The sequence below is a fragment of the Candoia aspera genome, chromosome 8, assembly GCF_035149785.1.
Source record: "Candoia aspera isolate rCanAsp1 chromosome 8, rCanAsp1.hap2, whole genome shotgun sequence".
NCBI classification, from domain to species: Eukaryota; Metazoa; Chordata; class Lepidosauria; order Squamata; family Boidae; genus Candoia; species Candoia aspera.
Genome location: NC_086160.1, coordinates 3979283 through 4123461, shown reverse-complemented (window position 1 = coordinate 4123461; position 144179 = coordinate 3979283). Strand labels below are relative to the sequence as shown.

Here is a 144179-nt window from a genome sequence, read left to right as displayed (position 1 = left end):
GCCAAACAAAACAGGTCCAACTTTTTTGCCAAGTTGGTTTGCAGCAACTTATTCAAAACTGAAAGAGTTGTATCAGAATAAAATCTGGTTAAAATCTATAGTGGGGCTAGAATATAGTGACCACTGAAGACTTTTAATGCAAGAATATGTAACCTGGGCAATGGAGGGCCCTTGCCAGGAATGATTTATTATGAAAAATTTGGGGTGTAAGCTTAAGACTTCCATGGAGTCTTCTCAAATTTAGAAATATTTATCATTGTAACCCCTGCCTTAAACCAGAGGCAGTTGTGGGTCCTAAGTGGTCCCTCCCCAGATCTTTTGAACCTAGTTGTGATATGAAATGACAATTTCCTCCCCGTCCCCTAGGCATTTCTCTTCCCCCACTGACTCTGCCAACTACTCTACTGGCCCAATTTCTACCAGCTAGAACTCCTGATGGTCTTAAGTTCCTCCTCTTCTCTTGGCCCTTCCATTTTTTTGCTTTGCTTGTTCCTGTATCATTTCTCCATTTCACTTGCTGCAAAGAAGGAAACCCTCCCCCCCACCAAAAAATTGGCTTGTTCCAACAAATTCCCTTTTTTCCTCTTCTTTGCAATCACAGTGAATCTAGCTGGCTACACGTCTGTTCTATGCCTCTCCTATTTCTTAGCATCAGTTTAAATTCTTCCCTTGATCTCTGCCTTCAGTTTTTTCTACCCCAGCCTTAGGGATTCAATGTCCCCTGATTTCCAAAACAGTAGCCACCTTCTAACCTCTACTGATCAGACTTTTGCATCCAAATTTAACTCTATCACAACCACAGTCTTGCATCATTAAATAGATCTATAGCTTTACAGAGGGGTGATTTATAGGTTTACAGCTTTACAGGTTTAGGGGGGATGTGGGGGCGGAGGTAACTGATGACAGGGAAGGTGAGTTTCTGTGCTTGGTGGAAGGTTTACTAAAGATAGCAAAATAGATGGAGAAATCTTAAGACCTGCAAATTCTGATAGAAAGGTGTTGGGTGACATATGATCCATGGTGAAAAATGAACATTTGCTGAATAAAGCAACATGGCTATGTATGAGGGGGAGCTTCTGCCCATTTTGCTATAGGGAAATGAGAGTTGAGCATGTCAGCAGAAACATAAATGATGAATAAGCACTTGGGATAGGTTGTGGTTGGGTTTATAAGCGTCCTTGAGACTCTTCCCTGGTCTGGGGCCCCTGCCTAGAAAAGCCACTCCAATCCAGCTTCTCTGTAATAGAAGAACAACTATCACCCTACACAGATTTATTGTCAATTGGAATAGTTGTAATGAACGGACCAGGAACTCTTGGGTGTATCAGCCTTCAGTAGACATTCATAGCAATCAAAATGGGGGCTCTTGGCAGAACCTCACTTGATCAGCCTTTAGCTGGAAAAACTACTTAAATTAATTCCTACCTCTGTGTGCCTACTCCAAAGGAAGTCCCACTCTGAAATCAATTCTGAGTGAAGTGAGTATAGAACTGAACCTACGTTTTCTGAATCTGAGCCTTGTATCATTTTGCAACCATTTCACACTTTTTGATGCAATTGACTCTCAGAGTTTTCTGGCAGGAAAGACCAGGAGGTCTCCTTTCATATTTAAGAACTGTATACATATTTTTCTGCAGGCATCAACATGAGGATGCTCTAAAGAGTTACTAAGGTAACAAGAAACTATGGTAACTATGGAAAGATGGAAAGCATTTTTTTCTCTCCTTATTCCAGAGATGAGAATAAAATACCAGTAATGAATGTGGCTTGAAGATCAGTGAATCAGTCTCAGTCTGTAGAAAGATTTCTAGAGCTGGGGATCAAGCAGGGTGAGAGCCAGGAAGAGATCTGATAAACAGATTAAAAAGGAAAGGAAAGCAGTAATGCAGTTAGTTAATTTTAGACTCTGAATTGAATAGCCTTTAAATGGGGGCTAATTAAATAGCCTTTAATTTAAATAGCCCTTAAATTGGCCTATCTAATTTATTATTTATTTTTTAGATTTTTTTACCCACCTTTATTTTTGGTCAACTCATTTTCCCCACAACAACCACCCTGTGAGGCTGCAAGAGGGAGACTGATCCAAAGTCCACCAGCCAGCTTCTAACCTAGTGACATTGACCATTACCCCAGACTGGCTCTCAGTTTGGACTAATCTGGGCTGCAAAGCTGTGTATGACTACTAGATGGCAGCAAAGAGCCAGCTTTCTGCCTCTCTTCGTTCCCCTCTACTGGGTCTCTGGAGTTTTGCAGAGCAAATCTGGTAGTCCTACTATAGAAGGCTGGGTGTCGGACCTGCTGCTAAAATAAAGTTCCATCGGGCAGTTGCGTAGTCAGCGCTAGTCAAGGCCACATTTGACTTTTGCTTTGCTATGGACTGCAGTTCATGTGTGCCAAGGGGTTCATCTCACTGCCATGGTGGAGTTGCAAGTCAAGCGGTCAACTCTTCTTTCTTTTCCAACATGCTAACATGTCCTCTAATTACCATTTCTTTAGCGCATGGTGTGCATGCTCGTGTGCATGGTGTGTTCACCTTGAGAAAGGGGCAACCTTTCACCGCTCTTACATCCCTCCATATGCTCAACACCTCCCTGTGCTCTACTGCCTGACTAATGACTCTTCTTAATCCACAGGACACTAACATCGAGAAAGCAGGTGGCCAAGGGTGAGGGCTTTATTATCATCATCTTTGCCTGAAAAAGCTACTGGAGCCCTCACAGAAGTCACTGAGAGGAAGATCTCTCTGCAGAGGGAGAGACCGCATTCCCAGAAGTTGTGAAAAGGCACCCAGATAGAGATGATCCAGTTGACATTGTATATCTGGACTTTCCAAAAACTATTGACCAAGTTCTTTATCAAAGACTCTTGAAGAAACTCAATAATTATGGGTTCGGAGGACAGGTCTTCTCATGGGTAGATAGTGGACTAAAGGACAATAGGTTTGATGGGTAGATGTGCACTAAGGTATTTCTTCCAGAAGTAGGACTCTCATGGTGATGGTTGTTGTTGTTCTGTTTTCTTTGTGTGGCTGAAATGGAGGCAGTTGCTATACCATATTTGTATCACCCTAGAGGACAAAGAAATTAGCATTTCAAAAAGAAAATCAGCACCTTTCATTCTGCCAGGGCAAGTTTCTCTCTATCTCCCACTCAAGAAGAATTTGATTGAAAAATAAAAAAATAAAAAATAGTAAGTATTTAGAGTTTCTATCCAACATTTTCCTCCTACCTGCATGTTTCATTTTTGATCAGGCTCTGTGAGAATTCCATTTTGAATACTTAGTTGTAACATCTCACTTTGCAGGGATCATTGTTAACCTAAGGATTGTGGGTATGGGGGGATAGGCCTCCAAGCTGGAGATTCATGGCGCCTTCCAGTTCCTAAACTGGTTCCAGTACCGTTTCCCTGTTTATACTGTAGCCCCCAGTTTTCCAGTTAAATAGCACAGGTTTCTGCAAGCACTTCCATGCTCTTGCTTCAGATTGGAGTCTGTGAGGTTTGAGTCTGATCCTGACTCTGAAAATGAAACTTATCTTGAGCCAGAAGGGGAAAACGAAACTTATCTGGAGAGAATTGGGGAAATAGAAACCAGGAGTGACTCAGCAGAATGGGAGAAATCGGAGACACTGATTGGACAGACTTCAGAGGGAGGTTTGAATCCTCCAATCAGTGCTCGAGAGAGAAGAGCAGAGAAGTGCGCAAAGCAAGAGGCAGCCCAATTGGCTGCAGAGGAGAAATGGTGCAGAAACGATCGTTTAAAAAGGCATGCATGCCAAGAGCAAGCTGCCAGAGACAACTGATCCTTCAAGCCTACAGCATCTGTGGAAGAGTCCTTACCAAAGTCGGGAGCCTCGCTTGTAGCCGATGTGGAATCAGAGCCAGTTCCTCCTACTGTCATGGACCCGCTTCCTTCACACGCTGCTCCAGTCGAGCCTAGTCTTGCTGTTCCAGCCCAGTCCAGCCTTGTCTCCAGATCTGAGCCTCACCTTGCCATTCCAGCCAAGTCCTGCCTTGCCTTCAGATCTGAGCCTTGCCTTGATGCTCCAGTCGAGCCTTGCCTAGCCTCTGTTGTCAAGCCTAGTCTAGCCTCCATGCCAAGCCCGACACTCGTGCCCCAAGCCTCCTCCTTGCCATGAGTTCTAGCTACACTGGGTCTTGCTGCCTCATTGAGAGGCTTAGCTGAGTTCTGCCTTGCTGTCTTGCCACAATCTCCTTCTCCTTCTGAGTCTGCAGCCTTGCCTTGTTATCCTCCACTGCCTGGATGGACTTGATTGAACTGCACTGTCTAATCTCTTCTGAGGACTTTCATAGTTGTAAATAGTTATTGTAAATAAAGAATTTAATAGCAATTCTCCCTGGCTGTCTCATAGTCTGGACAGGACAGGGTCTTAGGAGAAGTCCATGTTTGTTGCAATGTAATATGTGAAAGGGGGCAGGTTTTCTGCTCAGAACACCCAGGCTTCAGCTGCAAAGCAAAGTTCTATAGGAAACAGCTATATAAATTAGAAAAATAAATAAATTGACAGATGAAACCATGGGAAAAAATGCTACAAGTACATGCCACTTTGCATAGATACACTGTTAAGAAAAGCTTGCAGAATGCTAGCTGTTTGATGCTAGTTTCCCATATGTATTATGTTTAGATTGGCTAAAGACATTTGAATAAGGCAATTAGAGTTGCCAGCCAATTTTTTTTTAAAAGGCAGTTTTTGATTACCAGAAATATCTAGGGTCAAGATCTAGGGTCACTTGGGGTACCTCAGAAATGTTGAGGGGGCACACTTGGGCACACTCACAAAAAGGGTGCCATGGGAGACACAAAATGACCTCCAGGGTGAGCATGCCCTTCACTAAATACCCATCTCCCAGCCTTTCAAGATTGTCAGGGGAACTGGTGAAGAAAATCAGGCTGAGCTGCAGCTGCCACTCTAGTTACTTTATTGGTCGTGCCATATACAGAATCTTGCCAGACTAAAGGTTCCTTAACTGAGCTAAAGGGAAAAATACCCTTGGGAATCTAGGCTGGTGCTAGTCTGACTTTCTTCCTTGGCCTCCCCACACTCTCCAAGCTGTGCAAGCTGTGGGAATGCTTATCTGCCTGGAATGCTCTCTCCTCCCTCAGCTCCAAGCATCATCACAAAGATGCTCATTGCCTACAGCCCTAATTGAATCCATGCCCAAAGACATTGTTGCATATCAAGCATGTAAAATCATGATTAAAAAGCCCAGTGTGATAGTGATGGGGGGGGCATGAAGGGAGGTGTCTGAGGACATATTGATCCTACACACCAAGCCACTGTGATTAATGGCTCAGTCTGTTCAGCCAGTGAAGGTCATGTGTGTACAACTAAACATGCATACAAGTGCACTTTACACAGACACAGGGGAAGGAGGAGAGGGAGGGGGAATTTCACATATATATTATCACTGCTTCTCTCTGATAATGTAACTAAAAACATATCAAGCCAGCAACTGGACATGAAATAAATCAGAAGCAGCAGATGATAAAGCTCTACTTTGGTGGCCAAACTTAGAGCTACCGGATCTGGGCTGCAAATCTCTGCAGCACCACTGGATGGCAGCAACGGGTCCGGGTCTTTCATCACTTTACTGCCATCTGGTGATGTTTGTGCAGCCCAAATGAGGTCACCCTAGATCCCATGATCTGATAGCAGGTAGATCATCTAAAAATCCATCCCTTTCATTTTGATTGGATGCATAACCTTTGAGAGAAATCAAGACCCACTTCAAAAGGTGCACCAAATATTACAGTGTGCTGAACTGTTTTTCCAAACTTACAAATACACACACACACACACACACATACTCTGTGTGTGGGGGTGTGTGTGTAAAAATATGTGAATATGGTTGATAAAACAAGTTTTATTTATTAAACAGCTGTTGACTGCTATTTCCATAAGACTTTTATATACTGTATATGGAGTTATATAAATAACTTAAAGTTCTATTTTCACTTTTTAATTCAATAATAATAATAATGCCATTTTGTAGAAGATTAGTACAGTGCAACCTCAATTCACTCAGAAGAAGGGGGAGTTTGTGATTCTCTATTGCTTGTTCAATCAGAGAGAATGCCATTGCAACAATTTACAATCTGTGTGCAATGACATTGATGCAAATGTGGCAATTTTTACCATTTTCATGCATATTTCATCTGCTGCATGCAAAGTCCATGGTACTGAGGGCCAGTCCATCAAGGTTTCACTGTAGTGAGTTATTTACAATTTTCACTCATGCTTCTGAAATCATACAAAGAGGAATGTAAAATCATGATCATCATGCAAACTGTAAAAACATCTTTCAGTCTCATAATTCTGACAACTTTACAAGTCAAGGATGCAGAGATGCCTGCAGGTTATGGTCACAACAGTGCAATTTTACATATATAAAAGAATAGGCGGAGCTTGGATCGCTTCCTCATCATCATGGCCACCATCTTGACTGTTTGGATTACACTCTGCAGATACTCCTGCAAGGATATAATTTTCCTTGTATTTTTCAGCTCAGCTGGAAAGAGAAAGGATTTTATTTAATAGAGATACCCCTAACATATTAAACTTTGCAGATAGACATATTCCTCATACTGTAATAAGTGTCCATAAAGTATGTTTGGGCTGTAATGAAAGAAGTAGTATTTCAAAATGATTGGAATTATTTTGAGTATTTATTTCAATGGCTATGAGAAGATACACACACAGACACAAGCCCCACAGTTTCACAATATTTTTTACATCTATCTGCAGTTTCATTGTCGTTTTTAAACTTGATAAACATACATACTCTTATTTTCATCCAAACTGTTATGAGCTAATGTATGTTAAAGGACAATTTGTTTTGTTTTTTAAATCTCCTGATGTTTGGTTATGTGCACCTTGAAAACCAATCTAACAGTTAACAGGGTCTTTATTAAACCCTTTGCTGAACAGTCATCAGGTACTGTCAGAGATTTTTTTTTCAAAACCCCCTGGTTGTAGGAAAAAATTATCCAGGTCACTCTCCTGGTTTATCATTTGTATTTCCTTTTTGGTTTTAAAACCTCAGCCAGTTTCTTTTGTAGATCCAGTGAAATATCCCTTTCTAGATCATTCTCTTGGCCTGCCAGTTGTAAATCCACTTCTCTATCTTGTCAGCTAAAATTTGTTCTATAGCTGACATTTCTTCAATAACATCTTTTGGACACAGTCTATCCATAGAAGCAGACAACATCACTGACATGGTTGATGCTGTGGCTACTATTTTCTGATTCCATTCTTCAAAAGCCTCCTTCAGTATTTTTACTGTTATAACCACCTGCCTGTATATCTTTCCTCTACCTAAAATCTTTAGACCCCTCTAGTGTCCAGTTTTTGAAATCATAAAAGTATGTATCTATGCTGTGCCTTGTATAAACCAAAACAGGATCTATTTCCACAAGAAGCTCTTTGTACTTTACAATTAATTCCAAAATCTTATTGTAAAAGTTTCAATATTCCAAGTTCATCTGGATCCTTAGTCTGTTTATAATTTTCTAAGATCAAAATGTTTAGCTTTTTGATGTTTATTTGTTTAAACTTTTAAGCTTATCATTACGGTTTTCTTTCATTCAGGATTGAAGGCAGACTCACCTGGCATTTTCAAACTTGTCATTCTGAAGGTCTCTAATCGCTTAGAAATAGTTAATGAGCAATTTCCAAAAGCGATTAGCAAATGAGGCTTGCGAACTTAGTGTCCTTCAAAAGTCTGCACCGCAGTTGTGAGCACGATGGCTGATCCCAGCATCTCCCAGCTCTCAAACCCATGGAAAACGCCTGTCCTATGGTCTCCTCATGAAAAGCAGCCATTCAGAGCATATCGGGGCAATCTCCCATCCTCTTCTTACAGTATCTGGAGAGTTTCCAAGGGACCGATCTGCTCAGCGGTTCCTTGGTCTTTGCTGCGGTCATCAGCTCTGCATCACCATAACTCCCCTGGAAGCCCTGATGGATGGACTGCAGAAAGGTGAAATAGATGTTGACCAACATCCTTAAGTAAGGATGTTGACCAATGGTAAGTAAAATATTTTAAGTTGGAAAAACTTTCAGAACAAATTGAGGTATTTTTACTTACTACTATTTAATCAGTTTCACCTGTACATTTTCTTTTTTTTCCTCCTCTCTCCCTGTTAATCCTCAATGTATCAAATCAATGCCTTCCTCAGAGTCTGCCTTCAAAGTATATATTCCTTTTTCTTCTGTAAGTATTTCATGTATCCAGGTTTGGCCAAGTTGTATTTGTAAATTTTTAACCGATCTGAACATGGACACTTTGGCATGTGATGGTTTGAGGAGATTCTTGGCTCCTGCAGATATAATCTAAAGCTATTAAACATCCTTGACTTTCATTAATTATCATTGCAAATGCTAGTTTTAAGGCAAAGTGTCATCTTAACATTTCGAAAGGAATGGAAGCGGGGAAAACAAATTCAATCTTAGCAATAGTACTTGCGTTCTCAACTCTTTCCCTGGAGTTCTGTGTGTGTTCCATACTTGCAGCTCCACTCCACTCTCTGAGTGGACATTTCTTGCAAGTATTATAACTGTGCCCTTTTCAGGCATTGGGTTGATGTGAAGATAATGTAGATAATGAACTGTAGATAATGAACTGAGAAATCCACGGGATACTTTGCTGACCAATCTCTTCTGTGCCTGCTCCACTTTCTGTAAACAGTTTTGCCAGATCCCCCATTTTTATCAAAATAATGGCTGACTGCATCATGTCTTTGGACTGTGTCATGTTGACACGGATTATTCCAAAATTAATTGTTCTGAGAAGCTAGCACCATGTTTTCTCCCACCCATGCCCTTTTTTTACCAGCTGGGACACTTATCCTTCTCCCCTGCCCATAATTTTTTTGGCTCTGGAGGAGAACTTCAAGCCTCCCTCCAAAAATGAAAGTTTTGCAGCAAAGCTTTTGATTTCTGTTTGCAGCTGGATCACAGAGCTCCAGATGCATCCTGGAAAGAACATTACAGGGATCCATTTTCTGAGCTAAAATTCATTGAAATGGAACACCAGGGGTTTCTATACCTGATGTGGTCCAGTGTGCTGCAATTCTGAAGTAAGAACTTAGCCTGGTAAACTGGCAGTAGATGACCAGTGAAGGTCAGGATGACTCCCTCAGCAAGGAACAGTTATTTTAGCAAAATGTGGCTGGAAGGTTCACTTTGGGCCACTGGTTTTTGCAGTTTAGGAAAGACATATTTTTAAAAAAAACTAAGGCAGTCCAAGCCGGAGTAGAGCATCTCAGACTGTATGGGAGAGACTTACCTGTCCCCATCCCCTTTTGTGCCCTACTTCACAATTCTTTGTGACTTGGGAGCTGGTGGGTAGGAATGAGAAGCTAAGAAGAGTTGGAATAATTAGAGCCCCATTTTGTGTGGTCACTCTAGTCCACCCTTTCTCAACTTTTTGACCCTGGAGGAACCCTTGAAATATTTTTCAGGCCCCGGGGAACCCCTGCACATTCAGGCTCAGATAAAGGCCAGAAGTTACAAAATTATTGTATTTGTCCCTTGGGTGGACCTGTATATATACCTCAACAGTGTTCTTAAACTAAAAATAACGATTGCATCTTACCTCTTTAATGTGAAGTTGCCTGGATTTGAAATAATTTTTTACCTAAATTGTGATCTCCCAGGCAACCCCTAGCGACCTCTCGTGGAACCCTAGGGTGCCAGGGAACCCTGGCTGAGAAACCCTGCTCTACTCTCTTGCCTAGGGCAGCCATAAGAGAAGGCTATTTCTGTGTTAACCCTCCTTTCCATCTTAGGACATATCTGACCAGGGATTGTAGTGGCCTGGGGCTGTCTGGAATTAAATCTAATCTTTTTAACCCTGGGTTATGATGTTCACCCAACAGGCTTAGCCCCCTTCTCCTCTACTTAACCCAATTAAGCACTGTTAAGAAATAAAGCCAGACTGCTCACTTGCGGGAATGATATTAAAGGCAAAACTGAAATACTTTGGCCACATAATGAGAAGACAGGACACCCTGGAGAAGATGCTGATGCTAGGGAGAGTGGAGGGCAAAAGGAAGAGGGGCCGACCAAGGGCAAGGTGGACGGATGACATTCTAGAGGTGACGGACTCGTCCCTGGGGGAGCTGGGGGTGGTGACGACCGACAGGAAGCTCTGGCGTGGGCTGGTCCATGAAGTCACGAAGAGTCGGAAGCAACTGAACGAATAAACAAAAGATGAACACTGTCATTTGTCGTTTATAGAAAGATGCCTGTGCTATCTGTACCTGGTTCTCTGTGTCCTTTCCTTCTACTGTTCTCCCACCACTACAATAGCTATGTCAGATACGCATTTCTCAAGACAGTGGTCTGATTAAATGGGCTGGGCTCTGGGAAAGAATGTAACATGGCTACTTTTCTGAAACTAATATAGATAAATAGTGATTCTAAGAAGCTAACTTTCAACCACTTGGATTTTAAAGGAAACTTGATTGTACATATAACATTTTTTAAAAGCATACTGATAAATTGAGCCATTGTAATCTTTAGAATTTACAACAGCAATGCATGCAGTGGAATATAATCAACATTATATTCAAGCAGAGAAGGAATTGACTCTGGTAGATGAATGATCACACCTGCTGCTTGGTGCACTGTCAATGCAATTATGGCTTTGTTTTGTTTCTCTCCCTTTCTCTCTCTCTCTCTCTCTCTCCTCTAAGACTAAAGTGCATTTTGCCATTTTTGCACAACATGCACCCATTTCACATCCAAGAAAAATAAAATTGGAGGCTAATTTGGATAATGGGTATAAAAATAAAAGAGCATATACTTTTGAAACTGTTGTGTTTGGAGTAATTGTTGTTTGTTCGTTCAGTCGCTTCCGACTCTTCGTGACTTCATGGACCAGCCCACGCCAGAGCTTCCTGTCGGTCGTCAACACCCCCAGCTCCCCCAGGGACGAGTCCGTCACCTCTAGAATATCATCCATCCACCTTGCCCTTGGTCGGCCCCTCTTCCTTTTGCCCCCCACTCTCCCCAGCATCAGCATCTTCTCCAGGGTGTCCTGTCTTCTCATTATGTGGCCAAAGTATTTCAGTTTTGCCTTTAATATCGTTCCCTCAAGTGAGCAGTCTGGCTTTATTCCCTTGAGTATGGACTGGTTTGATCTTCTTGCAGTCCAAGGCACTCTCAGAATGTTCCTCCAACACCACGGTTCAAAAGCATCGATCTTCCTTCTCTCAGCCTTCCTTATGGTCCAGCTCTCGCAGCCATATGTTACTACGGGGAACACCATTGCTTTAACGATGCGGACCTTTGTGGTCAGTGTGATGTCTCTGCTCTTCACTATTTTATCGAGATTTGTCATTGCTCTTCTCCCAAGGATTAAATGTCTTCTGATTTCCTGACTGCAGTCAGCATCTGCAGTAATCTTTGCACCTAGAAATACAAAGTCTTTCACTGCCTCTACGTTTTCTCCCTCTATTTGCCAGTTATCGATCAAGCTGGTTGCCATAATCTTGTTTTTTTCAGGTTTAGCTGCAAGCCAGCTTTAGTATGTATTACCTTTACAGCATCATCTTGCAAGATTTTGAACAGTTCAGCTGGGATGCCGTCGTCTCCTGCTGCCTTGTTATTAGCAATGCTTCTTAAGGCCCATTCAACCTCACTCTTCAGGATGTCTGGCTCTGGCTCACTGACCACACCGTCAAAGCTATCCCCGATATTGTTATCCTTCCTATACAGGTCTTCCATATATCCTTGCCACATTTTCTTGATCCCTTCTTCTTCTGTTGGTCCTTGCCATCTTTGTTTTTGATCATACCCATTTTTGCCTGGAATTTACCTCAGATGGTTCTAATTTGAGATTCCTATTCTATTGTCTTCTTCCACTTCCACACATTGCTTGTTTAAAAATAATTCCTTATCTCTTCTGGCTAACCTCTGGAATTTTGCATTTAATTGGGCATATCTCCCCCTATCACTGTTGCCTTTTGCTTTCCTTCTTTCTTGGGCTACTTCTAGTGTCTCAGCAGACAGCCATTTTGCCTTCTTGGTTTTCTCTTTCTTTGGGATGTATTTTGTCGCCGCCTCCTGAACAATGTTGCGAACTTCTGTCCAGAGTTCTTCCAGGACCCTATCTACTAAGTCCAGTCCCTTAAATTGATTCTTCACCTCCACTGCATATTCCTTAGGAATATTAGTGAGCTCATATCTAGCTGATCTGTGGGTCTTCCCTAATCTCTTTAGTCTGATCCTAAATTGTGCAAGAAGAAGTTCGTGATCGGAACTACAGTCAGCTCCAGGTCTTGTTTTTACCGACTGTATAGATGTCCGCCACCTTTGACTGCAAAGGATGTAGTCAATCTGGTTTCAGTGTTGTCCATCTGGGGAAGTCCATGTATAAAGCCGTCTCTTAGGTTGTTGGAAGAGAGTGTTTGTTATGCAGAGTGAGTTGTCTTGGCAAAATTCTATCAGCCTATGTCCTGCTTCATTTTGTTCTCCCAGGCCATGCTTACTTTGATTCCAGATGTCATCTGACTGCCCACCTTAGCATTCCAGCCTCCTGTGATGAAAACAATGTCCCTTTTAGGCGTATTGTCCAGTAGGTGCTGCAGATCCTCATAGAACTGCTCTACTTCAGCTTCTTCAGCATTTGTGGTTGGGGCGTATATTTGGATCACTGTGATGTTAGATGGCTTGCCCTGAATTCGAATTGAGATCATTCTGTCGTTTTTTGGGTTGTATCCAAGCACTGCTTTAGCCACTTTACTATTAATTATGAAGGCTACTCCATTTCTTCTGTGGTCCTCTTGTCCACAGGAGTAGATCTGGTGGTCATTTGATGTGAAGTGGCCCATTCCAGTCCATTTCAGTTCACTGATGCCCAGAATGTCTATCTTTAATCTTGACATCTCACCAATAACCACATCCAATTTGCCCTGGCTCATAGATCTTACATTCCAGGTTCCGATGGTGTGTTGATCCTTAGAACATAGGATTCGCCGTTCACCACCAGCACCGTCGGCCGCTAGCCGTCCTTTCGGCTTTGAGCTAGCTGTGTCATCACGTCTGGGGCTGGTTGAACTCATCCTCTGTTCCTCCCCAGTAGCATTTTGACCATCTTCCAACCTGGGAGTCTCATCTTCCGATGGTATACCGACGTATCTCTGTTTGTACTGATCCATTTAGTTTTCACGGCAAGAATACTGGGGTGGGTTGCCATTACCTTCCCCAGGGATCACATTTAGTCTGACCTCTCTGTCATGACCTTCCCGTCTTGGGTGGCCCTTCACGGTTTAGCTCATGGCATCACTGAGGTGCTCAAGCTCCAGCACCACAACAAGGTAACGATCCTTTGCTGAAGGTTTGGAGTAAACATAAATATAAAAGTAGACTGCTAGTATTTTTACGCTTCCTGGCACATTTCAAGAACAAAGACAGAGAAATTGTTTAATCTGTGCTTTTTATGAACTAAGCAGCCTTTTATCAATGCACATTTTATGAAGAATGTGGCATTTCATTGTGATTTTAGCACTAATGGTGGTCATCAAATTAGACCCGTATCGCAGCACCTTAATCCTATGTGGGGAATACGGAACTGTATTACATGGATTGTTCTCAGAATAAATTGCTGTGCTAACTTCTACGTGACCCAGTAGGCACTTCCAATCAATTTATAAGAGCCCAAATTGATTTGATTCCAACTGATTGCAACATCATTCATCGTTTTTAGTTATTGGGCTAAGGTGATGGTGTTTCTAACTTCTCAGGTCCTAACATTTACATAATACAGTAGAGCAAATGGAAGCTGATGCTTTCTCCCATCTTCCTTTGTTTTCCAAACTTGTCACAAAAGTTAATTTCTTATGGGTTTTCAGTAGAATATTTCCAGTTGCTAAAAAGTTTTGCAATGAAAAATTTAAGACAGAGCTGACAAGATGCCTTTTACATTGTTCCTTTTATTTACACACATTCAGATTTTTTTAGATCACCCTTTGAGATCAAAACCTCGTTGGCCTGATGGTTGTGAGATGGAGTTTTGATGGCCATGTCACAGTATTGCATAGCTAGTCAGTATTGATGAATGGTGTGAGTTTCACATAAGATGCAGCTGGAGAACAAGTTAATTTTCATAAGAAATAGAGATGTATGTATTTTTAACAGCTTGGATTAATAGTATTTCTTTAAACAAACTTTTAAAGCATAATTTTGAATTCAGTGCTTGAAATTCATGTCAAACAAGGTAGTTATCAAAAATATAATTATTGTAACTTTTTTTTTTGCTATGTGTTGTTTATGATCAACGGTTGAAACAATAAAGTTGTATGTATGTGGGTGGGTTGTGCTTCTAAATGTTTCTTGAGAGAAGTGAGAAATGGAACTTTATTACAGTCACTGCCTAATAAAATTAATAGCAAGACTGAACATGGAAGAGAATCACTGGGGAAAAATTGTGCAAAAGAAGTTTAGAAGAAGAGGAATCATGATTTCTCTGTTTTTTTCCTTGCTTGTGGCAGGGTTCTGTTTAACACATGCCTTCTTCTATCTCTACGACCATAAATGGAATGGTTCTCTAGAGCCCCCCATAGCGTTTAGAGCCCCTGGGGCAAATTTGATGAACAGACCCGTTTTACTCTTCCACATACTGTAAGACATACATCAGTGTACTGTAGTACTGATAGTATACTGATTGAAGATTCATTTGCTTTGCCCTGTATATCATCATGCAGTCAAGACTTGGGGCCAATGACACACAAAGGCACCAGAGACCAGCCAACACAGCAGGTAAGCAACAGCGTCTTCTGCAGAACTTCAGGAACTTCCAGTTTCTGTGACTGGCTGGACTGAGTCCTCTGTAGACAAAGCTGCCTGCATTTCGTCTAGACAGGATGGACTCTCAGTTGAGAGTCATCTCAGTCAGATGATTTATCAGTTCATTGATCATGCAAGAGATTTTTTCTCAGTTGAATATGCTTAAATTATCCTGTTTCCACCACAATTTCCCTAATTAACAGATCCAGGATCTGTGCTGGGCAAGATAAGATTCACTTGAAATGACTGCATTTAGGTTGTTGCTGCAAATTGTCCTTGACAATTTTTGACCGCTCAGGACCGCCCTGTTCATTCTAACCCATAGGCCCTCTTCCAAAATTGAAGTTTAATATATAAAGAATTGGGTAGTACATTCTGATTGATTTTCCTGTGCTGAATTGGAAAAGTAAATTGATGAGAAAATATCTTTATTAAAGACGTGCATATAAATTATTTGGTCAGGACAATCAGAAATATATATTGTCATTTTTATTAGAAATAATGAAACGTCTTCAAGTCTACAAATTGTATGATAAACCATTTAGTAATAAAAATCCCCAAGTTGTTTGTTGAAATGAAATCTTAAAAGGTCAGATATAAATAGCCTGCTCTAATACTATCACGGCTTAGAACAGCTTCATAATGAGCATACTCCTGTTCCATGAAGATTTTCTTTTCCTAGGTATCATAAATTGGTAATTTCTCAACTTATTAATTTGTTTTCTCCAATCTTTTTTTTTCTTCCAACTTTGTCTGTCTCTCCACTTACCTGATTAAAAGAAGAAGAAAAAGAAGAATGAAGTTTCAATATTTCCATTTCCATAATATTTCTATTAAATTATATGGAGTAAAAATAAGAACAGGGGAAAGAAATTTGCAAGATCTAGGATACAGTGCAAGTTTTTAAAAAACAGTGGAAAGAAAATTAATTAAAGAAGCACAATATCACTGTAGTCCTATTATGAATAGCACAGCCCTGTATTATTAGAATAGCTAATTAGTAAAATAATTAGATTGAGTTATTTTTCTTTTAAATCCTTGGCAGTTTTGCCTCATTTGCCATAGCAGCCAAGAAAAGATATGTCTCTTATTTAAAATTCTAAATATAGACATCTTCTCTACTCTTTTCCAACCAGAAATGTTTGAGAATACAGTTCTGAATTGCTATCTTCTGAAATAATCCACATTGGTATCTAATTCATCTCCCTAGATGAGCAAGGTTGAACCAAACATCCTAGGCCAGGGTTTCTCAACCAGGGTTCTACAAGAGGTCAGTTGGGGTTCCCTGGAAGATCATGATTTATTTAAAAAGTTATTTCAAATTTGGACAACTTCACATTAAAGAGGTAAGTTTCATTCTTTATTTGTAGTTTAAGAACACTGTTAATGCATATATATATACAGGCCTACCCATGAAATGAATATAGTAATTTTGTAACTTCTGGCCTATATCTGAGCCTAAATGTGCAGGGGTTCCCCAAGGCCTGAAAAATATTTCAAGGGTTTCTCCGGGGTCAAGAGGTTGAGAAAGGCCATCCTAGGTACATTCATAGGTATCTCAATGAGCTGTTGAAGAGTAAAAATCTGTCTCCATTCTCCCTACCCTGTATAAAGCCCCAAAACATCCTAAACAAACAAATTCCCCTTCAGTTTTTGCATTCACACTTGCTTGCCTTTCCTTTTGAAAAGGGCAGCGTTTCTCAACCTTGGCAACATTAAGATGTGTGGATTTCAACTCCCAGAATGCCCCAGAATTCTGGGAGTTGAAGTCCACACATCTTAATGTTGTCAAGGTTGAGAAACGCTGCTCTATGGGATACTTACCAAACACTCACTGTTCTCCTTCATTCTTGGATCCCGGAATGGTCCAATCACTTTTTTCCGTACTCTCTCATCTTCTTCCAACCTATTCATTCATGTCACCAAGCAGAGTATTTTTTTTTCCCCTGTATCTCATTCATTCAAAATTTTGCACAGTTTTTTCTCAAAACTCATCCCTGGTTCTTCCGTTATCACCATTCACTGAACCATATATGCAACTGTCACCAACCTAGGGATTCCAAGGTTCTTTTGGAGCCATAATGACATAGATGACACCAATTCATACTTTCTGGCATTCATTTTAGCCCTTTCATTCATAATTACACCTACACCTTCACTTCCCTGTTTGTAATAAACAACTCCATGCCACAGAAGCCCAGCATATTCATTTTTCTTTTGTTGGTTTCATTCATTAATTCAAGCTTTTTACCATTTACTTCTCTTACATTCCAGTTACAACCTCCCTTATTTATTTATTTGTTTGTTTGTTTAATCTAATTTATATTTATATATCCCATGGTTGTCACAGATGGGCCCATGGATGCTGATCTCCACTGCCCATCATAACTCTGGTCAATGAAGGGTTTGACGTAATGCTTTTTTTAATAAGATAAAGAATGTGTACACTAACTTACCAGTGTTAGAGCTTCTTGCACCATATGCAGCATTCTTTACTAATGGTAAAGACAATTGTGATCAATACAGCACAGGGGAAATCAAAACCCAATTTACCCAAAGCGTACTCATACCATTCTGTGCGAACTGGGATCTCTAGAGACAACTTTGCAACCCGATGTTCACATCTCCCCGACTCAGAGGAGCATAAAGTATACCAACGTGCATTCAAGATGTATCTCAAAGTTAAATGATTTAATAAGTAGTCACTTGTTGGCCTTATATAACTCCTACTGTCTCTTTTTAGCTCTAACTCACTGTTTTTCCCATATTGTACATACTTACATCTATTTGTACTGCCAGCTCGGTATGTTGCTACCTAAGCTTTATTCAGCCTTGTGTGATCGTGTAGCAATTTGTTTGATTCAATAATTGAATGGCTTGACTTGATTCAATAAACGTTTTGCTTAATTTTAGGAAATAGTTTCTATTAAAATGAGTGCGTGCACAGGAATTTGTAGTTATAATTTATATTTTCTTCTGGTAGGTGTCAGCCTCTCATGAGTTTTCTAAATGACAAGGAATCCTCTTAGTCAGTTGGCATTTTCTTGTGTTTTAATTGCCTGCTGTGATATAATTATTGTGACATTTGAGGATGTTTTTAACATCCTGAATTAAATATTCTGACATCCCGCCGAGCACTTCATGAAAACAGCCAAATTGTATTTGAGTCATTAGTAATCTACAGCTGTCCTTTAAAAGTAAAATTACTTTTGACACAAAAGCACAAATGACATGTGAAATATTTACAAATTTTATTATAGGTCAAATTGTACCTCTAAAATACATATTAAGTGTTTAATACGTATGTTTTTTTAATGTTTAAAATACATATAATTTTTTTTAGAAGTGGATTATCATTCTTCATTTTCATATTATTGTTGTTGTTATTATTGAATTTTTCTTAAAGTATTTTGCAAAATGAAAATACAAATACTTAAAGAAGAATTAGAAAACTAAACAATAACAAATCAAAAGGAGCTGAAAGAAAACTTAAAAAGAAAATTGGGTATGTGTGTGGGTATGAATACGCAGGTGATCTTAAGGAGAAATGCAAATAGTCTAAATAGATATGTTAAATATTTGTGTCCAGTATTGTTATCTATTGTAGACACAAATATTTAACATAGCTATTGTGGTGAGAACAGCCAGGTGCCTGGACCCTGGTGGCTGCCGGCCCCATGGTAGACCCAAGAAATGGTGGATGGACTGCATTAAGGAGGACATGAAATGCATGAATGTCACCCCTGAAGATGCTTTGGACAGAGCCAAATGGAGACGGATATGCTGACAAGCGGACCCTGCCATAGCAGGGGAATAACACTAGGAAAAAGAAGATTGTTATCTATTTGTCATGTTCACTGTTTCAATGTGCACTGTACATCGTAACGTTTCACATGCCATGGCGCTGACGCGCGTTTCTGTTGGGAGGGAGCTGCTGTGAAACCTTGTGCCAAGCTCTGTATCTATGTTCATTTCAATGGAATGTGTTTGGGTTATGTGCTCTGTTCAAGGACTTTTCCCACGGACCATCAGAAGCCGTTAGGAGCACCTGGGATTGTGAACTTGGGAAGATTCTACGGGGGGAGGGATTTCATTTGCACCGAGGGTTTTTAGTTTGAATTTGGCGCACTTTCATCATTCTCAGCTTTCTCTGTGATCCTGCATACTATTCCTTAATAAATCAGATATCTTTGCATTCCTGCTCATGAGTCTGAGAGTGTTTTAGAATAGGTAGTCATTACACTATTGTACAATCATCAGGACAAGAATATGTGTTACCATTGCCACACTTTCTTGGATAGAGGCTTTTTTTTTCTTTTTTTAAAAGAAGTTTCCATGTTTTTCTCATGGCTCAAAGTCTCCTTTTACTTCTCAAAGGCAAGTTTTCTCCATATTCTGTAATGAGTGAGAACATTGGTGTTTGTTCTTTGGTAGCTATGTTTCTGGAATAGTAGTGTCCATTAGAAGGGAGAACAGGCCTCCCTTGGCTTATCCAGAAACATTTTTCCTCCGCCTCCTGCTCCATCATCACTATCACCACCACCACCCGTTATAACTCAGACCTCACAAGCATTTCTTCTCCTCTGTTCTGGGGCTTTCTGCCAGTTCCTTGTAGAAGAAAAACAGAATCCAAAAGAAAGAGAGAAAAAATGTGGCCATCAAGTCTGAACATTGCAGAGGAGAATTTGATAAGCCCACATGGAATGGAAACAGTTTAGAAAGGGAGAAATCCCAAACAGCTTGTCTCTCAGGCAAGCCAAGGATGAGTTTGACCATTAAGCAAAATGAAGTAGCCAGGGGAGGCAGTGAGTTAAAATCAAGCTCCACCATGGTTTTAATTAATCTGTCTAAAGCATGGCTCAGCTTGGTTATTTCATTGCACTCAATTGTGTGACAGTTTCTGGCTGGGCTACCTATCACACCCTTTCTTCATCATTCTGAAGCTCTAAGGCTCAGAGAACAAGGGTGCAGGCTATAGATTTTTAGGATAATAAATTCTGTTTACCCTGGATAAATCTTGGTGGTGGTGGTGGTGGTGGAAGTACAGACAGAAACTGATCAAATTATTGGCAACAAAATGACACACAGCATTAAACTGGTCATTCCTTCCTTAGTTATACTCACAGACCCTCTACGTTGTTGGAGAAGAGGGGAAGCACAACCCAGTTGGAAGTGGGCCGGTCCCTACAGTCCCTAACCAAAGTCCAACTCCAAAGTCCAATGGCATCCTTTTAATGTAATCACCAGTTTGGTTTGTATATAGAGGGCACCACTGCATGGAGCCTTGGGTTCCCACATTCCTACTGAGCACCCAAACCAAATTCCATTTTTTCCAGCTCAACTCCCCAACATGTCAAATCAGAAAAGATGCGAGCATGGATGTCCATGGTGGGATGTGTCAAAATTTGCAAGATGGAGGGTGTGGTGTTGAGATCAAACACTTTTGTATGTACCATGTGGACAAAAGAGGTGGGGCTTTGGTTGAAGCACCATGCCTACCATCTTGCAACTCCCATTGACACCACTGGAAGTTTGAGTTCTTGGAGGCTTTGGTGAGGACCCCTAGATTATTAGAGCTTCCTTTTCTTCTCTCCCAACAACCTGACTAAGCCCCTCAGTTGCCTCAAGGTGGGGGACTAAACTCAGAAGTGTATTTTTTACTTGCTTGCCTCATCCCCCCCCAAAAAATAACAGTGGTACAGTGGGAACAATGACACTCTTTTGCAAGACTAGGTTTGAAGCTCAAGGGAGACATTAAGGTGTGAAAACGACGGTTGTGGAGAAGTGCTCAGAACACGCATTTATGGCAGAACAATCAACTTCCTTAGGAATACTGTACTCTGAAAGGTTCGGAATTTTCCGCTCTGTGTCACAACTACTGTAGCAGCTATTCTGTGCTGTTGCCTCAGGACACTGGCCCAGCTCACTGGGGTGGGACGTGATTTGTCATCAAACCATGCTACTTCAAACTGGCATCTTACCATTGACAGCAGTTTCAGTTGCTTCTCCTCAAGAGTTGGTTTTGTTCCAGCCAAGTCTTCTGTTTATCACATGCCAACTCCTTCTTCAGTTGTCCTCTTTTAATTCAGCTTCCCTGCTAAACAGCTAATAGATGGCAAAACTGGGGCTCTGTTGTTAACTGGTTCTTAGAACTGCTAAGTAGTGAGCACACTACTTGCCCTTAGGCTGACTAAGAACCAATGGTCACAACACATGCTTTATTTTTCAGGGAATGCGTCCTCTTGGCTGAAAATGCTAAGATTTCCAAGAGGTCAGTACCAAATCCTTCAGTTCTCTCAGCTGATCGATGCTAAATTTTGTGTCTTTATGGTCAAAAAAAACCCAGTGCATTTTGACAAGATGAATAGTTTTCAACCACATCACTTCAGGAGTAGCTTTGCTGTAAGCTTGCTGCATTATCCAAATACTCTCTTTTCTTCCTCTACTACTGTACAACCAGAAGTGCATTCAAGTCTCTTCCCTTATATTATCTTGGTTATTCCTACTTCTGCCTTGTAAGTACTGGAGAACATTAATTTGCCCATAGTTTACCTAGACATATTAGGGTTTGTTTATGAGAATTTATCATCTAAATTCAGGCCTTGGGTAAACTGTTTATCTTAAAGTTTTCCAGAGCAAAGTCACTTCTCCAGCGTGTAACATAAACTGACATCTTAAACTACTCTGTATGTGTGTGTGTGTGTGTGTACGTGCGTGTGTATGCATGCAAGTGTGTGTTGATTGTATGAGACAAACACAACCAATGTGCTTTGCTCCATTTTCTTGAATGACATGCTGAAGATTGGGGGAGGGGGAATTTAGGGATGGAGGAACCCCAGGTTACTCATGTTTAAATGTTTGGCTCTGTGGTAGTTGCAGGCAGGGGAAAGGAGATGACTTCAAGTTCTTCTACTGTCCATAACTGAGCCTTTTTGCTCTGCCCCCATCCTGAATATTGCACTGGAATCCATCTCCTTTTTAAGGGCCAATGAGGAACGGATTCCAGTGCCTCCCTTTTCAGACTGAATGAAGAGATGTTGCAGATTGCTCTGAACATGCTGTATCAAAAGAAACTACATTTAATCATAAAATGAAGCCAGTATATTGTGGTGTTATGCCTGGACCCAAGAGTTGATCAGGGCGCTGGGTGAGGATGGGAGCTCATTTTGTGCCAGTCACTTGGTCTCAGTGCAACATCCATCACAGGCAGGGCTGTTCTTGTGAGGATGAAATGGGGTGGGAGGGTGTGACCCTCTGCCCTATTTAAGCCAGCTTGAGGTCTGCGAGAAAAGGTGGGATATCAATGCCATACATAAATATATTAATCTCTTTGCAAAAGAAATTAATGAGCAAGCAGAAAATGTCAGATCTCATTATCTGCATCTGTCGGATCAAACACTGTGTGAAATTTTCTTGAAAGCCACCGATATGTCCATATTACATAAAATGAAAATCTTTTCTTCTTTTAGGCAAAGCCTTGAGAAAGTTGGATCACAAACAAGTATTGTTCATCAGCTATGATCAAAGTATAGTAACACAGGTAACATGTAGGACAGGAATTTGGGAACGTGGTGATTTAGAGGCACCAAGGTGCCAGCCATATCCATGGTGCATACCCCAGAACCCCCAAATCAAATCGTTTGGAAAAAATTAAATGGTCAGTTCCTTATGAGAATCTGACAAGGTGTGGGACTCAAAAATTGACATCTACTGTAAGAGTTTGTGTGGGTGACATTGCCAAAATCTCATACAATCTCAGAAAATCTCATAAGATTTCAGTTACTTAAAATTACTTTCATTTTCCCTCAACAGAAGAGTTGTTGACTCTTCCCTTCAGCCTGTTTCCTATGGGAAGAGAATCATCCTTCCTCTTATTTCTTCCACTATGAGGATTTCAGACTTCCAATCCATCAGTCATAAAAGCTACTTTCTTAATAAACCTGTCCTTTTAGACTTGGAGAATCAGTCTTAAGGTAGCCTTAAAAGGCCTGGTTCTATTTCCATGTGGATGCAGTGTTAAATACAGACACAATAGATGACCTGGATGATGACAACCTGGTTGTTACAATTGTGTCTCTCCTGAAAAAAACCTCCATCAGCTGGCAGAAGAGAACAGTTTGCTGGATCTTAAGAGGCATCATCAGTGTGGGTGGTAACAGCTAAAGTTTTCCAGAGCAAGAGTGCCAGTGAGGTCAACAACCAACTGCCAGTTAGCACCACACTTGAGAAACACAAACAAGGTCTCCATTAAACCATGGCAAAATTAGGAAAAAGAAGGGCTGGACAGAGGGCAGAAGAAGGCCGTGCTATCTCATATTGTCAAAGGACAATAATCTGCTTAAAGTGGCTTCACCCTAGCATGCAATAAATATTCTTATCAAGCCATTCCATGCTGTCAGCCTCACTCGGTTGACCAAACCAGGAAATCAACTCCACAGGAAGGCTAAAACTACTTGTAGTGAGATTGGCTATAATAACACCAACTTGCAAGTCTGATTGTGCTGCACCTTCTCCTGCCTCTTTTACTCCAGTGAATTCGGGTTTCTGCACATCTCCTTCAAGGTCATCTTCCTTACACTCTACTCATGTCAAGTGTCTGGGAAGTTTCTGCAGAGTTCAGGCGTCAGAGCCTGAGAATCTGGTTCCTTTGCTTTGCATTAGAGACCAGGAAGTGCAGCAGCAAAGGAAAGAATCTGGCAACCGCAGAACAGAGAGAGAATACGTACTTTTCCTCCAGGCTCACTCTTGTCCTGTATGCTACACTCCCCCTTATTCTTCAATCCCTCTCCCATGAAGGACCTCAACATGCTATACAAAGCCCTTTAAAGCTGCAATGGAGATTGTATAAAAGCCCCTGGAGAGCTGGAGGAGGACGTGGTCCTTCAGTAGACAGCCAATGAAAACCTCTGTCTCATAATGTCTAAATTTCTCATAGTTTCTAAAATCTCATAACTTCTCTATAATTTTCCTCTGAGAACTTCTACCCTGATTCAAAAAGAGTCAAGATGACATTGATGATGGTGTGATCAAAGCTCCACTTACTATGTATGTGTCACATCTTGACTTTTTTGAACATACCAACTGATTGGACAGAAGAGCAGGAGAATTCCAAGAGATCAAAAAGGGGCAGAGTCATGAGATTGGGAAGATAGTGAAATTGCATTAATAAACAAACAGATATGTGTAAAAAAAAGAGTGAAACTTTATGTATGAATGGCTTACACGTTTTTTGCTTTTTTTCGAAGTATTAATACCAGACCTATATTATCTCTACAATGAGATACATCATAAAGGCCTATGACACTGTTAAAAAAAAAGTCACTGCTTCACTGGCAAATTGGCTTATAAACAAAAGTTTATAAGTAATTATAACTCCCAATCTGAATTTGTCCCTATAAGAAATATAGCTGGTACAATCAGAAGAGTATTTAATATAATACGTTACACTAACCACACACAAATTCTACAGACGCTTTGCTGTCTTTTGACATCTCCAAAGCATTTAATAGAGTGGAATGCAAACTTTGTTACTGGAAAGGGAATTTGGACATAATTTTATTGCTATCATCAATCAATTATATTTGCCAGCATAAGTCATAATCAACTTCAATGGAGCTGCAACCGTGTTCCTTCAAATAAACAAGGGTGCCCCATCCCTCTCTACAATTTTAATCTCATTGTAGAAGTTTCAGCACAGAATAATTGGAGGAATAAGACTGCCCAGCATCTTAATAGAAAACCAGGATAGCATGTAATAAATCTGTTTGCAGATATGCTTATTTTCTTCAAAAGAGGAGTAATTTGCAATTTGAATTAAATACATGTCGTATAATAACAGCTTTGAAAAATATTGATATTATTAAAGAGTCATAAAAAAATGCCTTCAGAAATCTACTGGACTTCATTTTACCCAGGAGGAGTCAGATACTTAAGAGTATAGTAATTATTATGTAAAGTTGGCTCCAGTTAAAGAAACCTAATTCCATGTGAAAGATTGAAAAAATAGCCAAGGTCGCAGCTACACTTTTAGTATTGGTTAGCAAAATAGCTACAATTAAAATGGCTATTCCTCCTAAAATGTCCATTTCCACTGAAGAATTCTTTTTTTATATATGATTATAAAAAATAGGATTGCACCAATCTTAAAAATCAAATCCAAAATGAAACCACAATTCTTGTGACTAGGTATAATTCCAGAACATATCCATAAAAAAATAACATAATTTATTAAGATACATGCTCACAGCTGGAAGGACAATCTTCACAACGCATCAGAAAAAAGACACCGTACCGAAGATATTTGACTGATGGATTGATTGATTTAATTTTTATCTGGTCGATGGCCAGCAACATAAAATTAATAAAAATAACAAAATCAAACTGCATCAATATCTGACTGGAATTTAAAGGTGGAGAATACACAGCAATGGCAAAACTAACAGCATATAGGAAATGTGACTAAATTTAAGCAAGAATGGCTCCAATATAAATCATGCAGAAAGACAATTACAAATACTGTACTGTATGGTTTCTACTTTAAAAAAAACACTATAAATTAGTTGGAGCACAAAGAAGGGGGAAGTCAGAAATTAAATACTTATCTGTGAGGTCCGACTAGGTAACATCTTCAACAAAACAACACCCCCATCAACACTGACAGGAAACTACTGTATATAAACAGCAAACCCCACTCCCTTCTAGCACTGATGATGTTAGCTAGTAGGGTAATTAAACATCTACAGGAAAACAACCAAGCTTAGAGAACACCAAGGACTCTGCAGTTCAGCCCTGAGCTACAGATGTTCTCTTCTTTAAATATTTATCCACTGTATACTATTTTAGTAGCTTGCTTGATCTTTCTTTCTTTCTTTTTTCTTTCTTTCTTTCTTTCTTTCTTCTTTTTATTTTTTATAAATAATAATATACTGGAGATTCTGGCACTAAGCTCAAACATTTATATTTCTTTATTACATCATTAAAACCAACTCAATGTCCTTTGTTTGGTATGGTTTATCTTTTATTAATGTTATATTGAGCATTAATGGTATAACTTCAGTAATTTTCCTTGTCCATTCACTGATATTATCCCTTTCAAAACTATACCTTTGTTTTAAATAAATAATTTTTTCTTTAAAAAAATTGGATTGTGCTTACGACAGAATATAAGCAAAAGTAGGATGGTAGTGTAGCAAAACTGAACGATTATTTTAAGTTTTTCAACTAAAGCAATTGACCCATGCTATTCAGAACTCAAAATATATTCATTGGACACAAGTTTATTTATTGATTTAATGATTGATTACATTTATATCCTGCCACAATCTAATTTCTCTTTGTGGCTTACATGATATGGAAACACTAAAATATCCATGGTCTAAAGTGAACAATTTAGAACAAAAATTGTTCATAAAACCAAATAAAACAACATGAAGAACAACAATAAAGAACAAAAGATAGCAGAGCTTACTAACTGACCAACAAGCTGAGTTACTGCTAGATTTTTAGTCTGTTAAACTAAAACACTTGTTGCTGATATATGATACAGTGATACTGACACAAATCCATATTTAAAATGTACCTTAGAAATTTGGGAAACAATTTTTGAACTCTAATACTTCCCCTCTTCCCATTCCTCCATCATCTGAAGTTTACACATATTCAAGGGATGAAAGAATGCCTCCAACCTCCAAAACTTTAGTTTAAATAGGGATATTTTAATAAATGAAACAAGAAAATAATCCTTGGAATTAGCTCTTCTGTTATCTGTATTTACTTCTCCCCATCATCACCACCATTCACTTCTGAAAGCTGTCAGAAAAGAACTCCACATTTGTCTCTTCAAGCAGGTCCTGACAATCCTTCCCACCTTTTAGAGTCAAACAGATGCCCACAACGGTATTCCTTCAATTTGGGGGGAAAGTGGAAGTCAAATGGCATCAGATCTGGACCATATGGCAGATGGGATAAGATGGTGAGATCCAACTTTGCAATTGCCTCTTGGGTGGGTCATGAGGTATGAGACCTAGCACTGTCAGTTTGCAGCAAAATTTCCTTCTTGGGCTTTCAAACTCTGCTTAGTAATGATATTCCATGGACTGATGCTTCTATCTTGGTCATAATGAGGAGCCCATGTTTTGTCAGCTGTCACAAAGCTGTGAAGAAATTGCTCACCTTTATTCTTATGCTGTAACAACTGCTGGCAAATTTCAACTTTTGAAGCTTCCATCTCTGCTGTCAGCATGTGAGGAACCCATCTTGTGCAAACATAGTGATTTTGAAGAACATCAATAATGTGACCCACACATTCCTGTGAAATGGCAAGTTGACACAATTATCCTTTGAGTGTTCCACTGATTGCCCTTAGTCACTTCATCAACATTTACCCTGGTTACTGCTGTTACAAGTCATCCACTTTGTTCTTGTTCATACAAATCAGCTCTTCCCAGATCACCACCTTTACATTTTCTGGCCCAGCAATGCACAGTACTGTCATCAACATAGTCATCACCATAAACAACCTGCATTCAGTAGCTGTAGAGAGTCAGGAAAATGACCTTTACAGAAATATGCAGGACCCATTGGCAAAAGGGGCTGAAACATTTTTTAAAGTCCAGAACAATGAGATAAGACTTAGAAGTGTCTCAGGCACATACCTCCCTAATTCACTGGAGTATACTGTGGGAAGCTGGAGGTACAGTACAATCAGCATTGCAAGATTCTGTTTATATTATATTATATTATATTATATTATATTATATTAATTATATTATATTATATTATATTATATTATATTATATTATATTATATTATATTATATTATATTATATTATAGCCAATATCAATAAAAGTAGTTTTAGCCTTCCTGTAGAGTTGATTTCCTGATCTGGTGTACCTGATACTAAGCAAATTTCAATTAAATGGACTCTTTAGACAGTCAAAAATTCAATGACAGCATCTTGCCCTAAAGGGCACTGATGAATATTTACTGCAGAGTTCCATTTCACAAGCAACAGCAACACAAACTTTTCTCATGGCAACTTCCCACCAACTGAAGTGAAAGAACATACATTATGCTAAAGAACATAGCAGAGCTTCTATCGTGTAAGAATTGACATCTGTTGGCAACTTATTGGAGGTATCACTTTTCATTCAACTTTCACAGATAATGAGCTCAAGGAATGGAAAGAGATATATTATACAATTAGAAAAAGGTTGATTGATGGGAAACCTATACTGAACATATTTTGGAGCACAAATGATCACAGGTTCCAATTTGGTTCCAAACAAGACAAGTGTAATCATTTCTTTTCTTAAAATCACGAGAGCTTCAAACAAGAAAACTAAGAATATTTGACAAATGGTGTATATTAACATAATTTAAAATGAATATTTGTTTGTTTATAATTTTGACTTATAAGGTCATCCCAATTCAAGACCGATTCTTCAATATTATTCAAAACTCTTGTATCAAAACCGAAAGGCTCTCTTGAAAACTATTAAAAAGTATAAGAAGAGGACATTTAATCTGAACTGATGGACTAGCTTAGAACCTCATGATATAAAATCCTTTTAAAGCTATTTTGGCAAGTCATCAAGGACTAATTATAAAATATTTCATAGATGGTATTATATTCCTTTAAAATTCAATTAAGAAAACACTAAAGTTTCTGTAGATTCTGTTGAAGGGGTTATAATAAAATGAGTACATATTACTACCTCCCACAGTAATGCTCTCTTACCTCATTTTTTAAAGTTTTTTTATAAGAATTGTATTAAATTTCAAACAGAGATAAAAGCTACAGAAAAACAAAAAATATAAAGAAAAAAGAACTAAAAAAGTATAGAAACACAAGAGAATGTTTTTAAAGTTACAAAAAGAGGTGACTTCTGACTTTTAACACCAAGAATATACAACAAATCCATAATCGATCCCTTAGTCAATATTAGATCAAGATCACATTATTTCTATAAATTATACCATTGGCACATTACCGTATAAAAATCAGTAAGTATAGTTGCTCCCTCCTCCTACATTAAAAGAAAAAATTATATATATATATATATATATATATATATATATATATATATATATATATACACACACACACACACACACACACACACACACCTCCTAATCAACTTCCCTCCAAAGGTAACATTCATTTAACTGTTTCCTTCCTACTTCTATTCTATACATTTCTGTCTACTATAATAAAGATCACACTAAAAAACATATAAATTGTCTACCATTATACTTGATAGTACAGCAATTTTAATAATCTTAATCGTATCAGACCAAAAACCAGATGTTATTTTTTTATACCTTAATAATCTTAATCCAAATTGTTAAAGATAAATGAAATCAGCCAAACCCTAAAAGCAATCCAGATAAATATTCTTAAACCCTTATCCCACTACAAAATAAACCAAAACATATCCCCACAATACACACAAAGCGTTTTTCTTAAAGAAATCAAACAGCCCAACTGCCCCCCTCAAAAACTCCAACTTCTCTTCAGAAAACCTGCCATACATAGTAACCCCTTCTTTTCCAAGGCATTCCATCAGAAGATCAATTTCACTTATGGCTTGTAACTCGATCTGTCCCTTTAATTTCTCCAACTCAACTATCCGATCTTCCTCCAACATCTTAGCAGAAGTCAAAGAGACATTCCTGATGCTGTTAAATTCCTATTTCATCCATGATATCCCCAACCAGATGAGACATTTTAAAGCTCATATTCTCCACAATATCCTGAATGCCTTGCATAAAAACCTGGTAAGAATCAGACGAAAAGCTGCTTGAAGTCTTGTTGAAAGTCTGAGAAAGTCTGTTTGAGGTCCTCCATGTCTCACGCAGTAGATTATGGTGCCCCCTAAGAGTTTAACCAGTGAAAGTCAAAGATATGAAGGAATGTGTTTACTTAAGCAAGAGTGAGACTGCAGACAATTCCCCAGGGAAAGTAAAAGCAGAAAAGTGAAAGTTGAAAACAGCCAATTCAACGTGTAGAAAAATGCTAATTTCTTTAAATTTAGTACAAAAATAATAACAAGGAGACAATTATTTACTCTCAATCTTCCTTAATATTTGGATGGGAAAAAGCCAAAACTTTTTTAAAAAGTTAAAATTAATCCCAAAAACAATGATAAGCACCAAGAGAGCCTGCTTCTCCTTGCTGTAGAAAGCCTCTCTTAGGGTACATATAGTTAAAAAATATATAAATTGGGTGATTTAGAAATGGGGTGGCTGGTCTTAATATCCCTTTAAGGCTACAGCGCAGCTTGGAAAATGGTGACATCCCAGCCTCCCGGCAGCTCTTACCAGTTGAGTGCAAATGCTGTTTACGATCTCCTGGCTGCAAGCGGCCATCCTGGAGGGCAAATGGGGTGATTCCAAGCATTTTCCTTTCCCAGTAAAATGTTCCTGGGCTTCAGGAAAAACCTACCTGAGCCCAAAAAAACCCTGCCACATTTTAAGTTCTGCCTGCAGAGTCCGCAAGCACAGCTATTCAGTCTGCCATGTCCCCACCAGAACTCCATTTTGTTGAAGGCTTTTGAGGGACTTGGAACAATTACACGACAATATTTAATAATTAGTTTAGATTTTTGTCCACTTGCTTCAGGATGTCTAAAAGTACAAGAAATGAGTTCGGTATCTGGAATTAGTTGTCAGTTTTACTATTGCAAAGAACTAGAAAACTGAAGTATGTTTTTCTCTGGATCAATAGTATTTACAAGCATTGGAAATGAGTTGAAAAAGTAAATGCAAGGGAAAGTATCTTCAAGAACTCTTTAAGGAGTTTGGCTATAACAAAAACTATGGATACACTAAATATGAATTTTAAAACTCTAGTAGATAATCTCTGGCTATCAATTGATTAGGTGCCATCAAGTCAGCTTAGCAACCACATTGTTAGCCCTTCCAGGTAGTCCAGACAAGAAGCACAACAGTGAATACTAGCTCTGTCTTTCTTGTAAGGTTATACTAACAGAATCTTGCAAGTCTGAAAGCATTTCTCCCCTCCTCTCCTTTTACTCTCTGGAAAACTAGGGAGGGTCCCTCCTGAAACGCTTCCCATGTCTCCTCTTATTCTGTGGACTGAGATATTTTTTACATGGTGGCTATCCAGTCTGTGGCTCTTCCTCCTGTCTCCCAAGGTCATTCCCACAAACCATTACACACACAGATTGATTTTATCCAAGGCAATCTATCCCTAACCTGGTCTTTCATGTCTCCCAACGGTGCACTCATCGCCTCTGCAACGGAGTCCATCCCCCTTGCTGCTGGTCGTCCTCATCTTCTCTTTCCTTCTACCTTTCCCAGCATTAAGGCCTTTTCCAGAAAGCTGGACCCTCACATGAAGTGTCTGAAGTAGGATAGTTTCAACCTGGTCATTTGTGCCTCAAGTGAGAACTCTGGGTTGATTTGTTCGATGATCCACTTGTTTGTTTTCTCAACTGAATCTCTGTCTATACAAATATCATTTGGGACAGAAATACTGAATATTAATATTTAATATTTTGTATCCTTCCTTATCTATTCCCAAACTATGTTTTTTTTTGGCTTTTGTGTAGCTTCTGATTACTGGGTTTGTTTATTTTTGATTTTGATTTTTTTAAAAATTCCATGTGCTTTTTTTTTCTCTTTCTCTCCCTCCCTGGCTGGGAATAGTTTCCATTCAAACTATGCTGGTAACAGCTTTGAGAACATGATAGAAGTGTTCTGAGCAGGTACTGTAGTTGCTATAGTCAAAGGACAAAATATAAAATTTAAATTTAAATGCAGGTCAAGAGGCCTGTTTGTTGATGTTGAATCCAACATAAGGGTTGTGACCCATCTTGGTCTTTGTCACCTAAAGGAACAACTGGAATGGTGTCTAGATGGGACTATAGACATGTATGGATGTGCAGTGCAAATGTCTTGAAATCCTCAAGTTTGTTCAAGTTTCCCTGAAGACATTGGGGGGGGAGGGGGGGATCAAGCTGTTCTGCATAGTCTAAGGAACAACAGCATACTTGGTAAAATGTTGACAATTCTTACTTTTATTCCGATCCAGCAGAAGACTATATTCTTGCCTACCCAGACTCAGATATCTAGCTAGGTGAATGACTGAATGTGCACATGACTGATATAGAGGGACCTCTTCTCCTACTCCACCTATTGCAGCTATATGAGTTATTTTTCAAGAACTGTCAAAAGTGTTGAGCAACTATTATGGATTGCTTATATATAATAAAGTCCTAGAAAACAGTAAAGGATCTGATCTATCTTCTTCTCCTACCCAGAGCTGCTCATAGATCCCTCCACAGCCATGGAGAAATCCATCCTGATAAAGCACCATCTTATGTATTGGGGCTGTGTAATGCAGTCACATTGTGCCACCAGGCATCATGCTATGCTAAGGACACTTTAGTGAAGTCCTGTGCACCAAGAAGCCATGACAATGAGTTAACATGGTCCAACTTGAGGCTCTTCTTAGACCCTGTCAAGGGGCTGATTGCCAACCAGCTACATCACTTTGTGGAAAAGTGCCCTTTTCTCATCTGCAGAAGCCAGTTTTCAGGGATGCCACAGAGAACTGCATCAGCTCCGCTCCACTTGGCCAAACAGCCCTGAAGCCACAAGCAAAGCTTAAATCAAAATGAAGCACCTTTCAAGGCCTCTTACAGCATACAATATATACCACCTCTCCCAACGTTTTGCCGGAGCATCTTTCCTTAATACCATGTCATTGATTGTGTGCTCTATTAACTTCCTTTTTTACTGGAGATCTGCTTACTATCACTGTTCCTGAAGAGATGCCCTAATGAAGCTCACTGTTTGCCCAAAAGAAGAGGAGAATTGGATTTCCTTCCCTCAAACAGCTTTTTAATATTACTTATAATTAATAAGTAATTGTTGTCTCGGTTTAAAGAGTTCCATATATAAAGAGGTCACTCTTCATATATATACCGTAAAGAAGCACAGACTGGTGTATCTGTCCTTGATCAAAGGCATTAAACAATGATCAGAGATCTACCAAGAAATGCCACCACTGAATATTTGGTTGAATCTGGAAATGAGCCTGCCTGGCTTAGTAAGTGTCAACATTTACTGGGATAACTAATAGTATACTAGTGACAAGATGGTCTGAAATCCCGTTCTTCTTGTAAATGGTATGATGTGTGAACCAATGATAGATTTTGTCACCTTTTTGACAGTCCCTTCAATTATATAACATAAAGACATGAGAACTAATTTGGAGGCCATTTCCATTCTCCCCTAGTACTGGAAAAACATGTAAAATCCAATATACTTGGGTTTCAGTCTCTTAATAAAGATATATTAGAATCGAATGAACAGTATTATAGGCCTGAAGGTCCAGCCTCACACTCAAGAAGAGAGATTCCAGAGTGGAGGACATAGACTCAAGTTCCCAGAAAGCAGATTCAGGTGGGATGTTAGGAGAAACATCTTAATGGTAAGAGTGATGTGACAGTGGAACCTGTCACATTACACAAAGGAGATCCTGGGCTCCTCTTCGTTTGATAGGTTCAAGAGAGGTTGGACAGTCTTCTGTTGGGGATGCTTTCAGCTGGATTCCTGCACTAAGCAGTGGGTTGGACTCAATGATCAATTCCAACTCCATGATTCGGTGAAAAATGCTGACAATGGGGTGGGGGGAGAAGGATAGTAGGGACATTGATTTGGTAAATATCCAAACCATGAAATATGGCCTTCTCTGGGGGGAAAAAAGTTAGTTGGAACATATATACATAGGTGCACATTCAGAATACTTCTCCTTACTGTTATATGACCATCCTGCGGGGAAAGATGCGGGGTTATGGCATGAAAAAGTAATGATAAGGGCTCTATGCTGATCTATGACCATAATAAAGATTGGATTTGATAAGGGCTGTCATTCCTCTTAGAGGTATAACCAGATCTATTCTTGGATTTGACAGATCAGCATTTTTAAGAACAAAAACTTAGTTGTCCTAACAGCCAGGAACCACACTGAGACAAGGAATAGGTCTCTAGTGTTTTACTACTGCTACATTAGACAGAAAACCCTAACAAACTGAAGAAGCGTGGGAAAAACCCAGACAGATAAACCCCAAAGGTTAAGGCGGGTCTGATCTGTGTCTCTTTGAATGGCTGCTCAACTCCTCAGTACTACGCATGCGTTTTCCCCCCTGGATAGGGGCCCCCTCCTGCTCGCCATCAGTACTCATGACATTAGTGGCTGCTTTGAAAATATACCCTTGCTTCAAGCTAAGGTAGGTCTCACTACCGTGGAGTCAAGAGACTGGGCTGGGCAAGACAAATCATTCCACGGGGTGCTTTGCTTTCAGCAGCGTTGTGGGACAAACGCCACTACTCAAAGTACGGAGCTAGTGGCATCTTCCCAAAGGATGTTCGGCATACCTGTTTCTCATGCAACCGCGTCTGCTGGGAGTGCTGCTGTAAGCAAAGCATTGCTCTGAAGGGATCTACGCATTGATGCATGCATGCTAAAATGGGAATAGAGTTCACACAGTTATGTTTGGGGCAGGAAATGCAAGGATATCTACTTTCATTCTTAACTGCTGGAGATGGTTTTATTCTGAGACACGTCCTCCGCTTTACTTCGGGCAATAATTTCACAAAACCTGTGAAGACTGTTCCGGGGGGAAGGGGGTTCTTAGGATTGAAGAGGCAAAAACGCAGCACGTAAGAACTGTCTTGCAAAGCGGCTTAAATTTTGTCTTCATTCCTAACATTGGAAGATAAAAGACTTTGGTTTCTCTCAGTTTGACTTTTGCAGCTAGATAGCTCTGTAAGGGGCATGTACTATAGTTAAAATAAATAAATGAACAGCTCTTCAGATCCCTCTACCTTCTTTTGGCAAAACTACCCTAAATGGTTAGAATGCAGTAAAAACAGTCAAACATTCTTACCGCTCTATTCTTCAGCAATTAACTATTTCCCTACCTCCAAAAGAATGCTTCTTCTGAAGTCACCGTACCTAAGTTATTATTTTGCAGATAGCTGTAAGCTTCCTCTTAAGAGTCAAGAAGGGCTTCAGGTAAGATTTAGGTGGCAATCTCTCATAGCTAGTACAATTTTGATCTTCAGGTCATGTTCTCCCTCTCTAAACAGGATAAACATATTCCTTCAAAGTCTGGACCTCATCCATATCTGGTGATCTTCAGGATCCACCCAGAAAACCTCTTCGGTGGTCTTCAGTCCACCCTGGAACATGTGGTCCTTCAGCAGCCAAAACTGCCTTTATCCCACTTGGTTTGCTAGCCATTATCTTCTCCATCTATATAACTCCAATCACAGCTCTTTTCCTGCCAGTCCTTAGCCCACTTCAACTTCCTCTCCCCCAACATCCCCTGCCATGATAGATTCTGTGTGTGAACATCTTACCTGTTTCACTCCCAGCTATCTTGCCAGACCCGGTGGATCACCTCCAGGCACAGCTTCTATGTCTGGGAAATTCTATGACAGAACAGCAACCAGTGTTTACCAGCTTCATTCTGTTACAGAGCGCAGGACATGAATCAAAGAATAAAGTGGTCCTTCCATTATCCCGGCCCCAAAGAACAGAAGCAACTCTGGATCCAGATCCAGGAGCAACACAAAATTACAAAACTGTTCTAACAGGAGGAGTACTACCCATCTAGAATAGGCCATATGCCTAATCTTATGTCAGCTTTTCTACTGAGTTACAGTGTTGTAGTCTTGGGTTAATAGATTAGTTTCAATGGGAGAAATATGGTGATAAAAAGTCAGATATCCCTGAAGTATTAACTTGGCTTTAAAGGAGACTTACCCTATGGGGCAGCAATACTAACCCACATTATTGCTGCAATGATGACTAACAAAATGAATGTGAAGTGCTCTCAACAATGTAAAACATTTAATCAATGCTAAGGGTACATATAAAAAATAACCGGCTACCCTACACGGCTGATGAGTGTACAGGGCATGTGCTACATTTTGAAAATAAATAAGAAAAATTGGTTCAAGCTGAAAAGAGAGCAAACATAGTATTGTCTCTTCAGCAAAGGATCGTTACCTTGTCGTGGTGCTGGAGCTTGAGCACCTCAATGATGCCATGAGCTAAACCGTGAAGGGCCACCCAAGATGGGAAGGTCATGAAAGAGAGGTCAGACTAAATGCGATCCCTGGGGAAGGTAATGGCAACCCACCCCAGTATTCTTGCTGTGAAAACTAAATGGATCAGTACAACCAGATATGTCGGTATACCATCGGAAGATGAGACTCCCAGGTTGGAAGATGGTCAAAATGCTACTGGGGAGGAACAGAGGATGAGTTCAGCTAGCCCCAGACGTGATGATGCAGCTAGCTCAAAGCGGAAAGGACGGCTAGCGGCCGACGGTGCTGGTGGTGAACGGCAAATCCGATGTTCTAAGGATCAACACACCATTGGAACCTGGAAGGTAAGATCTATGAGCCAGGGCAATTTGGATGTGGTTATTGGTGAGATGTCAAGATTAAAGATAGACATTCTGGGCGTCAGTGAACTGAAATGGACTGGAATGGGCCACTTCACATCAAATGACCACCAGATCTACTCCTGTGGACAAGAGGACCACAGAAGAAATGGAGTAGCCTTCATAATTAATAGTAAAGTGGCTAAAGCAGTGCTTGGATACAATCCAAAAAATGACAGAATGATCTCAATTCGAATTCAGGGCAAGCCATCTAACATCACAGTGATCCAAATATACGCCCCAACCACAGATGCTGAAGAAGCTGAAGTAGAGCAGTTCTATGAGGATCTGCAGCACCTACTGAACAACACACCTAAAAGAGATGTTATTTTCATCACAGGAGACTGGAATGCTAAGGTGGGCAGTCAAATGACACCTGGAATTACAGGTAAGCATGGCCTGGGAGAACAAAACGAAGCAGGACATAGGCTGATAGAATTTGCCAAGACAACTCACTCTGCATAACAAACACTCTCTTCCAACAACCTAAGAGACGGCTTTATACATGGACTTCACCAGATGGACAACACTAAAATCAGATTGACTACATCCTTTGCAGCCAAAGGTGGCGGACATCTATACAGTCAGTAAAAACAAGACCTGGAGCTGACTGTAGTTCAGATCTCGAACTTCTCCTTGCACAATTTAGGATCAGACTCAAGAGATTAGGGAAGACCCACAGATCAGCTAGATATGAGCTCACTAATATTCCTAAGGAATATGCAGTGGAGGTGAAGAATAGATTTAAGGGACTGGACTTAGTAGATAGGGTCGCGGAGGAACTATGGACAGAAGTTCGCAACATTGTTCAGGAGGCGGCAACAAAATACAGCCCAAAGAAAGAGAAAACCAAGAAGGCAAAATGGCTGTCTGCTGAGACACTAGAAGTAGCCCAAGAAAGAAGGAAAGCAAAAGGCAACAGTGATAGGGGGAGATATGCCCAATTAAATGCAAAATTCCAGAGGTTAGCCAGAAGAGATAAGGAATTATTTTTAAACACGCAATGCGCAGAAGTGGAAGAAGACAATAGAATAGGAAGGACAAGAGACCTCTTCCAGAAAATTAGAAACATCGGAGGTAAATTCCAGGCCAAAATGGGTATGATCAAAAACAAAGATGGCAAGGACCTAACAGAAGAAGAAGAGATCAAGAAAAGGTGGCAAGAATATACGGAAGACCTGTATAGGAAGGATAACAATATTGGGGATAGCTTTGACGGTGTGGTCAGTGAGCTAGAGCCAGACATCCTGAAGAGTGAGGTTGAGTGGGCCTTAAGAAGCATTGCTAATAACAAGGCAGCAGGAGACGATGACATCCCAGCTGAACTGTTCAAAATCTTGCAAGATGATGCTGTAAAGGTAAAACATGCTAAAGCTGGCTTGCAGCTAAACCTGAAAAAAACCAAGATTATGGCAACCAGCTTGATTGATAACTGGCAAATAGAGGGAGAAAACGTAGAGGCAGTGAGAGACATTGTATTTCTAGGTGCAAAGATTACTGCAGATGCTGACTGCAGTCAGGAAATCAGAAGACGTTTAATCCTTGGGAGAAGAGCAATGACAAATCTCGATAAAATAGTGAAGAGCAGAGACATCACACCGACAACAAAGGTCTGCATAGTCACGAAGAGTCGGAAGCGACTGAACGAACAAACAACAATTACTCCAAACACAACAGTTTCAAAAGTATATGCTCTTTTATTTTTATACCCATTATCCAAATTAGCCTCCAATTTTATTTTTCTTGGATGTGAAATGGGTGCATGTTGTGCAAAAATGGCAAAATGCACTTTAGTCTTAGAGGAGAGAGAGAGAGAGAGAGAGAAAGGGAGAGAAACAAAACAAGCCATAATTGCATTGACAGTGCACCAAGCAGCAGGTGTGATCATTCATCTACCAGAGTCAATTCCTTCTCTGCTTGAATATAATGTTGATTATATTCCACTGCATGCATTGCTGTTGTAAATTCTAAAGATTACAATGGCTCAATTTATCAGTATGCTTTTAAAAAATGTTATATGTACAATCAAGTTTCCAAGTGGTTGAAAGTTAGCTTCTTAGAATCACTATTTATCTATATTAGTTTCAGAAAAGTAGCCATGTTACATTCTTTCCTAGAGCCCAGCCCATTTAATCAGACGACTGTCTTGAGAAATGCGTATCTGACATAGCTATTGTAGTGGTGGGAGAACAGTAGAAGGAAAGGACACAGAGAACCAGGTACAGATAGCACAGGCATCTTTCTATAAACGACAAATGACAGTGTTCATCTTTTGTTTATTCGTTCAGTCGCTTCCGACTCTTCGTGACTTCATGGACCAGCCCACGCCAGAGCTTCCTGTCGGTCGTCAACACCCCCAGCTCCCCCAGGGACGAGTCCGTCCCCTCTAGAATGTCATCCATCCACCTTGCCCTTGGTCGGCCCCTCTTCCTTTTGCCCTCCACTCTCCCTAGCATCAGCACCTTCTCCAGGGTGTCCTGTCTTCTCATTATGTGGCCAAAGTATTTCAGTTTTGCCTTTAATATCATTCCCGCAAGTGAGCAGTCTGGCTTTATTTCTTAACAGTGCTTAATTGGGTTAAGTAGAGGAGAAGGGGGCTAAGCCTGTTGGGTGAACATCATAACCCAGGGTTAAAAAGATTAGATTTAATTCCAGACAGCCCCAGGCCACTACAATCCCTGGTCAGATATGTCCTAAGATGGAAAGGAGGGTTAACACAGAAATAGCCTTCTCTTCTGGCTGCCCTAGGCAAGAGAGTAGAGCAGGGTTTCTCAGCCAGGGTTCCCTGGCACCCTAGGGTTCCACGAGAGGTCGCTAGGGGTTGCCTGGGAGATCACAATTTAGGTAAAAAATTATTTCAAATCCAGGCAACTTCACATTAAAGAGGTAAGATTCAATCTTTATTTTTAGTTTAAGAACACTGTTGAGGTATATATACAGGTCCACCCAAGGGACAAATACAATAATTTTGTAACTTCTGGCCTTTATCTGAGCCTGAATGTGCAGGGGTTCCCCGGGGCCTGAAAAATATTTCAAGGGTTCCTCCAGGGTCAAAAAGTTGAGAAAGGGTGGACTAGCGTGACCACACAAAATGGGGCTCTAATTATTCCAACTCTTCTTAGCTTCTCATTCCTACCCACCAGCTCCCAAGTCACAAAGAATTGTGAAGTAGGGCACAAAAGGGGATGGGGACAGGTAAGTCTCTCCCATACAGTCTGAGATGCTCTACTCCGGCTTGGACTGCCTTGTTGTTGTTTATTCGTTTAGTCGCTTCCGACTCTTCGTGACTTCATGGACCAGCCCACGCCAGAGCTTCCTGTCGGTCGTCAACACCCCCAGCTCCCCCAGGGACGAGTCCATCACCTCTAGAATATCATCCATCCATCTTGCCCTTGGTCGGCCCCTCTTCCTTTTGCCTTCCACTCTCCCTAGCATCAGCATCTTCTCCAGGGTGTCCTGTCTTCTCATTATGTGGCCAAAGTATTTCAGTTTTGCCTTTAATATCATTCCCTCAAGTGAGCAGTCTGGCTTGATTTCCTGGAGGATGGACTGGTTGGATCTTCTTGCAGTCCAAGGCACTCTCAGAATTTTCCTCCAACACCACAGTTCAAAAGCATCGATCTTCCTTCGCTCAGCCTTCCTTATGGTCCAGCTCTCGCAGCCATATGTTACTACAGGGAACACCATTGCTTTAATTATGCGGCCCTTTGTTGTCAGTGTGATGTCTCTGCTCTTAACTATTTTATCGAGATTTGTCATTGCTCTTCTTCCAAGGATTAAGCGTCTTCTGATTTCCTGACTGCAGTCAGCATCTGCAGTAATCTTTGCACCTAGGAATACAAAGTCTTTCACTGCTTCTACATTTTCTCCCTCTATTTGCCAGTTATCAATCAAGCTGGTTGCCATAATCTTGGTTTTTTTTAGGTTTAGCTGCAAACCAGCTTTTGCACTTTCTTCTTTCACCTTCATCATAAGGCTCCTCAGTTCCTCTTCACTTTCAGCCATCAAAGTGGTATCATCTGCATATCTGAGATTGTTAATGTTTCTTCCAGAGATTTTAACTCCAGCCTTGGATTCTTCAAGGCCAGCTTGTCGCATGATGTGTTCTGCATACAAGTTGAATAGGTAGGGTGAGAGTATACAGCCCTGCCGTACTCCTTTCCCAATCTTAAACCAGTCTGTTGTTCCGTGGTCTGTTCTTACTGTTGCTACTTGGTCGTTATACAGATTCTTCAGGAGGCATACAAGATGACTTGGTATCCCCATACCACTAAGAACTTGCCACAATTTGTTATGGTCCACACAGTCAAAGGCTTTAGAATAGTCAATAAAACAGAAATAGATGTTTTTCTGAAACTCCCTGGCTTTTTCCATTATCCAGCGGATATTGGCAATTTGGTCTCTAGTTCCTCTGCCTTTTCTAAACCCAGCTTGTACGTCTGGCAATTCTCACTCCATGAACTGCTGAAGTCTACCTTGCAGGATCTTGAGCATTACCTTACTGGCATGTGAAATGAGTGCCACTGTTCGATAGTTTGAACATTCTTTAGTGTTTCCCTTTTTTGGTATGGGGATATAAGTTGATTTTTTCCAGTCTGATGGCCATTCTTGTGTTTTCCAAATTTGCTGGCATATAGCATGCATTACCTTGACAGCATCATCTTGCAAGATTTTGAACAGTTCAGCTGGGATGCTGTAGTCTCCTGTTGCCTTGTTATTAGCAATGCTTCTTAAGGCCCATTCAACCTCACTCTTCAGGATGTCTGGCTCTAGCTCACTGACCACACCGTCAAAGCTATCCCCGATATTGTTATCCTTCCTATACAGGTTTTCTGTATATTCTTGCCACCTTTTCTTGATCTCTTCTTCTTCTGTTAGGTCCTTGCCATCTTTGTTTTTGATCATACCCATTTTTGCCTGGAATTTACCTCCAATGTTTCTAATTTTCTGGAAGAGGTCTCTTGTCCTTCCTATTCTATTGTCTTCTTCCACTTCCGCGCATTGCTTGTTTAAAAATAATTCCTTATCTCTTCTGGCTAACCTCTGGAATTTTGCATTTAATTGGGCATATCTCCCCCTATCACTGTTGCCTTTTGCTTTCCTTCTTTCTTGGGCTACTTCTAGTGTCTCAGCAGACAGCCATTTTGCCTTCTTGGTTTTCTCTTTCTTTGGGATGTATTTTGTTGCCGCCTCCTGAACAATGCTGCCAACTTCTGTCCAGAGTTCTTCCGGGACCCTATCTACTAAGTCCAGTCCCTTAAATCTATTCTTCACCTCCACTGCATATTCCTTAGGAATATTAGTGAGCTCATATCTAGCTGATCTGTGGGTCTTCCCTAATCTCTTGAGTCTGATCCTAAATTGTGCAAGAAGAAGTTCGTGATCTGAACTACAGTCAGCTCCAGGCCTTGTTTTTACCGACTGTACAGATGTCCGCCACCTTTGGCTGCAAAGGATGTAATCAATCTGATTTCGGTGTTGTCCATCTGGTGAAGTCCATGTATAAAGCCGTCTCTTAGGTTGTTGGAAGAGAGTGTTTGTTATGCAGAGTGAATTGTCTTGGCAAAATTCTATCAGCCTGTGTCCTGCTTCGTTTTGTTCTCCCAGGCCATACTTACCTGTAATTCGAGGTGTCATTTGACTGCCCACCTTAGCATTCCAGTCTCCTGTGATGAAAATAACATCTCTTTTAGGCGTGTTGTCCCGTAGGTGCTGCAGATCCTCATAGAACTGCTCTACTTCAGCTTCTTCAGCATTTGTGGTTGGGGCGTATATTTGGATCACTGTGATGTTAGATGGCTTGCCCTGAATTCGAATTGAGATCATTCTATCATTTTTTGGGTTGTATCCAAGCACTGCTTTAGCCACTTTACTATTAATTATGAAGGCTACTCCATTTCTTCTGTGGTCCTCTTGTCCGCAGTAGTAGATCTGGTGGTCATTTGATGTGAAGTGGCCCATTCCAGTCCATTTCAGTTCACTGACGCCCAGAATGTCTATCTTTAATCTTGACATTTCACCAATAACCACATCCAATTTGCCCTGGCTCATAGATCTTACATTCCAGGTTCCGATGGTGTGTTGATCCTTAGAACATCGGATTCGCTGTTCACCACCAGCACCGTCGGCCGCTAGCCGTCCTTTCGGCTTTGAGCTAGCTGCGTCATCACGTCTGGGGCTAGTTGAGCTCATCCTCTGTTCCTCCCCAGTAGCATTTTGACCATCTTCCGACCTGGGGGTCTCATCTTCCGATGGTATACCGACATATCTCTGGTTGTACTGATCCATTTAGTTTTCATGGCAAGAATACTGGGGTGGGTTGCCATTACCTTCCCCAGGGATCGCAGTTAGTCTGACCTCTCTGTCATGACCTTCCCGTCTTGGGTGGCCCTTCACGGTTTAGCTCATGGCATCATTGAGGTGCTCAAGCTCCAGCACCACGACAAGGTAACGATCCTTTGCTGAAGTGGACTGCCTTAGTTTTTTTTTAAAAATATGTCTTTCCTAAACTGCAAAAACCAGTGGCCCAAAGTGAACCTTCCAGCCACATTTTGCTAAAATAACTGTTCCTTGCTGAGGGAGTCATCCTGACCTTCACTGGTCATCTACTGCCAGTTTACCAGGCTAAGTTCTTACTTCAGAATTGCAGCACACTGGACCACATCAGGTATAGAAACCCATGGAGTTCCATTTCAATGAATTTTAGCTCAGAAAATGGATCCCTGTAATGTTCTTTCCAGGATGCATCTGGAGCTCTGTGATCCAGCTGCAAACAGAAATCAAAAGCTTTGCTGCAAAACTTTCATTTTTGGAGGGAGGCTTGAAGTTCTCCTCCAGAGCCAAAAAAATGATGGGCAGGGGAGAAGGATAAGTGTCCCAGCTGGTAAAAAAAGGGCATGGGTGGGAGAAAACATGGTGCTAGCTTCTCAGAACAATTAATTTTGGAATAATCCGTGTCAACATGACACAGTCCAAAGACATGATGCAGTCAGCCATTATTTTGATAAAAATGGGGGATCTGGCAAAACTGTTTACAGAAAGTGGAGCAGGCACAGAAGAGATTGGTCAGCAAAGTATCCCGTGGATTTCTCAGTTCATTATCTACAGTTCATTATCTACATTATCTTCACATCAACCCAATGCCTGAAAAGGGCACAGTTATAATACTTGCAAGAAATGTCCACTCAGAGAGTGGAGTGGAGCTGCAAGTATGGAACACGCACAGAACTCCAGGGAAAGAGTTGAGAACGCAAGTACTATTGCTAAGATTGAATTTGTTTTCCCCGCTTCCATTCCTTTCGAAATGTTAAGATGACACTTTGCCTTAAAACTAGCATTTGCAATGATAATTAATGAAAGTCAAGGATGTTTAATAGCTTTAGATTATATCTGCAGGAGCCAAGAATCTCCTCAAACCATCACATGCCAAAGTGTCCATGTTCAGATCGGTTAAAAATTTACAAGTACAACTTGGCCAAACCTGGATACATGAAATACTTACAGAAGAAAAAGGAATATATACTTTGAAGGCAGACTCTGAGGAAGGCATTGATTTGATACATTGAGGATTAACAGGGAGAGAGGAGGAAAAAAAAGAAAATTTACAGGTGAAACTGATTAAATAGTAGTAAGTAAAAATACCTCAATTTGTTCTGAAAGTTTTTCCAACTTAAAATATTTTACTTACCATTGGTCAACATCCTTCCTTAAGGATGTTGGTCAACATCTATTTCACCTTTCTGCAGTCCATCCATCAGGGCTTCCAGGGGAGTTATGGTGATGCAGAGCTGATGACCGCAGCAAAGACCAAGGAACCGCTGAGCAGATCGGTCCCTTGGAAACTCTCCAGATACAGTAAGAGGATGGGAGATTGCCCCGATATGCTCTGAATGGCTGCTTTTCATGAGGAGACCATAGGACAGGCGTTTTCCATGGGTTTGAGAGCTGGGAGATGCTGGGATCAGCCATCGTGCTCACAACTGCGGTGCAGACTTTTGAAGGACACTAAGTTCGCAAGCCTCATTTGCTAATCGCTTTTGGAAATTGCTCATTAACTATTTCTAAGCGATTAGAGACCTTCAGAATGACAAGTTTGAAAATGCCAGGTGAGTCTGCCTTCAATCCTGAATGAAAGAAAACCGTAATGATAAGCTTAAAAGTTTAAACAAATAAACATCAAAAAGCTAAACATTTTGATCTTAGAAAATTATAAACAGACTAAGGATCCAGATGAACTTGGAATATTGAAACTTTTACAATAAGATTTTGGAATTAATTATAAAGTACAAAGAGCTTCTTGTGGAAATAGATCCTGTTTTGGTTTATACAAGGCACAGCATAGATACATACTTTTATGATTTCAAAAACTGGACACTAGAGGGGTCTAAAGATTTTAGGTAGAGGAAAGATATACAGGCAGGTGGTTATAACAGTAAAAATTAATTAATGCTACAAGCTGAAGATGACAGACTGTTACGCTTAGAGATAATTCAAATTCAAGAAGAGGGAAGTGAATAAAATTATCTTTCTCCTTCTCCCTCTGTCTCTCTCTCTCTCTCTCTTTCCCTCTCCCTCTCCCATCACACCATTATCTAAATAGCACTAGACTATTTAGACCAAGGTTTCTCAACCAGGGTTCCATAGCACCCTAGGGTTCCATTAGAGGTCACTAGGGGTTCCCTGGGAGATCACAATTTATTTAAAAAATTATTTCAAATCCAGGCAACTTCACATTAAAGAGGTAAGATTCAATCTTTATTTTTAGTTTAAGAACACTGTTGAGGTATATATACAGGTCCACCCAAGGGACAAACAACATAGTATTGTCTAAAAATCTTAAGAGAGCTGCATTTTCTCTCAGGGTTACACAGCTTCCCTCTGTCATTGCATGTGATACTAGGGACACAGCTGCTTTCAAGAGTTGTAGGAGATGCCATGTTTATCCTCATGTGTTCTAAAGTATCTTTTGCACTGAAATCCAAAGCATTACCTCATTATTTATTTATTAGGTCAATTTATACAGCCACGCATGTCACAACTGCAACTCTGGATGACAAACATAAAAAGCAAACAAAAATAACCACAATTAAAAATAAAATCATAGGGCTTGAGGACAAACCCATCTCAATCATAAGAAAACACAGAATCTGTCATGAGTACTGATGGTGAGCAGGAGGGGGCCCCTATCTAGGGGGGAAAACGCATGCGTAGCACTGAGGAGTTAAGCAGCCATTCAAAGAGACACAGATCAGACCCACCTTAACCTTTGGGGTTTATTTGTCTGGGTTTTTCCCACGCTTCTTCAGTTTGTTAGGATTTTCTGTCTAATGTAGCAGTAATAAACACTAGAGACCTGCTCCTCGTCTCAGCGTGGTTCCTGGCTGTTAGGACAGAATCCTGCTGAAGGACTCACCCAACCTCCAGACCCCACGCACCACAAAATACCTGGTTATAGGAGATACAATGTAATTGTTGCATGAAATCTGCACTAGTTCTAATATACACATATAGTACAATGGATGGATGGATGGATGGATGGATGGATGGATGGATGGATGGATGGATGGATGGTTGGATGGATGGATGGATGGATGGATGGATGGATGGACGGACGGACGGACAGACAGACAGACGGACAGACGGACAGACCTCTCTAAAGTATTTTTTGTAACTCCAGGTTTCAGTTGGTGGTGATTTCTCAAGTGTGTTGCAATTAATATTTACTGGGGGGAGGGTCATTAAAAATCTAGGGTTATATCTCTAGTTGTATCCATTTTCACTTCTTGCCCCATGATACATTCTATAAGGTGATGTGGCCCATGGCTGAAAGAAGCTTCTTATTGTGGTGTATCTGAATGTCAGAACCATTAAAATATTAGACAGAATTAGTGTTTGACTTCAAAGTATCAGGGGGCTAGTAGCATACCAAACATTAAAAATTCCTGTCTCACAAAGATAAATGTATCGTTTCTTTCATATATTAACATCCTGTCTTTCAATATATTTATTTCCAAAAGCAGTTTACAAAAGACTTGGAGATTATTCAAAAGATTTGGGGGTGATCATGTTAAAAATGTCTGATCCACTTATATAGGGTTTCTACTTGATAATAAATTAAAGCATTGATCTACAGCAATCTCCATATACAGTACATATGCAGAAGCCCACAGTAGAAACTGAACAGAACAATTTTTTTTTTAAAAATGGGATTACTTTACACCAGATAAGAATATTAAGATCAAGCAGGTGCAAAAACAAGTGCAAGTTTCAAAGGTACAGGTGCACCAGAAAGTACCTGGTTATAGGAGGCTAAATCTCACGACATAATGATGTAACTGTTGCATGAGATCTTTGCTTAAAGGCGACCTGATTCTTTTTTTCCCCTCTTCTGCCAAAATAAAATGTGCAAGACTGTAAAATGTACCTTACCAGCTGCAATGCACATTCTCTTTTTACGAGTAATTCTACCACAGGTTATTCTGACATCTCAATCCAACGTCCCATTACTAAGAAGTAGTTCTCATAGAAGCTATGATTATTTAGGAACAGGCATGCTAACAGACTCTTATCTTGACCTATTTAAGAAGAGACTAATATCTGAGCCATGACTGAGTCCCTCTACAAGGCTGGAGCTTGGTCTTATGAGTCTTTAATAATAAGAGCAATCACTGTTTCTTACTTATGTTTAATTACGAACTTATTAAAATAGCTTGTATGCCACCTAATCTTGATGACCTCAAGAGCGTTACAAAAATAACTTTTAGAAACCCATACAATCAACACACAAACGTAACATCTGGAACAAATAACATATGACCAGTTAAAACCAACAAAGTTCCCAAAGGCAGCTCAGGATGATGACTTCTGCCCAAACACTCATCAGAATGAGATGGCTTGGATGGTCAACATTCTGAAAGGCCAGAAGGTACAAGGCCAAACAAACCATGGTAGGCAAGCTGTTCCAAATATTGGGGATGACCCCCAGTTCCTTCACCTTCCAGGATGCATGCTGCACAGACAGGATGGGAAGGTTCTAGGTCAAATCTTGAAGGTACTCTGCAAGGCACTCTGCACTCTTTGAAGGCTGTCATATACAGCCTTATAGGTTAAAAACAGCATTTTGAATTGGATCTGGAAGCCTACTGGGAACCAAGACAAGACAATAGCATCAGTGTTACACTACTAAAACAGCTCACTCCTGCCAGCAGAGTCAAATGCAGTTCCTGAGTTGTCTTCAAGGACAGCTTCATGTAGAGTATTGCAGAGGTTTAATTGTGTGGTCAAAAATGGATCTTGGTTCAGTATGGGCACAACTGGTGCATCAGGTCTCCCTAGCCATGGTTCTACCTGCTCGTGAGCAGAACAAAGAGTCCAAAGGAACCATTGAATCATGGACCGGTTCCTTCAGTAAAGTAGCAATCCCGTTCATAGCTAACTTTGGAACCAGAAAAGGGCCAGAGGGCTTATCTTCAAACAGCTCTGTCCTACCACATGTAAAGAGGAGTGGCTGGTGGCTGGGTTTCCTGCCAGCTGCTAACACTCAGTAGGATAGGAAACAGAACCAGAGAATTCAGTAACCACTGTCCTTATGCAGTCCTGCATCAAAGCTATAAGAAGAGCACTGCTTGCTGGTCTCATTTGCGGGACAGATTAGAACTCGACCACCGGGGCAGCACAATTTATGTCAGCACACCTTTCTGCTGACTCAGGGTCTGGAGGAATAATGTTAACATGGCCATTTGTCTGTGACCTAAAACTCCTTCCAGATTCACTCCACTCCCTTCTTCCCTGCCAGGCAGGTTAACAAGCACAGAGTAGGGGCAAAGAGTGAAGTCAGAGAGTTTTGGAAAGCATCTGCCAGGCATTATGGAAGGCAGGTGCAGAAGCCTGATGTCTGGCCTGTTCTGCAGCCCAATCCTCAATGGCTATGGAGGGCAGCACCCAGAAAATGGAGGGGAGCATCCTGAAGTAACCAATGGGAGCTAGGCGGATCCCTGCCCCCCATGTTATCATCATTCACATCAATGAAGAATCATGCAAGATGGTGTCCATAGCAGAAACACAAACTGGAATAGCTCAAGTCATCTTTAAGCTGCCCTGCAACCGCCTAGGGATGAGACAAAGACAGCGTCATAAGGACTCGTCATATAAAACCACTAACTGGGGTGCATTAATGCCATTTACAGGATTGTGAGGATGAGTCCCAATACTGTTTAAACAAGAATCACCTGAAGCCAGAATTTTGTGCGAGAAGGTATCACTGCCCACGCATCTCCACGACGGACCTTACGTGTCCTTGCTGCTCTACAGCGAGCCCCAGGCATGCAGTGTGGCAGCCCACCTTGCTGGTGGGCGAGAGCCACTTCAGTTGCATGAGCCTGGTTCTGTGGGCACTGCAGGGGTTACTAAGAGGTTTCCAAGCGCAATTGAAAGTCTGCCTCTCCAAGACCATCCCTTCCGACTGGAGTCAAGTGAACTTTGTGGCGGGAGGGGCTTGGAGGCAATTCTTGCTGCGGGGAGCTCCTGCCTTAGGGAACAGCCTCCTCACCATCTCTTTCCAGGGAAAAAAGGGGACACAGACACAGTTAGGGATTGGGGTTTTTTCCCCTAATATCCCATCTCATCGAACAAGCGACCAGGCTCAAATTATCCTACTTTTGGGCCCATCATGCAAAGACCTAGCTCTCTGGGGAAGCCTGTGTTCCAGGAAAGGTGGAAGGAAGGAGAAGAGGGCCACCAGCGGCAAAGGGGATGGACTCAGCCACAGTGGTGAAGGGGGCACCACTGGAAGACCTGAAGGACCAGGTTAGGGACAGATCTTCACGGAGGAAATCTATCTATGTGGTCGCTAAGAGTTGAGGCCAAATTGATGGCACATAATCAGTTCACCCGCAGACCTAATTCTTGGGGGAAGGGTCTAATGCTGGGAAAGGAGGAAGGAAAGGGAAGAGGACCCCCAGCAGCAAGGGGGACGGACTCCCTTACAGGGGCGATGTTGGGAGACCTGAAGGACCAGGTTAGCTTCAGGTGATATTGGAGGAAATGTGGTCATTAAGAGTTGACGCCAAACTGATGGCACATAATCAACCGCCGCCAAGACCTTCAGTAGCTGTCTGGAGAAGTCCCTACTGCTGGGAAAGGTGGAAGGAAAGGGAAGAGGAGGACCCCCAGAAGCAAGGGGGATGGACTCGGATACAGGGGCGACGCGGGCACCGTTGGGAGACCTGGAGGACCCGGTTAGGGATGGAGACCTGGACCTCCAGGTCTCCAACGGTGCCCGCGCCGCCCCTGTAACCGAGCCGGGGTTGCCAAGAGTGGGGCACGGCCTGGCGGCACGCGGCCAGTCGGCGCGGAGAAGCAGCCCCCGTTCGGAGACGGGCAGAAGAGAGGGACGGAGGTGACCCGCGGCGGCCAGGCGGGCGGGCTCCGGGACAGCGGCGACGGGGGCAAAGGGCCGGGCTGCGGGGGAGGCTGCCGCTGCAGGGCGGGAAGGCTCGGCCCATCAAGGAATCCGTGGGGGACTCTTCCGCCAGAGCCCGCCGGGCTCCCGCCGGCCCCCCTCGGGGCGCGTCCTGCTCCAGGGAGGCGCCCGCCGCTCCCCGCCGCCGCCGCCGCCGCCGCCGCAGCATCGCCGTCAGCAGCGGCAGCAGCGGCGGCGGCGGCGGCGACCCTCCGCGGGCGGGCGGGCGGCTGGGCGGGGCGTGGGCGGGGCCTGCGGGGGGCGGGCGCGCTCCCGCATGCAAATGAGCGGGCGTGAGGTCAGCGGCAGTTGGAAAAGGGAACAAACGGAATGGCCGCCGCGGCTCCCGCTCCGGGCGCCTCGCAGTGCCGGAGCCCCCGCTGCACGGCGGAGCGCCGGGGCGTCCGCCGCGAGCTCGACTCCTGGCGGCACCGGCTCATGCACTGTGTGGGTAAGGAAGGCCGGGCTGACCCCGGCGCGGGAGGGCGGGCGCGGGCCGAGCACGGGGCCGGGCCCCCGCCGCCGCCGCCGCCGCCGCGGCCACCCTCCGCGAACCGGGCTGAGGAAGGCCGGCCGGCAGGCGGCCGGCCGGCCCCGCGCCCCGCCCGGCCGCCTCCGGTGGGGCGCCGTCCCTTTTGTCCCGGGCGGCCGGACGAGGGTGCGCCGGCCCCTTTAAGAAGGGAAGCCGCTCGTGCGGTGACGGTTGGGATTTGAAGTTCCCCTCCCTCCCCTCCTCGGCGTCGCCATAACAACGGCCGTTCTCGCTCCGCGCCGCCCGCCCGCCCTCGTCCGGCGGGGCTCTTCTGCCTGCCTCCCCGCCGCCTCCAAAACTTTCCGGCGTGCGGACGGCGGCGTCTCACCGCCCCAGGGCGGCTTCTGCCCGGGTCGCTCGCCGCGGCTGTGCGGCTCTCCCCGTCGCGGGCGCGCGGGGGGCTGCTCGTGGGTCGACGTCTGCCTTGCCCCCCGGAGCGCTGGGCGGGGGGCGGCGGCGCAGGAAGGAGCCCTGGCAGCTCGAGCGGGCGCTGGTCGCTCCCCTTCCAGCCCGCGGGCTCCGGAGCAGGTACAGAGAGCCCTGCCCCGAGGAGAGGGCGAAAAGGCAGCCCTCGCTTTGCAAAGTTCCGGATTCCGGGAGAACTTTTTCCTCCGCAGCCTCGGCCTGAATTGCTTGCAAGAGACCGGGGTGGTGGGGGGGGGGGCAGGAGGAGACCGTCGTCTGTAACGTCCGTCTCGGTCTCTAGCCTGAAGCCTGCTCTGGCCCCCGACTTCTGCCGGATGCAGGCTTTTCACGTGCAGGAAAGACAATGGAGCCGTCCCCACGCAACATGGCCCGGGGGCTGCGTTTTCATCCAAACGCTCCCCTGGGCTTGCGCGCATCCTTGGGCTTCTTTAATTGTGGAATGTAATCATGCCCAGCTGCACATTAGAGCCTGCCCTGCTTCCAGAGAGCATCATTATTCAGCACTTGGTTTTCCCTTCCCGGTTTCCAGAAAAGACAATTTTGCGTGGTTTTAAGAGACCTGACTTTCTTCTCTATATCTGGCTATGGATGGCACCAGGAGTGGCCCTGTGTTTACAGACGGACTCATTGCTCTGTACATAACGCCCTTTTAAAATCAGTAATAGTAGTAAATCAATTATTTTTGTAGCTGAAAATAAGCATGTTAGCTTGATAGAGTATTGGTAGATATTAAAATAGCATGGGGTGGAGAATTGAGAATCCTTATTTAGGGGCCTTATTCAAGCTGACTTAAGGATGCAGTAGTCTTTTTTTTTTTTTTTTGCACATTTTGCAGTTTCTGAGCGGGGTTACACATATGCCTAAGACTTCCAATAACTCAAACATTGCTTTTAGCATTTGCCTGTCCAGTAGTCTTTCACAGAAAAGAAAGACTATAGGGAAAAGAAAGGAGGAATTTTCATTCTCCAATCTGCTTCTGGAGATTTTTATCCCTTGCACGATATGTTAAAGGTGAAAGTACAGACTTTGCATTAGAGTCCATTCTGCCCAGGATGCAAATTTTACTTGATTTCTATACAGCTGACATTTTTCTTTCAACCTTAGAAAAGGCATACTATTATTAGCTTACAAGCGAGTTGAAATTTTTCACTTGTTTATAGAGCAGTTTCTGAATGAGATGTCACATCCCTTCAACAGATGAGGTGTGGTATGAATATAAATAATTCACTGGTGTACTCTACTACAGACTTAACAAATTTAGGGGAAAAGTTATTCTTCAAATTGTCTTCAGAAGGGTGCTTACATGTTAACAGAAGATTTGGAATATAGTTTTGAGTCTATTTAGAATACTTGTTGGACCCAACCATGATGTTGATTAAGTAAATGGGTACTCTGTATGCCCAGTAAATCTTGGTTTTGCAGCAAATGATTCATAGCCTGTGATAGAAGTATCTTTTGGGGGCAGCTAATCTACTTGTCAAAGGAGGTTACCAAAGCTTTTTTTAAAAATTGAGTTCAAGGCATAAAGTCGTCTTGTTAAGCTTGACTCCTGTTGACTACATGGACTTGCTCATGCAGTTTTCTTGGTAACAATAACACCTTGATATTGCTAAAAATAGAAACAAAGAATTCCAAGAATTCCATACAGCTAGTATATCACTTTGGCAACTTACACAAATAATTGATGATGGTGCACATGATGAGACTAATTCATCCTGAAATTCCAATAGCTCTTATTTTGACAGGATTCCTTATATGTCTTTGAGTGGCACTTAATTAGAGATGCATGAATGAATCAAAACTGATTTCACTCAGTTTTTGTTTTTCTTCCTGTAAGATCATTTCATTTCATTTCATCTTCTTATTGACATTAAAAATCCTCCAAAATTCATTTACATCTTTGCATTGGTTATTGTCTGTATGTGATTTTAGTCTGCACTTTTGATAGGATGCAAATTAGTTAAATTCATATTAAAATGTAAAATGAATTTCTCCCTATCTGTTCTGTTTTATACTAATTTCATTAATTGTTTGCCCTTTCTCAGTTGCTTCCCCCCTTCATTACTTCTTTTTAACCCCTTCTCAGTTTCAAATAGCTTGCTCTTCTATTTGAATCCTGTTTCTTAACGCCTCATCTTATTTCCTACGTATAAACTATTTTACAGTCCTATTTCTCGTCGTCTTATATCCTTTGCATGAGTATATGTTGCCTTTTGTCCTCCTTTCCTACCAAGGTGGTTTGTGGTGGTTCTGTATTGTTTCTCATCTAACTCTGCTTCTTTTCCTTTTTGGTCTGGAAACCTAAATTTCTGTTGCTGTATAAAGCTGCACATTATGTATCCAATAGTATTCTGTATAAAGTGTTTGAAATTGTGATTGAACAGTTTGTGAATAAGACAACAAAATGAGTGTTGAGAACTGTGGTTTCATTTCATTCTACTTGTTCTCCAAACACTTGCTAAATCTCTTTTATTACATTACTTGCTTTTATCTGTCTTGGGGCATAATGACTATGGTTGCCAATTTCTTACATTTATTTGGAGATGTGGTTTTGCATATCTTTAACAAATATTAGGGCTATAATAAACAATCACAGTTCTTTAAAATTACTAGAGTGGTATGCTGGCAGCTTGTTGAATACTTTTGCTTTTAAACAGAGAGATGCTCTTATTAAGTTGAACTTACATTAGATGAATAATGGAGGTGGAGGCACAGATGATTTGTTGCTATACTTGGAATCTTGAAACACCGCACTAACCTTAATGCTTTTTTGCTAAATTTTAAGGCTATGCAACTTCAGAAGTTGGAAAATTGAGATATTAGAAGGGAGTGCCATTTGACTAAAGTAAAACATTGCAATTTTATAGAAAAAAGAGAAGCTTCTATGATATTTGGTGTCTTATAATAACTGACATATCACTCTCACAAAAATATATCTTCTATTTGGTTTGATTGAATGGCAGCACCAGGCTAGAACCTAGGAGACCCTGAGTTCTAGTCCTGTCTTAGGCCTAAAGCCAGCTGGGTAACTTTGGGCAAGTCACTCTCTCAGCCTAGGAAGAAGGCAATGGCCAACCACTTCCAAAGATGCTGCCAAGAAAGCTGCATGGATTTGTCCATGTAAGCTGTCAAAAGTCAAAACTGACTCAAAGGCACTATATAATACAGTGATGAGTACACCCCATGTAAAGTTTTTTCTTTCTTAACATATGTGGACATACCAATATTTTTTTCCCACTCTTCCATGCAGAATTTTTTTTCAGCTTTGTGATGTTGAAGGATTTGTTGCATGCATAGCCCTTTTCAAATCACCTTGCAACATCTCAGTGGATTTAGATCTAGGCTTTGACTTGGCCATTCCAAAACCCACCGACCCTCCCTCCCTCCCTCCCTCCCTCCCTCCCTCCCTCTCTCTCTCTCTCTCTCTCTCTCTCTCTCTCTCTCTCTTTCTTTCTTTCTTTCTTTCCAGCCAGTCCTTAGTAGATTTACTGGAATGTTTAGGGCAGGGGTTCCTAGATTTTTTGCCATCACCTTTAGTGTAATCTTAATGTACACACCTCCCCTAAAATAACTCCAAAATAAACACACATGAACAATAAAAACAATTCAGTGAAGTTTTGGGAAATATGGATTTATTGTTACAATGCAACTAAAAGGTTCTTGATACCTCCTCTGGATTCTATCTGCACTTCCTCAAGGGAGGCACACCTAACAGCTTGGGAGACTGGTTTAGAGTCATTACCATGTAGCAGGGTCCATTTTTGGGTGAGCTTCAGTCTTCTGACAGATGGGTCTCACATTCTCAAGGATCCTTTGGTACAATGAAGAATTTATAATGGAGTCTGTGATGGTGAGCTGCCCAGGCCCTCATGCAGCAAAGCAGCCACAAGCTGCAGCATTTCCACCACCACGTTTTACAGTTGGTATCGGGTTCTTTGGGCGAAATGCTGTCTTTGGTTTTCGCCAAACATATCTTCTGGTATTGTAGCTAAATAACTCTATCTTTGCTTAACTGTCCAGGGCACATTGTTCCAGAAGTTCTATTCTTTGCCTAGGTTATCATGAGCAAACTTTAGTCTTGCTCTGATGTTCCTTCTGGACAGGAAAGGTTTCCTCCTGGCACACCTCCCATGTCGATCTAATTCTTTCTAATGGTAGACTCATGCCACATTAGTAATGGCAAGAGCCACCTGTAGGTCACATGATGAAATTCTGGGGTTCTTGGAGACTTCTTTCAACATCTTGCATTCTGCTTTCTGGCTGAGTTTGCTGGGATTTGGCCTGGCCTGGGCAAGTTGGCAGTTGTTTGAAATCTCCACTTGTAGATGATCTTTCGGACCATGGAATGATTGATGTCCAGTTGTTTGGCAGCCTTTTTAAATCCCTTCCCAGACTTGTAGGCATATATAGCCTTATTTCTGAAGATCTCATAGAGCTCTTTTGATCTAGGCATAGTGATACCATACACTTCAACAACAAAGAACAAATCAAACTAAATGTCTGAGGTTTAGACAGGTTCCTCCCAGATCCTCTCTAACGATGTTGAAATCACTTATACCTGATTTGGTGCACCCAATTCCAATTTTCAGTTTTGGAGGTAGTGAAAATGTAGGGGCATACTTACTTTTCCCACATAAAGAATTTGCATTTATGTTTACAGGTAGTCTTGGGTTACGACAAACCGGGACCGGAATTTCCATCATAAGTGATGTAGTCATAAAGCACAATGTCACATGACCCATTGCTTAGTGACGGCAATCCGGGCAATCCCGGTTGCTGTCATTAACTGAATCCCACCTGGTCATTAGGCGAGGACCCACCCTGATCCAATCCATTCTTGGCTTGTCCCTCCCCAGCTCCAAGCTCGGTAAGGTAAGGGACTGCCTCCTCTTTAACTCCCCCCACCTGCCTATCTCCCTCCCCATCTCTGCCCTTTTGGCCACCTCGCACTCTGCTGGCCCTGCTGCCCCCCAGCTGACCTTCGCCGTCGTCTTCCTCCCATTGCCTGGGGGATCGCCTGCAGCCCTTGCCCTATTTGAAAGCCTCGTGAGAGGGCTGCAGGCAATTTGGACAGGGTGTGTGTGGCCTCGGGAAGAAGGCCTGGCCCGGCCAGCAGCTGCTTTGTGAAGGGCCAAGTCGGACGCACCTTGTGAGCAGTGGGAGGAAGAAGACAGCAGAGGTCAGCTGGGGTGGCAGAGGCAGCAGAGTGCAGGGTGGCCAAAAAGGCGGAGATGAGGGGGGAGATAGGTGGGGGGAGTTTAAGCGCCCCCTGCGGTCATAACTGCAGGCGGGCTGCAAAGCACCCACATTTTGATCACATGACCAAGGGGTACTGCAATGGTGGGCGTAACTACCATTCATTCAATGCCACCATAACCTCAAGTGGTTGCTGAACAAATGGTTGTTAAGCGAGGACTACCTGTGTTTAAATTACACAATGGACTACAAAATGTAAATGGTGCGTGATATTTGTTATATTCCCTTTATCTATCAATACTGTTGAAATGATCAAATGTCTGTATACTGAAAAAGTAAAAAATCAGTGGGGTGTATTTTTCACATGACTGTGTGTGTAGATATCTACCTACAGTATCTATATCTGCGCACGCGCGCACACACAAACACTTTATGACATAGAGGTGTGTTTTATTAAGAAGTTAAGAATTACATCACTTTGATTAATTCTGCTAGGGGAGGATACCTTGAGCTATATTTTGGAATTCCTGAGCTGATACTATATTTTATGAACACTACAGAATGGAGATGGTATTTCTTTTAGTGAGAAAAGTAAAAGAAGATTTGAAAACATGAATAGATCTGTGGTGTTTCTAATTCTGCTGGTTTCTTGGAACTGAATATGGAAAATGAACTTTAAGCTGCAGTCAGTTTTCAGATTTCAAATGTAGGAGTGTTCTCTAGGAAAGTAACAGACACAATCCTTTTTTTCTTTCTTTCTTTTTTGCCATCTGATATAAACATTTAGTTTAATATCTTTATGCAGAGTTCAAACATTTAAAGATTCACCGCATTTATTGCCACAAATTACACCCCAGCAGAGAAGTTTTACTAATAAAATCAAAATAATTAAAATTAATAAAAATGAATGCTTCAAATAACAGTCTGTTTTGTCAAAAATTTATTCTGAAAGATACATCTTAAATGTATATATATAAGTATAAAATTATATTGGAATAAACAAAAGTGCAGTATCATTTTAACTAGGAAATATATAATCTTAGCAAATTTGTATTGCTTGTACAGAATTTCTTGTACAGAAATTTTGTGATTGTGTGTTATGGGTGAGGAGAGGTTAAAAACATTTTGAACATTAAAAGTTTTATTTTTCAGATGCTGATTCTGGTTTTAAAAAGTTTAAAATGCTGACATTGACAGAATTTTATTTATTATGTGGTTTCACATATAAAACCAAAGTATTTTACAATAGAAACCAAATACCTCAGTTGACTGTTTTTTTAATGGGTTGCCATTTAATTTGCCTTTCCCTTAGGAGAGAATGTAAATCATAAATAAGCTATAATATTGCTCTCTAGTCTGCCTTACATGGATGCTGTGGCACTAATAGAAATATGCTGATTAGTTGGAGTCTAGCTTGATGACCAATATTTAAAAGCACTTTTCCAGAGATTCAGTGACGTTTTCCAAAATTGTAGTTAAATAAGTGAAGGTGAAGGTAAGACTCCTTTGTGTTCCCTACTTCTTCTGTTCTTCCTCTTGATCTTGCTTATGCTCCTTGTCTTCCTACCTGTTGCACTTTCATATGGCTAAGTGAACACATCTGCCCGTTGATGGATGCCAATAAGCTGGGGAAATACAGATCCTTCTTTCCTCATAGGCTTAAACATGGTAAAAGAGGCAGTTGAGAAGGGTCAGAACCCCTGTGATTTTTACAGTCATAACGTTGGCAATAATGATCCATCAAGCTCTCTCAGTGCAGGAATCCAGATTAAAACTGCCCCGTTGTTGCTATTTAACCATTGCTTGAAAACAGCAAAAAATAATTCATGACTTCCTTCCTAACATTATAGTAGCCTCTTGGTTAGCCATGGCTCATGTTTGGTTTGTGGTCAGCAGTGCTTCAAAGATCTTTTTAGTGTGTACTGCTATTAAAGTAGATGTCCTTATGGTCATGCATTTGATTTCTCTTTCCTAAAATACGTTTACTGTTATTTTTCAGCCGTAAAACTCCTTCTGAACTTTTTTTCTTCTAGAACATTAGCTGTTCCCACCGATATATCACTTTTGGGTCATTTGCAAACCTGATAAGTAGTCCACCATATTTTCATCCACCTTATTTTCATCCAAGTTAATCGCGTTGAAAAACACTGAGTCCAGGGCCAAACTATGGCACCACGCTTGGTAGCTCACTTCAGTTAAATAAGAAATTACTGATGAATACTCTTAAGCCACCTTAAGGGGCACTTAGTTAAATGCTTTACTGAAATCAAGCTAAATTATATTCACACAATTCTGCCAATCTACCAAGGAAGTTACCGGTTTTTTCTTTGTTACTTGTTTACCATTTTTTCTTCCTTTACTATTTACCATCTCCACTGAGCAGCTGGTATACCGATACCTTTATCTGAGCATATCTGAGCATATTTTTGCTGAGCTTGCCAATTGGAAGGTCGGCGGTTCAAATCCGTGCGGCGGGGTGAGCTCCCGTTGCTAGTCCCAGCTCCTGCCAACCTAGCAGTTCGAAAACACACAAATGTGAGTCGATTAATAGGTACCGCTTCGGCGGGCAGGTAACAGCGTTCCGTGTAGTCAGGCCGGCCACATGACCACGGAAGTGTCTACGGACAAACGCCGGCTCTTCGGCTTTGAAACGGAGATGAGCACCGCCCCCTAGAGTTGGACATGACTGGACTCAATGTCAGGGGAAACTCTTCCTAGATTTAGCTTATTCTTTAGCTTTCCGGGCATCATGTATGTCTGAATCTCTCTGAATAATTTATTGGGGATCCAGCTCTCTATTTCCTATATATTATTTTTGATCTTCAGATTTTCATTACATTCTTTTTGCAGCCACATCATCCCCATTGGAATTTTTGAAATTGTGCTTTTGGTAAGAAAGTACACCAATCTTGAGCTTCTCTTCCCCTTAGCTTCTCCTTCCATGGTGAAGTTCCTTATCATTGCTCTGAGTTCATTAAGTCCAAGGTATTATTAAAACTCACCTGTCCACATAGTCATTAGCAGTTAAGCTAAATTTGGAGATTTTATTTTTTATGTTATTAAGAGCAAGGTATGCATTTGAGTGCACTTGGCTTTAGTTTTCCTTAATATCAAAAATTCTACCAGTACCTGGTCACATCCCCAAATCTCTGGTATTTCAACTTTTTCTTCAAAGTCTTTTCTGTTGATTAAGATCAAATCAATCATCCTCTTACTCCTTTCTTTAACTTCAGAGGAAGAAAGTGTTTAGCAAGATAGCTCAGGAAGTTCCTGGAAAGAGCACGCTTTTGATTGATATCAGTATCTCAAAATTCAGTTCTCTACTCTTCCTGTAATCCTCCAGGATAATTTTGAAGGTCAAAGGGCTGTTGACTCAATCTTCCATCATTCCTAAGCCTATCATTTTGCACAAGGAGCTTTTCTCGGATTTGTCAAGTTTCTTCTTGTCCCATGTTCCCCCTGCTCGCCTGGTCTATTTCTCTGGGAAATCTCTCCCCGCCCCCCCCCCCTTTAACATCTTATTTAGAGACTTAGCTCTTTGGGGTACTTGCCCTCATAGTCCAGTTCGCTAGTGAGAGCGACTAATAGGGAAACAGAAAAGGATGAATTTCCCTTGCTACTGCAAGACTCGAAAGGAACTTCAAGAATGTTTGTCAGAATATGTGCCCTCAAAACCATTCTCTCTCGGTTAAAGGGAAATAAGGCCACCGCCTCAACTGTTTTGTAGCAGCCCTCACCATCCAGCTGAAGAAGAGAAAAATGAAGCAACATCAATGCTGAGAGAACAGTTGTTTGGGATCCTTCATCAATTGTTGCGTCTTAAACATTCTTAAACCATCATAGGCTATCAAAACCTTACATCCAAAAAAAAAAATGACACCAGTCAAACTTCTGTGAAGAAAGAATTCCAAAGATAGCACAGCGTGCCTCAGGATAAAGGAGAGGGTAGCATATACGGTTATTCCATTTTCTTAGCTGGAGTTAGCTTTGAGCTCATGTTATTTCCTATGTTTTGTAGCAGTAGCTAGTCTAGCAGACTGTCTGACCTATACCCATACCAGTTGTCTAAGACTCTAGGAGGCTTCCCAGATGAGACACTCATATGTCACCAAAGCTCTTGCAATGCAAGATTGAATGTACTCAAATGAGTCTTTAGAGATCTAGAATTTTGTGATTCTGCGCCAGTCTGTAGAGGAGAAGGGGAATATAGAAATCTGTGCTGAACATGCCGAGCAGTCACTGTTCGGCCAGCGTACGTAGGGTTAACTCAGTGAGTCTCCGTGAATGAAGGTGGGCTTGAGCCTGGATCTTCCTTGTCCATCGCTTTGGCTCTTAGAGCAGACTGCTGTCCGGTTGACAAAATCCTCCTTCCCCCGAAAGACAGAAACAGGCCATTTGGAAGCTAGTGAAGCATTGCCCGGGCAGCTGAACTGCTTACGAAGTGGAAATGGTACTTCGTTGCCTTGCAGAGGAGCAGTGATGGGTAGCGGTGTTGAAAGATTTTGTCCACAGCCTAATATAATCTTTCGATAGTTAAATAGATGGATATTGTTGTTGGTAGCTGCATATTATCGTGTATATTGTATTTATCTTATATATTATTACGTATTATATTCAATATAAATTGAATATAATATGTAATATAGAATATAAATAGAATCAGTTGTTATGTCTTAACATCTTTAAACCATCATAGGCTATCAAAACCTTACATTAAAAAAAATGATACCAGTCAACCTGGACAGTAGTCTGCTCTAAGAGCCAAAGTGATGGACAAGGAAGATAAAGATAGATAGATAGATAGATAGATAGATAGATAGATAGTATTGCTATTCTCTCTAAGATCACGTGTCCTACAAGAAGGTGTGTGTTTCAGAATGACAACCTTAATACCACGTCTGAATGTAATTGCCAGCTTTCTCTTGTTCCCCTAGTTCCCCTGCATGTGTCATAAAAACTTACAATACCAAGAGAACTGCCCAGAAGGATTGTGTGTTCTGCACAGAGCGTGTTGCTGTGTGTTATCAAAACCCCCCCTCCCTCTCAAAGGTTGATCTGGGGTGTAGGCAGCAAGGTAGTACCTTACGTCATGCTCTGAAAGGTCTGAGCTGATACATAAATTTGTGGAAACATGTTTCATTTTGCTTTACTGGCAACTTTGTAGTGGCTTTGGAGCCCTATTATATGCCCAGGGTTATTACGTTTCATAGGGAGTAGGAACACGGACCTCATCTTGCTGCTTCTTCGAAATCACAGGGCTGTAGGCTAGATTGGAAAGTAAAAAACTACTTCTGAATTTTCATCAAGAAAACAGGATGGATATATCCATGAAGTTGCCAGGAGTTGACACCGGCTCTTAATAAGATTTTGCTTTCCATTACAGTAGGTGGCAGTGCTTGACCAGCCATGGCTGATCTTAAAGAAATAAGCAGAGTCAGTTAAGATTTAAAGACATGATGATGCATATACCCCCACAGCACTTCTAAAGTTGCTACTCAAATAAAATTGGTAATGTGTTAGAAGAGGAAAATATTTCTAGTCTGAGAACAAATTATGGTCAGTAACGTTATGCTGATGCAGTGAAAATAGGTGTAACAGATCAAGAAATATAATAAACGGATTATCTGAAGGAAGGAGCAGCCTAATCTAGCTACTGAACATGTGCTCAGTAGCTAGATTAGGATATTCATCTTTGTTCAAATTAAGGACCACACTTTACCGTAGTGTGCCAAGGACTGCATTCTGAGACGCAGGCAGGGTCAGGACAAAGAAGTAGGCGAGGCCGAGGCAAAAACTGAGTTAAACTAAGTATAAATATTAGCGCAACTCCCCATTATTTTAAGCTGAAAGTCTTCTACCTTTAGTTTCGGTGATTTGGGGGATAGTAATGAGAATCAAAGAGAAAATATAGCATATTTGGCCATGATGTCTGATTTAAGTCCACACTGAAGTATTAAATATTAGAGTTGAACTATGTTTTTAAAAAGCTGGAATGCTGCATGGAGAGGATTCTCTGAAATGTGAAGATCCTACTTAATCCTGTTGTTCATATTTCTAGTATTCAGTCACTATTTATTGCATACAATTCAACGGAAATGTTTGCTTACATAGGTACTCATCCAACATCTCACCTTGAGTGCAGCTGCACTAGTTGGCTTTGCTTTAGTTCTATTCCATGCTAAACCAATTCCCACTGGCACCACAAGGGTGTCATTGTAGGTGTCGATTCATTGGAGCGTTTTAAAATGTGGCTGCAGCTGGATCAAAGAGATTTTATGTTGGAAGCGTACCACGCCCCTCCAAGGCCATACATAAGGTAACATTTCATATACGTAACATATACTTTTCCTTTTTGCCAAGAATATACAGTGGCTTAAACTACTAGCACAGCTTCTCTATGGGTTTTTTTTTTAAAGTATTACTTTTAATATACAGAAAAGAAAAGGAGTAAAGGAAACTAAAGATAATAGGAAAAAAAGCAATATGTACACATACATAACTTCGGATGTTGCGGGTGAGCCTCCTCATTTCAATGTGTGGTGCTTGATGTTTTTGAAATTGACCCTGGTCTTCAGAATTCCTTTAGAATATATCTTACTCAGTAGGCTAAGGGAAGTGCATAAATACATTTTATGTTTGTGTTTTTAGGGAAAAACTGAAATATGGAATAGGTCATTTTTAATTTTCAGGTATAAAATGTATAAAGATGCATAGTGTGTATTGTTTGATTTGCTTATGAAAGTGTGTGGTATATAACCTTGAAAACTATAATTTATTTAGAAAGTCATTTTAGTGAATTTACAAATGGAGTTACTGGGTTCTGCTGCTTTATGGTAGTCTGATGAAAGCAACAGGCAGACAAACCGTTAACACAGAAAACAGAAGAAGCCATCAGTATTACTGAAAAAGGAAGAAACAAGTATGTGTTCTGGCCTTTGTCCTCTGATGTATGAAATGGAAAAGAGGAGAATACCAAGCCTCTCAATACATATTTTGCCACATGAAATGTTGAACAATTTATCTCCCTTCTGAATATGAAGAACTATCAAAATCTGCAGTTTCAACTTTGAATCCTTTGATTTATGATCAGTTATAGTGAATGAAGATTTGCCATCATTTAAAACAAAAATATTAGGAATTGTACTTTTTCTGTTTTGGGACAGTTCTCATAAAAAAAATAGTTCTCATTTGTGATCTAAAAATGGATTTGCAGCAGAATCAGGTTCTTTGGGAAATGGCGTTTTGGATCTATTTTGTCATGAGTAAGGATGGCGAGCAGGGGGCTCCCATCCAGACTGTCAAGCGCATGCGTAGCACTGATGAATTGGTCAGCCATTCAAAGAGACACAGATCGGGACCGCCTTAACCCTTGGGGGTTATATGTCTGGGTTTTTCCCACGCTTCTTCAGTTTGTTAGGATTCCTGTTATGTACTAGCAATAAACATTAGAGACCAGTTCCTTGTCTCAGCGTGTTTCCTGGCGGTTAGGACATATTTGACCAGCATTATTTTAATGTTGAACATGCTCAGTCCTAGTTCTTCACAGGTTATTTTTATTAAAAAAAAAAAAAGTTACTTCTATAAATGAGGGGTTTCTCTACATACACTGATGATAATGAGGCTGTTTAACAATATATGCCTGTATTTGGATTGTGTCAGTTTTGCTTCACACAGATCCTTTTTCAGAGTTACCGGTCAGTATAGGTTTAGAGCAAAGTGAACATTTTGTTGTAATGAGGAGCAAGCTTCTAATTATCCTGAAAAATGGTTTTCACCAGTTTTCTGAAAATATGTAATGAAGTTATAAATTATATAAACTTCAACAATAATTCCATAATTAGTGGCAGAGATACTAGATTTTAGACATTATCCTCAAAATGCCTTGGGGACAACTGTGTAAGTTGCCTTCCATTTTTGCTTGGTTTAAAACATTTAAATACTTTTTGGATCATGCCCTTGCAAGTTGGGTAGAATTCTTGCTGTATTCAGATCAACTAAATTTCTAAAAAAAATTTATATAATTCAATAATGGCAAGCCATACTGCCAGACAAATTAAATCATAGCCTCTTCCCCTCCATAAAGGAGAATCAGTTTGGATGCCGGAAGTTCTTAATTCCAGGGAACAGCTACGTGTAAGAGGTTAAGTGTTGAGTGACCAAGCTTGATTTTTAATAGAAAAGATAATCTTATCAAATGCGGATACTGCATATCCCAGTTTCTTTAAACTTTTACATTCTGTAGAGTTCAAGGTAGTTTGACAGTGGGACCAAGAGGTGATAGGCTTCCAGTCACCAGAGCAATTGAAGCAAATTCTGGACACTCCCTTGTCCTGGATGCCATAATATGATTCCTGGGGTGAGCAGGAGGTTAGACACAGTGGCATAAATGGCCTTTTTGAACTTGGTAATTCTGTAAGCACAAACCAGCAGGATAAAATGAAGAAACGTACAGTCAGTGGTTAAAGAGTCTGATCAGAACTGCAAAATCAAACCTTCCTAATAAAGGAAAAAATTAGATTTCCAAGGTTGTATTTTCTCCTTGCCTCCAAACCTATACAGTGGTAGAGAGTTCCTTCTTTGCAGCCTGCGAGCGCTACTGCAGAACATCATCGGCCCAGGAACAGAAGAAGCAAGTGTAGCTTTTCTAATACTGTAATGTAATACAGTTTAAAAAACAAACCCTCTGGAACAAGGAAGAAAACAGCTCTGTGGCCACAGCCCCCTGCTGGAAAAGTTCCCTACCCCCGCTGTAGAAGAAGAGGGTTAATACCAAGAAAAATGGGGTGCGCGAACACTCTAAGCCAGGAGAAGTTGTGAAATTGAATGTTTAATGCTTACATGACACACACGTTGAGGCCGGCACCTTCATTCAGCCGTCTCCATGCTGCTAGCATGCTGGATTTAAACAGCTGCCGTATTACACTGATCACTTGGCTTATGCTAGATGTGGGGGTGGGGGGGAATCCTGTTTATTTTATTTTCTGGATACCTCTTTGACATTTAACCATGATATACTTCTGCATCACCTTGGTTCATGTATCATTGGGCAATCCTCTGTAACAGCCAGTATACTGTGGGGCCATTATGTACATGGCCCTGGAGGTATGCCTGACACCCTTCCTCTTGGTCTTCCATAGGCAGTAAAGACAATATTTTAGGACAAGCATTGGTGGGTTGACTGATCTGTGAGATCTTGATTCAGCAGCCACATTATTTCTACTGCGTGTTCTGACATATTGTGTATTTTTTTAAAAATTGTAAACCTCTAGAAGTAATTTGAGCTGTGTGATATAGAAGTACTTGTAAATATATAAACAAGTATAGAATCAGTGCTGATAGTTCTTTTCTAACAGTTTAGAAAATAACTAATCTAAAGCAAGCTATATCAAATGGCCTTCTGTAGCAGAAGTTTTTCGGTGCTTGACCCAATGTAGACTCTCTAGTTTACTGTTAATCTCAATTTTGAGTCTCCTTGCGGAAAAGGCACACAAAAGTACAGGAAGGAATGTCCCAGGAACTAAATATGTAATTTACAAATTTATATGTATGTGTGGAATGAAATATTTTTTGTTTCCCTATGGACAAGTAAAATATGTCTAATTAACAACCGTGGTCCTATTGACAAACATACCTCAGGGATAAAAAAACGATTTAGTTATCTAAAGTCCTGACATCTGAACTGACCTAATGAATGTAAGCATTTTCAGCTGTTCAGATAAATTCCTTTCCTTTCTTTTTATGCCCTTACTTTAACTTATTGGTCCTGTTTTCCAGATGGAATAATCCAAGCAAATCAAGTTTATAGAGATCAGTGCAATAAACCTGGTCCAATAAAAAGATCATGTCCAATGGCAAATAAATAATTTTCATTATATAATGGTTATGCTCAGTGCTAGCTACTAGGAGGAACTATATGATTGGTTTCATTCTTTAATTTTTTGTTCTGTACTTGTTCTACAGTATGGTGGCCATTACAAAGGGTTGCCTCCTGGCTTCTGTCCCCTTAATTTCTCTTTGTGGGCATGCATGGGCCATATAGTGCCTCCTAGTAGTCAGTAGTGAACATTAACTACTGCTTTACAAAGCCATTAACCCTATCAACCCCGCTCCTTGGGAGGGAGGTCTTGAAGCTTCTGGTATGAGATCCAGACAAATTAACCCCTATAGCTCTTTAGTGATGAGAGTACAAATGAACAAGAAAGGAAGGTGTACTAGGCATAGCATCCAGTTTTCCTCATCACTTCTTAATTAGGGTTCATCCTCCTCTTTTGCAAGGGTGATCTTGCTTCCTCCATAGTTGTGTTGTGACCTACCAGTTAGGGACACACCCTCTTCATCCTTCTTCAAGCCTTGTTCCCTGTTTCTAGCCCCAAGTATCTTCAGTCCACTGACTTGCCACAACCCAGCCTCATATGACTCTTGGGTAGTGTCTTACTGGTCCTCACCCAGTTCTATCCAACAGACACTTCTCCACACCAGGTTCCATTTATTCTGCTTCTAGATATTTATGCAGAATATTCTGTTGACCTGCAATTTGACATTTGTTTTTGAACAAACTACATTTTATGCTATTGATAATGCTAGTTCTCCTCCCCAAAAGAATCATTTAAATATTTTACTACTGCTCTCTGTGTTTTCGGTAAACAAATACCCACTTTGAGAAACAATGGTTATATGTGAAATAGCCCGTTTGGTCTAGTGGTTAAGGCACCGGGGCTAGAAACCAGGAGACTGAGAGTTCTAGTCCCGCCTTAGGCCTGAAAGCCGGCTGGGTGACCTTGGGCCAGTCCCCCTCTCTCAGCCCATGACATCAGGCTTGGGTGACAAACCAGTCAGCAATTCCTATCACAACCAATGGATCGACATTTGGTTGATCAGGGGAAAAAAGCAGACCCTGTTATATGTGAAATACTGTATATATTTACTAAAGTGTTAATGCCAATGTTAAAGATACCTTGACATGAGTACATTAGCATGAAATGTATGCTTTGTTTTGTTAGATTTTTATATATGTGTACACATGCTCATTCAAGGCTTTGTATAGTAACATTCTGAACTGATGTACAAGATAGGAATGATTGTATCCTCCGTTACTTGTAGTCCAGTCTCAAAATACTGTAACACAATTGGATTCAAAGTGGCAAGTACATGTTCCACTGATCCAACGTCAATGGCAGAGGCTGCCTGTTTGTTTTTCAGCCTTAAAGGTGTTCCCCTAATGCTCTAAATTAAAGCGGGGGGGGGGGGGTCTGAGGGATTGCTTTCACCCAGCTGGAAGATGGGATTTGGAGTTCCTGACTTGTACTTCAGATTGTTGGGTAGCAGCAGTCCATCTCCAGGAAAAATTGCCTAATCCTTCTTCCCTTTGTCTTAAATCAGGACACTTTTTTGGTACAGCAACTACCCTGTGTTGTCTGATACTGTTTTTAAATGCTTTAATTACTTCTTTTACAACTTTCCTTGGGAAGATTTTATGGAAGGTAAGCTATAGATAAATGAAATGAGAACTTCGACAAATGAGGAAATAGATGCTTTAGGTGTTTGGCCTTCAGTTTTAAATGTATGAATGGAAAACAGCAGGAAGTGGATCTGGAATAAATCTGCTACATTCTTGGGGGTAGCAAATTCTAAACTGGAAAATTTTTGCTGTGCTAAATCAGTTGAGTTCTGATTTATTATGTTTAACTTATATTTTAAAATTTCATTTACTAAAATTATCAGTAGGAGAAATGTGGCTAGAAATCATTGTAATGAAGATTCTTATATATTCTAAATAAATATTAGCAAAGTGAGGCTGTGAAATGTTTTGATTTTTAGTGTGCGTGAAGTCCTGTTTATTAGGCAAGTGGGGGAGGATGAGTTAATTACAAAATCAGATGCTAAGCTTATTAAGAACTATGTCTGTTGAATAGATTTTTTTCTTTATTAAGGTTATAATTAGGAGGATATAATTAAAATGGGAGAGGGAATCCACTATTTATTTTTTAGCAAGTGCCAGCTATATGCATGGTCAGTTTCCTGGCCCTATGTTTATCATATATCTGATCCATATTTTTTGAAGGTATTTGTGTCTTCCTTTCACTGCTTCAGTTTAAATGGCTGTTGATTCTTTAGAGCTGTGGGTGGGATCCAATGCTGTGCAACCCATCTGTGCATAGAACACAAAGCCCTGGTAGGAAAGCTGCAGGTGTTGAGCTCTTCCTAAAGGGTTGTTCTTGTAGAGGAGAAAAAAAACGACTTACACTTGAACATCCTGTCCTTATGAAGCCTTCATTTTTTAAAAATATTTTTTATTATTAATTGTTCAAGATATAATTAAGGCACATAATGCAGAATATAAGACCGATAGAATACAAGTCTAAAAAAGAAACAGGAAAAGCTGAAATGGTACAGGAATAAGCAAAAAAGCATATCAGACCAGTGGCTTCTGACCTTTTCCAGCATGGGTATAAAAGTACATAAAAGTTAATCTCTTACTATTAATTCAATATTTAGTAACATTATATCTCTACAATCAAACCATTCAGTCATCAAAACCTAAAATCAAGACTTCATTCTTGTGTGTTACAAACCAATAGTCCAAGAGCAGCTTCCAGATGGAAACGAATCTAGTTACAGTGTTCTATCAATGCTGTCAGTTTAGTCATTTGTGCCAATTCCATCAATTTAATCATCCATGCCATATTTAACTCCTGATAAGCTGTCTAAAATGTATAATGGGATATCAAATGTCTGTTGGAAATGCTCACACGGGGAAGGAACGTTCTATCATTTATGGTGGACTTGTGGAAAAACTAAGAAATTCTGGAACCAAATATGTAGTACTATTCAAAAGATTCTTAAAGTGGACTTACAATTGAAACTGGAGCTGTTGCTCTTGGGGTTGATGGACCAACAGCTTGAAAAGCAACATGAAACCTTCATTGTTAAGCACAGCATAGCTCTTCCAGGTAGGGAAGGGATGGGTCACTAGTATGCTAAACCAGAGAATACAGTCTGTCTCTTTAAGATGTGTGTTTACCTGTAGTTTGATCAGAATAAAAATATTAAAATTATAATTGTTTGAAAATTTAAAGGGCAAATACTATTTTTTTCCTTACGCTCTAGAGTTAGAGATGTAAAACTTAAACTGAACCTTGAAACCAGTTTGAAGAAAAGAAGTTTTGATAAAAATTGGTTGTTACATATCAGACCTAGACTGTATTTACATCTTTAAGACTTGTTGTGTACTTTGGATACATGAAAAGCTCTATCCATTTTTCAGTTCTTTTTATACAACGCCAGGCCTTCCAGTAGCAAAATTCAGTATTTTATGCTGGGTTTATTTGGTAGGAAGATCTAAGCGTATGCTTAATACACACCTCCCTTTAGTCCCCATCCATGTCCTTGGCTTCTTACCCACCAGAACCTGCCTGGAACACATCCTTCAGTCCAGATGCGGACCACCCAGTACTGGCTGCTCTGTACACAGAATGTTTTGTGCATCCCTATTATTTATATATTCAGATTTCAAAAAGGTAGAATTTGGAAATGCCAACCTAACATTTTATTTATTTATTTATTACTTAGGTTTATATACTGTTTCAATCACAACCTGATTCTAAGACACTCCAATCCAGTAAACGGTTTTTTAAGAACAATACTAAGTATGGTACACACAGTATAACAATGCATAATCAAATTGTATCACATTGAGGAACACTTGTACCAAAATAAACGGCTGCTTGGTAAAGCCAGATGTCAAAATTAGTTGGCCTGAGGCTGATTATAGGAATTTTAGGTCAATAAAGTCTCCTTTAAGTCACACGTGTCGCTTGGTACCTTGTGGATAGCTCATGGAGTTTTATTAGCTAGCTACCTAGAAGTTCTGAGTAGTGCCCATCTAGTGTGACACAAACGTGTTGCCAGATCTCATGGGGAAGGTGGGAAGTTGTCTAGAAAGATCAATTTGTCAGGTTTAATTTTAAAAGGCATTAACTTTTAAAAATACTCACTGAAAATGAAAATAATGAAAAATGATTGTTGATGCAGGAAGCTGAAAAAGAGCCAAAAGGATCAGATCTTTTCAGGATACCTGTGTGTGTGTGTGTGTGTGTGTGTGTGTGTGTGTGTGGAAAACCAAAATAATAGTTTACATGGGAACCATACAACAGTAGATTTGAATAAAAGTGACAATGGACCAAAAATTGCTGAATATGTCAGGTATTAAAACTAAAAAATGATATTAAACTCTGCCTCTATATGCAAGATAGAAAAATAGCCATAAATAATAAACTTGTTTTAATGAAGGATATAGTGCAAGGAAAGGAAATTACAGTTTGTTTGGGGGTAGAGTGCAGTATTGCACCCGAAAAAACTCTCCCCATGACCCAAGTTCAATCCCAGCGGAAGCTGGACTCTCTCTCGGGTAACCGGCTCAGGTCGACTCAGCCTTCCATCCTTCCGAGGTCGGTAAAAGGAGCACCCGGCTTGCTGGGGAAGGTGACGACCGGGGAAGGCAATGGCAAACCACCCCACTCTATAGTCTGCCAAGAAAATGTCGCAAAAGTGGCATCCCCCCAAAGGGCCAGACGTGACTCGGTGCTTGCACAGGGGACCTTTCACAGAAAAGCAAGCCGTAATTAGAAATAATCAAGGAAACATCCTGCTTTACTAACTTTTGGAATTCTTTGGGAGTGTGCAGGAACATTTCCCCACAGAGAAGTCCAAAGAGGAGATAGGAAATGTCCTCAGTCTCAGGGTAATTTGACCCAGGGTAATACTGTGGTGGGTATCATTTTGGGTTCCTGATCAATGAAAGAAAAAACAATCTGCCCCTTTCTGGGATCTCTGGGAGAAATACTGCACACGAGGGACCGCTGAATGGTCTTGTCTCCAGAATAACACATCTCAAGGAAGGAAAATACTGGGCACATCTGAGTCTCAAGACTCAACTCCTGACCCTGCTGCTAAGCAAGGTGACATTCTGCACAGACTTGGTATAGTAGCCCAAGTTCCACACATGGCTCTTTCTAGTGTTCTGTCTTGATCTCCAAAAGGAAAATCACAAAGGGCCTTAATCTCTTGACATATACAGGTCAGTCAACTGGTGGAGTAGCCTCACCTGTGTAGCAGGAAGGGTGCACTGCAGAAATCTACCCTGAGCATTCAGTCAAGGAATGGGGAATGCTCTCCCAAGGCTCATAAACCCAAATCTAATCCGCAAGGCTGTCCCAGTGAAATGCAAATCTGGATTTCAGACCCATTAAATGGCCCTCCATTAGGTCTCTTCCTTCCCTGATTTTTGTGATGTCATTTTAAGGAGATAAAATACGGCTATACCAACAATCAAATTAGGAATAGATCCGGGAGAGCTGAGCACCTTGGGAAGCCCTGAACATTGAAACTAATAAGTTAATCCGTCAATATCAAGATCCAAGAGAATGGTCCCTTGCCTAAATATAGGCTTTACATCTGTATGATATGCAGATGAGCAACCAAAAGGAAAAAAAGGATATACTTCTCTAGTTATATGAATGATTCCCCATGGCAAGTAGGAAGAGTATATTTCATCTAGAAATCCAGCCATCTTTCTTCTCCACAAAAAAGTATTTTGTTGTGTTTGACCTGCTTCAAAGATTAGATACTTCAGCATGCATGGACACAAGTGTACCACCTGTTTAGAACAGTTGTGACTTTAACCCATTAGATAACCAGTTTGGTATCGTGGTATAGGTGCTGGCCTAGAAACCAGGAGGCTGTGAGTTCTAGTCCCACCTTAGGCATGAAAGCTGGCTGGGTGACTTTGGGCCAGTCACACACAGCCCAGCCCACCTCATAGGGTGGTGGTTGTGGGGAAAAGAGGAGGAGGAAGGTGTATGAGCTATGTTGGCCACCTTGAGTTATTTATAAAGATAGTGAAGGTGGGATAGAAATTATATTAAATTAAAATTAAATTAAATGAGAGCCAGTTTGGTCTAGTGGTTAAGGCAACAGGCTAGAAACCAGGAGGCTGTGAGTTCTAGTCCCGCTTGAGGCATGAAAGCCGGCTGGGTGACCTTGGGCCAGTCGTGCTCTCTCAGCCCAAATTACCTCACAGGGTTCTTGTGGGGAAAAGAGGAGGAAGAAGGCGTATTAGGTATGTTCGCTGCCTTAAGTTATATATAAAAAGGGATATAATAATAATAATAATAATAATAGTTCACCGCCCAGAGTTACTGGTTTGAGATGGGCGGCTATACGAATTGAATAAATAAACAGAAGCATCTTTTTTTCATGCTTGTGGAGAAGCCTGAAAAAGTATGTTGCTGTTCCAAAAAGGTGCTGTGCTCATGGTGCTATGTGTTCTGAAGGAGCTCTTCCACATACTTTTTTAAGCATACAGGACCCTTGTGCTTCAGTGTGTGTGTCTATTTGGCAGTGAGTAGAAGAGGCAGTTCTTTCCTAATGCTTGTGTTCAACGGAATCTGTTCCACTGGGGCTGAGCTTTTGGCATTTGCACTGCTGTTTCTTACTGTGCTTTGTTTTGCTTTTAGTTTAGTGAGCCAGAAAAAGGAGAAATAATGAACTAGGCTTCTTTTTTTTTAAGGGCTCTGGTAAAATAAGTCCAGGTAACAGTTGTTGAAGACCAGGAGCTTGCATGACGTTGAAAATGTGTTTGATTTGAACTCGGGAGAAACCAGCCCCACTCAAACTGTTCGGCTTGAATGTTCTATCTCCCTGAAAAGAAGGCAGCAGCACAATACATAGGCAGGCAGGCAGGCAGGCAGTGCTAACCTACCAGGCAGGTAGACAGGAATTCAGCAGCAAGTAGTCATCTTCTGTCTGGACTGGGATTTATTATTCAAAATGCCTCCATGTAGATAACGAGGATGTGGTGTGTCTGATATCGGAGCCAGAGTGCTGACCCAGCTATAGCTTCAACAAAGCCTAGGAATATCGTGAATGGCTATGCATGAAGAGGGAATTGGTGAGCATGGAATTGCAGCAGGGGGTGGGGCCTAGTGGCTTAGTCCCACTGCAGTTCAGGTGGTGAGGTAACTGGAAACCCTAGAGTTGCCTTGCTAAGTGATTAAGTGGTTGAAAGCCCTAGTGTAACCCAAGAGATCTCATTCTACAGCTGGGGTTCTAGATGCTGCCTTTGAGATTGGTCTTTCTGCTGGAAGTTCTAGCTTTACCTTCCTGGTTCAGGTGGTCCACCTCAGCAGCCAGAAGGTCTCCCCACTAGGAAAGAAAATATCTCAAGTGGAAGAATTGCCTCAGCCATGAGTCTCCTGGGGTTGCGGAAACACATGTCCAGTTGCCTTGCCATATCATGCAGCTACCTGAACAGGAGATAAATGGAGCTCCACCAGGTGAGGGCATCCTGAGCGAACCAATGCTGAGGCAGGCTGATGTTGAGCAAGCATCCATCCTCTCCCTCCTCCCCCTTCAGTGGAACTTTGCAGCAATTATGACATGTGTCTTTAGGAGTGCTGATGATAGTCATTACAGTAGATGCCGGGGTGATCCTGCAGTCAGTCTGGGAATAGTACAGCTGATGCTAACAAACTATGTTTGATAGGTTGTCTTTTTCATGATTAATGGCTCCACTTACTGAACATAACTATGGAATTGAGAGCGAAGTCTCTGCTCTGACAGCCAGTTTTCAAGCACATAGTTTATCTGCTATTTGAGCCACAGCTAGCACTTTGATATGAAGAAGCACCCATTTGTACCTGTATCCTGCCGAACTGGAGATGCTTGTTAATACGTTAATAGCAGATTGCCCTTTGCCTTGCCCCAGCCTTGCCAGTACACTGGAAAGAGAATCAGGATGGGTTGTTTTCTTGCTAACAACTGCTTTATCCGTTGCAGTGCTGCAGCTCCTTTGTTTTTGGGAACACTGGCTCCAGTCAAATAGGGCCAAATCCAGCATGTGCTAGGCTGCTTGCATGGGTCCAGATACCAGGTGGGCTAGTTTCTCTCCTGCTGGGGCTAAGCTGACTCAAGGCAGCACTCCTTTTGCAGCCAGGGAGCAGATAATGGAGTTTCTGCAGAGTACTTCAGTTGAACAGAACATCAGTCCTGGTCCCTCCAAAAAGAGACAAGGCAGGTTTTTTCCAGGTTCTCACCAAATAGTTGCTTGGAATAACGGTTTCGGATTATAGGAGGACATCCCCATTCTGTGTTTTAAAAAACAACAACTTCATTTTGATAAGAGCAGTTCAACAGTGTTTAGAAGGGTGTCTTTCACTGGAGGCTAGTCAACAGACAGGGACGCTTTGTTTTGGTTTCTTGCACTAAGCAAAGAGCTGGAGTTAACAGCCTGAATGACTCCTTCCAGCATTGAGTCTGTGAACGAGAATCCACAGTGACCTGTCAAGGGAACTAGATCAGTAGATCAAGGTAATGTAGCACTGCCATATCCAATACCATTTAACATCATAAGCCAAGACCTGTGGTGAGAGAGCTGCTCACCTTTGTGCTTGAAACCGAAGAAGAAGAAATAAACTTCCACTAAATGACTTTTTTTAAAAATCTCAGTCAGCTGCCCAGATACCTTGCGTGGCTCATTTTGTGAACTTGTAAAAAAAAAAATCTTAACATATCCTTCTATGCTAATTAATTTTAAAATTATATATGTGATAAACACTTAAGTTGCACATAATTAAACCATTCCCATGCCCAGTATCATATTTTCCTAATATTTACCCCGTCTCCCTTAAGAGAGAACTTCAGTTATGCCTAACTATAGATTGTTTCTTAATCTCTCAACCTGTGGGTGAGTGAATGAAATTAGTAATTTGGCTGCCATGAATTTTAGAACTACCATACCCGAATTGCCAAAGTCCAGACAATTACTGCATGGTATGAAGAGTAAATGTTCTCTATCTCTTTATTGCCACCTAGTGCAAGATTGGATTTTCCAACCTTAGTTCCTTGAGGTATTTTCATTTACAGTGTCTACAATTGCTGGCTTTTGGCTATAGAGGGCAAAACTCATGAGAGTTGTAGTCCAAAATATCTTGAGGAACACCGGTTGGAGAAGGCTAATCTGAAGCGTGAAACTGCTTTCTGTACAGAAAACTGCAATAAATAGAATTATTTTGATTAACTGCCCGTTGGTTGGAAGGCTCTGTAGAGTAGCCTAAAAGCTAGTCCAGGACTAGAGTAATAAGCCCCGAATTCTGAAGCATAAGTGTCCCCCTAGAATTTCAAAATCGTTAATTTCAGTTTCAGCCTTTTTTTTTTCTGGCTTTGTATTTCAGCCTATTTTGCTCTTTTTGCCAATTTGCTTTGAAATAGTCTATGAAGTTGTATATGTATTTTTGTGTTCTGGAAAGTGCATCACACAGAACTTGAATTTTGTGAATTTTTTAGCATAACTGGACTCTGGAGAGCCAGTGGGATTAATATGTTGGACTGGCATCTGGGAGAGCATGACCTAGTCAACCTTCAGCCATAGCAGTTCCCGTGGTGACTTTGGGCTCGTCTCTCACCCTGCTCAGTCTCCCTCACGGGGCTATAGCTATGTGAAAAATAGGAGGGAGCACTTTGTGGAGCACATTGAGTAAGTAAGCTTTAATTTGATAAGATTAAGTTTACATGAAAGGGAGAATCAAATGAGTCAGACACTTTTGTCAGTTTTTGGTGTCTAAAGAAATAAACATTCACTGAGTAGAACTTCAGTAGATGTTATTGTCAAATACATAGGCTGGTACAACTGAGCTATAGAAGTCTGTACAATCACTAAGTGACAAGAAAGTGCTAAAGTTGTTTGTATTGCTTTGTGCCATCTAGTGGCCATCCAGATTCTTGCAGTCCAGATTTGGCAACCCTAGAAGTGCGTAACAATAATAAGATGTAGGTCAAGAATAAACAAATCAAAATTTTAAGTGTCAGACGAAATCCTATTCAATGAGTTTCAGAATGTATGTAATGTTGAAGGTAACAATTGGATGGCAAACAGTAGAGATTGGAGGCCTCAGCATGACTTATGGAGCAGGAGTAAAAGAAGTATATGGCTTGAGTTTTTTTCTAAAAAAAAAAAAAACATTCTCCCATCGTGGTTTATTGCAAAGATCAGTAGGAGGGCGGCATTAATTCCATCCTGTGTTGTCTGACCTTGAGGGTGACGCTGACAGTAAAGATTGCTTGGAAAGTGCATGTAAAGCCACATCCCAGTGAAATTCTTACCAAGAATGTGATATTTTCTGCTGCATTAACTCTTTCTCTCCAGTCATTTTATTCAGATCACTATTGTGCCATTGCAACAGGAAAGCATTTAGTCTGTTAAATACCAAGCAGCAGCAAAACATGGGCTGTGTGTTCTTTATAGGAAAATTCTGGGAAGTAAGGGGGGGAAAAAGTTAGCCAAATGTATTTGTATTGGAGTTCATAGAGGTGAATAAGATGTTGTTACTTTCTTTTCCTGTGCCTAACGTCTATCCCGGTTTCTAGGAAGGGTTTGATTGATTGATTGATCGATTGAGTGCCATCAAGTCGTTTTTTACTCCCAACAACCATAGAGATAGATTTTCTCTGTGATGATTTCAAGTGGGGAAGGAAAACATCCCTTCCCTTCTTCTTACTGAGATTAGTAGCATCCCTGACTATGAGAGGATAAGAATGCACCACACCATTTTGTTGTGAGTTCATGTTTAGATTTAAATTTTAAATAAAGACTCCTAACATCTTGTCCAATTACAATTTCATGGAGAAGAAATGGAACCTGTGTAAGTACACAGATGAAAGGGGGGCAGTGCGCAGACAGACTATGCAATTCCCACCAGATGGAACTCTAACAAATGGACTGTATTTCCATGGAATATGTATTTACATGAAGTACAGTTAAAAGATGAATCTAAGATATCAATTGCTATCTGACTGAAATTAAGCCATATTCCAAAAAGCTTATTGGAAAAATAAAGTATTTAGAACAGAAATAAGTAAAAGCATAGCCTTTATGTTCCCTCAGGTTATATTTTGAGGAGTAAAAACTTACTTTAAAAGGTAAATGCATTATAAAAACTTCGGAACTTACTTGTAAGGCATTCTTAGATTTTAAATCTTCATTCTAGTGTAAGCCTCTATGATTCAGCGGTCTTTTTTTATTACTATCGTTGGAATCTTTAGGAATTATTCAGGACTTCTGTTAGCAAATATAAACTTAATATGTCATGATTTGTTAATAGAAGCTTGTTGGATAAGCCACAATGACCAGGTTGATACAGCATGAACCTTCCTTCTTTCCATCCATCCAGCCTTCCCAAATAGTATTCAGAACACTCAGTTGTTTGATTTTTCTTCACAATAACTGTGTAAAGTAGGTTGGGCTGAGAGAAAGAGTGACTGATCCAGAGTCACCCAGTGACTTTCCATGGCTAATGTTGGATTTGAACCAGGGACTCCCCAGTACTAGTCTAACATACCACCCTGTCTGTTTGCAAGCCAGAAGGTGCTCAGTTTGCGTCTTAACTGCCCCCCTCAAAGAAAACCCTATAAAAAAGCCAAATTCTTTGACATTAACCACTTTAGAGTGCTTTGCAAAAGGAAGGGCATAAGAAGGATGCTGGAGAGCTGCATATATTTTTGTACTTCTGGCTTATATGTCAGTGATTTTCACACCATTCCCTCAGCATCTGTATATTATATATATTTGCAAATTTGTATATTGCAAATGCTTGCAAAGAGGCTGTTATTAATGAGTCATGTGTAGTTCCATGCTATCAGGACAGGGGTAGTCTACATTACATTACATTGCATTACATTCAGAGTTATTCTTAATGAATCATATTGTTCCTTATTGCAATGGTAAATCAAAACACAATGCAACTTAATAGATTAGTGTCTCCTTTAGGCTAGTGTCTCCTCCAGTTCATCTCACCTTTTTGAATTTCACCATCACCTTCATTCTTCACAAATGTCCCTGTTCATAGTTCTTATTCTGTGGGAAGTATCTCCTAACGTTCTCATGGCAACAGAAGCTCTAGAGGTTCAGCTCTCACACACCCCTGATATATCAAGTGTATTCACGATAAGGTGTATGTCTTACACCATTTGTTGAATCTGTTCTGAACTGTGGTCCATCCTGACTTGTGTCTTTTTTTCATGGAAGGTGGTATGGATGAGATTATTTTTCGCATAAATCCCCCTTCATCTAAAGGCACAACATGTAGTAGAGGAAAATGTGTGACCCTAGCTTCACACCCATAGCATTTGCAATTATAAGTTGAGACTGAGTGTGTGTGTTGGAGGTGGGAGATGTATCTCAGTGCCTGTAGACCCTTGAGTTTTTCTCTGGAATCTCAGTATCAGAAACATTGCCTTTTCTGTAACAATGTGCCTAAGTGTAGCGATTTTATCTTTTCAGCTGCTACATTTGTGAAACTTTGATGTATGATAAAATGTTTTAATTTTTGTTTTTGTTAGGTTTTGAAAGTATTTTAGAAGGGCTTTATGGACCAAGGCTACGAAGAGACCTCAGTTTATTTGAAGGTAAATAATAACACATAAAAAACTAGAAACTTAATTGTATGTCATTTTAAAGCATTTTTTAACACTGAGAAATCTTGCAGGAACATTTTAATGTAAATACTACATCTAAAGTTTTATCATTGAAGGTTACTATTTGTTCTCTTTTAAAGTTATTGTTTAGAATGGCAAACATGCAATTAGGTTTTTAATCTATGAAGTCCTTGAATTAATTAAGCCAATCTAGTGTTTCCTGCATTTAGAATGCTGAAACTTTTAGTCCTTACACTAGGAATCTTAGAAATGGAAAGACAATAATAGCATTGAATTGTGTAGAAACTGATTAAACCTGAAAAGTATAATGATTTCATATCAACTTGTTCTTATTTAAATGTGTATTTTCCTGCAACGTAATTTCTTTTGTTTTTGAAAATAATGCCATTTCGATGGAAAACAAAAGAACAATTATTTAGTGAAAACTGGTTTAGCTACCTTGAGTCAGTAGAATCAGACAAAGAAATTTGGGGGGTGGCTGAAACTTCAGAATTCTCAATAGGAGTGCATATGTTTAAGGGTTTTCCCCATGGGGGGAAAAGTCTCCTAGGCAGCATCAACTTGATCATTGATAGCATATGGTAAAGATGATACCAAGAGGCAGTATAGATCACAACAGTATAAGGAGAGGCACTTGTTTTGCCCTTCAGATGCCATGGAATTGCCATTGAGGAGTAGGAAGTCCTTGTGCTTGTTGGGAATATATCCGTCCTGTGAGATGATACTTCAGTTGACACTGGTAGCGTCGTGTTGCTTGGGGACCTACTTTGGAGGATCACATGGTTGATGGCACAATTTCATTCATTGATACAAGACTGAAGCACCTCAGAAGATAGCTTTGTTTGGAGAAAAAGAAAGAGGGTGGTCTGGATTGAGGGTATTTAGAAACTAGAAGGCAGCATTGGATACAGTGGCAGCAGATGGGTAGCCCATTTGTGGTAAAGAATTTATAACTCTATAGTTGAGAATTACTTTCTCCACTTTATTCATTTTCCTGCCAGCAGCAGCTCTCTGGATGCTTAGTATTCTAACCAATGCTAAGTTGGTTAATAGTGAATCATATCCTAGCCGAACATACAAAACTGCTTTACACCACAGAAATTTCATTAGATGAGGCTTGGTAAATAAATCCTTGTATATTAGAGGTTTTCCCGGCCTTTTTTGGGCTAGTGTACATATTTGTCATTTTGAGCATGTAATAGGCTTTCGGACGAACAAAGAAAAATGGCTAATGTGGGAAAGTGCTATTCAAAAATGGCTGTTGCAATGTGTGCATAACCAATTATAGGTAGTCCTCACTTAGCAACCACAATTGGGATCACCAACTGCATCACTAAGTGCCATGGTTGCTAAGCGAAACATGACCACAGCAGGCTTATGACCTCACTTCCCCATCAGTCGTTAAGTGAATTATTGTGGTCGTTAAGTGATACATAATCTGACCATGATTTACAATTTTACTTCCTCCTCCTCCATTAACTCTGCTTGTCGCAAGCCAATTATGAAGCACACAAATGTCAGTCGTGATTGTGGGATGCTGCAGTGGTTGTAAATGTGAAGATTGGTTGCAAAACTACTTTTTATTTCACACTGTCATTACTTCGAACAATCATTAAACGAGGCAGTCAAGCAAGGGCTACTTGTATAAAACATACTATTTGATTTCCTGACTTTCTGTAGTCTGCCAGAATACTCTCAATCAATTACAAAATATCTTTGACTTTTTTACTAACACACCAGACTGTCGTTGCCCACCATTTTTATTTTCTGAGACTACCAGTGGGGCCTGTATGGAATCTACACTTATTCTTTGAAGTAAGATGCTTTCAGGGGTTTGTTTTACTTTGCAGTATGACCCTTTAAAAAAAAATCTTAAACATTAATATTCAAGTAGGATAAGGGGCTGCCTGGCACCAAAGAATGTGTCAATGGCACATTGCTGCTCAAGGTGCTATGTAGGGGTGGAGGCTATGTAGGGTGTGTTTTGTTTTGTTTTTGTTTTATGTTGCAGTTAGTATGGAGGGTTGAGGGTCTTTCATCTCAAGTGCCCCACCAGCAGTCACCTAATTTTGAGTGGTAGGTGTCAGTACAGTGGTTCTGGTGGCATATGTCTTCTTCCATAGTCCAAGAACCTTCTTGCCAAAATAGGTATACAGTAGATGCTCTTGAAGTACGGCAGACACGTGATTTTAGAGACTAGTAAAAGCCAATTGTTAAATGTGCCTCAGGATTTCATGGCTTCCATGGTAACTTTATGAGGGATACCAGTGATCTATAGATGGGGTAACTATGATAGTTCTTTTATCATAGACAGATAATTCCTGAAGTTTTTAGGTTTACCAGGATTTTTTTCCCCTATATGAATATGGGATCTGGGTCAGATTAGTTAACTGAGGCCTGTTGTGCAGTAGTAAGCAACGTATGTCCCTGTGGACATTGTTGGACTGTTATTTTCGTTATCCTTCACAGCTTACCACATTCACTAGGGCTGATGGGAACTGGAGTTCAACACCCAAAGGGCCAACATTGCCAACTGCTTATTTAGATAATTCTCACATTACTGAGTTCTCATTGACCTCTGTAATGAGGAAATGGCAGGAGTATTGACAAGATTATCTTCGAGCCTCATTGGAGCTTGGATGCAGGAGAGTTTGATGTAGTGGCAATAATAATGATTGGTTTAACACTAGAGAAAAACTTGTGATGATTCTGAAAGAAGGGAGCTAGAGTCTATTTCAAATTTTCTTCACTGTTTGCCATGCAGTTTTTCAGCGTAGTTGGAATTACAGTGGGCCTGTTGCATCATGAGCCTCAGGCAGAGATAAAGGATCCTTTGTAATTTGTTATGACCAGTTAGACACATGTATATGGTCTTAATTGGAAATGACACTAACAATATTTTTGGGTTATCTATGAGAACTACTTGTCATATAAGCTAGATGTTCCCTGATTTGCAGTACCTGAAAATGTGGGCGGAATATTTGGAACTATGCGGCTAACCAGTTGTGTACTTAAGCTTTGCCTTTCCTTGTTACTTGCAGCAGGCAAGTGGGTAGGAGTGGGAGAGCAGTCCCATTAATGTTTTATAAAAGTCTTTCAAACTCCACTACCACAAATCTCAGCATCTAATTATGTTCCATTCTAACACATGGTAGTCAAACATGGAGTAACATCTTGATTCCAGAGACCTTTGAGTTGAAGGAAATTGTCTAGCTCTATATCACTGATTTTCTGACCCATTTGGGTACTAGTTATTAAAAATCAAGAAACCACTCAATTTTGATGGGTCTCTCAGGTTTTAATTCTCTGTGCATCAGGTAGCCAAGAGAGCATTGTTATTCTCAAAGATAAGTTTTAGTAGGCTTGGAGCAATCCCAGGATTTGGGATTGAAGAATAATAATCTTTGTATATCAGGGAGAAATATTTTATTTGTTCTTACTTGGGGTATTGTGCTTTTGTGGTAATTGATTTAATGATCTGTCTGTGCCTTTATGGTATGATTTATGCAAGCTTTGAAAAAGTTATTTGCCATAGATAACGGCAGTGGCATCTAGTGAACATGGCAAGCCAGCAAGACTTCGGCAATACAGAGTCAGACAGGGAAATCTGCCATTGCCTGGCCCTGGAATAGGAGCAGTCAGAGAACGTAGGCATTCTTTGGGTAGTCTTCACCTGGCCACATGTCCACTGAATAGGTCCTGTGAGAAAGGGGTCTGGTGAGCTTGCTTAAAAGCACTCAGGGCACCTGTGACTAGTACTGACAACCCTCTCCTGCACTTCCTTGGCTGGTCACTATGAATTTCCATTAGCAAATGTGACGGATCAAATTGCTCCTATGTGGCTTCTTGCTGTGTGTCGATCCCAGCGGGCTCTTTGGTTTTTTGAAGAACTCCAGGAGATAAAACATCAGAAGAGATGCCTAGAGCTGTGTTGGAGGAAGCCAAAGAGTGAATCTGACCAAGCATGTGTAAGAGCTTATATTAGAGATTACGTTGTGGAGTTGAGCAACAAAATTTAGTTAATTCTCCACTCTTTCTGCATCTGCCATCCAGCAGCCCTTTTTTTGGGTGACACTTGCCTTGTTAGAAGAGGAAGGATCGGCCTCAGGACCACCTCTGTGGGACTGGGAATAATTTTCTAGGCATCTAAGCAGATAAAAATGCTCAGATTCATTGGAGTTGGACCATCACTGGGTTGGTCCAGTTGAAGTGACAGTGGTGCTGCCTTGCTAACAGGGAAGAGTTTGATCCTGTTACTTCTGAAGAAATAAACAGGATCCTTGGTCCTACTCAGCTGGCCACCTATTTATTAGATCCTTCTTGGTTGATGAAGGCTGTCTGAGAGATAACATGAAATTGGGTCCATGCAGTGTTGTTTACATCCTTAAGAATCATGCCATAAAGGCACAGACAGTAGTGCATCCCCTTCTCCAGAGTCCTAGACAATCTTCATGTAGTCTCCAACCTCCCTTTTGGGGGAAAAATTGTTGAGAAGACGGTTGGATTGCAGTTACAGAGGGCCCAGGAAGAAACAGATTATTTGGACATTCTGGACCAACTGCAGGAGTGGGGGGTGGGGAGATAATGGTGGTTTTCCTCCTTTCTCTACAGCCAGTTTCCATCAGTATTGGTGGGGGGGAAAGAGGTCAGATCCAAAGCCGCTTGATATTCTTTTCCCTTTCATTTAGTATCTACAAGTGGCCACTGTTGGTCTGGGGTCAAGTATCATTGGTATACTGATGATACTTGGTTGTACATCTTGACCCCTGGCCAGCTAAGTGATTCTGTCTTGTCCCAGTGCCTGGAGGCTGTCATGGTTAAGATAATGAGAAAAGGGCTTAATTCAACCCTAACAAAACAGAGTGGGTTCTTGGATCACTTGGTTCCATGGATGATCTTTTGGTCCTGAATGGGGCTGGGCTGCCCCACTCAGGACTGGTGTAATCTGGGCTGACTTCCAGCTCCAGCTCAAGTAGCAGGTGGCAGAGGATCAGTTTGTGTGCCAGTTGTCCCCATTCCTGGGCAGAGAGGCCCTCCTTCCAGTCACCCTTGGTCACCTTGCAGGTATACTGTTGCAATAGACTCTACATGGAGTTGCTCTTGAAGACCACTCAGAAGCTACAGGTGGTGCAAAATGAGTGGCACGAGAGTGATGGGCAAACCTCTACCCATGTAATACCTACACTGCATCAGCTGTACTAGTTACCAGTAGGCTTCAAGGTGCAATTCAAGGTGCAATTATGATTACTTTTAAAAAGATATATGGCATAAGACCTAGTTATCTAAGTGACCATCTGTCCCCCATAATGTCTGCCCATCCCATACGATCTAACAGAGTTGGATTACTTTGGGTCCTGTTAATTAAGGAGTGCCACCTATCAAGACCCGGGAAGCGAGTCTTCCTTATTGCTGCCCCTGCCCTCTGGAACAGGTTCTCCCTGGATACTTGTGTGGTTACCTACCCTGCCCACCTTTAAATGAGCCTTAAAATTCTGGCTCGTACCCCAGGCCTTGGGTTAGTGTATGTTGGACCCCTTTAAGCCGGAGGATGGAGCGGATGTTCTTTTTAATTTGTTCCCTGAGGATGACTCCTGCTCTATTCTTATATGACATTATTTCTATCTATTTTTAGTTATGAAGCTGCCCAGAGTTGTTCTGGTGTCAGGAGGCCTAGAAATTGGATCAGTAAATAAATAGATGGAGGCCTATCTATTGAAAAAAGTCTCAGTGTTTGACATGGTCAAGTAAAATTGAAGACTCTTGTCTGGGTTTGTAATTGAACTTACATGGTATGAGTTGGGCGGGGAGAAATACGACAATAAATAAATAAATTCCCAAAAGTGGGATCACACTTAAAGGACAAACATATTGTCCTAAAAAAAAGTAATAGAAGAATTTTATATTATGGTCACTGACCAGAATTGCAAACAGAAACACATTTTTAAAAAAGTAAAAAAATAAAAGGAATACTTCACATGCAAAATTTAGACACGTGATCCGCTATATGGAGTCTGAAGTGGTAGAGACTGGGATGCAAAGTGCTGCTCAAGAGGGAGAGCCAGAAGTGCTCTTTTTAAATCTCATGTTTGCCACAAACTCATGGAAGTTATGCAATCTGGGCTGTACAGATTACTTCAGAAAGTAATGTCAAACTCTTCAGAAGTTTGGAAGTAATTTAAATCACAGACTTTTTTTTTTGAAGTGTGATCTTTTGAAAACATCATGTTAACAAGCAGCATTTTAAAATTCAGGTTTTATTTTTAAAGTCTCCTGTAGAAAGTAGTAAAAAGAACCTTGACGGCATAATCTTCCATATGTCTACTCAGTCCTGTTAAGTTCAGTGGAGCTTGTTTATTCGTTCAGTCGCTTCCGACTCTTCGTGACTTCATGGACCAGCCCACGCCAGAGCTTCCTGTCGGTCGTCGCCTCCCCCAGGGACGAGTCCGTCACCTCTAGAATATCATCCATCCACCTTGCCCTTGGTCGGCCCCTCTTCCTTTTGCCTTCCACTCTCCCTAGCATCAGCATCTTCTCCAGGGTGTCCTGTCTTCTCATTATGTGGCCAAAGTACTTCAGTTTGGCCTTTAATATCGTTCCCTCAAGTGAGCAGTCTGGCTTTATTTCCTGGAGGAGGGACTGGTTGGATCTTCTTGCAGTCCGAGGCACTCTCAGAATTTTCCTCCAACACCACAACTCAGTGAAGCTTATTTCCAGATAAATATGTAGAATAAATTTTCAGTTTGGATGAGTTCAAAGAACAGCTGATATGACATAGAGATTATTTTTGAGTCAAATGTGAGTGATCCGAGTTTGAATCCCACTCTATCTCACTGGGAGATCTTAACCTTTTGCTTGCTTCCATTGTGACAATATAAAAGAAAAGGATGCTTTGAGCTCCGTGGGGAGAAAAAAGGACAGTATTCATTTGCTTGCATGCTAATTTTCACAGTTATATAAATTTCATTAAAGGGAGAGGATTTCTTAACAATACCTCCAAAGTTATAGAATGCTTTATGCACAAAAAATATATTTAGCACTAAATTTGTTGTCTTTTAAATATCCAGCAAAAACTGTTCATAATTAGAACATTTTACTGTCTGATAAATGCTTGAAATTGTCCTTAACTACTATTTTGTTTACTTCTTATCTGTTTTAATTAAACTGCACTGACATAATTTAAAATAAAACTGTAAAATCCTAGTTAATTTGCTTAACAGCGCACACACATTTTCTCAACATATAACTTCAGTGTGTGTGGGTGTATGTGTGTATCACAACTGAGACAGGTATTTCAGCTGAGTTATGTTGGAAAGACATAAATATTTCTTGTTCAAGTTGATAGGATTTTGAGATTTTCAGTTTAGCTGAATTATGATCAGTTGAAAAGTTGGCATGCTAATACATAACACCGTAAAGACTTAGAATAGCGAAGAGTATCATATAGATTCCATCAGAACTAATTTATGTTGACATTTATATTTTTATAATTAAGTCCATAGCAATGGACATATGTGAGATTTCCTAGTATGACTCTTTATTACCTTAGGGGTTAAACCGCTGAGCTGTCGATCGGAAGGTCGGCGGTTCGAAACCGCGCGGCGGGGTGAGCTCCCGCTGCTCGTCCCAGCTCCTGCTCACCTAGCAGTTCGAAAACATGCCAATGTGAGTAGATCAATAGGTACCGCTTCGGCGGGAAGGTAACGGCGTTCCGTGAGTCATGCTGGCCACATGACCCGGAAGTGTCTATGACAACGCCGACTCCAAGGCTTAGAAACGGAGATGAGCACCGCCCCCTAGAGTCGGATTCGACTGGACTTTACGTCAAGGGAAACCTTTACCTTTACCTTAACTACTATATCTCTTTGGTTTTTAAATAAATTAATAGATGTTGGGACAGGCTGTAATAAGTTCCTTTGAGTTTAGTATGTTCATTAGAAAATACTGCAATGAGAAGAAGCCCAGTTAAATCCAGTGGGTTAATAATAAGCTATATGTGTTGCCAGCATAACTTGCAGTTGGCCTTGTGCCCATGTGCTCCCCCACTCCAACATTTAGGAGTTTTGAAACTTCTACTTCAGTTTTTATTAATTTATTTGTTACATTTATATCCTGCCTTTAATTTCGGCGCTCCAGATGGCATACACAGAACCCCTCCGTCTGTTTTTCTCACAGTACCAACTCTGTGAGATAGGTTGAGCTGAGAGAGAGTTGGATGACCCCAGCTTGTTCTGCCATCAGAACCTGAATTCCAGCCGTAACTTACAAAGTTGCTTGTTTCAACAGTCATAATTAAAATCAAACACAGTTTAACGTTCAAACTTTCCTTCAGTTGACAGTTGTTCTCTCATAGAAGCTGAAGCTGAAGCTTTTGTGGCCATGCTAGTTGACCATTCAAATCTGAGACTCTGGCTGATTCTTATAACATTAACCATGGTTCAGCAGTTATGTCTGAAGTAGTGATTCTTCAGCTTAGGTATTTTAAAAGGTCTCACCAGAGTTATAGCACGAATAGGAGCAACTCGAATCCTAAAATTACAAAAGTTGGAAGGGGGCAATTGAATCCAGCCCTCTGCTCAGCGCAGGGAAGAAACAAGAGATTACAGAGAAAGTTTTTGGAGGATATGAGATAGGAAGGTTTTCTTTTCCTCATGATACAAGAACTTGGCCGTGGGTTCTGAAGAAGAAAAAGATGCCATGCATAATTCAGCATTTCCTATCATAAGGTAACAGTAATATGCAGTATGCTTGAATGCTTTTAAAATAATTAGAGAAATTACTGAAAATAGCTGTACTCAGCCCAATGCTAGAGACACATTCCACGCTTCTAAACGCAAAGAGAGGTTGCTGCCTCTGACAGCAGAAGGGTTGCATCCCACATTAAGTTTGGGAGCACACTGAAATTTGCTTTTGAACCTTCAGTGGAGCACTTTTGTGAAGTCTTAAATTTGGCTTAAAGGAGTAGGTAGATAATGCTAATAGTATTTATCAGTTATATGTACTTGTCTTTTTTTCAAATAATTTTATTAAGAATTATTAATTAAAGGAATAAAAGCCAATGTGAAAAAATACAAAGGAAAAAGAAAAAAAGTGTAAAGAAGAAAAAAAAGAAGTAACTTCCCCCTTCATTCCAGCAAGTAAAACCAATCTTAATAGCTTACCACTATCTCTAAATACAGCATAATCTCTCTTTACCCCATATCTCATCTATTGAATTAAAAAAGCAAAATCCCAATGTTTTGTCAGTCATTCTTTGTCAGCAAAAGTCCAGTGAGGGCAACCAGATGGACCTATTTCTCTCCTTTAGCCCTGGTCGAATAAGCCAACCTTGTATTCCTTCCCTGAGTTTTTAAAAATACCTTTTAACCCTTTCAAAGAGTCCCAGAGCTAGTTTTCTGTTTCTCTGTGTTTCAAGCCAAAAATCTTCCAGAACTTCAGCAGATTGCTTTTGTACATCCAGTAAGTAAAGTTTGCCTTCTTGTTTATCTCATCTAATAAAGTCCTTCAAAACCTTAACAGTGCTCTTTTGTATATCCAATAAAAAAATTATCCAAGTCAATTCCTTGGTTCAGTATTTGTACATCTCCTTTTGGGAATAGGCCACCCATTGGTTCCATTTTTGTGCCCATATCTTTCTCATTGTTTGTGACATTTAAGTCCCCTTCAGAGTAATTTCAGAATCATCCGTTGTCTTGTTCTGTAATTCCTTTATAACATGTTCTGTCAATTTTGACAAGCAATTTATCTATTTTATCAAAGAACTTGGCAGACTAATATTCCCAGGTTTGTATTGTAGATGTCTGCTCCATTTTCTTCATCGTCTAGCTCCCTCTAGTGTCCAATCTTTGAAGTCCCCTTATGAAAAAGCTCAAAACAGTCCCCATTTTCCCAAGGGAAAATTTCTTCTAATTAATACAAAGCTCTTTGCAAGCGTTTAAAATTATAATTCCAAGTCCATCTGAGCCCTTAATCCATTGTAATCTTTCTAAAGTCCATATTCTGAGCACCGTTTTGCTGTTTAATCCAAAAAGTTATATTTTTCAAAAGCTTTTAAAAATCTCATTTAAACGTTTTTCTCTAAGGAGAAGGTGACTCACCTAGTGAATACAGTAAAACTTGCCATTCGGAAAGGTTTTAATCCTTTAAGGCAGCAGAAATAAAAACCAAATCCAAAGTGATTAAGAAGTGAGGCTCGGTCAAGCTTATTGTCCTTATTAAAGGCTGCATTAGTGACTTGGCAGAGATGGTTCCTCCCTCAACTCCCAGCCACTCGACCCATAGGCAAACTGCAGAATGACAATTCCTGCTGTTTACTCACGAGGAGTGGCTGTGCGGAGTCATATGGGCGATCTCAAAGAACTCCCTTTAATCCGGAGAGCATTTTGGTGGCCAGGATCCCGCATCCCACACCAGTCTTCGTCAAAACACCATCCCGCTGCAAAAAGGGACATTTGGCTCACCTTGGCTCTCAACCGGAAGTCATCAGTCTTGTGTGCTTGTCTTGTGGAGCTTTTGATGTTGGCACTATTAACCACTAGGAGTCTTTGGAGATGGCAATATACAAAAATAGTAAAGGCACTGTAAAATTAGTTAGCCTAAGCCAAAAATATTATCAATGAAAAGATCATTTAAGTTACAAGATGCAACTGTACTTTGTTGGGATGGAACACACTTTTTAAACTGATAGTCCCACGCTGAATATATTCACTGTACATGCAAATAAGTTTAGAAGTGGATTTGTGCACCCTAAAATTTGAGCCATAATCAGTCAGAGACCCAAACTCCATGGGATCAGTGACATACCATTGGGTATGGCTGGACTTTTTTGCATAGAACATTCTCAGGAATGCATTGCCATGTCCATTGTATGGTGAAATTGCATGATTTAGTTGTTAGCCACTTGGAGTCATGTACTTGAGATGGGCAGCCAATTCAGTTCAATTCAATTCAATAAATGTTCATTCTTTTCTAGAAAAAGTTAATCTGGGACACTGGGAACATTTTCACAGAAATTAGAGCTGCATTTCTGACACGGTTAAAAAAAATGTGTTAGTAGTATATGGAGGGATTTGTGATAGAGAACCAGAGCATTATGCAAAGGCAGTGAGGCAGACCATTACCTATTCCCAGGAATCAAATAGCTAGATAGCTTCTATCAGTACAGTTATTTTTCAAGCCACATATGTGCAGAGTCCACCAAGAAGGAAATGTATAGAAAAAGTAATCTAAGAGAATTGGAAAGTCCCAAGACCTGCCTGCGGGGTTGGAGAAGGAAATAAGATTTTAATGGCAATGAAAGGAGACTATTCTTTACCAAGCATAGAAAAAGTGAAATAACTCTGTTTACTGTGACTGTAAGAAGGGTGTACAGAGTTCTTTGCATTTGCTTTAGTGCCATGTATAAGTGAACTGCCTTTTGCCACATTGAAGGCATAATTTAATTTGAATAATAGTAGAGTTGTTACCTGTCTTAAATAGAACAACAGCTCTTATGTTCTCTTACTCTGTCATGGTTTATCGTATGAGCTAGTCTACATATAGCTGTTCACCATCTTACAAAGATAAATTGAGAGCCAGTTTGATCTCGTGGTTAAGGCAACGGGCTAGAAACCAGGAGTCTGTGAGTTCTAGTCCTGCCTTAGGCATGAAAGCCGGCTGGGTGACCTTGGGCCAGTCACCTCAGCCCAACTCACCTCACAGGGTGGTGGTTGTGGGGAAAAGAGGAGGAGGAAGGAGTACTAGATATGTTCGCTGCCTTGAGTTATTTATAAAAGTAATAAAGGCAGGATAGAAAATAAATAAATAAGCAAGCCTTGTATTTGAATGAGACCATTGGTTAACATTCAGATTTTTAGACTGGTGTCTCCGTTCACCATCTTAAGATGCCAGGTTTGAATTTGAGATTTCATGTGAAGTGTATGCTCAGTTTTGACCTATGACTTCTCTTCCTACATGTGAAGGTCTTACTGTTTTCTTGACCTGAGGTTTTGAGCGAGACCGTGTTGATGCAGATTCTTATAGCATCCAGATGCCTAGTGAGAGGATCTAAAATATTTCCTGTTTGGTCTAGAATTTGGCTCATGTTTGGCAGGGAAGCAAATCTGAAGTTGTGCTTACAGTTTAGGTACTGAATTTATATTTAATTTCTCTCTTCCTTTCTCCTCCCTTGTCCTCCACCCCCAGACTGTGAACCAGAAGAAGTGACTGACTGGTCTATGGATGAAAAATGTTCCTTTTGTAATTTGCATAAAGAAATAGTCAGTGTAAGTATATGTTCTTTTAACTCTTGAAGTTACATTTTCTCTAAGTTTTCCAATTTTATTTAAACTATTGTGCTATATAAAACTTCTAATATGTAGTCATATAATGGGATTTTTTCTTGCTCACCTCTTTTAAGGTTTGCTTTACTTAGATAAGTGGGGTTTCTTTATATGTTTTAGGATCCTACAGCAGTTCTTGGTTCTTTGCAGTCAACGCCTACAGAGGAGCTGTCATCTCAGGGCCAGTCCAACACTGATAAAATTGAGTGCCAAGCAGAGAATTACCTAAATGCACTCTTTCGCAAGGAAGGTAATGCTTGACTTCAGTTGCTATTGTGATATATAGAGTTCAGGCAGAAATTCTGCATAAGTTTCAACTTTGTTTTTCTGCCTTTTTTTTTATTCTGCTTTGTTCTCTAGCTCTAGCTTAATTTCTGTAAGCTGTTTTGCAGCTGAAATAGCTTTTCTCTAGTTGAGCTCTTTATATGGATTTAGTTTATGAGGAAATTGATTTTTTAAGGGGGAAAAAGCTGGTTTATTTTCCAATTTCTTAAAATATTTAAAGTAATTTAAACCAAACACTAGTTTAGTACAATATTCTACAGCCTTCCATGCTCTTGGGCTAAACATGGGCAGTATTGTGGAGTACAGTGAAGGAGAACACACAAGACATCTGTATACAAATAAAGGTGATTTACAGACATAGATACACAATGAAGGATTTAAGTTTCTTTACAGACTGTGCTCTATTAGCAGTGGGCTGGTTAGCAGGTTCTTGTTGTGGTTTTGTTTTCTAAATAAAGGCTTTTGGAATTAATCCCACAGGACAAGATTATGGGGTAAAAAGATAGAACCAAATCTGTATAAATTGTTAGGAGAAGATCCCAGAACATTTGTAGGGCTTTTACTCACATATTATACATAATATTTCCTATATGGATTTCTGCATAAGAAGCATCTCAAACTCAAATGCTAATACCTTCTGCCTGTGGAAGTCTGAAGGTGTAACATCATATTCTTTTCTGCACCAAAAAACAAAAACCTATTTATTTGTCCAGGAATTTTACACTTCACAATTGGGGTAGTTTATGTTAAGTAGAGATATCAGTTCTGTGTAATTTTCACATTTTGTTATGATGTCAGCTGATTTATTTTCGAATATATTTTGCAAAGTGCTTTGGTAGAAGAAATATGGAAAAATACATTAAATAAGGAAGCATAACATTATTAATGCAATGTTACCTTGAAAAGTTATTAAAATTTACAGCTGAATCAAAATTCTTTGGGCTACATCTTTCTGAAGTGGAACATTACCCTGTTTGCCGTAATTGAGGTCAAATTCTTAGTTCCAAAGTTTTGTTTTTATTTTTATATTCTATGGTATAGCTATAAGATATACAGGTAGTCCTCATTTAGCAACCACAATTGGGAGCAGCAACTCCATTGCTATGCTCTGTGGTTGGTAAGTGAAAAATCATGTGATCGTGACAAGCTTATGACCTCACTTCCCATTCAGTCATTAAGTGAGTCACCATGGTTGTTAAGCCAAACATAACGTGACCACGACTTAAGATTTTACTTCCACGTTCTCCATTACAATGTGCGCCGGTTATAAAGTGCCTGAATGGCAATCACATGACCATGGGACATTATGACAGTCATAAATGTGAGGATTGGTTACAAAGCTTTGTTGTTTTTTACACTGTCGTAACTTCGAACAGTCTCTAAACAAGGCAGTTGGTAAGCGAGGACTACCTGTACTCTTTGGTATATCTCTATATGGTATACCTACAAGAATAAATAGCCATGTGAAGAATAGCCACTCTTAATACAGCAGATTCTTTTCAGTTGGAGTCTATAGGCTTTGAATTGGATTGCTTGTGGACTTTTTGCAAACATACAAGTTGCTAAAAAAGGGGTGAAAAATAAGCGGTCTTTGTCATGCTGATACCAGTAATGCTTTAATTGTGATGAAATCAGCTCTTCTGTTATTTTTGTTTTGTTTTTTGTAAATGGTCCTGAAAAGCACAAGAGGAATTATTGGAATACGGATGGAGATTTGCACAAAGAACTACCCATTTTCTTTCAGCTGTCAATAATAGGTTAAGCAATAAAATAATCCAAAGAAGCTTCTTCTGAATTTGATGCAATGAAACAATTACTTTTCCATCTATGTGCAGTTGGCTCTTTGGTGTGGAATAAGATATAATTAAAAGGGCACAGAAATACTTGCTGGCATATCACTTAGATTATAAACTCAAGCTGAAGTGGGCAAACTCTTGGGGCTAAGGGACAAGGGCTGCCAGGCCTAGGCTGCAGAAATCTGGGTGACCCTAGATGGCAGAAAAGACAGACAGAAAATCTCCTCTTTGTTGCCATCTAGCAGCTGCTGATTTTTGCATCCCAGATCTGGTAGCCATCCAGTGAGCATAATTAGGATTTTTGAGGGCACGCTGGGGTGGTTTCACCAAAGGCTGCCATATGCACAGAATGCAGCCTGACCAGAAAGAAAACTATAGAGTTGCTCCCTTATGTTCGCTAATAGCCTCAGGATCCTTTCGCCTCCTCTGCCTTTCCTTTGTTGTTTGTCTGCATTCCTGGACATTTTTAAAGACTCATTCTGAAGAGGATGTGGAGCTTGGTGAGCACCATGGAAAGTCTTAAGGAGCAAAAGGGAGCCATCTCCCCTGCTCTCAACTGCTACTCAGGGACAAGTGTTATGTTAGCAGTTACTTTTAAATGTGAGAGCTATCAGGGCAAAATTAGCATTTTGTAAAAATGAATTATAAGATACTTGCTACAGGATAAACTTAATTCAAGGTATATAGTTATTCAAAAATGTGTGTGAATGGTGCTTTTTCTTCCCACAGATCTTCCTCAGAACTGTGATCCTAACATTCCCCTAGTTGCTCAGGAATTAATGAAAAAGATGATCCGTCAATTTGCAATTGAATATATTTCAAAAAATAGTAAACTGCAAGAAAATCGAAACGGTTCGTCATATGAAATGAGTCTGATACGTAAAGATATCCAAATGAACCAAACTGAAAATCCACTTCAGGAAGAACAAGATAGCCCTCTAGACCTCACTGTGAATCGAACACAAGAGCAGGATGCTCAGCAAGGTAATCACTTTGCATTGTTCGTTTGATAGTGTTGAAAATGAATGTTATCATATCTCTGAAAACAGTGTTGAAAATTTTGTTACTGCTGATAACTTGCTCTTAGATTAAACTTGGGGTTAGAATGTCTGTTTTGAAAACCTAGAGATCACACTGAGTACATTTTACAGCCCTGGCTACGCCATCCACGAAAGTACGGATATGAATTTAGTGTATGCATTCTTTCACTAAGCTCAGTGAATCTGCAGTTGAAATAATTGGTGCCTCTAGGGATGGGATGAATTGTTTCCAGATCTTTGAAATAATTGCTGAAGCAGTGAAGTCTCCATTAAACACAGTTGCTGCCACTTGAGAACCAGTTCCTGCAGCGGTGGTTGCCCCTTTCAGTGCGTCCATTTGCTACACATCCTCTCCCTGAGACCAGCACAGAAACAAGATGCTGGATTGTCTGCTTCCTCTCAGATCAGTGGCAGCATTTTACTGAATAGAGTTGCTGGGAAATGAAGGCTTCTCCTGCACTTCTGATTGGTAGGATAGCTCTTCTCTCTGACCTGAGGCCCTTGTTGTGACAAGGGAACTAGATATCTAGGCTGTTGCTCCTGTATGTTTTTGCTCCTGTTAGGTCCAGCTCCCTGTTGCTAACTCCCCTAGAAACCCAACCCCAATAAAGCAGCTGTAGAGAGAGCCTCATAGCCCATTGTATCAGATCCTGCAATTGCTGCCTCGAACGGCAAATTATTTTTAAGATAAAAGGGGAACATTGTACAACCAGTCCCGATTTGCTTCTCTGGCATCATGCATTCAAATGCTTGGCTCCCTAGATGCTCTTCTGGCAAGTAGAGAGAATCATTTAGGTGTTTGCTGATGGACAGTAGCCAACAACTCTAGAGGCAAGTGGCAGATTACAAGACTGAGCTACAGTACTACTGCTAAATGGGCTGTCAACAAAAGATTTTCTCAGCCACGATTCACAAAGTAGTTGCAAGCATCCACCTTTCCAGGAACTCTTCCTCTGGCAAGATTGTAAAAAATCCAGAGAAAGAAAATGGAAGGCAACGTGGCCACTGTGTTAGTCATACTCTCAGATAGAGTATTATAAGAATCTGCACCTGTATCTCTGCTTAGTCTTAATGCAGTCTGTCATCATCTGAATTCATGACACACAAAGACTTTGGCCACAGGATTTTCAGGTGCTAAAATAGCTTTTATAGATAATTTATGGGATGCTTGTATTTTCTGACAAGATAGCTCAGATCTGAATGAGATTTGGAACACGACAGCATACAGTTTCAAATCCTTTGGGATTCATTGTTTGACATTCAGATGTCTGCTAAAATAAGACTGTTATGATATTGTAGCTGCCATTAATTCCAGATAAGTCTCCTGTGAGTTTTAAAGCACTGAAAGACTGAACATGAGCAGAATGCATTTGGTAGCGGCTACTACAACTTGTTCCTCACTTGTTCCTATCAAATATCTTTTGAAAACATTATCAGGGAGACAGATTATCTTTGCTTATTAAAGCAGGTTACTTGCACCTCGTGGATCGCTAGAAAACTTCCCTTTACGTATACATTTCTTTTCCATATGTAAAAGAAAGTATATTATTTAAAATAGGAAGTTTTTTTCTTTCGAGCTATGAAATATTATGGTAGAACTCCGTGTAATTATTCTGTTTACTCACTTAACACTGCTGGGGTTTTTTTTCCTTTTAAGTGCTTTGGAGTAAAACCACAGAGCTTTTCAGTGCAACCTGACCCTAAGCAGAAATGGCCATTCCACCTTGTTCTGATGAGTCAGATTTACCTTAGGAAGTCTGTTTCAAACAAACTACTCCATCTTGCTGATATCAGTAGATGTGTATTGTTGCAAAGAGGGTTTCCTGCTGAGCACTGAACACCTTTCCTCATTTGTAATCTCCCTATCAAGAATTGTTTAAAATAGGGACCAGGAGAACAAACACTCCAGCAAATTGCGGTCTTCTCGCCTGTTGGTCATCAAAGAAGCTTTTGCCCGTCCTCCTCCTTTTAGTTCTTCAGATGGCAAATTGATGCTTGGCACACTTTAGGACTATGGAGATTGAGTTTCTTGAAATTGGAAAAGGGACAATCTAAAGATGGCTCCTTCCTGTGTTTGCAGTCTCTCTGGTAATCCACTTTTAGGAAGGGATATAGTTTCCCTACATGCTGTCCAATTCATTTATGATAACTGATAATTTTAAAAAAATGCATCAAAGTGTGATTTGTAATTTTAAAAATACTGGATACAATTCCCTTCTTTTCATTCAACCCTAAACAAAAATAACTGAAAAATAAAGGCATGTATTCATTTGTTGTTCGGGAACTATGTGTGCCAGTAATGGTGTTACTATCAAATAAGATTTCTGATGCCTACCAAAGTTTTTTCCTCCAATCTTAATACATTTCCCTTAAAAATCCTGCACTTTTTATTGTTAACTTTTTGAACCCCTAATTGTATTTGAGCTCAAATTTGTACTGTTCCAACCATTTTATAAATTTCATACCTAGGTACCAGAATACCTTTTAATTCCACTGTTTCCATTTGTGTCTGCCCTAATTCTAAACTTACCACCACCGTTTTATGGATGCTGCTGCTTTTAGGATTTTGTATGTGTGTTTGTAATTTCTTGCTGTGTTTGAATTCTTTCTGTTAAGTTTTCTTAGCAGTATACTTGAAAGAGAAGGTAAAAACATGTATAATAGTACATGCATTCTTTGAATATAGGAAAGCATCCAAGAAAATATGCAGCTTCACATCTTAATGTAGTCTCACAAACTAAAAAGGTGAATATTTTCACTAGGGAGTATGGAAGGGAAAAGTTGAGGAAGAAGCCGTGTTTTACAACCCAGATCTGCCCTTGAATTCAAACATCTTATATAGGGTAGATCTTCCGTATTAGTTGGGTTTGAATCCTATTTTTAGTTGTTGTTTTTTTTAATTGTGATCAAAGGTGAGACTCATAATCAAAATAGGCATAATGCACAATCATATGTAAAATAGGTTATAGAATACTGTCAACTAGATTTAATGTTGTGATTTAATGATTTCATTGCATATTAGATTAGTTGGAGTTATTTAAATTGTTCATCTTATTTAATTGAAATTATGCAAAGAATGGCTTAGATGATTTAAATTGTTTTGGGCCATATGCACACATGTATACACTATTATATTTTCCTTCTAAGTCCTAGCTGTCAGAAAAGAATATGAAACATAGAAACAAAGTTCTCCTCACAGGCAATGTTCATTTCCATCAAAGGAAAATAAGGTGAAATATTTTGCATAGAAAATCCTCATTTCTGCTATATTGCAGAAATTGATTATACATTATTGTAAGAATTTGTTCCATATAGTCACCTCAGATAGAATTTTTTCCTTGAGTTGTCATTTGATAATACCAGGAAGTAAAAATAATGGAAACTTGTTAGACTATGACTTAATAAAAGATTCTAATTCATTATTAATACCTGACATTTTAAGAAGATGTTTTTTTTTATTTTCTGATTAAATGAATCTTCTTGCAATTAAGGCATCATCGTCAACAAAGGGCCACTTTGAAAAATGAGAAATACTTACAATTCTCGGCTATGGGATTTTTTAAAAAAGGGATCTCTGCATCAGTGGATAATTGGTCCTGTTTTAGGAAAGAGCCATTTTTCATTGTGTGCCTGATGCATAGTCTTTGAGTTACCACTGTGTAATGCTGGTTGTTAAAGATACTCAATTATAGTTATATCTCCCAGTGCTTTTGTTCTAAGATGTAACATTCCACATGAGCTGAACATTACCTTTTGAAATATTGCCATTGGAATATTCCCGCAAGCAGAACTATACTTTTAAATCCTGGAATTGATGTTTACTAGTCTAGAAGTTTTCAAATACAGAAAAGTGTTCAGAAATGGCACAACCCTGTTCTAATCTGAAGTCATTCGGATTCTACAGTGTCATTCTGCTGGATAGCATTGATCTACTTAGTTTTTAAGTGCTCTCCTGCTACCAGCAAGAACAAAAAAGTCAAAAGGGCCAACATTTTCAGCTCCACAGTTGATGTTATAGTATCACCACTAGGCACCTGCAGTCTTCAGAGACTAGTTGAAATAAAAAAAATAGTGGGTGCTTGTAATATTAGTGCTGGCATCCTTCATGAGCTGCGTAGCACAAGGCATAGAGATTGATGCATAGCATGAGAGTGTCTTAGTGATTGCCCTTTGTCATTTTGTTGTTGATAATAGCGTGAGTGTGTTTTTTAATCTTACACGCTTCATTTTTATAATAGGGGACGGAGTGCTAGATCTCTCAACGAAGAAAACAAACTTGGAACAGTCACAGTACGATGGGTCGTGTTCTGAAAATTCATTGTCTGGGTAAGCATGACGAGCATTACTCTGCTTTATTTTAAAGGGAGTAAGTGGAAGTAAGACTTAAACGTGAAGATTTTTTTGTAATCAACTTGTGTAAAATGTATGTTGACACACTCTTCTTCCTTGCTTATGCCAGGGTTTCACTCATAATTGTGTGTTTGTGTATAACTCATATAATTCATTTTATGTTTTTCACTTTTTTCTGTTAAAGAAAAGTTATCAGAACAATCACCAAACTTCAGTTCATGTTCCTAAAAATAAAATAGAATGCTTATGCACATAATGCAATTAGGAAACTAAGTAATAGAAGAAAATATGAGTTCAAACCTTTCCCATTGGAAAAAGAAAAATATTTTACATTTTAGTAGATTTTGACAGTTAGAAAAAAGTTAAAGCAACTATAATTTTAGTGCACCCTAAAAGGAGAGAGCTCTTGCATTTTGTTTTTACGGTGGTACGTGGTGTCATGCTGCTGAGATACCATTTATGAATGGCTAATGTGCTGCTGTAATAAATATTTACTGAAATTACATTGACGTAACATATGTTATAATTCTGGCATCCTTCCAGTCGTAACAGTCACTTATCATTTGCGCAATAGAATTATTCCTCCCACCCCCAAAAAAAGAAAAACCAGAAAAAAATGCTTGCATTACCTATCTGTCTTTCCCTGTCCCCCTACTAGTCACACACACTTCTAACTTTACTGGAAATTAGAAGTAGTATTTAGGACTTTAATTGCATTTAAAAAAAAACCTACTTGGATGTTTTAAGTTTTTTTTTTAATAGTCATAAACAACGTTTCTATAAGGGGGTTGACTCTTTTATTACTTGTTTAGCGGTAACGTCACGTTTCTACTAACAAAACTCCTTTAGGATGGGGACATTCAGTGGATGTTAGATTGTGAAAAGAGAAGTTTTAAGTGTTACTCTGCGAGCCTCTGTCAGAAGGGAATTGAAAACTGATGAGAAAGTTACCAAATCCTGAGCTAGGATTTAAAGTTCTTGGAAGGGCTGCTCTAGAAGCTGGGCTATCATTTTCTCGCATGGTCCTACCAGAACTCTAACTTTCGCTATGGTAATCAGTAGCTACCACAACTCAAAGCCTTAAGAGTGTCAGAAGCAGTGATGTTACCTAAGCAAGGAGTATAATAAAGGAGTGGACCCTTCCCTTCCATAGCTGTGTGAGAGTCTCTCATGCATCAGTTCACCATCGTTTCATTCCATCCATCCAGGAGACTCCACAGACACAGAGAGGACTTTGTGGAAAGAAGTGCTGAGTTTGCAGATGGTTTGCTCTCAAAAGCCTTGAAAGACGTTCAGTCCGGAGCACTGGACATTAATAAAGCAGGCATCCTTTATGGCATACCTCAAAAAACTTTACTTCTCCACTTAGAAGCCTTACCGGCAGGAAACCCTGCGCTGTTTAAAAACAAAACTCGAGATTTCAAGGACACCTGTTCTTACAAGGACAGTCCAGAGACTTGTGCTGTGCTGCAAAAAGTAGCCTTGTGGGCAAAAGCTCAAGCAGAGCGCACAGAAAAAAATAAACTTAGTCTACTTGAAACCTCAGAATTAAGATTCCCAACAGCTTCCAATTACCTCCACCAGTTAACTTTGCAAAGAATGGTCACTCAGTTTAAAGAAAAAAATGAAAGCATACAATATGAAATGTCAGCTCCAGCTGTACAATTAAAAATTCCTCAGCTAAGGATCAGTGCTGTTCCCAAGCAGCATGAGAATGCTGGACTTCTGGATGTCATGTACCACGTTTCCAAAACCTCATCAGTCTTAGAAGGATCAGCTCTTCAAAAATTGAAAACGATATTCCCCAAACAGAGCAAAGTGGAATGTTCTGCATCCGTAACTCCCTCCAGTCTGGACACCTATTTTCTGCATGGGGACCTCTCTCCTTTGTGTCTTAATACTAAGAATGGCATTGTCGACGGCACCTCCGAATCCACAGAAGACGGCTTAGACCGTAAGGATAACAAGCAGCCCAGGAAAAAACGTGGTCGCTACCGGCAGTATGATCATGAAATAATGGAGGAAGCTATCGCAATGGTAATGAGCGGGAAAATGAGCGTTTCCAAAGCACAAGGAATCTATGGGGTACCTCACAGCACTTTAGAATACAAAGTTAAAGAGAGATCTGGAACTCTGAAGACGCCTCCGAAGAAGAAACTCCGGTTACCAGACACTGGGCTGTTCAGTATCACAGATTCAGGGACTGGCACCTGCAAAAACAGCAGCAAGCCTATGTAGTTGAATTGGTTAGAAACTTTGTGTGTGTGCGCGTGTGTGCACGCTGTGTGTAAGCATATACGCGGGAGAAACATGTTCACTTAGACAGAAGAAATGAATTTTTACAGTTCAGAAACCACATACATGCCTTTTTGAAGAATAATTTTATTCAGGGTTTTCACTGTGGACAAAATGATAGAATTGATCACAATTGCGATAGTTTGTATTTAATATAATCCTTGTACAAATAAGTGAAAAAGATTCAGGTTTTATTTAGTCATTAGCATAAAATGTTGGGAACAACATCTATTTGTCATGTGAAATATTACTTTTTACTGATGAAGATTGACCCTAGCCATTCAGTAATCCATCTTATAAAGGAGATACATGATTCGTGCTTTTAGGACATTTATCCTCTCAAAATATTTTCAGAAGCTGCTTGTAGCTGAAAATAAGCAAATCAAGGGAAGAGGACAGTTCTAGTTTCTTACTGTGGAAACTGATATGAAGTATTAGTTAAAGCTAGACAATGGAAAAGAAAGTACATCAGAGCCTAGCGTTGGATATAAAGTAAATATTTCATTTTTAAAAGCGCGGGTTAGGAATAAAACTGGGTTGTTAAAATGTTATTGTTGGTTTAGCAAGAAATTGGTGTTTACAAAATATATGCTTGTGAAAACTGACAAATTTAGTTGTAGCTATAGAATAACTATTAAACAAGATGGAATACTAAAGGCATACATAACATGGTTTTCCTTTAGTATGGAAAATAAGCTAACTTGTAAGGGTTGAAGAAGAAAGTTGGAATGCATATTAGAGCATGTTTCATAATGTGCACAGAATGAGCTTGAGAATGGTTATTTTGATTTAAGTGTGCTGGTAGTTAGTTGGTTTTATGACTACTTACATTTATTTAAGGATTGTTTAACACTCCTACTGAAAAACCTCACTATAACAGTAATGTCTTTGCTGCTGTGACATTTCAAACCTTTTTCAGTTTATCAAAATGAATATCAGGTTTTCATTTTGGTGGGCCGATACATCATCATTTTGCTAATAACCAAATCTGCAGTTCAGGGTCTTGATAGAATTACCGATTTAAAAAAAACAGTAAAACTGTTTTAAACTTTCAGTACTAGAAATTCTTTGTATATTTACTATTTGGAAGCTGGGCATTTCATTTTAGATATATATAGATATATATATATATAAAAAAAAACTTTTCATAGAAACTCAGAGGACAGTTCTTTATATTACAGTTTTTAAATGATCTTCAGATAACTCATAATTGGGAATGATCCTTCTCACAGAGAAAATCCAGTAGGGCTCATAAACAAACGTGGTCGCCTAGTAGGTGTGCTCATGGCCCTCCCAGCTTCAAGGAGATTTAGAGGTTTGCATGCACATCTATTCCTGGGCAACTTCACTCCTTATTCAAGTTATATAAGCTCTGGCATTTGTGTTAACTTGATCAAGTATCTGTGTAGGGGTGGGAAGAAATTCAGAAAAACAAACAGATTCTTGCAGTTCCTAAGTTGAGTGAGTGATTGACTGATTGATTGATCGATTGATTGATCAATCATGGGCCTCAGTGCATCTTTAGTTAGGGAGAAAAGGGAGCAATGTGTGTCTCTGGAGCTCTACGACAATTTCTCTGTGTGTGAGCAATTACTCACTAGAAGGATCATACTCATTTGATTTTATATCTACATACCTTTGGTGTCCTTTCCCACCATATCTACATATGAATGAAGACATCCATTTTTCATTGAAAAAACTAGATTTTTATGGGGAAGGTTAAGATATCCAAAAGTGTTACCTTTTTCCCATATATGGATGACTGAATATGTTTAACCTACATTTAGTATAAGAGTTCATTATTTAGATTCTGTGAATTATACCATCTACATTCACATTTGATACTTTCTGAAACATCAGTTGGTAATTTCAGAATAGACTAGGAAGGGATTTGGCCCCTAATAAGTTGGGGTTACTTAGAATGAAAGCAACACAACCATGGAATCAGTTCATCAGCTATTTAGATGATCTGTGCTGAATCTTCTTCAGCTCAACTGCATGGGAGACAAGTCCTTCAAAAATAAAAAGTTGTACCACAGATGAGATTATCATTCGTCAAGGTCATCCTTAATTTTAAAGAACTAAGCCATATTTTCATCAGGATTAAGATTATTCATTAATTATATATTTCCCCAATAGAAAACAAGATTTCAGGTTTTACTTGGAGAACTGCTAGGACCTGTAGTTCATTGCTTCATATATGGACTTGGGATACAAAGCTTTTCTATCCAACTTCCTGTTGCAACTCCTTACTTCCCCCCACGCCTGTTCCTGAAGGTTATGAGATGAGAATAGGATGAGCAGGTAGGGTGGGAAAATGTACCCATTCAAGAGTGGGACCTGTTTGTTCCCAGTCTTTTTTTTTTAATCTTTCAGACAATATTAAATTCATGTCTATATCAAAGACAAGTTGCAGTACTCTTTTAATATCATTTATATGGTGGCCTGACCAAAAAGTAACAGGATTCATAAAATCAGGGATCATTTTGCTATTGACTTTAACGGTGGTAGTTTTGTATGTAATATTATAATTAATTTTCAGCATTTTCGTACTTGTATTTATTTTTGGCCAGAAATAGTATATTAAAATATTTTTTGATAGTTTGTAGATAATGTTCAACCTGTAAGTTTTAAAAAGAAACTTTAATTATTTCTAATGAATAGGCTGAACCTTTGATTATACAACTGAGGAAAGGCAGGGAAATACATTAACTCCCCCCACATCCACCCCAATGTATCCATTTAAAAGGCTATTTAAATTATAATTTTGAAGTACTTTTCAAATTCAGTTACCAGTCACTACTTAGAAATTGACAAGTTTTTGAAAAGTCATATTTCAGTAGACTTTTAAATGAAGGTGAAAGCAAGCCCTACTTGCTTTCTACTTATTTGAATGTTTCTCAAGTATTTTATATTAAAAAAAGAAAAAAAAACAGTGCCTCTGTTTTTAGAACTACTGCTCAGTAAATTGTTTAAACCATTTCTGGTAGCTAATGACTATTTTATATTAAATTAAATTGTATAATAACTTTAGTGAGACTGATTTTTTTTAGTTGTTTACAGTACAAATACCTGTATTTGTGTTTTGTTTTTGTTTTTGTTTTAAATTGCAGTATTTCCATTGTTGCAGTAATTTAGTAAAACTCTGTGGCTGCCTTGATTTTTGACAGATTTTGTTAATAACTGATACCTAGGCAATTAGTTCTATTTATGCATAAATCAATTGCACTATAATTCATGAATTATTTATTACAATATTTTCTAATGAATTCCATGTATTTGTCTTGTGTTGTACATGTACTGTAATTCTGTTTCCTCTTTGTGTTGTTATATTTCCAGATCTGATTGTATGAATTTGTTAATGTGTTTCTATGTTGTAATTTTTAGTAAAGCACTTCAATGCTTTTGCACATAAATTTACAACACTGGTGTGTGATTGATTGGTCATTCAGTAAAAGAAAAATTCTTCATTTTGGCTTATTTGATTTACTCTTACGGGCATAATTTTATTGGTAAAATGACAGTGCAGACTGAACCATAAATCGGAAACGAATGATAACAGGAAAGATATTTAGTAGATAAAGCGCTACTCTTTTGCACATCCACACATTTCTTTGTGCAGGGAGGCGTAATGGATTGTGCCCCTGGTTTGTTAGGTTTAAGGCATGGTAGCATTATAAATAAATTGTGTTTCATCAATTCTCATTTGTAGACTGCACAGTTCAAATGAACCTCAGTTTCCAGGACTTCAGCGTTGTGTGTATTTAATTGTGCAAAATATATCAATAAACACTGATCCTATTTAATACCTTTATAACGTTCACTATCAGGTAGGGAAAGATGACAAAGTTTGAACTACTGGTATATACGTACTGCAGAATATGCGTGTCTGCCAGGTGTGCACTGAGGTTCAGTTTTATATAAAAGAACTATAAGCACATTTTGGCAAAGGGCTCAGCCTTTCCATGTATGCATCATGCATTTTTTTTTCCAGAGTGTATCACTATTTGCTTTCCACCATCTTTTTCACTGAGAAGACGCACTTTTTCAAAGTCAATCCTTTTCTCTCCTGCTTATTTGAAACGGGGGAAAAAATAAAAATAATTTTAGGCATATGTATGTAGGAAAGCTACTTAGTAATTCAACTGAAAGCTTTTTTCCTCAAATCTAATTTGATTTGCTGTCTAGATTTTATTGAGTATATCCTGAAGCCAAGATTACTTTGCAAATATATTATTTTAGAATAACCGGGTTTGGGGCAGCAAGAACTAATGCAAAATAAATGGGTATGTAAGAGAAGAACAAAAACTTATTTTTGCTAATATTGTAATAAGTTACTTGCCAAGATAATTGAAACGCATGAGGAGAGATAATATTTTTAGGGAACAAACAAACAGGAGTGTCAGTCCCTTCTTTCTTGAGTAAGTATCTCTCCCAACTGAGATTCCCCACAATAGGATTCCCCATTCCTAGTTTCAGAGCCTGCACAGAAGGAACTCAGTTAAAAGATAACAGGGAGGCAAATGTGAAAGAAGTGGGAAGAGGTTGGAAATACAAAAAACCCAACACTGTGTACTGATACTCTCAATCCTCTTTATCTTGGTGTTGAGTCTTAGCCCTGGTTGCAGGAGGCAGGTTGGACAGGGTAACTTCACTGCCTTTCCTGACATCCTACCCAGTGCAATTAAGCATCAGAATAGTAGTAGTAGTAGTAGTAGTGCCTATTCTAGCAAGTAAATCTTAATAAAGATTGTGAAGGGCCAGATCATGTGTTACTGAAGAGAGAGAGAGATCACCTTCCATAACAAAATCCCTGCATACTGTGAACAGGGTAACTATGTGCAAGATAAATAGATTAATTAAAGATTAATTAATTTAATTAATTAAAGATTAATAGCAAGATTTATCATCTTTGCCTCTAGTGTTTTTACCAAATGGTTTCTCTAACTCCACTTTGCAGGACTCTTTATGGTCAATACTTCCATTGCAAAGAAACTTACTGTGTAGATGAAGTTGCCTGTGAAGGATCACATCATTTCACCATCTAAATGCCTGTTGTATCATCAGATTGGCAGTGACTCAGCAGCCATGGATACAAGCCTGAGATAATTTAGCTTGAGATAATGGATTTTTAATCAGACTTTCCATGGATTTCCAGAGACATAGTATTGGTGTTGGGTCTTTAATTGCCTGCATGTTAATTGGCTTCTTCGGAAAGGCACAAATCACAACAGTCATTTCTTTAACTTCCGTTAGACAGGATCCCTGATCTATTACTGTTATGTGGTTGTAATTTTGGAGTATATTTATTTCACTTTATTGCTGGGCTAACAGAAAGCTGTGGGTGGAGTTACTCAGAAGAGTAGAGCTATGCTGTACAAGCTTGTGAAAGGAAGCTAATATTTGTGTTACATGGTATAAAAGAATATGTATGCATGTTAGGTCAATCTCCTCCTCCCCTTGCATCTCATGAAGTTAGAGCAGTAATAACTAAATCTAGAAGATTAATACCATAAGAATAGTGTGTCATGTTCAGAGTTTGGTGATCTGTTTTAAATACATTACTTTTCTGAAACAGAATTATATATTGCTACATTTAAGAGTATTGATAGGCATTAATATTTGAGGCTGCATTATGCAATTTTTGTTCTTAAACCAATACTTACTTTTTATTATGAACAATTAACTTTTCAGTTTGAATTAATGACTTGGTAAGTAGTAACAACTTTTAATATTTTGTAGTTGGAATACTTCAAGCAGTAGGTGTTGTAGGTGAAATATTAGTTATATCTAACTATGCACTGATTTATTTCTAGAGGGAGATGCACATACACAGTATATATAAATATGCAAATCACTGTGTATAGTTTTCTTGTAAACTAAAATATATGCAGACCTCTATGTTACTAACTAAGTATTATAGGGGCTTTCAGATGGCAGCTATGCCAATATATATGTTTTATATTATATATATTATATTATATTATATTATATTATATTATATTATATTATATTATATTATATTATATTATATTATTATAGTTTGTTAACCTTGTTCTTCAGGTTCCTGGGAAGCTCACTTGGGTTAAATTCCAATTATACACAAGAAAAGGAGGACAGGAAGAATAAATTTGTGGCAAAGAGTTAAAAAGAAAATTATTCTCTAAGACAATGGCTTAGTGGTTTCAATTAATCCTTTCAAACAATTTTTTAAAGTTAGTAGAGGATAGCACTAGGTCTGTATTTTAAGCAAGTTTAGAAAGACTAGACAAGAGACAGATCAAGTTAAGCACATTTAATTTTCATTAATTTAATAAGAGAATTAAATACATTAATTTGCTTAATTGTTTAGTTGTCCTCTATAAAAAATTCAGGCATAAAGGAAATGCTTTTTATTCCATTGTACTTTCATTGAAAAGCTTCAAAATGATATTTTCTCTGTACATGTACTCCTTCCTAATCCTAAATTTCATTATTAAATATAAGGGGCTACTCAACAAACTGCCAGTCTCCTCAACAGATATGACACTTAAGTGCAAAATTGTGCCTTGTACATATGCTGTCACCTCCGTGCTGTGTATATGTGTAGCCCAAAATGTACATTTAGGGTACATGGGATTTCTTATTTTAAGGTGGTATTTATATAAGAGATTTGCCATGTAAGAAGCAGTCTGAATCCCTGTTGCTTTCAGTATAATTTGCGTATGATTAAAATATGATTAGGATCACAATCGTAATGTCTTTCTTATTTAAATAGTTCGCAGAACTTTAAAAAAATATTTCCATAGTTGCTGTTGAAGTAGTAAACAGAGGATGCTGTTGAATGCATTACATGGAGAAACCCACCTAAACCTTTTTGTTAAGTTTTTTTCTTTTTCTTTACAATGCATTTACAAACCTTGAGTGGAAGTGTAACATTTTTAATAAGCTTTGAATGATACCATATTTTCATTAGTTTTTATCATATGTTCCATATTTAATTGTAATTTACTTTTTGTTTCGATCTGCTTTTTGTTTTCAGTTCAAGTACAGCTGCTGGTGCAAAACTAGAGGAAACAGCTAAATTGGAAAGAGGAAACTCTACTCTAAACAAGGTGTTGGCTTCGTTATGCTCGTATCATTGGCATCAGATTTTAGCCATGTTGAAATTTTTCATCCAAGAATCATGTTATTCAGGTTGCAATAGCCAACTGCCTTACCCTCAATATTCTGAGAGAGAGGAAGATGAGGTGCATGCTCCAGGCTTCAGTTGTGATGGCAACGTGCTGATGAAAAGATGCTGTTTACAAAATGTAAGACCAAATAAGGATTGCTTGACGTGCCACTCAGTGGCCCCTGGGTACCTTAGCACTGTGGTGAACAAAGGAGATTCTCTACTTTGCAATCTTCATGGGTGCTGTCCCAGACAACAACTGCAGAAGAACCATTCCACCAGAGCAGAGTTGTATACCTACCTCTTTTCAAGAGGGCAAAAGGGTAACAAGGGCAGTCGAGGCCGCAGCCCTTCACCTCCTCCATTGTCTCCTGTGGAAGCTGATGGGTACAATTCTCTGAAGGAATTGGCTGACGGTTCTTTAGCTTTAGATAACAGACTTGAAAAAAGTTGTAACCAGCCTCCCCCTCTCTTTCCCGCTGAAAGAAATTCTTCTGTACACAAACAGAAAGCTCAAACATACATTGCAGACGCGCCCAATAACCTGCAGGAAGGCATTCTAAGTGTGAATCAAGAAAATAGCCTTATAATTTCTGATAAGCTTGAAAAGGTTGAAAGTGCTGATGCGTTTCAGGATTTAATGGATCGAATCAATGAGAAATTGAAATCAATAGAAACTACTGATACAGAAATACTTGCAAAGTTACCTAAGAGTGATGGGAGAACAGAAGCTGATACTAAATTACGGAGCTTCATTACATCTCTTTTACATGATGCTAAGGCAAATGATTATAATTTTACCGAGTTACTGAACCAACACGATAAGGAAATGGAAAATAAAATTATCCAAACAAGATTCCGCAAACGACAAGAAACTTTGTTTGCAATGCATAGTTCTCCCAGTTCATCTCTCTTTAGACGACAGTCTTTGCAAATCAAAAGAGAGTTGGCTAGCCTTGATGAAACTTTCTTAAGAAAAAAGGCAAATTCACAGAGAAAAATTAAAAAACTTACAAAGAATCACAATTATACTACATTAAGAGAGCTTGATTTGCCAAGTAATGAAAAGAAAGAGGGGCCATTTTCTCCTGCTAAGTCGAAGCTTTTGCCACTATGTCAGGAAGAAACAATAGAACTACCTCACGTCAGTTCAGAAACCAATTCGGGTTTTGTGGCATTTTCAGCAAGCAGCTCTACAACCTCTCAAACCATTTTGGCTAAAACACATGGAAACTGTGGAATTGAACTACATGTGGATCCAGCTGGAGATAATGATAGAGACCTGGAAAGGACGAGGCATAATATTTTCTCTCCTCGGTGGTGCTCTTTGTACTTAACCAACAGTTTTTTATTTAAAAAAAACACAAAATCAAAATCTACTGCTAGCGTGGGAAGGGATAAAATGCTCCAAGATTTGCAAGCTAAGACATGTAGCAATGAAAATATAAATCAGATTATGCAGAAAACCAATCTACATGTTGTTGTAGAGCGTTTGGAAGATACACTAAATATGGCTCAAAGGGCGACAAAGCCCATGTGTAACGGCTATACAATATCGGGCAAAAAGAAAGACCTTCAAAAGTCTGACGCCAACAATAAATCTAAAAGTGGCCTCCTTATTAGCATGAGTGAAACTGGAAGTAAGGGACAATATGTGTTATCACAGAGTCATTTGCCGTGTAGAAATAGTAACAAAAATGAATGTGTGCCAAAAAAAGAAAATGTGTCTTATGAAGAATATGAAAGACTTCTGAAGCCCTCAACTTTAGATTCAAACCTGTTGACTTTGAATAAGGAGGAGTCACAGGGAAATTCTCATCTGGGGGATAATTCATCGACACTGAATTACACTAGTCCTATAAAACTTATGTTCCTTTCTGAGATTAATAGCAGTGAAGGAGTCAAGTACACGCTGACCTCTGTAAATGATTCATCCAAATTAAACATTGATCTCTATTCTCTTCGGCAGAAAACAAACAAGCTGTTGGCAAAACAATTGGAGGCAAAGGATTCTGATGAAAAAGCTTCTGTTGATGAATGTGGTTGTAATGGAAATGGAGATAGAAATGAACTGAGAACTGGTTTTCCTACAACAGTTGCCGCTGAAACCAATCCTAAGCCTGAGGAAGACCCTGTGGAACAAGGCAGCAATGGATCCTCCCTGAAAAGAAAACCAGGGAGACCCAAGAAAATCGGTCCCCAAGCTGTGAAACAAATTAAGCGCCCAATTGGCCGACCTCCCAAACCAAAAGTTGATGTGGCTGAAAATGGTAGTGATAGGAGGGATTCCATTAGTGCTGGGAAAAATGCCAACTCTAACACAGAATGCTTAGAGGAGGATAACATTTACAAAAACATTACAGTGACAGTCGTATTTGGAAGGTCACGAAGGACTAAGAGGTGTGTTTCAGAAGGTAGCCTAAATACAGTTAAAACTGTTCCAGGACCTCGCAGCTACTGTGGTGTTGTAGGTGACCCTGATCAAACGATACAGAGCTCAGATGCCAGGAACAATTTGCCAAAAAATAAAAGTATGCAATACTCTACAACAGAGAAGACCTCTACATCTGGCTATGAGTATGTTAGACCACTAGAAAGCAGCCCTGTGCTACCATCCCATTGCAGCAATGCCAGACCAAACCAGAAGCCTTTAAATAGAATTAGAAAACCTGGTAGGCCAGCAAAAGTGAAAATATCTGGCATATCAGTGACTGTTAATCAGATTTCATCTCAGGAAAGAAAGGTGTGTATCGACAGCTGCCTGCCTCCCTTAGAACAAGACGCTGCGTCAGGAAGAAATGAATCGTCTAAGAAGGATGCTAAGCAGTGCAATAAAAGAGATGGTTTTAAAAGCCTTTGGAATGATGAAGCGGGGAATTTTTCACCCAAGTTTATCATTGCTTCAAAGAAGCCTGAAACTCAATTGAGACACTCTTTTAGAAGACCATCACTGCCTTTTTTACATTCATTAGCATCTTCTAACTCATTTTCTTGTAAACGTGCCTTTTTACATAAACCATGTAAACTCTGCTTGAGAAATGGTAAAGATCACAAAATAAAGCATTCAAATACGCCACCCAAACATACCTCGATAAATGTAAGTCCTGACAATGCAAAAAATAGTTCTGAGAATAGTGAATCCAGATCCATGAGTGACCTGACATTGGGTCCCTTAATTTCATCCAATTCCCTTAGATGGTGGGATCCTTCCATTTCTAATGATTCCTTGTTAAAAGAACTAAACAGTAGATATGACCAGATAACTAAGACCTGGTTGCACGTGAATGGGGAAGAATATGAGAAATGTCTGTTTGATGGAGCACGCCATCTTGAACAAGAGGGTAGCATTAAAGTATCAAATCCTTTGGACTCCTGCATTTTGGAACTGGAAAATTCACCTATAAAAATGCTTTTCCAGAAAAAATGCAATATCGATGAACTGTGTGCGTGGTTTATGCAAACAACAGAAACACAATCACTATCACTAGTCAGAAAAGCAAATGCTCGTAATCCTTTTGAAGTAATTAGTACAAGGCAGTTTAAAATGGGAACAAGACAATATGATTGTAATACTAGTCCTTTGAGAAAGCACTTTAAAAAATTTGCACTGTCCACACCTTCAAAATCAACAGGAAAGTTGCAGCTTCTGCATAAAATAGTCAGATCTCAAGTCTTAAGCAGGAAGCATAGCTTCACCTTACCTAAGTTAAGAACCAAATTTGAGAGCTTGCAACATGACCGATGGCGACAAGTGAAAAAACTGTACAATCATGGAACAGCTGACTGGAAATCAAAAAAGAGAAACTTGCGATTCTTCTGCCAAAGTCAGTGTTTGACTAATGCAAGTAGGAGACTTAACAACAAAATATGTACGAGCCTTGAGAATGGCCCAGTAGAAACTCGACCACCTACAACTTTGTTTGAATCGTACAGAATCACTTCAGCAACTGGAAATGAAATCGGAGATGCATTTCTTCAACAAGATGCACAATTGTCTGACCTCAGCACGAAGTGTGACTCCATCTCAAATTGTAAACCGAGTACTAAAGCCACGTACGGCAATCAGCAAAATATTGAAAAAGTGCACACCCCTGATGAATTTAGTGAGGGCACTTGGAGAGGGCAAACTTTTAAGGATTGTCGAATATTTTTGAAGAAGATCAATCCGGTGGAGGAATGTGCATTTAATAATAACGTTGCCATCTGTACTCCAGCATCTGTGGATTGTCGTGCCAGCCACAGCCACTGCCTGGAGAAAAGCCGTCGTTCTCGGAGGTCGCCCTCGGCTCAGCAGAGCCTGGCCGAGAGGGGCGAAGGGCACGGAGGGGCTCCTGACCGGGCCAGGCACTGCAGCTTGCTCAAAGGGCTGCGCGTGGAGCAAGACTGCAAGACGTCCAGCAAACGCCTGGCTTTGGAGGACGGCCCTATGGAGAGCCCTAAAAAAATGAACAAGCGGAGAAAGATGCAGTGCAAGTTCACTGAGCTGAACAGAAGAAAAAGGAATAAGAAACGGTTATGCAGCGCCGGCCAAATGCCAAACTGTTACTCAAAATACCACCTGGGTAAGTTTCTTTCATCTCCCTCTCATCCCTTGACAAAATTCTATTAACTTTACATTCACTTGAAGTAATCCAAGAAAAGGCTCGATATAGGAAAACGGTTTTTTAAAAGATGAGAACAACACAATTCTTTAAAACTTCACACTGAGGATCGTGCAGCTTAAATGGCGTTTTCCAAAGATTTTCCGTTCATTTTTATTAATGCTGCATTCTGAATAGAGTCCAGAAAAAGTCAGGTGTACCCGAATTATTTGATGCCAGAAAAGCATCCAAATGGGTCTCGTTGGCCCAAAAGGCTTATTTGAGGGGGTATAGTAGATCTTCCTTTCCACATCAATTGCTGGGGGGTGAGGCAACTGATTATTCCAGTAGCAGTCAGTATTATGCAAAAATTATCATATTTTGTTCATTATTAATTCTTATTATTAAAGTATTATTATGTTCTCCATTCTGCTGACCCAGCGAAAGACGTTAATACCATAGTGCTGAAACACATTCATATTGCATATTCCTAATATTTTTTGGCCTATAATTTAAAAAGAGGGTGAGAAATAGGCTAAGTGCCATATTAACTGAATTTATTGGGTAAATAATAAGCTTTCAAAAATGTGATTTAAAGTGTAGATGGGATGGGAAGTTCATTAAAAAAATAGGGAGAGCAAACTTCAAAAACATTACATTAAGTTGAACGGGGGAGGGGGCTAGATGTTTTGCAGTGAAATTTGCATCTTCAGGTGATTAAATTGAAACTAGAATGTTCTGTCCCATGTTTGGCTTAATGGTGCTGTTAAATAAAGTAATTTAAAACAACAGTGCAAAACATCATGTTGCTTTTGCCCTCCAGAAATGGAAGAAAAGAAATGCTGTGCGCAGTTGATTGCCTTTTCTTTTTTTTTTTCGGAAAAGCAGCAGCAGTATTTAAACATGTAGGGTTGTGAGAGAAGGAGATGGGCATTTCAGTTTGGACTCTGACACCTTGAATTCAGACCCAACTCAGAATCCCCTGTCGTAACACGAGATGCCCATGTCTTTATCTCTAAGGGTGTACAAGAACTCTCTCAGGGCTGTCTGTATTTTGTTCAAGGCTAGGACTGTTAGATTGCCACCCAGAGATGGTGCCTCTTTCGTTGAAATCCCAGAAGTATCAACAGGATTCCAGCTCTGTCGTGGTCCCGTTGCCCAGCCACTTCCCCACTTCGGAAAAACTGTCACTCAGGGACGTGGGGGGCCAAGAGACTGGCAGAGGTCCATGTAACCGCCATGCTGTAGACTATCAACTTTAAAAGGAGGGTGGGGTGGGGTGGGGTGACCTGGCCAATTTAGGCTTTTGTACTATTTAACAAAGACAGCACCTCTGTTAAAAACTGGCAAAAAGGTAATAAGGCTTGGCAGCGCTTCAGATTTGCTCTCCCAGAGGTTCCAACCTTGCAGACTGAGTTCTAGGCACTGCACAATCCTGTAATACCCTAAGTAGTCGTGCATCTTTCAGACAAAAAACAAACAAACAAAAAACTGATAACTTTTTCATAGTTTTCCATTATTTTACTTCAGATTTTTGTTACGTTACGTTTTTCTCTGTTGTTCAGATTTTCCAGTGCATAAGCATTTACAGAAAATATACCAACACTCAGTGGACAGTTCCAAAACCAAGATAACATTTCAACCCTCCATTCGTTTTCTTCCAAAGCTGTGATTGCATCAGTTTGTAGCTACAGAATTCGAGTCCGCTTTCCCCTTCCAACAACCACAAGGAAATACCCCACTTCAAGGCAGTCTGTATAATGGATTCTTCAATCAGAAGTGTAGCCATTGCGTGAACGTGCCATCTTACGTGGTTCAAACGTTGCAATATTGGAATCCCGTTACCAAATTTTCAGCAGGTATTTCAAGCAGAGAGTTTCGTCTCCCATATAGTATCTCAAAGTGCAGGTGATTATTCCTCAGAAATACTTTTGCTTTTCACACGTTTTTGCTTCCAGAGATTAACAACCACAGGCATAAGCCCTTTTTTATGGCTATTAGCAACCCAGAACATCATTTCATCTTAAATAAGTTGGACCTGGTGCATGGCAATTGATAAGCAAGCTCCACTAAGTTCAGTGAAATAGGCTCCTAGCTAACTATGTGTAACAGGAGGAGGGAATCTCTGAATCCCAGCCAGCTTCCTGTCCAACAGCCCTGTCCCTTTCCCACTGGGAAAAGGTGCAAAAAGAGAGGCACCTGCGGAATGTGCACTCGGAACATTCCTGTCCTGCAGAAGAAAAATGGCTCTTGAACCAGACACAAGAGGGCCCACTTTCAGCCCTGGGTCTCTGGTGCTACATCTGTCCTTCCTTCTCTAAACATCTATACAACTTGTAATTTGAAGAGCAACGGTACAGTTGCAGACGGAGGTCCCATGAAGGACAGGGTGACTGTGTTCCTTATAGCATTCTTTTTGAGGAGTTCCCCATTACCATTGCAAACCAAATCTTCATTCCATGAGCCACTATAGTGCTCATCTTCAAGAAGAGACCAACAGGAGTTCTATGGTCTTCCCCCTTCCAGCACAACTTTTCCAAATTCCCTTGGAAATTTAAAATGGCAGTTAAGTGGCCCTAAATCCCTGGTGGCAAGTCCAGTTAGACTTGCTCTCTTCTCCAGCACCCTCTCCAATTCTCAGCTTTGTGAGCTCTTTCAGCATGTCCTCTATGACGTCCTGTAAGACACCAGCATCAGTTCTCTTTACCTAGTTTCTCGATTAGTCCTTCTGATATCAAGCTTTTCTGTCGATGTTTATTAAACTGCCATCTACTAAAATTGCTATTTTAGGCCCATCTACTCCAGTGTCTTGCTCCAGAGCTTCCAGCCCAAATGTCTGCAGGAGAGCAGTGGCATCCTCCTGTTCTGCAGCAACTGTTATTTGGAAGTATACCTGCTGGTGTTTGTTCTAGAAGTAATGTACGATCAGTAGTCCATGGCTTATTGACTTGATTGGCTCTTGGATGCTGGGAAAACCCAGGGCCGTAAGCAGCACTGGGAAACCCCAAAATCATCCCAGGAGAAGGCAAGAAAGCGCCATGAGAATGTCCACTGAAGTTGCCAGGAGATTAGATTTTTTTCTCTCTTTTTTGGCCATAATATATTCCATTTCAGTGCTTATTCATCCACTTTGACGTGATTTTCTGGAACTCTTCATCATCCATGTTTATTTTATCACTTTGAATTATTGTCCAAATAACATGACAAACTTATTACTCATCCCAAGTTCATTTAAAAAGCATAAAACCAAAAGCAGATCCTGGGGAAGCTTTACTTCTTCACTCTCTCCCTTATGAAAAACTATCCAGCTGGGCTCTTTTTCCTTTCCACTTGCTGTTTCTGACCAGCGGTTGTCCTCTCTTGTGCTGTGACTGTGAAGCTTCTTCGAGAGCCTTTGGTGATGGATTAACCAAGCAATAGTCAAGATAAATCCTTTGAAAGAAAAAGAAGACTAGAATTTAAGTACAAAGAATAGTTATCATGACTCAGCCTCCCATCCTTCCGAGGTCAGTAAAATGAGCACCCGGCTTGCTGGGGAAGGGGATGACTGGGGAAGGCAACGGCAAACCACTCCGCTCTTTAGTCTGCCGAGAAAATGTTGCGAAAGTGGCATCCCCCCAAAGGGCCAGACGTGACTCGGTGCTTGCACAGGGGACCTTTCACCATCAACACAGTACATTTAATACTGAAGAAAAAATGCCTCATTTGTGAGAATACACCTATGGGCAGAATTCACACCTTTGTACGCTCAGGAAGTGTGGCAAACATTGGATGGCAGATGCTTGTGCCTAATATCAGCTTCTCTGCTGATCCAAACAGTACTTGCATCAGCAACACAGAGTCCCTCACACGTACTGTATGTGCACAAACACACCTCATTCATGTTTGTATTTCTTTTTCCATCTCATTCTGTTTCATCATTTGCAAAGAGATGGGAGGGATTTTCAGATACTGTCAGGCTTTTTTTTTTAAAAAAAGGTGGAGATTTCTGTTCAGGTCTAAAATAGTTAGGTTCAGGTATTTTGTAGAACTGAGAATTGAAAGATTTTTTTAAAAACTTCAGATGTCCAAAGTTAAATGCTGGTTAATTTTCTGCAGCTGTAAGAGAAGATGAAAAAATGTTCTAAGCATGTTCCTGAATACAAAATGAAATACAACAATATATTTTGTGAATCATTTAAAAATTATGAAAATTTACAAAAGGCACACATTCATGGAGAATAAATGTATGATACCTTTTGTTTCTCAACAAACTCTTGCTTTTTAGGAATTAAAACAGTAGCTCTGTTCTTCGGAAGTCAACATAAAACCGGGGTACTTCAGGGGTGCCTGTAGGGAAGAGGTAAAAGCAGTCAAAATGGGAGCCACACCCATGCAATCAAAGCCTTGCTCTTTAAGAGTGGGTTGCGGTTCCCATTCTGACTTCTTTTTTTATCCCAGACACCCCTAGGAAGTGTACAGCTGTTGTGAATATCTATTTTTGTGCCATGGAAGATGTGAATGAAGCACTGAAATGTTGGCCAGCGAAACCCTTTTTGAGTACAGACTGGACCCAGGGTTCTTCCTGGAGGGTGTCTGCAAATAATCAGGGGGTTTGGCCCATGCACAGAGTTCCAGTCAGAACCTTCCAGGGCTTTGAGATTTGGCGGGAGCGCTGATCTGCATGCATCGCCTCCCTCAATACCCTCCAGTGTTCTTCAGCCAATGCTGGGGTAGAACTCCTTTTGGTGTTCTTCAAAGCGATGAGCTCCACAGCAGTATCGAGTCCCTTAACTGAGTTTCTGGCTTGACCCTGGCTTTACGGCCTTGAAGCCCTCTGCCACTATGGAGCAAACGTCTCCCTTCCAGCAGACACAGTTTCTCTTCATCTTGCCTTGGAGGGAGGATGAGGTGGATTCTTTCCAGAACTGGTTACCTAAAAATCTGGTTTTGGAAGCAGATCTTGAAGGCAATCAATTCTGAGGCTTGCAGCGCTTTAGATCATAAGCCAGGGGCTTTGGTCTGCCCGTTCCACTTACCTGCTGTGTTCCAAACTTCCCGACAATCTCTGTTGGCCACCTCACAAGGTCAGTTTCAAACATCTTTCAGTCACACGGACCCAGCAGCAAGGGTATGGTCCCACTAACACTCAGAGGGAGGGTTGTTTAAAAGGGGTGCTTCCAAATGGAGCAGCACATGCAAAAGACTTTCTTTTAAATTGTCAAACCAGCCACAACTTTCTCCGGGCTCACGTGGTTGTTTGGAAGCTGCTCCGCCTATCTTTGCAGGTGTGTTCCTGCACGGCCTATTTGCTACCCTAGGACAAAAGTTCAGTGCTTTTCAGTGCTCAAATCAGTCCTGACCCAACCACTTTCTATCTTGACCAGGCTCATCTGCCCGGTCCATTTGTCAACAATGGAACAAGTCCACCCCCTCCACGTTGACTTTGAACAATTGTGACAGTCCTTCGCTAGAAAAACAATTCCTTGGGGACACTTTCATTGCAGCTAGGGGCAAGGCCTTCCTCTCTTTCCCCGGAGCTCGCTATCTTCAGAGGCTCACAGAACTGGTCATCAGCAGCAGAGTCAATGCAGCCACAATCCAACCCAGCACTGCTTGCTACAGTTTATGCCCATTTTCAGATGCACCTAATACACCCACGGTATCTCTGTCTCATTGAACTTAAGTATGGGAAGGCCTCTGCTTTCTGTCCACCCTAGGATCGAGTCATCATTGCTGTAGTGGTCTCATCTATACAAACTTCCGAAACGTTCATCTTTTTCCCCACCATCACCTGTGGAGGTTCTGACAACTAATGCCTCCCTGTTGGGCAAAGAGTTCCCCTCCCCTCATTCTGGACATGAGGCAAGTTCTTATAGCAGTCATATTGACACACTCAAGCTCCTTGAGGCTTTCAAGATGCTTGTACATCTGAAAGGTATGTTTTGCTTCCTAACTGTAGCACCCAGTCAACAAAGACAGTAGTACAAAGTTGGCCTCAGTACTGCAGCTCATTCTTCAACCATGGACCTAGAGAATGTTGCTGTTCACCTATTAGGAAAAAAAAGTATTTTAGGACATGTGTGGGAGGTCCAGTGGGCATCTACAGGCCCATCTCCCATGTTTGTGTCCAGCATCAGCCTGATTGGTCTCAGAGCTGCAGCAAGGGGTGATCAGATACTACAGTGCCTTCTTCATATGGCCCATTCCTCTTCCATCAATTTCACTTCTCTCCAGAACATTTTCTGAGTTGTGATAAGCTGTATTGGGTTTGATCCTGGAGCCTCGATCCTCTAACTGACCGCATTCTAATCTCTCTCCTACACTGAAGTAATGGGGACTAACCTTGCCATAGCCCTCAGTCTGACAACTCACATGCATCTTGCCTGCTGATTGCAGGTATTTCCCGCTTCAAACCCAGGGATTAAAATTAACTTGCATTTGTACCCTTCATGTTCTTTGCTGGTACTGACATGGAACCTCTTGGTCATTTCTAAGTTGATGACGCCCCCATTTGGGCTTCTGGCCACATCTTCTCTTCCATGGCTACGTGGAGAGACAGATTGATTTGGGGCCCTGATGCATCCTTTTTGTCCAGGGTGGTTTAGCTTTCCATTTTATCTGCCACAGTAGGCTTGATTTAGTCTTGGTGGGGTGTTTCCTTTGCGAGCGGCCATCTCTTCTAGCTCCAGGTGAGCGGCTAGTTGATCATCCTTATTGGTTAATGACCGAGTTGGCAGTAAAGAACCGGTTACTTCTATGTCACTGAGGTTCTTTAAGTGAAATTCAAGGAACCCACCCTTGTACCCACTTTGGTGTCCTATGGTCCAGGGGCTCCTGTCAGATTCCACATGTGCCAGCCAGTCTGAAACACTAAGGATGTTGGTGAGAGTCGCACCTGGGTGCGTATACAATATGCACAAGGGGAAAAACTTTCACTAAAGAATTCAAAACTCTGGAAGTTTCTGACTGGAAGTAGAGAAAGCACAGAACCCACTGGAAGAATCTCAGTGGCAGGTAAGATCCTCTGCTTTCCTCTCCCTTCTTCTACTGTATACCGACAAGGACAATCAAAGCTGGCGGCGCTAGTGATATTTGAACGGGCCATTCATTTGCCTTGAATAAGGCCTGTGAAATGATGCCGGCTGCTAAGAGGAATTAGACGTGTTGATTTAGGGCAGTCCCTGCTGGTTCTTCTTTCTGCCAGGCAGGGCCACCTTTACAAGGAAAAAGCAAACACAAAATCACAAATCATTTGTCTGGATTTCCTGCCAAGACTTAATGGCACAAATAAATTCCACAGTTCTTTTTTGCTCTCCTCCTGACCTTCGCATTGAAGATGCCATGGGGAGGGGGGGTCTCCCCATTTCTTACTAGCAATTTATAGCATCCCCACAGCATCGTTTCGCCTCTGCTGTGGCAGTCCAAAGCACACCTTCGTTTCTGTAAATGTTACCATATTCAGATCAGTGAGTTTGGTCAGAATAATCGCTCCTAGCAAGCGCAGAGGCAAAGTTAATATCATGATCCTTTTAGCGGGCTGCGTCCATTTGCTCTGTATGGGCTTTCAAAAATTCTAATCCAGATACATATGGAATTGATTGATTATAAATGAACTCATGTCCTTATTTTGACTGGCTTCAACATTCATTTTCTTCCAAAGTGTAGTATCGGAGAGTCAGTGGTCTTCTGTACGGAGGTGGTTAATGCAGTTGGGGAGAGAAACTAGCAGAGTTCAAGAGCAAGCAGCAGTCTGGTAGTGTTATACCAAGACTATAGCCAGAGAGAGGCTGGATCAAGCCAACATCCATCTAGCTCCATATTATGTGTAGTTAAAAGGGTTTGAAGACAGTCATTCTACCCTGGAATTCTGGGAGTTGAAGTCCACACATCTTCAAGTTGCCGAGGTTGAAAAACACTGTTCCAGATGTTCATTTCCTGGATATTAGTGTTATCTATTCGGTGTTCAGTTTGTTTGGGGTTTTTTGCTGAAAAAAGCAAAGTATGAAAATCCAATACTGATCAGTATACCCCGATTTATATTTGGTAATTGTCAGCCGCCAGGAAGTTGAAATCCAGAAATCCAGAGACATCTGTCAGTTTGACCCACCATTCAGTTCGCTTTATCACTGACTGTATATAATGCTGTTACTATTCAGGGCCTGTCTGCACCCTTATTGTGATACTTCTCCCTTTCTTAATGTAATTTCTTTTTTTTTAAAGAAAAGAAATCATGCCTCATGATATACCTTCAAGAGATAGCAACTAATTAGTAATATCCATTATGTCATTGTGTGGGCAATATAAGTTGCCTCGTGCCTAGTCCTAGGCGGTTCTCTTTCCCACCTAATTACTTTTTCAAGGATTTCTTTTTCGTTTATACGAAGAAAGCTAACCTACTGTAGAGCAAAGCACCCATCCCCATCGTTGTCATCATCCTCATCCTCATCTATAAAAGCTCCTCAGCCACATGCAGGAAAGTGTGGGGAAAAGTGCTCAGTGGCCGCAGAGGAATGTTTGCTTGCACGTCTGACCTTTGAGAAGCTGGGATCTGTCATGGAAGTGAAAAGGCTGCATTATTCACCCTCTATAGTCCCCCCCCCCCGTTTTTTTTTCCATTCCCCACACATAGCATTGTTCAATCAGAGCACAAAGCAAGTTATTTAGGCTCTTTATTTAAACTCAGTGTGATTGAAGATGAATCGTACTAATTATGCACATGGCTTAGTTGGTAAATAGGTGACAATTGCTCTCGGCGTCGTCTTACAGCTTTATAAATGTTGCCACTGAAAGTGAGTTTTGGCCACCGTCTAGGTTTAAGCGCTGTGCCATTGATGTCAATGGGAGAAATAAACTAACATGCTTAAATTTCTGACTAAAATCTCTGGACTTGGGAAGGTTGGGACTCTGCTGAAATGTGACCTACATTTCTTAAAAGAAAAACCAGCATTGGACAGATGTTATAAATACATTATTCCCAACTAAACTTGTTTGTATCATCTCAGCGTTTTCCTGCCAGATTATTAATGCGTAGGGATTATGGATTGTCATGACTTCTTCCTTTCTTTTAGGTCCTCTTAAGCCCGTTGGGCTGCCTTTGCTGGGTGGACTTGCTAGCAGAGCCGTTGAATACTCCATGATCCCATTCCAGTTGCCTCTCCATGGAAGCTCTCAAGTAAATCCCATGAATTGTTAAAATGAATTCATCTGTCATCCCAGAGAAGCATGCAATACTGTGAATGATTGTAAAACTGAGCAAGTCATTGCTGTACTAACTAAACAAAACTGCTTTGAAGAGCTAGACACTCAAACTCCTTTCTGGAGGCTGCGTTGAATTGAATGGAAGTTGTGGCAAGATGATCTAAGAGCTACTTTTGTTGATGCACAAGTTAGTGAGAAGCTGTCCTATAGGATGGTGCCCATGTTTATTATGCGAAGGATCTAAGGACTGACTCCTCGGGGACATGCCTGTCAAAGTATCTTAAGAATGCTAACCAGTCTAACCATATGGTTGCACATTGGCTTCCAAATGTTACCCCCTCACCCCTCCCACCCCCCGAATAATAGTATAGTGGGACTGCTTTTTTCTCTTTTGTGACATGTTGCATGCGTATTAGGATATGCATCTTAAGATTCAACAAAGAAAACTAAGAAGGGAACCCACCTAGCAGAATGTATCTGATAGAGCAACTTCAGAAACCTCGGTGTAGCCCTATTTTTCCATTATGTGTTAAAAATAGCCTTTTAATCGTGGAGTCCCTGGTGCTCTCTGAGCCTGGTTGTTTTCTTGTAGACGTTTCATTGCCAAACTAGGCAACATCTTCAGTGCAAAGAGGGAGAGGGCCTTGCTCTCAGTTTATATACTGTGGCTGTATATCTGTAGCCACAGTATATAAACTGAGAGCAAGTCCCTCTCTCTCTTTGCACTGAAGATGTTGCCTAGTCTGGCAGTGAAACGTCTGCAAGAAAACAACAAGGCTCAGAGAGCACCAGGGACTCCCCAGTTCAACCCTGAGCTACAAATATTTGCTCCAATTGGAGCCTTTTAATCTGCAGAGTGTCCTGAAAACTGCCCCTCTAGTGGGCAGCACGATTGGCAATGTGTTCTGGAAGCTGTGTACTTCATCTGAAATAGGCTTAAGAGAACAATGAGATACCAAGTGTAGGACAGGTATTAACGTTCTGAAAAAAATAGAGAAAATTAATATGAGACACCCTAGGGAAACATTTAGCACAATTATGGATGAGACTTCTCCAGCCTAGGGTTCAAGCCAGGATATTCAGTGGAGTTCAAATTAACATCATGATACCTTTCTCTTGGTATGTTAGTGGCAGCCTGCTTCTATTCCCCGATTTCTCTTGTTGATTCAGGGCTCTCCGAAGTATAAAATACAGTCAGGGGGCACTTAAATTATTTTGTCCTAGCTGTACTGAGGCTGATGATGTGTATCGCTTGAAACTTAACAGGGCTTATTAGGGATAATTCTAGTAAGAAATCTGCCTCTGCTTGTCATACTTTGTACTTTATCTTGGTTAAGTTGTACCCCTTGGTGGTTTGCACAAATCTCAAAGACCTTAGCTTTGGAAAAAGTTACTTAGGCACAAGGGGAAAGGGGGCATGCCACTGTGGAGGGTGAAAGCTACCCGTTTGGCCTCTCTCCAGAGACGGACCTGCCAGACTGTCATCGGATGGCAAGACAATCATATAGAGCTTCACTGGTGGTGTACTTTGCAGATGTCTTGTCTTCTCACCTGAGATATCTGCATGGACACAGCAGAAAGACTGGAGCAAGGAGAGGCTAATGCACATGTATTTTACTTGGGTAATGTTTCTTTAGTACTGGACAAACCAGCTTTGTTAGTTTAGCTTTGCTTGAGAAACAGAGTCACTTTTTTTAAGTTCATGGACAACCTTACAGTGTATAATCATAGGACACAATTTATGTTCATAAATTCATTTTCAAAGTACATTTTAAATAGGTTTGTAAAAACACCAGACTTTTAACACTTTGCATTAATTCAGTGTAAGGCCAACAGATGGATTGTATAGATCTACATTTGGCAGAAGTGTAACTGCAAGGCAGGGAATCCCGTAGCATTTGTTTCTACAGTATCTGTTCCAGGAGCAGAGTATATAAAAGCTTTGCTTCCAATGTCAGCCCTTCAAGGTAAACCAGACTAGGAAATCAGAGTCATGCATGCTAGTCCTACTTTTATTATAAGGTTGCAGTAAAGAATCTTGCAAGTCTGAATACGCTTCCCCACTCCCTCCCTTTATCTTTATGAGAATAGGGAGGGTCAACTCTGAGCCGCCTTTTCAAATTACATTTCTACCCGACTCAGGTTTTTTTTTATCTGACCATTGCCTTGGTTGTGGCTCTTCCTCCTGTTCCTCATTATTCCTACTGCCCATTACAGCCTGTCACAATGAAAAAAGGCCCGTGTATTATCTGTCTAAACTATTAATTCCTTGATAGGGTTGCACTTGAGTACGTAACATAAACCTGCAAAAGAATTCCGCTCTTCTCTCATCAGCCCAAAAGGTGGCAAGAGGAGGGCAATTTGCACCCCTTTTTCACAGCAGGGAAGTTGATAGATTGTTTGATGAGCACCACCCACGCAGTTCCCTGAACGGAGGCTGCTCTCCGCAACATTGGTGCCTGTGGGCCAATCTCTCCCTTCAGAAGAGACCTTTTTGGTTTTTTGCTTTTGCTTTTTAATCAGGTGGTCTCTGAGCTTTAGCAGTACTTCTTTTCAGGCAGGAGGAAGTTAGGCTTAGCCTACATAATACAAAAGTGGACTCCAAAGAGCGGTTCTAAGGGTGTGCTGGTTCGTTTTGTTTTGAGCTGCTTCACGTGAGACGTTGTCTATCAAAACGGTGTCGACCGTCTACGTTCCCTTAAGCTTTCCAGGAGAGAGAGTTGCAGGTGTTACGTTACGTTCTGTCCCTGTGGACGAGGTTTTGCATGACTTCCACCACCCTCTCTCGGCAGGGAGGGGGGATTTCTCTGTTTGCACCCAGTCCTTATCCTGTGGGTTACTTTGCATGTTACGTTCAGTTACACTGACCACCAGCGGTGGCACGTGGCCAGTTTCAGCCTCCTTGGGAATCCTCAGACATACAGAGCCCAACGATAGAGGGTTATATGGGGTTCAGAGCCTCTTCCGAGTACTAAATCGTATTCTGATCGAGTCTGCAGATCCGTCCCTGTCACCCCGCCGAGGCCCGGAGCGGGATAACGGCAAAAGCCAATACGCTGTCCGCACTCATTGAAAGCACAAAAGTCCACGAATTCGATTCCCTGTAGAGGGTCTGAACCCCACTGAATAAGATCTGTGTATGGCTGATACTGCCCAATAAGGAGGAAGCGTGCTGCGTGGTGGTCGGTGGGACACGCTGCTTTCTGTGTTTCATCGGCTTGGTAAATCTTCTCTCCCGGGCTTCGGTTTTACAGTCGTATAGGCATGCTATCCGCTATCCCTGAACTGGCACTTGAAGGGGCGTCCGTATAAAGTCAGTCTTTTTATAGGTGAGGCACCCGAAAGATTGGCAAAGCCCCAGTCCCCGCCCACGAGCTGTCTCCTACAAAAGGTCATTACTGAGGGACAGTCAATAGGATTGTAAAACTGAGCAACTCAGTCGGGTTTTACAGTTAAAAATCCTGACAACAAAATATATTTGATTACTTAATATAAGAATATCTATTAAGAAGGAGATAGATTAGATCCCCAAAACCATTAAGCTGATTTCCTTATTTCCTTCCCTTACCTATAAAGCTGCACTAGGAGACTCCCTTGGACAAGTGAAATGCAGAAGATCTTACTGTTTTTGTCCAACTTAATTATCCCACCCCTGTGCACTTGGAGTGCCTACTTTGGAGCATTTGGGGAGCAGGGAAGGAGAGGCTGGGAAATAACAGAACGAGGACTCCCATGTGTGATTCTCTAGCTCATTTGCTGGGGAGGGTTATAGATGAACATGCAAACCTGTGCCTTGCTTGTGCACCTTACAAGTGGTTTGAGAATCTGAATTTGTGCAGAAATTCACACCCAGTACTAAAAAGATATACATAAGGCCAACGCCTTTATCAGAAGGCACATGGTGCATTTATCTTTTGAAACCCCAGCCTGAGTACCATCCTACAAGAAAGGCAACATGAAGACATGATAACTATTTGAATATGTAGTAAGAATCCCACAACTTAGATATTGTTGAGTTACGTCAGAGCAGTGTTTCTCAACCTTGGCAACTTTAGGATGTGTGGACTTCAACTCCCAGAATTCCCCAGCCAGCCATGTTGAGAAACACTGCTATAGAGATCAGCATCTAAGTTTACTGAAAATACAGGAATCAACTTTTAACTAATCAAAGAACATTCCTGCATCAGGGATTGGCTGTAGCATTCTCTCAAGACATCTCAAGCTTCAACTTTTTCTGCTTCAGGAGAATTAAAAATTTAAGCAAAATCATTACTGCTGTTTAAATAGGTATAGGAAGAGGCCACACTTTTTTTTTCAATCAGAAAATATTTCTAATATAATTAAGTGGGATCTGTTTACTATGATTATTTACTCCAATAGGACTGTGTTCCAACAAGGATAAAATTTGTATAAGCCAATGGCATTTTTAATATTAACAGTGCATACAACAGAACAATGTATCTATGGTGTCTTACAAAATACATACATTAAATAGAATTCCTGGCCTGGGTCTGTTTCTAAAAATGAACATCCGAAAACTGGAACATATCTGACACACAGAACCAACCAACCTTTGAAAATGATTATGTGCCTTAAGTCTACCTGTGGAGTAGAAGTGAAGTTTCACAGCAGCATCTTTGGTCAGATGTATAGTTTTTAACCAAAAGCTCAAAAACGAAGAGAACAGTTGTTGGGAGCTCTTCTTGCACTATTGTTTTGTACATTGTGTGGATTTTTTTTCTGCTAAACAAGCATTTTGATCATGAAATAACAGGCTAGAGTTGTAGTTCCATAATAAACCATGAATATTGTTCATTGGCTGTACTCTTTGCATGTAAATACGAAATATCTTCACTCTAAGTCCTATATGAAGCAGATGCTATCTTTTTAACTGTATGTTGTAATTTTTCCATCTTTTTGCCGCTAATTATATATTCCCTCTAGTTTAATTTTGCGCACAGATGTTAATATATTTATGTAATGTGATGTGTAAAAGTTATTCATAAACTGAATAGTTTACCTTGGTGCAGAGCTGTATAAAAATGCAAAGGGTTTGTAAAATCTTTCAGATTATAATGATCAGAATGTATGCTATGCTTTCTAAATCATAATTTTCATTTATTGTATGAAATGTCTATCATTTTTTTAATGCTGAAAGGCCACTGATTGTAAAGGAGAGAGACCCTTTTGAGTCACTTAACCAGCCTTCACTTTATCAACATTTTATTAAATATTGGGTAGTGGGGGTGACATTGTGTGGGAAGTTACACTACACTCAGATTAAAATGGTTGTAATCTATCTACCGCTTTTCTCTTCTGAATCTGTATGTGTGTTTAACAGTCCAGTTTGTTTTTAAAATAAGCCATCTGGGATCTCCATTCAGTCGTATGTATGTGTGTAACCAAAGTGCTACAAAAGGTATCAGAATGGCAATGGAAGAAAAAAAATCCAGCCAAACACTAGCTGGACCTCCCCTTGGGAAGAGAGACTTGTGCAGTGACTTAAATTCCCATTTGTCTACTTTTGACAGATGAATTTAAGTTTGCAGCTGAAGGAGGATGTGGGTATATTTGAGTCATGATAGGGCTCTGCTGATGCAGAATAAAATGATTAACATTGTATGCCTGATTAAGGAAAGGGGGTAATTCTCATGCACTGCAATTGACCCAATTTCTCCTGGTGCACATTATCCATGGATGTGGCTCATGTGGAAGAGACAGCTAGGAACATCTCACAGCAGGTAGGCCCAGATGGTTTACGTTTCACAGATGGAAAAAATAAGGGCTGCTGCAAGGGTTTGTGAAACTGCTGTCCCTACAGATATTTTAGGACATGCTGTTTTGGTTCTGAGGTGCTGTTAAGAGGAGCAAGGCCTGCCAAGTGTGAAGAGACACAATACTCATTTTCTCGGCTCAAAAACGCAACATTCTTTATGGCTAAATACATTCAGCTTTGTACAGTCCGCATCCTTCTAAACTCTCCGCACATAACTAATGCTACTAGTCTTTGATGGGGAGACTCTGTTAGTAATTTAAAAGGTTTCTGGCTTTTATGACTAAAAAAGTTAGCATGTACTTTGCTATGTATTTCTCATAGTTCGTAACAATCCATGTTACTGTTTTATTGATACAGTTCTGTATTAGAATAATTTTCATTTTTAAATTCTTACAGCTAAAAGCTTCCAAAAGCTGCCATATTAATAAACACAGTACAGACCATAACTCTCAAACATCCTTATTGTGCTCTATTTTTAAAAAATAGGAACAGCAAAGAGATATCTTTGTTTGAAATGTATCACCTTACAAAGATCTTTTTTTATGCAACACATAAAGCAAAGTTCAGTGACAGACAGATTTGGTTAACCTATTCTTTGTCTAGAAGCTTGGAGAGATCCATTCTGGTTTTTGCAAGAGCTGCAGTTTTGGCTCGGCAGGATGGTCTCGGATGCACCAGGGAAACAGGCTGCTGAGTTTTTCTCCCACTAAAGAAAGATGTCTGAGATATAATGGCTGCAATTGGACACACACGGTTCTTTTAAAATTAGAAGCCACCATCATTTAGCCTTGTTAGGACAGCTCCCCTGAGTTCATTTTATTAAAAAAAATATACACAGGAAACCAAGTCATAAATGTGTTTATAAGAGTAAGTTCATGCTTGTCATTGTTTTTCCAGTAAATAATAACATTAGACAATTCGCTTATTAGGTACAGATTACTGTCTTTCCATGGATGCTTTTGGTCAAATTATTGATTACTTAAAGACCAGGTCTAAAAGCAATTACTGTGATTTGTTGGCATCCAACTCTAGTTTAATGAGGGACCAACTTATATTGGATTTCTCTTGGGATTTCTCTTAAGATTAAAGCTTAGCTGGTTAAGTAAATCAGTTTGTTCAAGCACGTCCAAGCCTTTATCTTCCCTCATTAGCTCAAAACTATACATACCTGTTTATAACTACATTTTGGTTTAGTCACATTTTTATTAATGTATTGACATTTTCTGACAATCCTTTAAAACAGTAAAAGAACACGTTTGAATGTTTCCTGAGTATTTCTGTGGAAGCTAGTTCTCAAAAAAGTGGGAATGCCAAAACAGATACAGTGGAAAAGATCCATCTCCAGACCGTCCCACTATTTCTCTCCATTTTCAGCTGAGCACAGTTGCGATTACTTTCCCTCCATGAGAAGGTGCCAACACCACCACTACCCTCCTCTTCCTCCTCCTCTTCTTCAGCACAATTCCACTCCTGCCCCCTCTCCTTCAGCTGCTTTGGACACCAGCCTGCAAGGTACCCGTGTCACTAAGGGAGGGATGGAAATGGGGCATCAGCAGCTCCATGAACTGGCACTGTTGCCAGTGAGTCTCTCCTAAAAGCCTCCTTCACCACAGATGAACTAAAGCCCCATGTTGTTCCTGCTCTGCTTCCCCACTGCAGAAGCCTTTTTTCATGGCTAACTGCAGCCAAGGGCGCAAGCCAGCAACAGCCAGTCAAATTTAGAAAAGCCATCCAGGTGGCACTGAGGGGAAGAAACAATATCCAATTAATCAGCCCTATTTGATGCTACGTAATGTTCTTCAATAAATTAAGCCAACTCAATTTGCTGTCGTTCTACAGATAGAAATAGACAGATGTACGTATATATACTTAGTGCAAATGATCAGCCAGTTCAGTTCTGAATAGCACTGAACAACCAAATGTTTTTTAATCACAAAGAAAGAAGACTATCAAAAGCACAAGTCTAATCCTAACAGCAGGAACTAAGTCAGATAACACAAGGAATTACCTTCCGCTTTTGGACACTGAATTTCTAGAACTTCTTCTGTGCTCAGTCTGCACCTCTGTTTTTCTTGGACCTAAAAGGGACACACAACACACATACCTGGCTGTTTAAAAACAGGAACCTGTAATTTCCCTAGTGGTGCTTGACGGAAAGATTGCACGAGTGAAGCTACCCTATAATTGAAGAACTTCTTGCAATCCTCTCCAAGAGTTGTTGGGTGTTCTACTGACTCAACAACGTCACAAAGATCTTGAGCTCAACCCTTTCAGAGGGACCCTAACATTACAGCTCCCTCTTCCCCCAGCGAATCTCCTAAGTGTCCGGAGTTGGTGGGCGTGCACAAAGGTCTGTCATCCCGTAAGGGGTTGATCCCATCTGAATTTACATCTAAAAATAGCCATCCCCATCCCCATATTTTGAGTATTGGCAGGATGTTCCTGGAGATAAATCTACCTGACTGTTAAGATGACTAGGAGTGTCTCAGACAGACAGGTAGGTGTGTGGGTATGGGTATGCCCATTCTCTTCAAGGGATCCCCAGAAAATGAATATGACAAGAACGGAATGAGGTGTTGGACAACGTGAAGGAAGAACAGACGAAAGAAGGGAAAAGGTTTTCTCCACAGGCCAGATGTAAAGAAGACGAGGTTATAAATCCCATGTCATGGCCCAGAATTCTTAATGCAGAACACAAACTAAGTCACCTTTCTCCCTTCATCAAAACATGGAGGCTTCTGAATGTAACGTTCTAAGTCAATTTGCACTTCTGCAGAACAATACAGCACGCAGTGAAATAATCGACAGCTTTTTAAGTGGACTTTCTTCCCTTCCCTTCCCTTCCCTGGGGTCCCCACTGCAGAAATGAAGTTGTCCTAGCATTTGTCCTAGCAGTTACTAACAACGTCATATGCATTGCTGGACCTCCTTCATTCACATTCTGAACTTCTTGTTTGGCTACTTGACTGTATTTCCATTAAACCTGGCATGGACCAATTCAATTGCTTTCAAGAATTTAGTGTGGAGGTGAGTAACCCGCACCTAACAAATCTCCCTAGATCTGTCAATGAATTTTGGTGACACTTTTGTTTAAAATAAAGGTGAAAAATAGGTGCATTAAGTAGCTTGCGTTGAATAAAAACGCATAAAAACGGGCCAGAAATTTGTCCCCTCTGCATCTTTCCCACTAAAGACTTCACCCCTTGAACCCCAATTTTTTTAAAGAAAGTGGAAGTAACAGAGGGAGTCAACTAGCTTCCTCACTTAATTGCTTTTGAGAAGACACAATTTATCCCTTCTTCCTCCCGCCTTCCAGCTGTTGGTTCTTCCTGGAACAAAGTAGAAACTCTGAATCAAGGAGCCCTTGTTGCAACAAAATGCAGGGCACTACACTTGAAAAGAGCCAACACAACACAAGCCACTTCAGTGAAGTCAAAGTGGCCCCAAAAGTGAGCCGCCACATTTTCAGTTCAGCTCAGGCACGCACTCACATACACCCTTGATTTAGCCAAGCAAGAAGTCGTGATAAAGCTTCACCAAAAAAGAAAAGAAAAGTATATTTGCTTCAGAGGATCATTACCTTTTGTTGCTCTGCTTCTTGTCAATCTTGGCTTTAGAGGCGTGTCCTCTGTCTCTTCAGTGGGAGCGATTTCGTTATTACCTATTTAGGACAACACATCACCAAAGAACTCAGACAAAGTTAATGCCTGTGTTGTTATTCAAATCAGAGCCTCTCATGCAAATTATGCTGAGGAACACAGCTCCTAATTTTGGGGATGCAAACACAAGGAAGTTCTCTGGTGCCCCTTTCCAGGAGCTTCTGTAGGTAAGGGCCCCAGTCAAGGCTAAGTTAGTCATTTGAAGCTATCCAGAGAACCTCTTCAAAGCGCAAGAGAAATTTAACATTTGCAGTCTGCACAAGTTCTTTTTTTAATTAAAGGAACAGCAGCCATATTCCTAGTCAGCAACTTCAGAACAGCCCCATTCTGAGCTCATCACTACGTCTCGACCCAGGGAACTGGTAAAGGGGGGGACAATATATGAATGTATGTATGAATGAATGAATGAATCTGTTCCAACTCAGCTTATACGTCCTGTTCCCCCTATACAGTCACTGATACTGTATAATTTCTTGAGCAAAAATGTCACCGCACAACTTCAAAAGGGCATAAACAGTACTGTGTCCAGCATTGGAAGAGCCTCAACCAACCAGTAAAAAGCAGGCAGAGGGGAAACACGCTTGGGCCAGGACTTGCATATTGTCCAGTCCCAACGTGAAGGCCAACATATTAATGCCAACACGAAAGTCATCCACACACTTCACATTTTAAGGGCGTTATGCAAAAATTGAGCGACTCCTCCCCTGCTGTAGTACAAACACAACACAAGAATCCCTCACCTATCCCATCCCCGGCAAAAGGAAAACCATAATGTAAACCTTTGTTAGAGATTTTAAAGTTAACACCATCTCTAGGGGATCAGTAACTCAACAAGCAACAAAAAACAAGGTAAGGAAATAAATATAAAGTAAAAAAATAAAATAGATGCTGAATCACTTTCCCTCCCTCTCTCTTTCTTTTTTACAGCTTAATTCAATTTCGATCAAACACTGGCCTGAGTCACACAAAGTGAAAACTGTGGTTTTAAAAAGCCGAAAAGGTCCTGGATACACAAACCACATGGCTTAGCTGCTTGATGTTCTGTGAACCCAAAAAAAGCTATCTGACTTCTAACTTCCTTTTAAACTGTTATTTTTTTTAATATGTGTAAACAAGAATAAGCAAAAATACAGCAGAGACCTCAGTATTAAGCTTAAGATAGAAACCTTTTCAATTTAATGTATTTTGCCGTTGTTCATCAATGCCACATTCTGCTTTCGATGTAAAATTCAAGCAACCTTATGCTTATCAACATTAACGTTTTAGGAATCATAGTTAATAGGGACAGAAACTTTCTTTTTTTCTTTATCTTCAGAGTTCTAAATTATCTAAACATCAGAGTGTTAATAATCTCCAATCAACACCGTAAAAATACCACTGTGCCCAAACGATATAATGTACTACTTGGGTTTTATAGTAATACAACACAACAATATAAAAGGAGAAAATAAAAAGATACTGTGTGAACCACCACCCTGTCTAGAGAGTCTTCTCTAAAGAATTTGAAAAATATAGCACAATGTCTTCTCTGAGTTACCTTCCTCGTTCCAGTCAGTAGATGGTTCCTTGCAGTCAGAATTTTCTTCCGTTACTTCCGCGACGTCCCTTTCTTTAGAAACATGTCCACCAATGTGGCTTCCCTTGTTTAAGCTGTTCTTCACTTTCACAATCATTTTTAAACACATTTTATCTTTTACTTTCTGTAATAATAGAAGGTAACAAGCAGCTTAGATAAAGATTCAAAAGCGTATGCAATGTGCATTTGTCCGACCCTAGACATGCATTGGTGCTGGAAGGGAAGGTTGGGGTTAGGAAGTTCATTAACAGATCGAAACCCAAACAATACATCACTACGAATAGTACATAACTGCAAACAATTAACGTGGGATAGTCTTATAAATATTTGAAAACTGCAGAAGTCAACTCAAAACTGAGTCTTGGAATCAATGGACTACAATCAAAGGTGGTGGAGAAATAAATATGTGATTCCCCATTGAAGGGTTCCAAATTCTTCATGCGGTTCTCTGGCTTATGGCCTTCTCAAACCGAGAGTAGCTCCTGCCAGGGGTGGGGTGGGGGGCTGAGGCAGGATTTGAAAGCACTTGGTCCTTCTTCAGCTCTTGGCCTGCAGCCACCCTTTCTGCCCATACAGGTGGGGCCAAAACTCCAGTGCTGTGGCTTCTGTCTCCTTCTCGGCATCACCCAGAAAAGGTTGGCAGGGAGGTCAACTCTGCTAAGTCCAAGGACAGCTGCCAGACCCACGTTACTTTGACGGGCGCATTCCAATGGCACCCAAAGGACTGGCACAGGGCGAACCTGAGAACAAGAAGAGTTCTCAACAAAGTGGCTGGAACTTCGGCTCACTCAAATTTTCTCTGCTGTAATAATTTCTCCTCCGCTAAATTACGTTGAGGAAAAACAATAATCTCATATAAATAAGATAAGATAATTAGACTATGGGTTACCTCAGAGATATCCTCAAGTAAATCCATGAGGTCTTTTGTGAAGTCCTTACTGAGTTCTAAAGAACACAAAGGCTTTGCGTAGATCCGGACATCTGGCGAGCTTGGATCCATCAAAATTTCATTGCATATTTTCAGTGCTAAATTATCATGAACTGTCGGACCCTGAAAAAGTCATTACAATGTGGCAATGCCTAATTAAAAATTGTCTACAATTTCATCAAAAGCATCACTGCAAGGAGCAGGTGGCCTTAACCCAGATTTTGTGGGTTTCCTAATCTCAAATCTCACATTCTCACATACAATTCACTCTACCTGGTAACTCCGAGGGTGTTGATTCAATCCACTGGGCCTTGTCAGATCCACCAGAAGTTCAGCAACATTAGCTACGTCAACTTCTGACAATGGTGATGACGCTGGGGCATTAAATAATATTTGCAGCGTTGGAAGGAAAGCTTCTTCAAAGCACTCCTGATTAGTTCTGGATTTTCAAAATGTAGAATGTGAGGCCTTAATGCAACACAGCATCAAATGTACCCAACTACATCAATTCTCAAACTGACACAACAAGAGGAACCAATCCTAACTCCAGATGAAAGAATAAGGTGTCCTGTGAAAATGGCATCAGATGCAAATGACAACATACTCTATTAACAGCTAAAGACAGCAAAATTCCCAGCAGTAGCTGTGGCCATTAGAAACTGGTGCACTTGCTCGACAAAGAGCCCAAATTCTTTAGTATTTGTTTCTCTTTCACAACTCTTGACTGCTTTGTTCATCCCACCCATCTGACACCTTTCCTAACCTTTCATTCCTGAGCTTGACTTATACATTATGTTGACTTTTGGGATCTTGTAAGTTGTTTATGTCTTGTACTTAAATGTAAATCTTACTGTGGGTTTTTCCCTTTTCTACAGTCTATGGTCATTTACTAAACAAATAAATAGATACCTAATAAAAGCCTTACAGACTAAACCACAGTAAGATACTCATGTACAACATCTAAAAGTATCCGGATGATAAGACTGAAATCTTAGGTCTATACACCAGGAAATAATTCAACAAAGGTTATTTTTAAGGAGACAAACAGCAAATCACACTGTTAAGCAGTGTCATCATTCAGATAAGAAAACCTCACAGTATTTTTCTTATTTTCAATTAAGTTCACTTTGAGCTATTTAAAATACAGAAAAAAGAAGTGAAATACACACATCCACACTCATTCTTTATATACATATATAAAGAACTATACCTATTTGAATATGCAAACAGCGGGAAAAAAACTCCCAAGGCATGTCGGAGCTGGGTGTCCCCTTCCATCACCGGATTATACCACAACAGAATCAACCGAGAAAGAACTTTAGGGCTGATTAGCCGGCCAGAAAATATGAGCTTCGCCAGGCCCTCCGCAGCTCCCGTTCTAAGTTCTGAAAACTGGAGAAGAGATTGACACAAGTGTATTCCAGCATTTATTCTAGAGGAAATTGGAGCAGCCACATCTACCCTACTGAGTTTCATTCTGCAAGACGGAATTTATTTATCTACTTTGAGTCAGTCCTGACGAATACACGGCCAAGTCCCTGCAGTTTTCTTGGCAAGGTTTTTCAGAAGTGGTTTGTTTGTTTGTCACATTTCTTTACTGTCCAATTCTCGTATACGATGACTCTGGGCGGTTTACAGATGATAAAAATAACAGATCACTATACATATTTATATTTATACTGTATTATTTTAAACATAAATATAAAAATACAAAATATAAAATTCAAGGTGGCAAATAAAGATCTTATCATTGGCCCCATCATGGCGCCAGCCACCCCTGTGAGTAGCTATCTCCCCTCCCATCCCAGGCCAGGTGGCATAACCAAGTTTTCACTCCCTTCCGGAAGGCCGGGAGAGTGGCGGCCTATCTTACCCCCGGCGGTAGCTTGTTCCAAAGGGCGGGTGCCACGGCAGAGAAGGCCCTCTTCCTGGACAATCGGCAATCCCTCATGGACAGGGTCCGTAACATGCCCTCCCTGCCTGCAATGTGCTTTCAAAATTCCAAATTTGCTTACTACATCCAAAAGTTAGTTTGGTATTCTGTAGTGCTCTGGACTTGTATCCTTTTCAGATGCATGCCTTCAAGTCAGTTTTTTTTTACTCCTGGCAACTGCTTGGACTAGTCCCTGCAGTTTTCTTGGCAAGATTTCAGAAGTGGCTTGCCATTGCCTCCTGCTTCCTAGGGCTGAGAGAGTATGACTAGCCCAAGGTCACCCAGCTGGCTTTGTGCCTAAGGTGGGACTAGAACTCATGGTCTCCCGGTTTCTGACCTGATGCCTTAAACGCTACACCAAGCTGGCTCTCTCTGCAAGATGAATAGAATGAAAAAGACCCAGTGGTTGGAACTTTTTAATATGAACTTACGTTGTCCAATTCCGGAAACCCCCCTTGCTTTCTACTTTTAGGAAAGTAACTGAGATTTTCCCTCTTCAGTCAGACCTTTTCGACTTGAGTTAGCTTTCTTAGCAGTTTTAACTTTGACCACAACCTTTTAGCTGTTCATACTTTATCTGTTATTGTTAAACAGTTGGAGTGCTCTCTGGGCCAAAAGACAGGATATAAATCCTAAGAACATACATGTGAAAATTCCACAAAAACTACAATTGAATGTTCTGAGATGGATCCACACTCAGTTATACTTAGTATACATCCATTCATTTCAACGTCCACTTAAAACTTGATAGGCAAGCATCCGATCAAGATGCTATCCAATTAAAGAAAATCATCACTATCCTGGGAATTATGGCTCCCTATCACACTTAAAATAGATTTTAAAATAGATGGACACTGTGTCATCAGATTACAGTATTTGTGTTAAGCTGCCACTTTTCATCTGTGAAGGCGTGTTTCAAATGTAGACAGGGCACCGCTCCTTCCAAAAAAACCCTCTTGGCTTTTGCTCATCTGCAATGATCGGTTTGCAGGAAAAGGAATTAAACAGAAAAACTCCCACAGTATCCTCAGCTTCAGAAAGAAGACGCTGTTAATCTAAAGCCAAACGGAAAAAAAAAAAGGCAGCTCTTCCTCAGAACTATTTCAAACAAGTCTCTCTCCTAACTGACATCACGTTATCATTTTTTGTCTTCTCATGCATTTCTTTTGTGGCATATTACGAGTTCCTGTCAGGGAAATATTACGCAGAAACCTTCTCTCTCTGTTCTTCCAAGCGTGAAGGTAAAATCTGCATCCATCTCTGCTGGTTTCAGTCTTACCTCGCTATCCAGAAACCCAGAAAGAAGCTGAAGAAGGTTGTGAGCAGTAGCTGTTTTTTCCTCTGCTTCCTTAGCAGTCTCACTTTCATTTTCTTCATCTTCAGTCTGAACATCTTTCCCCTTTCTGTCTCTGAAGGGTTCTATTCCAAATATCATTAGCTGGTCAAAGACTGCCTTCAAAGCGCTCAATTTTATCTTCATTTCATCAATTTGCAATATCTGAACAGGGTTAGAAAGACAAACAGGACCTATGAATTAAACTATAATTCATTGGCTGAGCCATAAAGAAATCCCCTTTGACCCTCGCCTGCTCTTGGTCTCTTTAAAGCAGTTCCAAACTGGGCTATAAATCTGAACTTGACGAACGGCCTTATCAAAGCCCATTTGTTCCTTCAGACATGCAGTCAGGACTGCACCACTGAAAGACAAGCAAAGTAGCCAATTTCCAGTGAAATGTAGTAAGTGTAGAAATTGAAGCAGGAGACTTCTGGGATGCAAGGAGCTTCCATCTCCCCTGACACTCCACCTTCACCCTTCCAAAATGGCCCAGAATTGAGCTGTCAACATTTAGTCAGCATTTTGGAGATCTGGAGGGGTTTTTCAGGGTTAGGGTCTTCCTTCTTCTGTTCCCATCCTTAACCCCTCCTTCTTCTTTTTCAGTGGCTCCCCACCCAGCCCCATTCTGCTAATGTCTCTGCAGCCTCCAACTGGCTGGGGGAACAAGTCACAGCCCCCACCCTGGGAAACTACTCCACCCTATCCTACACCCTCCAGAACACCCTTCTATCATAGATAGAGGACAATGGGAAGAGATGTCCATTTTCAAGTCCAACATTCAGAACACCAGGCCTTGTATAGATGCTGATAATACAATTGAAAAGTATGAGTATTGTTGAATTGGATTTATTTTAAACAGTGTGTGAAAGGTTTAGGCAAAGTGAGAAGATAGGAGAAGACCACAGTTACTTGCAGCAATATGGAATGAGGGCATTTTGGTGGTCCAGGTTTGCCTTGAACCAAGTTTGCCTTGGACCAAGAGGTCCCACGTTGCCTCCTTTTTTCACTTAGAAGGGTCAAAGTCAGAAGTTCCACTTCTCAGCTATAGTTCCTAGCATGACCATTACACAGAACTTATGGCCAATTATAAAAGACAATTGTTTTCTCCAACTGGCTATTTCTCTGCAGCTCCCCCTTAGCATGGTCTATTGCATCGTTGGCCCTTCTCCAAAATTGCAGTGTGCCAAGGAAGTGGCTCCCATCCACCTGCAACAGAGTCATCTCAGCCCAGGGAGGGAGGAAGCATGAGAAAGAGATTCAGAGTAACTGCCCCTTAATTACGGTAGGTATAAGTTGATCTGGATAATTACTTTGATAGGTTTTCAAGATTCTGTTGCATTATACTCTAATAGCAATAAAGATCTTTCCAGAAACCTAAGTGCTCCATGTTTTCTGAGTTGGCCAGCCTCACAGGGCCTGACATTAAACTTGAAAACATACCAAATCAATTATCCTGCATAATTTATACCTACTGAAGGTGGAGTTACTCTGGGTCTCTTTCTCACATCTCCCAGCTCCTCTGGTCTCAAGAATATCTTCTGCAACAGCCCAATTTCCTCCCTTAACTGTCTTGCTGCCTCCTCTGGATTCCCAAAGTCTACCAGACATTTCATGAGAGACGAAACCTATTTACTTGCAACAGCAAGGTGAGGTGCTGACTCGCAAACTCCTTGCTCTGCAGGCCACAGCAGCCCAAGCACAGCACCGCCATATTTCGTACAGCGGGATGGGTATTAGTAATTCCTGGAATGATCTAGAACAAAGAACAAACATAGTAAGACATATTTTTCAGCAGAGAAGCTTGTAGCTGCTTGCTGAGAGAAGAAGCTCATCTTGGTAACCAACAGACAGGGGCATCCACAGGGGGTGTTTAAAAAGCCAGGATGGAGGGCCAACTGCCAGCCTGACTTCTTTGACATCCCCCTGAGGATGCTCCTGCAAACAAGGAAGTTTGAGCTGATTTCAACAAAGGCTCGGGTAGGTAGTTGAGTAGACAAATGGATTGTTCAAATTTGCTTGGAAGACCTATATAAGAAAAGAATTAAGTTCTAACTCCATAAGTGTAAAAATAGTAAATCTGTAACAGATATAAAATCTGATCTCCTCCTCCTCTGGCAGAAACAAGGGTGGGAGATTCCAAGCCAAGTTGCCAGGAACTGCCATAAAGCTGGAACTGATTCCATCCTCAGTAAATGGGTATCTAGCAATCCATCAGTAGGCTGAAGTAGAAAAGCTGTGTGAGGTGTCTACAAGGTGAGATCCTCTCCAGTTCAAACAAATCCATTTTTGGTCCTTATCTGCCTTCCTTCCTTCCTTCCTTCCTTCCTTCCTTCCTTCCTTCCTTCCTTCCTTTCTTTCTTTCTTTCTTTCTTTCTTTCTTTCTTATTCACATTTCTATCACCACCCATCTCCCCCTAAAAGAGGGATTCTAGGCGGTTTACAATAAAATTCACCTTAAAACCTCAACATCATAAAATCTTTCATGGATATAAGTCCGGAAACAGAATGCAGAAACAAGGATGGCTACCCAAGACAGAAAATAATATTTGGGACCACACACATACTCCTACTCGGTATACATTTTCTATATTGTGATACACATCAACCTTACAATGCCACATACCAGGGATTCAATTATTCCATCCAATGTGGGTCCTAATCCTTTGGAAAGCGAGACCTGCTTCAGAAGTTCATTGCACATCATCAAGCACTTCAAAAGTGTTTCTGGATCACTCTTTTAAAACAATAATATCATAGTTTAGTTCAAGATTTCTGCTCCCAACAACATCCAAGCTGCTTTCCAGGAAGCAAGAACAAAACCGTGAGCAACATTCAGTAGAACTAATGATGTGTTTCTGCATGAAACCAAGCAAAATTTGACCCTATATTTATCAGAGAATCCAGCTGAAGAAAGATGGTCTGTTCAATCAATGGGCCATCTAGAGACCTTTTCTGGTTGCACCTTGTTCCAAAGCAGCATCCTCTCCCGCAAGCAACAATCACTCTAGTTCTCCTATTTCATGTCTAGTTTTATTCTGCAATGATGCAGAAGTTGGATTTTTTCCTATCCCTTCTACATGAGAAATAACCCACGTGTAGGAGGCTTGAACAGTAAAAACTAGGTAGGTAGGTAGGTAGACAGAGACAGACAGACAGACAGACCAGTATTGTGGGCCATTTTCATTTTCTATTTTTAACAGGGGACACTAGCATCTCCAGATGAGGTCATAGCAGGATTTTCAGGTTTCTCTTCCTGTTCTAAAAAGCCATTTCAAACAAATCATATACACAGCTCCTCACATGTAAATATGAAATCACAGAAAAGAATAGAGCCAATTGAAAATGCAAAACCTTTTCCACGCATATCTCTTTGGTTTCAGATTCCTCCGCCTCTTTCAACAGGCCGCTCTTCACGCCTTCCAGCTCTATAATCCTCTCTTTTAACACAGAGGCGTGGCCGAAGTCTTGCACGGCCACACACTTCTCCAGAGCATCCTTTGCTTCGATAAGTTTCACTTTTATTTCCGACAGCTGGAATGAAAACAGAAATTATGCCATAGAGGTATTGGGTATTGTATTATGGGGCCTCTAAGAAAAGTAGACATCTCAAGTTGAGCTTGACTGCTGGTTCCTGCATTCATTCAATTTTCTTGACAGTGGCAAGGGATTTTATCATTGCTTTATTGCAAAAGATATTTTTCATCTTCCTAAACTAGTCAATAACCCTGGGATTTTCTGGTCCCCCATCCCCATATTAAAAGGGCTAGACCCTTGTCAGTTCCTGAGATCAACCAGGCTTGGATAAGTTCTGCCACCTCATCAGAATCTGGAATCAGTAAGCTCTACCGATATGAAATTTATGCAACATGAACATTAAAAATGCTATTATTAGCATAATTATTTCATATATCTTTATGCTTCTCTCAATGAAAACAGCATCTTGATATAGTTTGTTATAAAGTAGGATACAGTAAAAATAAAGATGCAATAAAATATGCAATAAAGGTGTTTTAAAACAATATAAAGCAGGGAGAAGAAAGAACTAAAGCAAACATGAAAACTGTTCATCACACAGTCTCCCAGCAAAGACCTGGGTGAAGAGACAAGTCCTCAAGTAATAAAAGAAAAGGCACTGAGAGGAATCATTTCAGGGGACAAAAACACAACAGTTGAGCACCCCATTTCTCAAACCACGAAAGACAGATGGTAACATCTTATTCAATACATTTTTAGAGCACTCCCTATGCAAAGGTCCCTCCGACCTTGTATTTGGCTCAGCTAATGGGCAGCCTTGTATGGCTTCAACGGAGGGGACCACGGCCAGGAGATCCACCCTGCAACTTGGCCACCATCTCCTGGACCAGCTGCCCCTTTCAGACCAAGGGCAAGGGTGGCTCAGCGAGGGAGAGGCCACATTGACCCAAGTGTGAAGTTACCAGGGTGCACCCAACCGTAGCCAAGCCTCTCTCTGCCCAAGGAAGGGCAGCGGGGAGACCAACCAGACGTGGAAGTCTCTTGGGCATCCTGCCCATCACTCTACTTGTTTTCCTTCTTTTCCTACTTGGACTTGCATACACCAAAAGAAAACAAAATCAATTGCCATCCATATCAAGATTTATAAAAACTTTATAAACCAAGAAATTGAAAAATTGCCTTCTCCCTGTTCCTATTAATTAAATTCTCTGCATTCCTGGGAAATCACAACATTCAGATTCTTCAGGAGTTGCAGGAAAAAGCTGGTTACGACAAGAATCCAGTTACTGTCATTTCATTTTTTAAAAAAACGAATTGCTAAACAAAGTGGCGCAACCCCTCCATACCTTAAGCTCTTGTTTTCTTATCTTGCTTGCATCTCGCTGCTTGTCTACTGTCACAATGGCGTCCCGGACCTCTGAGATTATTTCAGCAACCTGAGAACGCAAATAAACGCCAACCTGAAATTGAAACAAGTCTAGCAAACCTAATCTATCCCTGTTATAAAGCTAAACAACAAACACCCATTTCTGGGGGTCCTTTGGGAGATGCTCACATTGGGAAAATAAATAAATAAACAAACAAACTCCCCCAAACTTTACACGGCCACAAATCTTTGGGCGAAGCCATCTCATCGCTGGTGCTTTGGGGAAAACAGCATCCCTGTTCTTTGGAAGGAGCCTGCTTTAATAAAAGTTATCTTGAAGACAACTTGAAGTTATCTTGATGGCTCATCCTAAAGACACGTTGGACCTCTTTGGATGGCAGTGCCCGCAAATCCTCTCCCATTCTGACTTTCCAGTGAGGAAGAACAAGCAGAGTGGTCCTGAGCCCATCTGGCTTGACTTCCAGATCAAGAGCATCAGCCTGCTGGTTTCTGACTGCTGGAAAATGGGTCCAGGAGTCCCTTTCAGCTATCAAATAATCCAAACATCTTCCCCAGGTGTTGGAAAGGCAGCAGGGATGCTTCAGAATTGGGAGGAAAACCAGTTGTGTCTCTCATCTGTTGTGGGGATGAGCAAAAATGGTGTGGTGAGGATGTCTGCCAAAGTTGTAGGAAGATCAAGCTGACCCCTCACAATTGCAAACTGGCCAAGCACTTGAAAAGTGCTTTATTAAATATAAATAAACAAATCTCCCTAAATACACGAATATTTACATTTGAGGCTGTCAAGCACAACTCTATCCAACAACTCTATTTTAACATCTGAAAAAAAAATGCAAATTGTTTACAAAGGAGAAGTGGATTCAAAACAGCCACATTTGGCTCACGCAATTGCTCTGAACACCTCCCTAAAGCATGAAACTGTTGAAGCTGCAGTTGGAAGAACATACCATCTGGATTCTTCTGTCATCATCCTTGAGAAGACAGAGCAGCTTTTCCATCAGATGGGGTACGAGGGACACTGACGAGGCTGGAACCATAAGGATTTCTTGTAGGACACTCAGCATTCTCTTCCTTCACCAAGAAAAAAGAAAAAAACATTTATGAAACAACAATACTCATGTTATTTGAGCTTAAAGTTTAAGGATTCATTATTTGGGGGCGGTGTCTATATTTTTGATATATGGGCATCGCTGTTTCCCCTCCCAATCAACACACACCAGATCCCAAATGTTACAACTGGAGTTTCTTCTCTGCTAGGAATATAGTAAAACAAGAGCTGCACATAGGAAGACTTTTCCCCTTGTAAGAGGAAAGCTCTGACTGATGCAGAGAAGGAAGCTCATTTGGCTACAGAGTGAACTCAGCTTCCACTCAGACTCCCACTCCCTGCAATTCTGGGAAAGGGGAAACATTTTAGGGCAGAAAGAGAAAACATCTAAAAAGTGTTCTGTAGCTGGACTACAAATGCCCAGCCTAGATGGTCAACTGGACGGTCTTAAATCTCAGCTGCTTCTCCTGATGTTCTCCTACCCTCTGCCCCGTTTATATTTTCGAACCCTTTTTCTCTGGGTGATCCCTTCCCTCATTATCTGATGATTCTCGGAGAGGGGAGGAAATGAACAGCAAGGCTGGATGCTGCCTCTGTTGTCCCTCCCAAGGACCAGGTAACACCAAGGAATTGGCTTCAAAAGTAAGTAGCCCAATGAAAAAAAACGACAACACATGAGTTGTGATGTCACCACATGAACCCCACCCTTTCATACTTGCATCTTGACACTGAACACAAGCAGAGAAGTCATGGGATGTGGCTTGTATTGTGACATGTTCTCCCTACACGGAGGAAGCAACAACTTTCTGATGGACATAGGCACTTCATTGTGGATGAAGCAGGGAATCAGGGTTCTCTCCTCCTCCTCTCGTGGAGTGAGAGCTCTGTCTTCAGACCAGCTAGGGACATCCCACAAGCCAGATGTTCCTCATTCCTGCTCTTTCCCACTGATTCTCCCCCATTTTTGAAAGTAATTCAAGCATTAAGTTCTTTTCTACTCTAAAACGTTTACATCGTGTGATTGTATGAAGTACTATGCTCCCTTGGCTCAATAAAACTATGAGTGGGAGACTTACAAGCCGCTTGAATCAATGTCAATGTGTTATCTTGGTTCGCTCAAAGGGATATCATCAGATAACATCCCTCCAAGTCAGCCTGTTCCTTTATATAAGCATTTTAAATATAAATTGTATCTTGCAAAAAGAAAAAAAATCCTCTTACCCCTCACAACTAATTGCATGAAAGATAAACAAATCTTTTTTTTTTACAGAGCCTCACCTTCCTCCTTCTTCAGTGATATCCATGCAACCAATCATCAGAACCAGCTGCTGACCTATAAATTCTTTGGTCATCAATTGTTCAATGCAGGTCATATCTTCCTTTTCTTCCTCGCTGAGAACCTGAACGCTCTGAAAGTAGCTTAAGGATAAGAAAATGATTATTCTGTCAAAAGGGATTGACCTTTATCTCCCTGCCAAGCCTAGGCTGTTGTATTAATTCAGAGCCCTTACAAATTACAGCTGAAGACACTGCCTACAGACAGCATGTTGATCTTGTCCTAATCTTTATCAATGGCTGAATATTTAGAAAATTCTAGACAGACAGTCCAAAATCACAAGACATCTGAAAGAGCCTCTCCTTTACCCAGCATGGTACTGTGAATCTACTA

The 144179-nt window shown here is 40.5% G+C and overlaps 2 protein-coding genes across 2 annotated transcripts in view; one reads left to right on the top strand and one right to left on the bottom strand.

Moving 5' to 3' along the window:
• The first annotated feature begins 50080 nt into the window (after positions 1-50080).
• On the top strand, positions 50081-121930 carry LCORL (ligand dependent nuclear receptor corepressor like). The gene is made up of 8 exons (XM_063309617.1): positions 50081-50206; positions 78302-78367; positions 90578-90657; positions 90835-90964; positions 93525-93779; positions 98074-98161; positions 107508-112195; positions 121264-121930. The coding sequence occupies exons 1-8, from the start codon at positions 50086-50088 to the stop codon at positions 121386-121388; spliced, it is 5553 nt and encodes a 1850-aa protein (XP_063165687.1). The 5' UTR covers positions 50081-50085; the 3' UTR covers positions 121389-121930.
• Positions 121931-127647: 5717 nt separating this feature from the next.
• NCAPG (non-SMC condensin I complex subunit G) overlaps positions 127648-144179 on the bottom strand; it is a 25749-nt gene continuing 9217 nt past the window's right edge. Inside the window, exons 8-21 of the mRNA XM_063309854.1 lie at positions 143789-143929; positions 142410-142533; positions 141422-141511; positions 139953-140132; positions 139225-139335; positions 138235-138354; positions 136545-136763; positions 134543-134724; positions 133606-133771; positions 133294-133455; positions 132366-132528; positions 130750-130830; positions 129178-129247; positions 127648-127875 (exon numbers count right to left, since the gene is read on the bottom strand). Of these exons, the coding sequence (XP_063165924.1) occupies positions 127758-127875; positions 129178-129247; positions 130750-130830; positions 132366-132528; positions 133294-133455; positions 133606-133771; positions 134543-134724; positions 136545-136763; positions 138235-138354; positions 139225-139335; positions 139953-140132; positions 141422-141511; positions 142410-142533; positions 143789-143929 (1927 nt within the window). The 3' untranslated portion in view covers positions 127648-127757. The remainder of the gene's footprint in view (positions 127876-129177; positions 129248-130749; positions 130831-132365; positions 132529-133293; positions 133456-133605; positions 133772-134542; positions 134725-136544; positions 136764-138234; positions 138355-139224; positions 139336-139952; positions 140133-141421; positions 141512-142409; positions 142534-143788; positions 143930-144179) is intronic.

Coding starts and splice junctions, on each gene's coding strand:
- LCORL (XM_063309617.1), top strand. CDS start 50,086: ATGGCCGCCGCGGCTCCCGCTCCGGGCGCCTCGCAGTGCCGGAGCCCC. Junction 90,965..93,524: donor TGCACTCTTTCGCAAGGAAG/GTAATGCTTGAC, acceptor TTCTTCCCACAG/ATCTTCCTCAGAACTGTGAT. Junction 93,780..98,073: donor AGAGCAGGATGCTCAGCAAG/GTAATCACTTTG, acceptor TTTTTATAATAG/GGGACGGAGTGCTAGATCTC.